Source organism: Pyrus communis, chromosome 15 (genome assembly GCF_041283825.1).
Source record: "Pyrus communis isolate YQ-2024b chromosome 15, ASM4128382v1, whole genome shotgun sequence".
NCBI lineage: Eukaryota > Viridiplantae > Streptophyta > Magnoliopsida > Rosales > Rosaceae > Pyrus > Pyrus communis.
Genome location: NC_142579.1, coordinates 20,610,271 through 20,729,847, shown reverse-complemented (window position 1 = coordinate 20,729,847; position 119,577 = coordinate 20,610,271). Strand labels below are relative to the sequence as shown.

At 37.1% G+C, this 119,577-nt stretch overlaps 10 protein-coding genes across 18 annotated transcripts in view; 4 read left to right on the top strand and 6 right to left on the bottom strand.

The window, feature by feature from the left end:
- Positions 1-21,818: 21,818 nt before the first annotated feature.
- On the bottom strand, positions 21,819-24,733 carry LOC137708560 (ubiquitin-conjugating enzyme E2 1). The gene is made up of 6 exons (XM_068447668.2): positions 24,210-24,733; positions 24,048-24,132; positions 23,849-23,941; positions 22,386-22,474; positions 22,203-22,288; positions 21,819-22,107 (listed from the first exon to the last, which is right to left on the bottom strand). Exons 1-6 carry the CDS (start codon positions 24,273-24,275, stop codon positions 22,065-22,067), a joined length of 462 nt encoding a protein of 153 aa, XP_068303769.2. The 5' UTR covers positions 24,276-24,733; the 3' UTR covers positions 21,819-22,064.
- An 8,725-nt stretch (positions 24,734-33,458) lies between these two features.
- Positions 33,459-34,672, top strand: LOC137724450 (EPIDERMAL PATTERNING FACTOR-like protein 2). Its single transcript, XM_068463195.2, has 2 exons — positions 33,459-34,017; positions 34,141-34,672. The coding sequence occupies exons 1-2, from the start codon at positions 33,892-33,894 to the stop codon at positions 34,399-34,401; spliced, it is 387 nt and encodes a 128-aa protein (XP_068319296.2). The 5' UTR covers positions 33,459-33,891; the 3' UTR covers positions 34,402-34,672.
- An 8,526-nt stretch (positions 34,673-43,198) lies between these two features.
- Positions 43,199-44,240, top strand: LOC148690666 (uncharacterized). The gene is made up of 2 exons (XM_088686887.1): positions 43,199-43,563; positions 43,664-44,240. Exons 1-2 carry the CDS (start codon positions 43,285-43,287, stop codon positions 44,222-44,224), a joined length of 840 nt encoding a protein of 279 aa, XP_088543013.1. The 5' UTR covers positions 43,199-43,284; the 3' UTR covers positions 44,225-44,240.
- Positions 44,241-44,947: 707 nt separating this feature from the next.
- LOC137734236 (cysteine desulfurase, mitochondrial) lies at positions 44,948-48,180 on the bottom strand. Of its 2 annotated transcripts, XR_015956206.1 has the most exons (2): positions 46,406-47,952; positions 44,948-45,561 (listed from the first exon to the last, which is right to left on the bottom strand). XR_015956206.1 is itself a non-coding variant. In XM_068473538.2 (1 exon), the coding sequence occupies exon 1, from the start codon at positions 48,178-48,180 to the stop codon at positions 46,492-46,494; it is 1,689 nt and encodes a 562-aa protein (XP_068329639.2). In that variant the 3' UTR covers positions 46,134-46,491. The 2 variants fall into 2 exon arrangements, 1 of the variants encoding a protein (XP_068329639.2); XM_068473538.2 differs by lacking the exon at positions 44,948-45,561 and having other exon boundaries at positions 46,134-48,180.
- A 484-nt stretch (positions 48,181-48,664) lies between these two features.
- Positions 48,665-51,187, top strand: LOC137734223 (uncharacterized). Its single transcript, XM_068473523.2, has one exon. It carries the CDS (start codon positions 48,665-48,667, stop codon positions 50,882-50,884), a length of 2,220 nt encoding a protein of 739 aa, XP_068329624.2. The 3' UTR covers positions 50,885-51,187.
- Positions 51,188-51,962: 775 nt separating this feature from the next.
- On the bottom strand, positions 51,963-54,357 carry LOC137740563 (cytochrome c oxidase subunit 6a, mitochondrial). 4 transcript variants are annotated; one of them, XR_015956207.1, is made up of 5 exons: positions 54,146-54,357; positions 53,382-53,488; positions 53,234-53,276; positions 52,474-53,017; positions 51,963-52,236 (listed from the first exon to the last, which is right to left on the bottom strand). XR_015956207.1 is itself a non-coding variant. In XM_068480408.2 (4 exons), the coding sequence occupies exons 1-4, from the start codon at positions 54,258-54,260 to the stop codon at positions 52,199-52,201; spliced, it is 303 nt and encodes a 100-aa protein (XP_068336509.2). In that variant the 5' UTR covers positions 54,261-54,357; the 3' UTR covers positions 51,963-52,198. The 4 variants fall into 4 exon arrangements, 3 of the variants coding, with proteins under 3 accessions (XP_068336509.2, XP_088541240.1, XP_088541239.1); XM_068480408.2 differs by lacking the exon at positions 52,474-53,017; XM_088685114.1 differs by lacking the exon at positions 52,474-53,017 and having other exon boundaries at positions 53,234-53,315; positions 54,146-54,344.
- A 3,746-nt stretch (positions 54,358-58,103) lies between these two features.
- Positions 58,104-63,594, bottom strand: LOC148690665 (uncharacterized). Its single transcript, XM_088685472.1, has 2 exons — positions 62,387-63,594; positions 58,104-62,341 (listed from the first exon to the last, which is right to left on the bottom strand). Exon 2 carries the CDS (start codon positions 62,038-62,040, stop codon positions 59,260-59,262), a length of 2,781 nt encoding a protein of 926 aa, XP_088541598.1. The 5' UTR covers positions 62,041-62,341; positions 62,387-63,594; the 3' UTR covers positions 58,104-59,259.
- Positions 63,595-68,443: 4,849 nt separating this feature from the next.
- On the bottom strand, positions 68,444-72,259 carry LOC137740705 (LRR receptor-like serine/threonine-protein kinase HSL2). Its single transcript, XM_068480535.2, has 2 exons — positions 69,350-72,259; positions 68,444-69,020 (listed from the first exon to the last, which is right to left on the bottom strand). The coding sequence occupies exons 1-2, from the start codon at positions 71,928-71,930 to the stop codon at positions 68,632-68,634; spliced, it is 2,970 nt and encodes a 989-aa protein (XP_068336636.2). The 5' UTR covers positions 71,931-72,259; the 3' UTR covers positions 68,444-68,631.
- Positions 72,260-78,644: 6,385 nt separating this feature from the next.
- On the bottom strand, positions 78,645-84,737 carry LOC148690664 (replication protein A 70 kDa DNA-binding subunit E-like). Of its 5 annotated transcripts, none has more exons than XM_088686310.1 (12): positions 84,451-84,737; positions 84,078-84,125; positions 83,207-83,364; positions 82,518-82,791; positions 82,307-82,403; positions 82,014-82,138; positions 81,385-81,466; positions 81,130-81,259; positions 80,843-81,000; positions 79,652-79,794; positions 79,135-79,259; positions 78,645-79,000 (listed from the first exon to the last, which is right to left on the bottom strand). In XM_088686310.1, exons 3-11 carry the CDS (start codon positions 83,357-83,359, stop codon positions 79,135-79,137), a joined length of 1,287 nt encoding a protein of 428 aa, XP_088542436.1. In that variant the 5' UTR covers positions 83,360-83,364; positions 84,078-84,125; positions 84,451-84,737; the 3' UTR covers positions 78,645-79,000. The 5 variants fall into 5 exon arrangements, with proteins under 5 accessions (XP_088542436.1, XP_088542433.1, XP_088542434.1 ...); XM_088686307.1 differs by having other exon boundaries at positions 79,357-79,794; positions 84,451-84,723; XM_088686308.1 differs by having other exon boundaries at positions 79,357-79,794; positions 84,455-84,723.
- A 34,327-nt stretch (positions 84,738-119,064) lies between these two features.
- The window catches only part of LOC148690663 (malate dehydrogenase, glyoxysomal-like), a 922-nt gene continuing 409 nt past the window's right edge, over positions 119,065-119,577 (top strand). The window contains exon 1 of the mRNA XM_088686472.1: positions 119,065-119,568. Coding sequence (XP_088542598.1) covers positions 119,269-119,568 — 300 coding nt within the window. The 5' untranslated portion in view covers positions 119,065-119,268. The remainder of the gene's footprint in view (positions 119,569-119,577) is intronic.

Here is a 119,577-nt window from a genome sequence, read left to right as displayed (position 1 = left end):
ACTTTTAAAAGCTATAATAATTTTTGACCGTTAGATCAAATTTTAAAGACCCGAATTACTTGATCTTTGAGTTTTGAAAGAAGAGATCCGGAGAAAATCTTTTTCCGATACAGCCAATATAAATTGATTGATATGGGATGCTGACTGGCCAGTAGTTCTACTGATGGACCCAATGATGTGGCTCTCACTTTACAGGCTGGGATTTTTGTTTTCAAACACCATTTTAAGGTCATTGTTTACTTTTATGGTGTTTATCCTCACTAGATTGTAATTATATCATTAGGGGCAATTATTTGTCTCAAATGTTTATCATCATATAATTGTGATGAGTTTTGGCTCAACTGGTAAATAACTTTTAAACATGCACAGCAAGAATCCGAATCTGGCCATCCCTTTCCCTTAAATAACATTGAACTCTTTAAAATGATACTTTATAAAGAAATAACCTTCTTAAAGTCATAAAAATTTTTGGTCCCAACTTAAGATCAGTTATTTATAGGAATAAATTTCGCATTATAATAAGTTATAATTTTTTTTGGTCCCATCTTAAGGAAACACACCCAACATGGTTATAATTTTTTTCTTAAGTTGGGTTTGATTCTCTCTTATAATTTTTTTCCTTATAGTTGGGGTTTGATGCTTTCTTTTTGCACAACTCAACACGAATAGTTTTAGTTAACTGATTTTTCATATTGATCTTGGGTGGCATGGTTAATTTGATAGAGAAAAATGAAAGGTATTCAGCACCCTTTACGTACACAACGAGGTCTTAGACATATTTGTTCTGAGTGTTTCGGAAAATTAACTTTTAAATTTTGCAACGAAAAATTAATAGATCTGCATCACTTATATTTTATATAAAGCTCATACTATTGATTAGGACGAAACATTATAGTTGGACCGCACTGTACCGTTTTAAGTTTTCTTTAAGACTCGTACGAAGAAGGATAATGTTAGAAAGACTAAATTTGTCGACAAAATTTGCAAACTAAATGACGTGTCACCAATTAAAAAATGAGCACGTTTATTAATGTTTAAGTAATAATTCAATCATCAACTTTTAAATCATTTATTTTACAAATTTTTTGTACAAATTTAATCTCTATAATATTACTCTACCAGAATGCTTTGTAATACTCTCATGACAAACTTACAAAAGCTAGTTGACACTCGCACAAAATTGACAATTGGCTACATAGGCTCATAGCATAAATGACGATTTTGATTCATGCCACGTGGCTGATCCGACGCCAATCAAAAGCCTTGTCGTTTTTTGGATTATAGTGGTGTCGGGCCATATACATTGATTGACAAGAAGGCTGTGGAAACGTAGGACCCAACAGAAACCTGCCAATTTGACGATTTGCGTGAATGAGAACTACGAGACTAACAACGCCCTTTTGCTCTTGCCAGTTGCCACAGTGGAAGACTCCATCTTGAGTTGGCTCTTGGAATTTAATTTCAGAAAATTTGACCAAATACTTTTCTTTTCTCTCACATTAACCCAATTAAAGTCTTCTAAAATAATACAATAGTAAGGTTTGGAAACGTACTTTCCTATTTATTGAGAAGGAGAAAACTCTTCATTTTCATGACGTTATTTATTTTACCGTAAAAATATTATGAATTAAAAAAAAAATTCATTCATTCTTGTATAATTATCTAAATGTTATGATAAATATTTTTATTAGATTTGAAAATTGTTTAGTCATTCATGTGTATTGAACAAATCGACAATTATAGAAATAAGTGATGAGCTATAAATTTCTTGTTTCATATAGATAATTGAACAATTTCCAAATCAAATGAATTTTCTTTAGATGATGGACAAGGGGAACAAACGTTTTTTTTTTTTTTTTACTATAATGAGTTTATGAATATATATTGATGAGACAACATATGGAATATAGTGTATAAGAGTGTTCTTCAATGAAAGGTTGTTTCTTAAATTTTAATATTTTCGAATTTTACATGATTTTACAATATTTTAATATCACTACACCATGATAGTATCTTATTTTAAATATTTTTACAAAGACATTATTTTATATTTTAAAATGCCAATGGAAATTATTTAGGGTAACTTTATTTGAACTCATAAAAGTACTAAGTTAACCCAAAGCCATTTTAATTCAAAGATACGAAGATAGATCCTTGTGTCACTGGAGATAGATCCTTGTGTATGGGAGCATGCACAATGGATGTTAAGTACCGATTCTTGTAATACTGTTCGGGTAGTTGATAAGCTAATCCTATGATTGTCTATTTTCTGGGTTGTCCACCTAAACCGCAGGTCGTTATAGATACAATAACAAAGCTATTTAAAAAAAATTCACTAGAAAGAACAGAGTTCTAAGATTTCATGTTCTAATGAAAAACAGAGATAAGGTGATCAGATTGTCGGAGGAATGAATGGTAGAGCTACAGAAATAAATTCCTCATCTACCAAATTAATGTGAAGGAATTAGCATTATTTTTGTTTACTAAGCTGTTGTTAAGGTTTTGGTGTGCAGCAGTATTGTACTGGAAAAATAGAGTTGCACATCAAAGAGATAATAACATAATATAAAATTTATATGGTTTGATTCTCATATTATTGAACTATATATTTTGTGATAAAGCTCAATACCTAATAATAAGTGATTATATTAGGGACAATATCGGTGATATTGGTTGATGGTTTATGTTGGACCTAAAAAGTTTATCATGGTATCAGAGTATGTTATTCTTCCGACGTGACTTGAGTTCAATTTCTTGAGCTTGAATTGGCTTTCTTAAGTTGAGATTTCAAAAAGTTGTGCAAGCTCCAATTTAAGGGTATCAATGAATACTTGGACCTTCAAAAATATGTGTCGGCTCTGGTTAATGAATTATCACCGGGCCCTTGAAAATTTGTGGTAACTGTGGCCCAATAAATTAACCAGTTTCAGATGTGGGAATTGGCTTCCCATGTGACCATATGTGGGATCACCCGTGAGGGGCGTGTTGGAGAATAGAGTCTTACATTGGGAATGATATATAACAAAGTAATATATACAATTTATCTTCTAATATTGCCGAAGCTTTTGTGATAAATCCTACACCTATTAATGAAGGATTAAATTAAGATATCAATAATGTTAGTTGTGAATCACGTTGAGTCTGAAATGTTTATCATGTACAGACGCTAATTTATATTTTAGTTTACATTTACATTTACATTTCAAGTTGGAATCAACTTCTTTGAAAAGAGTAATACAAAAACCAACAAAATACAACTAAAAGTTCACTTAAATAGACCCAGCTACCTTCAAAACTAAAACTTAATTACACCTAAAACCAAAACCTAATTAGTTCTCCAGTATCATTGCTTCCATATTGAGATCCAAAAGCAGCAACATCAACTTGCATAGACTTTGGATTTGAGTCGTCATATATATGATTCTCTTCATGTAAGAAGCCAATCACCATAAAATTGATTCAAAATATTCTCATCTTCCAACACACTTTTCTGGAGTGATGCTGCAAATACGTTCCTCCGACTCCAGCTTTTTCTTTTCATCTTTTACATATCCATATTAAAATTACTTCACTGGTTGTGCATATTATACTCGATTTTTATTACATAATTAAATGCCTAATTTGGGCAACCCTCCATGTGCAGAATCATCAGATCATATAATCGCAATTTTCAGAATACTTGCATAATACTCTTAAAAAATAAGCAAAAGTTATAGTTCTAATTTATTTTTATTTTTTTAAATACCAATTAATTATGACACAAGATATTCAAAAGTTGTAGTTATGTGAAATTTTCGTCATCATCTGGATTGTAGCCATGTAATTAAGGAATGAAATTGATAATTTGAATGACTTATTTCCATCAGAATAAATACATCTTCATGAAATGTTTAATTTTGTCATGCTCCTCTTTCTACCTTAAACTATTAAATGAAAAAGAACAAAGAAGAAAGAACATAAAGAATTTTTTCTTTTGGTGTTTTGTTTTTTGTTTTGAGGGTACTTCAATAAATCGACATGAGGTTTTGGCTATAAATAATAATGATATATTTTTTTAATTTAAGAGTTAAATTTCGACTATAAATGATAAATTCTCGTAACGAACATGATCCTTTTCAATATACTCGAATAGAACGCTTTGATTGTCGACATCCACTTGGGCTGTATATCCAATAATTTGGGAACAATTTTGGGCTATCAGATTGTTGACATTTCACCTATGTAGCTGCTCCTGAATGAATTATTATTGGTCATGCATTAATTTCTTTTATCATTTTGTCGAGCGAGGGAATGAAATGAATAACAATGGAGCAAAACTATAAAAATGTATATCTTTTTCAATCATTTATTCAGGATGCAGATTTTGTCCTCTGAAAAAAATAAATAAATAATCAATTTCTGCCAGTAAATTACAAATATTGTTGAAAGATCAAGAGTGCAATATCTTTTAGCTATACATGCATCTGAATTTTATGATGTTCATTTGTTTGATATTTCATTTTAAAAGAGTCGAGTGGAAACATATGAACCATATGTGCTGAGGATTAGATTTTGTAAGAAAGCAGATTTTGGAGCCTCACATATAAAAGATACATTTGTGCATGCAACTGTTTCGATCCATAAAAGATACATTGTATATGTGCATTTGACAAGAAATTTTGGTATACTTTGATGCAATAGCATGAAATTTTTAACGTCTTTCATCTTTGTATTTAGGTTCTACGGTAAGGGTTAGGGTTCATGTTACTCAATGCAAGCCATGCATGCATATACAGTACTCCACAACAAACTATGATATCTATAAAGGTAGACGGTTCACTATTGATATCTAAAGCCCTTCTAGATATAGTAAGGTCTTGATAAATTAATGTTCGATAAAGTAATATCTTCGGTTAAATAATAAAATCTTCTAGTCCTAATTCGGGCCAGTTACTAAAATAATAACGTCGCTAAATGCATAAGACATTAATTTTTTTCTGAAAAATCCTTAGAGACCTCACAAATATATAAAATGATAATGAAATGCATCAAAGAAATAACACAAAATTCATGATGATACTTCGAAATTTTTTACTTGGCAACTTCTATTTATTCTATTCCGCTATTTCTCAAAATACAGTCGTTTGCATTTTCTTTGTACGTCCTAATCTGAACTGACCTTACCTCTATTTTTTTGCATTACTTACACATACATTTGGTATATTTTATTTCATTTGTAGCAAGTAGGTATTCAAGGTTACTACCGCTCGAAAGGCTCTTTTGGAGAAATACTTGATCTTTTACATTTGATAGATTTACTTATCCCTTTAATTAGTATCCCAAATGTAATTCTTGATGAGTAATAATATGTGTTTGTAATTTGATTATAGTTGTTCTTTATATATCCGCGTTGGATTTATTTGTTTCTCTCCTGGGTTTGGGCGGTGATTTCTGTTTGTTCATATTTTAGATTTCAATTTGGGGATCTAGGGTTTTGGGTTTTTTCTCAACACATTGGAAATCGGCAGGCAGGAAAAGCTCCAGCAAAAGGCGTTGGCGAGGTGTCGGAGTTGGCAACGAGGTTGATTTGGGCGACAATGCGTTGCAGTTGCAGACGATCTAGGAGAGATGGGATTATAGGGGGTCTTAGCAATCCCATGGTGGAGCACGAGATCATAGTCCTATGTTAGCAAGGACTCTATTCCGAGCGAGTCCCAGCTAATCTCATTTCCTTTAATCCAAACCCACACCAAACATGAGACTATTGTCTTACTTAAGCCAGTCCCACTTTAATAACACGTACAAACGGGGCCTTTTAGTACCAAGGGGATTTAAGAAAGATCACTGGTATTAAAACCCACTACATTAACTAGATTTAATTTACATTCAAATGCAGTATTGCTAGCTCTGAAACACCTGAAATACATTTGCCTCTAATTAACTATGTCAGAATGTTTTTTTTCCGCTGAAGTCAATCTAGTTAATGCCAAAACAATTTCTCTATAATTAAGCTTTGAGGAGGTGAGCTACGCTAATAATTCAAAGGACTAAAGTGGTAGTCCTGCTTATTCCAAAGCAAATCACATCAAATATATTCATGGTTGTTCCATTATTTTGATCTTTGGCTTTAGGTAGCCCAGCAGCATTTCGATCATTTTAGTTTTGCCGGTACTTAGGGTGGCGAGATTTGACTAACCAACAACGTTAAGGCTTATGTAATAGGCTTCTAATAACAAAATTTCAACGAAAGCTGAGAACCATATATGTATATTTTTATAGGAGTGGTTGACATGATGTTCGAATTGAAAGGTTGGTGCTTGACTGAGTCCCAAAAAATGAATGGCTCTAATGAAGAAATGACCTTGTAGGGTGTGCAATTTAATGGGTGGTTAGCAAGTGCCATATTAACTTGCTAAAATTGGTTAACGTTCAATTACTCATGTATATTGGTATATGCACACACATATATATGGCAAGCTATGTTCTTTTGCCAGACTTATATTATGAGACTTAGGTTTCTTTTGAAAGAATTGTTCTCATGCTCAACCCTATTCACATAGGCCACATTCTTTGCCTGTTTTTCTAACTCTTGGATTTAGTAACTAAATCGCAATTTAAGGGATAAAAAGCGAAAAAAGTGCAGGAGGAGAAAATGGGAGTGTGAACTCACTACCCTTGACACAAAAAAATCTCTCTTTCTATTTAGCTTAAAAGATACGGGCTTCCTTAGTAATGAATTTCTGCACAATAATGTTATTTGATTGTAGAATCTGTGTACATTCGAATCTATCTTTTATTCTTTCAGTTTATCAATTAAGATAACAATTATATATATATATATATATATATATATATATATATATATATATATATATATCAACTATTGAGAATGAATCTCACATTGATAGGAGAAATAATTTTGCATGGAGTTATAAGTAAGTCAGGCTAATTCTCATATTGCCAATTAGTTTTATGGTGAAACTTCAACTTTCTTCATGGTATTAGAGTAGGTTGTCCAACGTGTAAAGCTCAACGACCATACGTGTTCCACATCACTAGATTTGTGTTGTCCATGTGTTAGGCTTGAAAATTCGCCACACGTGATGGGGCGCATTGAGAATGAATCCCACATTTATGGAAGAAAATACCTTGCATGAGTTTATATGTAAGTTGGCTACTCCTTGTATTGTCAATTAATTTTATGGTGAAATTTCAACTTTCTTCATCATCTTATGATTAAAATGGCAAAGTCCAATGATCACAGAAAGCGCAAGTAAATAGTTATGAAATATTGTACACATTTTAGAATTGCATGCCTACATTATAAACCTCTCGTGCATGTCTATTGGTAGTTAATTAGGAAATCAACTGGCTCTTGGCTAACAGTACTTTCTTCATTCACGTTAGAAGAAGTATCGAGTTCTAATACTCTCCCCAATATCTCCCAAAAAAAAAAAAAAAAAAAAAAAACATGACAACTATGGAATCGCGCAAAAAATCAACACACACACATAGCTAACTAATTGAATTAACATGGCTATTCAATGAAGGAGGAGTTTCTCCTCAAGATGCATCGTTACTGATTGATTCACAGAACTCTTTGAAGAGATAATCTTTACAAAATGATTTATAATATGAACAGTTCTAATTATAACATGAAATTTTGTGAATCGATCAAAAAGTATCTTGAGGAGGAACTCCTTCTCAATCTTAAGGAGCCAATCTTTCATCCTAACTAATCTGTCTAAACGCTCTCATTCGTGTTCTCAATTGAATTATCCTATGTATATAGGATTGTCGGGTAAGAATTATTGTGAGTATCAATAACTTGTCAATTAAATCTCGAGTAACTTATTATTTGACTTGATATTTTAGTGATATTGCAGCCTAAAATGACTAGAATAATAGTCTTAACTCTGATTAACAAATTGCATAATCCCTATTTGGTGAGACTTGATATGGTAGGACAACAATTTGATCTAATAGTGATTTGGTGTATCTTTCTATTCACTATAACAGGCGGTTTCTAATTACTGTGTATAGGATTGGCCATGCTCTCACATATGTGTTCTAAGTTCTAACATGTGTTACAAGAATATATAGTTTGGAAATAGTAGAAAACATTCTTATGCATGCGCCGATTTCTCTTCTACAGATAAATTAATTGTAATTGGTTTATTAAGTCTGTGATCCTAATGTCTTATTGTTACTATGATTTCAAAATATATCTTACATGTCGAACACGCTTATTGCAATATTATCCCAGTAAGAGCAATAGTACTCAATCAGGTAGTAACTACAAACAACTGTGAAGTGCAGGGCATTGATTCTAACATCTTGTCGTGGGGTCTGGAATTTGAGCTATGAAAGTGCAGATTTAATTAGCACCCGACCCTAATTCATTGTATTTTTCCAGATTTTCGACGAGCATGGACAGCCCCGCATGCTCATGTCCTTTTTTTTTGGACGTAAGAAATTATCAAGTTTGAAAGAAAGATACCAACCATTTGTTTTCGTTGTGAGGCTGCAGCTGAACCTGTGTTAATTGCATGTTTGATATTTCCATGTACGAATGGATAAGAAGGTAAGGTTACCTAGCTGGAGCTGGCTTGACAAGTTCTATCGATTTTGCATCATTGTGATGCTTATGGAATAACCACCTTAATTATAGTCATAAGCTTTTATTTGGATGGTTTTTGATAAACCTATTATTCCTACATGTACTCCAAGTCAGCAATCCACATCCCTGCAGTTTGAATCACCTAAGTCTCGCTCACCAAGTCAAAGTCACAGTTTGGATAACTCAAGGACTCTTCACCAGATAGAGAACCAACGCAGTCCTTTCTCTTCTTAGACTCTATCAGTTTATATTTGTAATTTGAATTCACTTGTAATCCGCCATACGTTTATAATGTAACAGACTTATCTTGTAATCTCTATATAATGAAGTCAAAACCTCACTCATCATTAACTGAGTTGAGCTTATGCAATCAGTCTTTACAACCCTAGCTTAAATTCTTTCATGGTATCACACAGCTAAAGTCTAACGACAGAAACTAATTTTTTTCCCCTCTCACATGGCATCTTAATCTTCCTCTCCCATTCCCCTACCAAATGCCTCCAATTTCCTCACGATCAAACTTGATCGCACCAACTACCCACTCTGGCAAGCCCAAATGCTACCTCTCATCCGAAGTAGAAACCTTGTTTCATTTGTAGATGGAGCCAGTCAGTGTACTCCAGCATTTCTAATAGATGTGGATGGCAACATCGCTGACACATTCAATCCTGACTTTGACACCTAGATACAACAGGATGCCATTCTTATGTCCTGGATCAACTTTTCAGTTCACCCCACCATACTTGCTGCTTTAATTAGGAAAACTAGCTCCCATTTTGCTTGGATAGCACTACATGACCGATATGCTTCTCAGTCAACCGGTCGCCTCATTCAGCTTCGAAGTGAGTTGATGAATATTCACAGAGGTGATTATTTCATTTCTGAATTTTTGGATAAAACTAATTGTCTAGCAGATACCCTCTATCTTTCTGGTGCTCATGTTTCAGACTTTGACATCGTCGCAATGATTCTTAATAATGTTAGGCCTGCTTATGAAAGCACGGTTGCCTCCGCCCAAGCTCGTGACGAGGTAATCACCTACAGTGCTTTGGAAGCACTTCTTCTTAGCGCTAAAAGAAGACAGAAAATGCATTTTGCATTTACTGCTAACACCGGACCTACTGCCTTTGCTGCAGTTCACAATGGCGATCATGCACCTACTGGTTTTTGAGGACACGGATCCTCTTTTGGGTTCCGAGGTAGCAACAGTCCCAATGGTGGTCGTGGCTTTTCGTACCGACCATACAACTCACCAGGCTCTCATTATGGGCCTCATCAAGGATCATACCAAGGATCTCACTCTCGCCAACCTGATGGTCTTCTCAGTAATGCTCCCTCTCAAAGTCATTTTCCTACTGGTTAGATTCAATGCCAAATCTGTAATAGATATGGCTATTCGGCAATTAATTGTTTCAATCATCTGAACATGTCCTATGAGGGGCGTGTTCCAGTGCCAAAACTTCTAGCATATGCTACTGGTGTTCCACCTGCATCTGCTAATGCTCCAGCTATCTAGAATTGGCTTTTCGATTCCGGAGCCAATGCTCACATAACAAATGATCTAGCCCAAGTGTGCAATCCTCGTCCTTACAATGGCACTGATCAAGTGAATGGCGTAGTCGGAGGAACATGTTTGAAAATTTCTCATGTTGGTAACACTTGCATTCGAACACCCCAAGCCAATTTTCATCTATCAAACACACTACTTTGCCCTAATGCATCCACAAATGTTATTTCCATTCATAGATTTACCAATGATAATAATTGTTCCCTAACTTTATACCCAAACTCATATCATATTCAGGATCTTCACACGGGGAAGATGTTTTTCCACGGCCATAGTAGAAATGGATTCTACCCCTTCTCCAGTTTTTCATCATGCAATAAAAGAGTCTCTACATTCATAGGTACAAGAGTGTCCAACTCTATTTGGCACTGTAGATTAGGTCATCCGTTGATGTGTTATAAACTAGCACACAAATTAAACCCTCTTATTGATAATTGTAGTAAAGATGTAAGTAGGGATCGTTCTAGGCCGAGGATTAGGAGGGATTGCTAATCTACTTAAAACTGACTCAAAAACACAAAACTAGGCTTTAAAACACTTAGCTAGACTCAAAGAATTCAAAACAAACTAAATAGACTCAAAACAGCACACAACAATAAAAAAGACTCAAAACGGACTCTAGGACTTACTTTGGACGAAAATTGAATTGGTTTTGACTCAAAACACTTAAAAACAAAAATTAGGATAGATTCTAACTAATTTGACACAATAAAGTAAGGGGGATTGAGTTTTTGACGAATTTAAAGTTTAAACAAATAGATTTGCATAACAAACTAAGGGAATACGAATTTGGTGAATTAATGGGTGACAAGCTAGCTAGAGGGTCCTTCTCCACAAATGACACACTTGCATACAAATTGATTTACAGTTGCTTTTTCAATAAAACATGAACCTCAATGCCCTAGATTGACCGTGACATCACTAATTAACCCTCGGATTTTCCTTAAGTCATTCATTGAATTGGATAGACAATGTATCGGCAACCAAATTATTCTTCCCAAGTTCCCTACATGAACTGCATAATAGAGACACAAGCAAAGATCATTAAGCTTTGTGAAAATCATAAGTATTGACAAGGTATTCGTAACTATGACATCATGATACTCATGCCAGGAATTCAACTTAACACGATCATGACCAGCGACCTTCACTACTTATGAATATAAGTTTGTAACAATTATGTGAAATTCCCTTATATTCTAGCATCAAATTCATGCATGCAAACTAAGTAGGCCTCCCTAATCAACATACAAGAATAAGTTCTTAATCCAACAGTTAAGTAAATTGCATTCACGATTTATGAAATCACAACTGGAATTAATCAATTCATATTGAAAATATAATCATGGTTTCAAAGTCTCCTCTAGCCAAAATGAAATTAGTTCCTCATGTTCACAACAAAACAAAGAAAACTTAAATTAAACATTGAAAACAAAAGATGGATTACACCTAAGAACGCTCCAACAATCCAATCTTGAATGGCAAGCATGTCCCAAGGTCCTCATTCTTCTTTAATGTGGCACAAGGTGTGGGTGAAGGTTTGAGTGATGATTTTTATGAAAGAATGGTTGAAAGTGTGAATTATAGTGAATGGATCCCCCAAAAGTTGCGGCAAGGCTCTTATTTATATGGGAAGGAAAGGGCATGGCTGGGAATTAAATTGGGAAAGGTTTAAGACTCCAAATCCTCCAAGAAAAGGGTAATAAATCAAAATCCTAAGAGAAAAGGGAAGGAAATCTGTAGCAAGCCTAGAAAGCAAGGGAAAAGGGGATGCCTTGCACGGCAAGGAAGGTAAAAGAAGGGAAAGGGTGCGGCATCCCTCTTTGACTGGGATTAGGGCTTCTAGAACTTATATTTAAGTGTCCTAAATTAATTAGGGACCCTCCTTGCAGCTGGGAAATAAGTAGGAAAAGATTAGGATTGACTAAGTCAATATAAGGAAGCTTGACTCATGTTTCCTTCTTTGTAGATGATTCATTCTCTTCCAAGTCTTGAATTAATTTCTTCCATCTCTTTAGCAGATTCTTAACCTTTCTTGAACTTCAATTTCGTCCATCCACCTTGCTCCATGCATATGCTATCCATTCGAAGTCCAAAACTGCTCCAAAATGCACTAAAATGCACTTTCATGCCTTTTTAGCCCTTTGGACCTACAAATACACGAAAATAGCTTAAAATACTAAAATAACTAGAAACTAACAACATAAATGCAAGGAAATAAGCTAACTAAGTCGCATAAATATGCTCCTATCATCCGTCTTCCTATGTTTTGAAAAGTTTAATTTCTAGGAATAAGTTGCCAATCAATTGCGTTGTAACTAGTGATTTTTGTCAATCATGACCAATGGGCAAGAGTCACAAGTTACCTTTTAGTTTGTCTACTTCAAAATTGTCTTTTCCTTTACAATTGATTTATTCAGATGTATGGTCTTCTCCTTCTGTTTCTATTAATGGATTTAAATATTATGTCATCTTTATTGATGATTTTTCTCGATATTTATGGTTGTATCCCTTAAAATTGAAATCGGATGTATTTTCTACATTTGTTGATTTTAAGAAATTGGTTGAAAATATGTTTAACACCACCATCAAGTCATTTTAAACTGACGAAGAAGGTGAGTATCTTAATAACAATTTCAAAGCTTTCTTGACCCATCATGGTATTGTTCATCGTTTAACATGCCCACATCATCCCGAACAAAATGGAATTTCTGAACGCAAACACCGACGTATTGTTGAAACTGGCCTTACTCTTATTGCACATTCATCGTTACCCACATTTTTTGGGATGAAGCATTTCATACGGAAAATTATTTGATAAATCGTTTACCTACTAAAGTCTTAAACGATGAGTCATCATTTCAAAAACTTTTTCACAAACCTCCTCAATATGATTTTCTAAATGTTTTTGGGTGTGCATGTTTTCCATATCTTCGACCATGCAATGCTAATAAACTTCAATTTAGATCCAAACATTGTGTTTTTCTTGGTTATTCCTTAAATGAACAAGTTTATAGATGTCTAGACATGTTTACATGAAGATTTTTTTTTTTTTTTTTTTTTTTTTGTCTCGTCATGTTGTATTTGATGAAAACTCATTTCCATATAAAGAATCCATTTGTACTGTGTCCTTATCATCCCCTATTTCCTCATCCAATATGATATTAGATATAGGTCCATCTAACCTATACCGCACATCGTCTCTTACTCTTATCCTACCAGAACTTCCTGCCACCAATCTCATCCATCCTAACAACTCCAACCCTCCCTCGCCAAACCCTACTTCACCAACCTTACCATCTCCTGCCCATGCCTCACCTACCCCTCCCTTAGTTTTACCTATCCCTAATCATACCCTTCCCACTATTCCTCCAGGACCCACGAATGCAAGTCAAGTTGCTTCTACATCCTCTTCATATCAGAGGACAATTCAACCTACTCACTTTATGATAACACGTGCTAAAGAAGGGATCCACAAACCTAATCCCAAATATGCATTTATTTCTACTGCAACTAATGTTGTGGTTGAGCATACTATTTTACACAGGCTAAGAAATATCTCGAATGGCAACATGCAATGGCAGAAGAGTTTAATGCTCTTTTGCGTACTGGCACATGGTCCTTTGTTCCATTTCTTCCATCCATGAATGTTCTTCCAAATAAATGGGTATATCGGATCAAAGGGCAATCTGATGGTTCTATACAGTGGTATAAGGCTCGACTAGTCGCAAATGGCTTTCACCAGCAATAAGGTATAGATTACAACGAGACGTTCAGTCCAATTGTCACTCATGCAACAATCAAACTCATTCTCTCCATTGAACTTCACTACAATTGGCCTATCCGACAATTTGGTGTTTAGAATGCTTTCTTACATGGTTGTTACTCATATTTCTATGCGACAACCTTTAGGTTTTGTGGATCCTCAGTTTCCGTCACATGCTTATAGATTGCAAAAATCATTATATGGTTTGAAATAAGTACTTCATGCCTGGTTTTAATGTTTCTCCCAACATCTTGAAGAACTTGGGTTTCAGGCCTCAATAGCAGATTCTTCGCTATTCACCTTCTTTAATGGATCCACAGTTATCTACTTGTTGATATATGTTGAGGACATCCTTGTTACGAGAATGGAAATTCAATAGCTTGGCCAAAAGTTTTCTATGAAGGATCTAGGTCCTTTGCATTATTTTTTGGGAATGGAAATTACATAGACATCCACTGCCATGTATCTTTCACAATCCAAGTACATCCTGGACCTTCTCAAGAAGACCAAAATGTTTGATGTAAAGCCTCTCACCACTCCCGCTGCAACTGGCCGTAAGTTGAGTATATATAAAGGATAACCTTTGTCAGATGGCACTAATTTTTGAAGTATAGTCGATGCTCTCCAATATCTTCTTTTCACGAGACCTGGTATCGCTTTCGCCGTCAATCAAGTCTGCCAATATATGCATTCACCCACTACTGCTCATTAGGTTGCTGTCAAACGTATACTCCGATACTTGAAGGTCACTCATGATCAGGGCATTGTTTATAAACCTAGTCATTTCACCTTCATTGCATTTGCCAATGCGGACTATGCCGAAGATCCTGATGATCAACACTCCATTAGGGGTTATTGCATTTTCCTTGGAGATAATCTCGTCACTTGAAGCTCCAAGAAACAGCGAAGGGTGTCTCACTCAAATACTGAGGTCGAGTATAGACAACTGGCCTATATGGCAACCACTTTATCTTGGTTTCGCCATATCTTTCGTGGCCTGCATGTTTCTTTTTCTCCACCAAAGTTATGGTGCGACAATATCAGTGCACTTGCAGTATCTTCTAATCTTGTTTATTAGGCAAGGATGAGACACGTTGAAATTGACTACCACTATGTGCAAGAAAAGGTTGTTCGCAAAGAAATTCAAGTTGGCAATGTCACAATTACCGATCAGATTGCAGATCTTCTCACTAAAGGATTGTCCTTTACTCGTTTCAGTTATCTCCTCTCCAAGCTTCTTGTTCATCAACGCTCACTTAGCTTGCGGGGCGTGATAAACCTATTATTCCTACATGTACTCCAGGTCAGCAATCCACATCCATATAGTTTGAATTAACTAAGTCTCACTCACCAAGTCAAAGTCACAGTTTGGATAACTTAAGGACTCTTCACCAGATAGAGAACCAATGCAATCTTATCTCTTCTTAGACTTTATCAGCTTATATTTGTAATTTAAATTCACTTGTAATCTGTCATACGTTTATACTGTAACAGACTTATCTTGTAATCTCTATATAATGAAGTCAAAACCTCACTCATCATTAATTGAATTGAGCTTATGAAATCAGTCTTTACAACCCTAGCTTAAATTCTTTCAGTTTTGGTTTGAACATTTCAATATGAACTCTCCAAGTATGGCTAATATTTAGTTGTACCTTGCATTGCACGTCATGATAACTAATAAGAAAGCTCTAGCTTAGCCAACCTAGTCTTCCCTCCACTAGAGAGAGAGGCTAGAGTTTTTTTTTTTTTTGGGTCAAAGCTGAAACTTCATTAGCAACAGAGCGAAATACATAAATGAAGGCCCATAAACAAAGGCAGTACAAAGCATAAAATGGGCCTCAAAAGCAATACAACAAACAAGCCAAAACCAATACACAGAATAGGGCCCAAAACAGTAAAATACACAACTAAAAACCCTACCAGTTGAAACCCTATTCTGTTGCCAGAGCACCAGCCAACTAACATGACGTCGCACCTCCTAATGACACCAGAGATCAATACACACAAAGCCCCAAGAACGAAGATGAAAATAGCTCCACCATCCATTAACACCACCCACAAAAATACCTACTAGAACTCCAAAGAAGCCAGTAAGAATACACATCCCACTAGTAACAGCGCTAACACCGGCAAGCATAGACAAAGAACCAAAGAAGCACGCGAGAAGAAAACTCCCATGGGCAACATCGTCGACAAGGGCGAACACCAGGCAAGACCAATAAAGGCCAACAAAGGTGGTAGTGCGAGCACCCGAGCCGAAACTCTACACACCCTCCTGTAGATCCGTGACAAACCACGATTAAGGGAGCTGAAATGGATCTGAAGGTGAGCCATGGGATGATGGAGCTAAAAGAAGGATAAGAAATTATGAAGGATGAAGGACGTAGAGGGATGAAAAATCCACAAAGTAGAGGAATAAAATGAATTGATTGGAAACATGGAAGTAAAAATAGAGATTGGAGAAAATGAGAGGGGCAATCAGAGTAAAGGGCTTTCTGATCTAGGGCGAAGAAGGAAAGGATAGTTGTAAGAGAAAATTAAGTTGGAGAATAGGGAGAAAACGCAGAGAAATGAAGAAAAAAAAAAAGATTGGGGTTGTCACCGACCCTTGCCAAAGCAAGGGCTGGCGGCAAAACAGTTTCATTGATCTGAGGACTCACACATACACATGGTGAAAAGAGATCTCACAAGGAGAGAAAAACTCTTAGGATGAGAGAAAGCTATGATCGAGAGAGGATAGAGATTTATAGGCAAAATGCACGTCATGGATGATGATTAATAAATTGTGAGGATAGATAATATAATATGACAATTAATGTAATATCTATATTATTATTGAGAAAATTCTCTTTGTCAACCAAAAAGGTCCGATTACTATTATGTCCATTTTTTAAGTTAAAGTTTAATAAGAAATTTAATACTTAAGGGTGATGCTGTAATTTAACTTACTTTATTTCTCCTCACACCTTTTTAATCTCTCTTTTTCATCTACAATAACTTTCATCTCACGTGCATAGCAAGTGCAATAGTTACAAGTATACATAATGTGATATGAAATTGAAACCCCTCTAACATTATTAGTACATTTTTTTTAACATTAAAGCCATAAATAAACATTGAAATTTTCTAATATTGTTATATCAAAAATTTAATAACCACTTAGAAGACTTGAAAATTTTGTCAACCTATATTCCCCTGCTTACACAACTACGTTTTTTTTTTTTTTTTTTTTTTTTTTTTTTTTTTTTTTTTTTTTTTTTTTTGAACAAACGATAGTTTACATTAAAAGGGTGGGGGAATGAGATAAACCTTACACTACGCCAGCCATCATAATGTGGTTCAACTTCACCTCTGACGAGAATCAAACCTAAGACCTCTCACTTACAAGTAAAGAGAAATACTACTAGACCGTAGTACTAAGTGCCTACACATTTTTAGGCTGTTAGATGTAGATGCCACGTTCCACTAATTTTTTTTCAGATTAAACATATATGTTATAGATATTATGTTAAAATGTGATTGTGTAAATTGTAGATAAATTTGGTTACTAGTTATTTATTCCCAACTAGAATTGTATTTACTTGGAGGACAAATAATTTCCCTCATTTTTACAACCATAAATAAAGGCACTGTGGAGGAGGAATACCACATCTCATACACACAGAGAAATCCCTACACTTTCTCCACACACACACACACACACACACACACACACACACACACACACACACACACACACACACACACACACACTCTCTCTCTCTCTCTCTCTCTCTGTCTCTCTCTCTTTGTCGTGCCCTCTTTCTCCCTTGTCAGTTAAATAGGTCATAACATGTTATCAGTATGCTCCTTTGATGAGCTAAAGAATCTGATTGGAACTTTCTGCTACAAACTATTTATTAATATCATCACGAAACAGGTTCTTCCAAAACAACGGTTTCAATATTTTTTTTCAGCCATGATAGCATAAACATTATCATACTGCATGATCCAACTTTACATTTAAGCCCTGATAACATGAATATTTTTCATAATGCATAACCTAACTTTACATTTACGAATTTTAGATTCTACATAAATTGTCTATGCATTATATTAATTGATGAATTTTGTGAATTGATATTGTGATCATGTATTGAATTATATATACTCATTATGCATGAAATTAAAAAAAAAAAATTATTAGGGTTTCCTTTTTTGAAACCCAACGAGCAGTGGCTTCAAGCTTCGTCGCTGAGCCCCGAGACGCCAGCACCAGGCTAGCGGCTTGTATGGCTAGGCCGAGCCTCGAACCCAAGCTAGAGCACAGATGCTCCCTTAGAATTGAGAATCCATGACATCATTCCGACAACATCCACCCCTAAATCAACACATGCATGGCATGCAGCCATACCCAGCCACCATAGCTGCGATCCCAAACGACCAGATGTCGTTCTCGTCATGATCTTGGCCGAGATTCATACAAATCTCACTGAATTTCAAAAATCCTAACTCGAATCCGAGGGTTTCTTGGATTGTGAATGTCCAAATTTAACTCTCTGTCACCCAAAAAGAGGTTTTATATTGTACCATGACTCGCTACAAGGTCCCCGACCTAAAAACACAATCGCCAGAAATGGTGGCGTTGGTTTTTTCTCCAACGAGCTCACCCAACAACATCTGGAGTGTTTTTGGTCCACCAAAGCCCAATTGGGCCCGAAGTCCGGTAAACCAATTAATTAATTTAATTTAATTACACCTATAGTTCTAAATGCTTTTATATATTGCATGTTTTCTGTATATATTGTGTTTGCATGTAGGAACCCATGAACATGAAGTTCATATACTTTTCAAAACTTGAGGTTTCTGAAAAATATGCCTTGAAAACCCGAAGTTTTCTTAAAACATTGCACCCATGAAAATCTAGAATTTTTCATGAAAATTTAAACCAATATATGTCTAATAGAACCTGAATGTTCTACTCATATTTGATAGATTGATTTTGTCTCCATTGCACAAACCACAATCATGTCCAATTACTTTGTGATAAAGATATGTTGAATTTGAACAAACTCGACTTTAGGTCTCCAGAAGAAACTACCTTAAGCGGGTTCAAGATGTGAAGCTCCATCTCACCACTAAGAATCTTAGAGCATCCATAGAAGCTGAGATGGATAACCTGGTTGGTGAAGCTGAGAAAGCCACTGCCATGATCTTCATTCGAAGACACATTCATGATGCATTGCAAACCGAGTACCTCACTGAGGAAGATCCACGAGCTTTATGCGTCGCTTTGGCAAATCATTTCGATCATCAAAGAGGAATCTTCTTGCCTGAAGCAAGACATGAATAACAGCATTTGCAAATACAAGACTTTAAGTCTATGAATGAATACAATTATGAAGTTTGTTGAATCCGATCATTTCTTAAGTTCTGTAACGAAGACTTGACCAAGGAGGATCTCCTAGAGAAGACCTATTCGACCTTCTCTATGACCAGTAATGTCATGTAACAACAATATAGGCTTAGAAGTTCACAAAGTTTTTGAATTTGATCTCTGTTTTACTTCTTGCTGTAACAAAAATCAATTGTTGATGAAAACTCATCAAACTCGACCTACTGGTGCTACCGTTGTGCCTGAAGCACACAATAGAATGCTACACATATCTCGCATAAGTAAAGGTTTCCATCTACACCCAGTACAAAATTACATAAAATCAACATTCTAAAAGGCGCTAGGCACTAGTTGGGCGGTGGGTAAGAGCTGAGCACTTAAGCGTCTAGGTGGGGACCTAGGCAATTAATTTCAATTTTATTTAAAATTATTATATTATATATAAATAAATGTTTACTTATACTTCAAAAGAATATAAAATTGTAGTAGGATAAATAAATTGCAAAATAAAATGACATACAGATTATAAAGTAGTAGAACATATTGAAAACACGAGGAACAAGCATATGATGAGTGTTCATCCAAGTACTCCAACAGTCTCTTACAATTTGTTGAAAAAATAAAATGCAAAAAAGAAAGTTAACTATTTTCTGCCTAAGTGAGAGTCGTGATCTAGACAGGTGTTTAGCGATTCTAGGCAGTTTAGGCCCCTTTTCTTAATTTTCAAAAGCCTAGAGATTAATCAGAGTAGTCCCAGCCGCCTAGCTCCTAGGCAGGGTCTACACGACGTTAGGCAAGGATTTTTAGATCAACACAAGTAATGAAGAGAAATACATAGAGATCTATATAAGCTTCCAACACCCTAGTGCTGCAAATTTCTCAACCAAAAGCAAATACACAAAGGAAAAATTTAATGCCTCGAACCAAGAAGAATCGAGAAAGGTCAAGTAGTGTAAACATCTAGTCAAGGAGATCATCGACTTTTGTATGGGTGGTAACATATAGTCATCTAAGTTCAGAAAGGTGCCTAGGTACTACGATGAATCGATGTCGAGATAAGACCTGTCAAATCTAGAAGGGATGGTAGTGATGTGTGAAAGGGTGGATGATTGATTTGACAATGTGAGAGTATGAGCGAAAATCCTTAAAGTAGAGGGATAAGTAAGAGGTGTTAGGTTCAATTCTCGTCAAAGGCAAATTCGAACTTCATTATTGCTAGCCCATTGTGAGGTTAAGCTCATTTCCTTCCCCGTTAGTGTAAAAAATATAGTTTGTTAAAAAAAAAAATCAATAGACATAAATCCCTATGCGGAAGACTAAGCTCCATCCACACCACCCATAAAGGGTGGGTTACTCCTGATGAAGTAAACCCTAGTTGGCTTTTTAACCAAAATGGTCCCTGAGATGTGCATAACACATCACTTTGGTCCTTGAGATTGAAAATCAATAGAAATGGTCCCTGAGATTGTCCACCATCCATCATTTTGGTCATTCCGTTAAAAACTCTGTTAAGTGTCTCGGAGCTTTAGGCCGAAAGTTTGGGCAATTTTCAAAGCTTCGTAACTCAATCGTTTCTTAACCAAATTCGACCCATAATATATCAAAATGAAGATAGAAAAGTGTAGAACAAGATTATACCTATTTGGAAGCCCAATGGTTGCCGGAGATAGCCGAAAAATAGCCTGAAAGGTGACTGGTCCGCATGAAAACTAGAAAACTTGCCAGAAATTGGGTAAACTTGAAACGTTCATAACTTCTTCAATACTCAACAAAATTGAGTAATTCAAAAATGAAAATCATACTTCTCAACAGACGAAGAGAATGGTATCTTTCTCGACGGCTAGTTAGCAGTGGTTGGGCCGAAAAACGGCTCGAATGTGGCTAACTTGAGACCAAAACACACACACATAAAGGGTGAGTTACTCCTGATGGAGTAAACCCTAGTTCAACAGAAAACCCTAAGCGTGCACACACACACACACATATAACTAGTTTGATACTTGTCGAAGACATTGTAGCAACCCAAGAACTTCTTCTACTCACTAGGAGACCTTTATAATCTATGGTGATAGAGCCTATATCACAGAACATGTGCTCTATGAGCAGGGAATTCTTGTACCTATAGAAGTAATGACAGCCAACTCCCATCTATCGTGGAGGGTTGGTTTCCCGTTGCCTCAAATCCCCATCATATAGTAGCATCTGTGATTAGTGCTTATTTTCAAATGCATGTTGGAATTATATTCCTCAATTATAGGATGTAGCCTTACATGTATCCAAACTCTTATTGATTTGTATTACCAACCTATTACTTGTCCCTTATCATAACTAGTTGATTCCATATAAATTCTTACAGCTCCACCCTTCCCAAACAGGAATCGAAGCCTATCGCAGGTGCAGAAAAGAAGGGAGGGCCAGGAGAAGGGAAAGGGGGAAGAAAGGGAAGGGAGAAGGGGGACATAAGGGTTGATTGCCACCGGCCTAAAGCAATAAATTTTACAAGAGTAAATGAGTGGAGCTGAACGCTCTTTAATCAAATGATACTATTTCTAACTAATGTTTACATTCCTTTGCTATTATGTGCGAGATCGATATCAACTTTGAATAATATATATGAGCAGGAGAAAAAAATTCTATACGATTACATTCAACAATACGAGGGAGATAAACGAGCTGCTGCCGATGGGCATAAAGCAGTACTAAAGCCTTCTCCGAAAGTGTTAAAAAAGTAGACGTGAATAATTTCAAACAGCTACTACAAAGACTCGATGGAATGACGAGCAGAATGGCGTACCCTCCTACAAATTACGAAGAAGAGTCGGTTCAAATAGGCGTAAAGAGAAATAAACAGATTCAGGTGAACTGAGAAACAAAGAACCAAATGTTCACTGACTTGTTGTAAGCTTGTATGTCATGCTGATACATGTGAGCCGCATCAGGGTTTGCTGGACTTGCAGCGTTTGGATCGGTGAGAAGTGACTGCAACAATTTGTTTCATCAGTAAATTAACCAACATGGTTGCCATGTAATATGAATGTAGGAGAGAAGGAAATGAGTTGTGAGATTTGAAAATTACTTGAACAGATGTCAAAATCGTAGATACATTGTGGCATGGTGACCATGCATCCTGAATTATATCCATGCACAGTGTACCGTCACGATAAACTGCACAAACATCATAAGTAATGAGTTGGGCTCCTTTTTCTTGGTGCAGAAAAGGCAGAAATGTAGAACTGTAGAATTGTATCAAGTCAATAAACTGGAGCAGAGTACAAATCTAGACATCAAGGAAAAAAAATACAATATGTTTACGTTGATAATACATGAACCAATATAATGAAGAGACATATAGACTATAAGCTCTCAAATTTCAACTAAGATATGAAGCTTTTGGCTTCCGTTCCTTGGTTTCTTTTCTTCTTTTGTAGTTAGATATCGTCCTCTGTAGTAGTTCACTAGCGCTTATGTATACTAGTAATTTTCAGAAACCCTCAGATGTATTGAAACCGATATACCCCAACTATTTTTAAGTGACTTAACCAAAGATGATATGATCCTTACCCACTACCAAATCTCTATCCCACTACTACTGTTCTGCTTGTTACAATGACAAGGAAAATACATATCAATGTATACAGGTGGGAATGTGTGGGCATAAAAACAAAAAGAGGGCGATGGTTAAATAATCTCAACATCATCATGCCATACTCTTGAAAGTTTAAGTAGCAGAACAGCATGCATACCCTATATCCAATCTAAATATAAATTGTTAATAGTGGTCATGTGTTTCCTTTTAAAAATGGATCTTAACATCGCCTCCAAGGATTTCATTTGATATCACAAGAGAAATAAGAACAGTGGTCTTTACTCTTTAGACTACTGAAGATAAATTGCGCCTCGCACAACCATAAGTTTGCATCTTTGTAAGTTTGGTTGCAGTACTGCAAACAAGAATATGTACTCAGCCTCTTTGGTCGCATGTGAAACTTCAAACTAGGGAATTGAAAATTGAAATGCTATGCAACAGAACAGAGCATCGGTTGCTCGCCATTGTTAGCTCGATATGGATTGTTGGTTCAGACACTTTCTTTGTTGTTCCTAATGTGGAATTACTTAAGTTCACAACCTAACACTCGATCTATCTACGCGGGTAAGACCATACTGAATAGTCCTCGTCTACAAGTAAAATTGACCTCTAACCTCTTGATCAACACTACCTAAGGTTTAGAATTTAGATACCGTCAAGATTATCTGAGATGAAATGTTGAAGTGGCTGTTTAACATGGTATCATAGCTTCGGTTACAACTTACAAGAGACCCGTTATTGACACCTTCAAATGTTTAATAATTTATGAGATTAAAAGCTTAAGCTTTTGAGTTCAGTTGTTGCTAACATTTCATATATAAGAATCGAATTACTAACATTTTTTACATAAGAATACTAATTCAATTCGTAATTTAGTACTTAAATGAACACGTAAATACAGAAAGCAATTCACTAGAAAGTAGATAAGATATGATTGATCAAATCGAACTAACCATTTGGATGGAAGATTTCGGAGGTGAATCGAACCCGAGGTGGCTTTTCGGGATAACGTTCACTAAATGTCAACCTCAAACTAAAAACACCACCTGAATTTTTCCAAAATTTAACATTAAAACAATCAAATTTTTCCAAAACCAAATCAACAAACAAAGAAACACACAACCAAAAACAGGAAACAGATCTCCCGACAACCTTCCCATGGAGTCTCGTCGGGCCCAAATATGGTGGCGCTCCAAACCATCAGGTTATCGTCGGACAGAGGGCTGGCGCTGCAACCCTGCAAAAACCCAGATGGAGTTCAGTCATTCTGATCGGATTTGATCGGAATTTTAGGTTATCATTATCGGAATTTACCTCGGGAGGCTCGTTGATGATGGTTCTGAGATCGGACATGAGCCGGAGCTGTGCCGACGACGCCATCTGAGATGCAAATCGCGGGGCTTAGAGTCCTTGCGGATCAGAAGCTGGGTCGATCGCAGAATATATAGTAAATCAAAACAGGCACAGATTTTGGATGACTTTGATTTTTGGATACTTGTTTTTAAATTAATAAAGAAAGAAAAGGTGGGTGGGGTCTGGGGAAGGGAGGATGAGAATGAAAGGAATGGGAATATGAAATCTGACAACGAAGAAAGGAATCGAAACTTGCCCTCTGTTTCTCTCTCTGTCTTTTGTCTTTGTGTGCATGCATGTCCAATGAGATAACCATAGTTATATCAAATTCAACGCAATTATAATATGCCATCAACATTCATCTAAGTCGAACGTGGAGCATTCACTTAAACGAGATTAAGTTCGGGAACTTAGTTAGAAAACTCATTACCTATGAGATGAAACTAAACATGGATGATGATGTCTTCAAAAAGGAAAAAGATATTGCTCTTCAAGGTGTCAAGAACAACAAAGTTTTAAGTGACACATGTGAACTTGCGGATGATCTTGCACTATTTATCAAGCAATTCAGCAGAGGTCTCAAAAACAAAGGAAGAGATGTCAAGTGGTCTGAGGGGTCATCAAACAATCGTGGAAAACTTTTCTCAGGTGAAAAATCTAGTGATTCCTCAAGAAAGAAAGACAAAAATCTATCAAAAGTTTCTAGTTTTTGCTATGCATATGGTGGAAGTGGCACCGTGTTGCTGAGTGTGCCAACACTAGACTTCTTGATCAGAAACATGAAAATGCTATGACGACCACTTGGAGTGGTAGTGATGGTCAAGATTCTATGTCATCAGATAATGAAGAAGAGATTGTTGCATTCGTTGCATCTGTTGATGGAGCGTCTTCCAATGAAAAAGATGTGTTGGTGGATGATACTAATGTGTCATCTTCTTAGGAGTTGTCAAGCTTATATGAATCTTTGTTTGATGAGATGTGTGTTTCAACATTGGATAATGTTGAGCTTACCGAAAAGATATATGTGTTGCAATAAGAGGTTGTGTCTCTTTGACTAGTCAGATCAGACTTGAGTGACAAAATCATACAATTAGAGGATAAACTTCACAAGCTAAATGAAAAAGGCTTCTTCTATGGTAATAATGATGAAAAAAGACTTAATCGCCTCTCTTAAAGATCATGTTCAAAGTTTAATGATAACACATGAAAGTTTGCTTCAACAAATCCATTTACTGGGAAAACAATGAATTGTATCGGGAAGCTAATTTGAAAATGCCTTCTAAATTGAATGAGGCTACATGTAAGTTAAATTGTGTGTCTATGGGTGCTGACTCATCAGAAAAAGTATTCGCTATTGAAAATCAGTTTGATGGTGAAGATGTGGTTGCATGTGATGAAAGTAGTTCAAGTTCCATGGGCGTCAACTTGCAGGCTTCTAAGGAACATCTTGTTATACCTCCCTTAGCTGACTTCACTTTAAGGTCTAGATTCATTCTCAAATATCATCATTGTGGGGATTTTGGCCATATTAGACCTAGGTGTAGAAAACTACATCTGGAAAGGAAAAATGATCTAAAGGAACAAGTGGATCGTTTAACCATAAAGGTCAACAAAATGTTCAATATTGTTAATTCTTCAAGCTCAAGAAATGTAAAGTCATGTTCAAGTGGTTTTCAACGTGGTTTTGGGAAGTGCTTGATTGCTCAAAGTTCAACATCATTCTGTAAGCCTAAAATCTGGCACCATGACAGTGGGTGCTCTCATCACATAACTGGTGACAAAGATGCTTTCAGGTCTCTTATATCATTTAAAAGTGGTATTATTCAGTTTGGTGGAGGAGATAAAGCCGAGATTGATGGAAAATGAGTGGTGGAAATTGCTAGATTTCCTATGCTTGAAGATGTTTACTATGTGAATGGGTAGTCAGCTAGTCTTCTTAGTATTGGTTAACTATGTGACACAGTGGCCCATGAAGTCTGTTTTTCCAAGACAATTTACAGAATTGTTGATAAACATAGGAAGAACATAATGGTGGTTCCAAAATTCAAGGAAAATTGTTATTCAATTGTTGCCTCTGGGTGTGATGATTGCTCAAGTTGGAACAGTAATTCTCTTCATCAAATGGTCCAATGTGAACAATTCCAAGTCTTCATTTTTGAATGCTACTTGTGTGAACCTTGTATTTTAAGAATGTATCCTATTATATCTCACACAAAGGGGTATTGCGCTGAACTTGCCAAAGACTATTATCCAGAGAATGAAATTATGATCATTCAATCTCCATTGTTGATTCATGGTGAAATGCCTCTCATTTTGACTCTGGAGGTATTGCAACACCAAGCTATGTTTCCTTCTCTTTCTTAAACGCAAGCTTTCCATTTACCTTGTTTGATTGCATCTCTACTTTGTGGTTTGTTCTTCTATTTGATGATCTTAATTTGATTTATGGTGTGCATTTTGATCAAGATTATGCAATAATTTTTTTGGATAAACATTATCAAATATTTCACCTTCAAGTGGTTTAGGAACAAACATCTATCTCTTAGGAGATTCTTGCAAAGAAATGTTGTTGATATAAACTTGGTGCCATCTGAGGAACAGTTACCTGTGCATTTCATAAGTCTTTTGGGAAATCGAAGACACAAAAATCTTCAATGGTCTATTGACTTATGTGCCTTTGACTGAACAGGTTGAGTAGCCTTGCTTCCATTTTGTTATTCTTCTGCGTGTGTCATTTCTTGTTCTTATGTTTGTCATGTCAATCAACTTATCAATTAAGTCTGTTTGTCACTTTGTGCATTCTTAACTGTCTCACTTGTTGATATTTTGTAGATTAACCTTGATTAATTATTCCTCTGTGATGTCAAAGGTTCTCCCTATTATGGCTAATAGCTTTTGAAAAATCTTTGTCTCATTTGACAAAAGCTCTTATTGATTTATGGATTAGGCTTACTTTCGTCTAGATTGAGGTGTACTGATAATTCTTCTATATAAATTGGGTTAAGTGTCTTTTCCAGTATGAAACACCACCTAGTTTGTCTTTCATTGTGCTCAGACCATCTCAAGAGTAAAATCATATATCTGAGTTTTATTCTCTACATTCATGAGCAAAGCTCTAAAAATTCAAAAAAAGGGAAAAGGGAAAATTCCAAAATTCTCAAATGTGTTATCTCATGCAATGTCATGAACGTTCAATTCTTTTTTCCCTATCTCAAGGACTCAAAATATGTCTTAGATTGTCTAAATGAAATTCTCACCAATCTCATCAATGATCATATGATCCATTTCACCTTTGACAATTTAAAAGTTTTATTGGGATGGGGTCTTCATTGTTAGTAGTTTTGTGTTTAGATATTGGCTCAATTTATGTTGCAAGGATTGCGTCTTATTCTCAATGGGTTATTAAAAGTTTGGTAGCCTTTGAATTAAGTCTATCCAAAGTGCATGGCCCCTGTTTTGCATGTGGTAAAAGTGGACATCGTGCAGCTGAATGTGCCAACACCATATTTCTTAGTAAGAAACGTGGAAAGGCTATGATGGCTACTTGGAGTGACAGTGATGAGCAAGATTATATGTCATCAAATGAAGATGAGATTGTTGCACTTGTTGCATCTATTGATGAAACATCCTCTAAAGGAAAAGACAAAGTATTAGATGATACCAATGTGTCATCATCTCAGGAGTTGTCCAACTTGTATGAATCTCTCTTTGATGAGATGTGTGTTGCAACATTGGACAATGCAGAAGTTGTCAAAAAGGTATCTGTGTTACAAGAAGTACTTGAGTCTCTTCGTCTGGTGAAAACAAAACTGAGTGACAAGTCACACAGTTGGAGACTGAACTTCATATGCTAAATGAATGAGGCTTCTTATATGGTGATGATGATGAAAAGGATGACCTAATCGCTTTTCTTGAAGATCATGTTAAGATATTAACGATATCACACGAAAGTCTGCTTCAACAAATTCATTTGCTTCAGGAAAACAATGAACTGTATCAGGAAGCTGACTTCTGAATTGAATGAGGCTACTTGCAAATTAAACTATCTGTCTATGGGTGCTAACTTATCATAAAGAGTATTCGTTACAGGAAATTAGTTTGAAGGTGATGTGGTTGCTTGTGATGAAAACAGTTCAAGTTCCATGGGTGTGAACTTGTATGCTTCTAAGGAATTATCTGTTATATCTTCTTTGGGTGACTCTACTTCAGGGTTTAGATTTGTTCCCAAATGTCATCATTGTGGTGATTTTGGCCACAATAGACCTAGGTGTAGAAAACTGCATCTGGAAAGAAAAAAATTATCTAAATGAACAAGTGAATCATTTAAACATAGAGGTCAGCAGAATATCCAATATTATTAATTCTTCAAGCTCAAGAAATGTCAAGCCAAGTTCAAGTGGCTTTGAACGTGGATTTGGGAAGTGTTTGTGTACTCAAACTTCAACATTATCTTCTAGTCCAGACACCTAGTACCTCGACAGTGGTTGCTCTTATCATATGACATGTGACAAAGATGTATTTTTTTTTTTTATCTCTTGTACCATTCAAAAGTGGTATGCTTGTGTATGGTGGAGGAGCAAGACTGAGATTGTTGGAAAATGAGTAGTGAAGATTCTTGGACTTCCTATGCTTGAAGATGTTTGCTATGTGGTTGGATTGCCAACTAATCTCCTTAGTATTGGTCAACTCTATGACGAAGTTTCTAACGAAATTTGCTTTTCCAAGACGAGTTGTAGAATTGTTGATAAATATGGGAAGAACATGTTGGTGGTTCCAAGATGAAAGGAAAATTACTATACAATTGTTGCCTATAACTGTGATGATTTCTAAAATTGGAACATAGATACTTTTTAGCAAATGGTCTAATGTGGAAAATTACAAGGCTTCGTCTCTAAATGCTTTTTATGTGAACCTAACATCTTGGGAAGACATCCTCTTGTATTTCACTTTGGGAAGTATTGCCCTAACTTTGCCAAAGTCCATCATCTAGATAATGAAATTTGAAATTTTCAATCTCCAACTCTGTTTCGTGATGAGCTGCCTCTCACTTTGGACGCTGAATGTATCACTTCACTAAGGTATGCTTATCTCACACTTATGAATGTAATTTCTCCATATGCCTTGTTTGTTTACATCTTTGCATCATGACTTGTTCCTCATTTTGATAATCTTGATTTGGCCCTTGATGTGCATTCTGATCAAGTTTATGCACTAGTTGTTTAGGTGAGTATTATAAATTATTTAATCTCCAAAGGTCTTAAGAACAAACATCCTGCTTTTAGAAGATTTTTGTGAGGAAATGTCTTTGATATAAACTTGATGCCATGTGAGAAACAACTAGCTATGAACTTCATAAGTCTCTTAGAAAATCGAAGACACAAAAATCTTCAAGGGTTTGTTGAGTTTTGTGCCTTTGATTGAATAGCTTGAGTAGCCTTGCCTTCATTTTGTTCTACATGTTTATTTTTCCTATTCTTGTATCTATCCTGTTAATCATCTCATCAGTTAAGTTTGTTTGTCACTTGGTGCTCTTCTTAACTATCTCACATGTTAGCATTTTGTAGATTAACCTTGACTAATTCTTTCTCTGTCATGTCAAAGGTTCTGCTTATTATGGCTATTGGCTTGTGAAAATCTTTGTATCGTTTGACAAAAGTTCTCGTTGATTTAAGGGTTAAACGTACTTTGAACTTGATTGGGGTGTAGTGTCAACTCTTCTCTATAAATTGGGTAAATTGTCTTTTTCATTCAGAACACCACCTAGTTTATCTCTCATTATGCTCAGATCCCTTTAAAAGTAAAATTATGTATCTGAGCTTCAACCTATTCACTCATGAGCAAAGTTCTCAAAATTTCAGAAAAGGAAAAAAAAATTCCAAAATTCTCAAAAATATTATCATGCAATGTCATGAAAGTTCAATTCTTTTCTCTCAATCTTTAGAAGGGCTTAGAATGTGTCGTGGGTTACTAAACTACAATTCTTTCCAATCCTATTGTTGGTCATGTGCTTCATATCACTTGCCAATTTAAATCTTCTATTGGGTTAGGTTCATCAGTGTGTGTAGTTTTGTGTCATGAAAGTTGCTTAATTTATGTTGTAAGGCTTGGTTCTTAATCTCAATGGGTAATTAAAAGTTTGGTTAGCCCTTGAATTAAATATTTGCTTAGTTACATGAAATTATGCTTTTTCATTGTCTATCACCAATCACTTTCCCATACCTGGACACTTCATGGTTGTGGTATGAACAAGTGTTAATATGTGTTATGCTATCGTTGTGTGTCCGTAAAGATTTGTTTCTGAAGTATTATATTGCATGTTTCCTTTCAAATGTACTTGCCTTATCATATATATTTTTTTCTATGAAAGTTGTCTTGGAAGCTTGGGTATTAAAATTGTTTATTCTGAGTCTTTCTTAATGAGATTCTCAGTTGGCTATATCTCAAATGCTACTAGGTTTGTAACCGTAGTTTGTTTTCTTTTGTGTGTGTGTGTGTTGTCTCCTCACTTGGTTACAACTTGTTGCACCAATGTAGTTTAGTAGCGTTTTTGTTCAACAGTCTGACTAGTCAAGTGTCTTAATCAAAAAGGTAAGGTTTATTAAGGGCATTCTTGTCCTTGCACATATGTTTTTACCTGATGCATCTCATCCATTGGTTTTCATCGCATGGCTTAGTTGTCTTCATAGTGTCCTAGGTTTTAACCCCATCTAACCCATCTAGGTTTTTACCATACCTCTTTTTGTGTCGTTTGCTTTGAGTTCTCTTTCCTTCCCGTCTCAAACTTTTAATCCATTTCATCAAAAAATTTCTTTACCAATGGCTAGTAACACTGGTTCTACCCATGATCAGCCCTCTCGTCATTGTACTCGATCTCAAACTGCAAGGAGTTCCTCATGAGGTACATCTAATGACCAAGTTCCCATCTTTTCGTCCACTCAAACCACAAATTTCTTTTCTACGATGGTTGCTCGAAAGGTCCTGCCTGAACGACGAATCATCTGGGATGATCTTCCCATGGCTGATGCTATCCGCTTTGATGACTTAGTTGAACAGTACAGACTTCATAAGGTAAACTCTCATCCTTACAATTTCAATTTGTCTAGGTTTCAAGAGTTTTACTCTAACATTCCATCAACTTTCCCTGACTCTAATGGTCTTGTTTATGTTCATGGCGTCATGGTTGCCTTTGAACCATTTATCATTTGTACGGTCCTTGAACTTGACCTGTCATCTGCCTCTGTGTAATGTTGCAACCAATCAGTATGACCTGAGTGCCTACCATCGTGAGGCTTATACTGATCCGTGTATTCCTCTTGTTAAAGTTCAAATCTTAAAGTCTCGCCTCAAACCCTTCTATAGGATTTGGTCTGACTTTATTCGTAGAAATGTTCTCGGTATATCATCAAATGGTAACCCTACCCTTGAGTTAGCCTGAGTATTATTTGCCATGTTAACTCATTGTGATGTGCCTTTTGGCTTTCTGATTTTCAAGTCCATTTTGTCCAAGTCCAAGCATGCTAGAACTTGATCTATATCTTAGAACCACTAAGGACCTTCACAGAAATATGATGAATCTCAGTAATGTCATGTGTGTTGTAGCTCAAGGTGATCCTGAACCAGTCCCACCATTAACTGCCTCCCAGGATAGGAAAATAGCATATCTTGAGTTTGAAATCAACTCTCTTAGAAAACAATTTGTTGATTTTAAGTCTCTAGTTAATCAATAAGCATTTTCACCACTTGTCAATAACTCATTCTCCTCACAATCTTTGAGTCAAACCTCTTTGAATCATCCTTCATTTGTCCCCGAGCCTTCTCTGCAACCTCCAAAGCTTGTCCCTCATCGCCTTGTGGATCCTTCATCTGTATCTTATCACACCGCTACTTCCTCCTGCCATTCTAGTGGCGTTGCTGCCAAGATGGATGCTATCTACGTTGCTAAAGGAAATGAAGTGTCCATCAATGTCCACCAGCATTTCTTTTCCACTCCTACCTACTTCGAAAGGCAAGCACATTAGGTTCACATATTCCTCCGATGAAGATGAAAATAAAGAAGGTCTTGGTTATGATCCATGCCCTAAAAATGTTCCTGTTGAAGATGCCATTATTGTTGGATCTCCTGTCGGCTCAGAGGACTCATCACAATCTGAGGAGTTCTAAGTTTATGGTGGAGCTCTTGTAGGGGTTTTTCATGAGAGCAAGTTTTATGGGGAGTTCTATTTTGTTATCTATTGAACAGTGGCTGTTAAAATTAATCTTGTTAATCGTCTGACTTTATCTTACTCTTATGTCTTTTGTGCTTAAATTTGTTAGATATTATCACTTTGATTCCAAACTTTGCACAATTGTGTGCTGTTTTGTTTCTCCGAGTTACATTGACCCTTCTTTCTTGCGCGTTATGCTTCACTTTTTATTCCTTACTATGTGTTGTGCTTCATTATCAATTTCTTCCTTTGTCTTACCATGACAAAATGGGAGAGAAAATTTTAAATCACTTTTCATTGGAATAACTTGTGTTGATCATGCAATTTGTGGTGCCATTTTGAACATACACTTTCATTATCAATTTCTCATGTGTTGGAGAATCAGAGTTACACTTTCCTTTCTCTCTTGCCAATTTATCTACCTAGTGCATGGTTCACATCTTGGCGGTAAAAAATAACCAATGTGGATCGAACGAATGATGAAAATTCAACTTTTTATTCGGAGAGATATTTAAGTAATACGAGTCGGCACATTACATTTCACAATATAAGAGGATAATATATTTTTTAGTGCCTCTCCATTTATAATATGACATTTGATAAATTAGCTCGCCTTCAAAAACTATGATTTTTCATAAAATCTATGTCACTTCACAATTTAACATAAATTTTTTTTGTAAACATTAAAAACATTGTGTATAAACATAAAATGATGGGGATCCATAAAGGGTTCTACAAAAGAATCTCCTTACTATTTGTCCATTACACTTCTATGATTCATGACTGAAATTGTGAGAGAGAGAGAGAGAGAGATGGCGTGATTTTGTGGTCCCACTTGTGCTGATCAGCTTCAAACTAACCTCAACAAGAAATCCCAGAAAACAACTTCCTTCGAATAAAAAATAACACTTTTTCCAACAAAATAAAATTTCCACTGAAAACGAAAACCCAAAAAATCCACAGCTGTAAAATCCATGTCCTGTAGCGCCAACCGATCTCATCCCTCCATATCTGGTGGGGTTAAAATTTGTCTCTGGATTTTTCGCTGTGCGGGTTCTTTGTCTTCGATCCCAAATCTCTCCCTGCTCTGTTTTTTTAAGGTCCTGTCCTTTCTTTCTCCAAATTTTTATAAAATATTTATTTTGATTTTACAACTCCCAAATCGAAGTTTCAAGTTATTCCCTTTTACTTGATCCTCTGCCATTTTTCTCATTTGTCCATCCAAACAAGCATCCATCGGCATCCACATTCACGTTCCATCACCTAAAAAATCCCAATATTTTGATGCTCCTCCAGAAGCACATCAAACTTATATATCACAGGGTTTCTGGCCCTGTTTTCTTTTTTCACTTCAATTTTTCCTTCTTAAATTTTCACAGTCCATTTCATTATTTAGTCCCTCTCTCACCTCCAAAAGCTTCATCTCAATTTCCACTTTAATGGGTTGCTTCCACTTTTACTCGATTTCCCTTGTGTTTCTCTTGATTATGTGCCCAACCCACTTCAGATTTTGTACCCAAATGGCTGAAAGCAGAGAAATTCACAACAAAGTTGCCATTTCCCAAGTGGGTTTTTAACTTTTTATCCAGTGGACTTACAGTTCAAAGCTCTCTGAGAACTTTCATCAAACACCTTTGATTTGCACCCAAATGTCCTGATTTGTCTAGTGTTTTTTTTGATTTGGGTAGGCAGGGAATGAAGAGAGTAAAGTGAATCTGAGAAGGCAGGTAGGTTCGAGGCCTCCAAGGTGTGAGAGAAGGTGCAGCTCCTGCGGCCACTGTGAGGCAATTCAAGTGCCTGCAACTCCCCAAGAAAATGCAAAACCAGGCAGCAAAAACCCCTCCAAAGTTGTATCCGGCATTGCTTATGCCAGAAGTGATGAGAACTCCAACAACTACAAGCCTATGAGTTGGAAGTGCAAATGTGGCAGCTACATCTTCAATCCCTAATCATGATTAAAATGTTAATTAATTAATTAAGGTTTAAGTGGATGAGGAGCTTACCCATTGTTGGATCCTGTAAATGGATGACAAATCATAGGATGCTAATTCCAGAAAACGAATTTAAATATTTGTTCCTTAATTAGTCCGTGCAGTCTTGCTAGTTAGGCCCTAATGTAATTTATGTAATTTCACTTCCCCTGTTTTTGTCAAGTCTTAACATCTTTGTAAGCTAATTGATTAGCATAATAAAAAATATATACTAATGCAAATACGATTGTTTGGCAGCTTGGACCCTGATTTTCTTGTCCAGTCTTGTTTGTATGATGGAAATAATCCCAAAAATGAGGGTTAGACACAGACGCCCCAACGCTAGCAAGCTTATCTGTCACAAAATTGGCTTCTCTAAAAATACATGCTGCCATGGAATATTGAGAAATCTACAAGCCAGCCATTTGATGTCTTCGATAATTGGGATGAGGTGCCAAGGGGGCTTCCATATCCCCTTGACCAGATTAATGATAAGCAACGAGTCTCATTAAACCTCTTTTAGAGCAAAAGCCTCCGCCACCGAACTAGTGACCCCATCCAAATTAAGACATTCCCATCTTTTAGGGCCTGTGCTTTCAACTCCGCAACTTTACCGTTAGTTTCATAATAAGACATCCCCATCTTAGCAGCTAAGGAAACACATCTTGGAGGGAAAGGGGACACATCTTGGTAGATCTTATGTTTGATTAGACTCCATATTAGTCCATGCAATTTATTGCATTAACCTCTAATGCGTATTGCTTCCCCCTTTTTTCTTATTAAATATGATAATTTTGTAATTATTGATTAATTAGCATAGTAAATAGTATTATATAATGCAAATATGATTTGTATTGGAGGCTGATTTCTTAGTGCATTTTTGGTTTTTCGTATGATGGCGAGTGATAATTAGACTGATATTAATAATAGTCTGGCCTTGGTTTTTGCTGCATTTACCACTTTGTTTGCTGACGTAAACTAAGTAGTTAGGTCGCAGTTAGTTTAAAACTAACGGCTAGCCCAAAACGACTTGGGCGGCTATCATTTGCAGTGTCAACGTGCCCAACAGAGTGACGTCTAACAATGGAAAGTTGTTTACAGAAAAATGATTTCCTCGCTCTTGTTCTCCTCGTTGCATTCTTCTTTGTTGTTTTTTAATTTTACTTTGAATTATTCAATTCAAAAGCGAACATAAACAATGATATGCATAACCAGAAATGATATGCAACTTTTAACATTCTTACCTATTGGTACGATTTTTCACTCGTAAATATAACTTTTTACGTTCAACTTGTTAAGAGCTGTGGGAACCCCCTAGGCAATACACTATGTTATCCACTCAATGAACAGTAACTGCCCTTAATGAACAATAATCACCGTTTGCCTCTCCACCGTTGCATTTCAATAGCCCTGACAATAGGTAATAAAATATTAGTATTTTTTTATTTATAAAATAATACAAAATAATTTTATTTGTAATTTCGGATAAGATTTTTAATCGTTCTCGTTGGGCCACGTGTCATTATCTGAAAAGTTATAAAATAATACAAAATAATTTTATTTGTAATTTCGGATAAGATTTTAATCGTTCTCATTGCGCCACTTGTCATAAAATCCGAAAAGACAATTATTGGTGATGGATTTCCGATAAGATTTTTAATCGTATTCGTTGCGCCACGTGTCATTATCCGAAAATACAATTATTGGTGATGGATTTCCGATAAGAATGATGTTTTTGGTGCTATGGGTCTCCTTCTATTGCAAAAAATTATTGCTGCCTTGCGGATGCTTGCATATGGAGCATCTGTAGACCAAGTGGATGAGATAACAAGGATGGAGAAATCAACCATTCTTGAGTCCCTGATGAGGTTTTGCGAAGCAATTGAATCTATCTACACCGCAGAGTACCTTCGGAAACCTACTGACATGGACCTGCAAACGCTTCTAAAGAAGGGCGAGATGCGAGGTTTTCCTGGGATGAATGGAAGCATCAATTGTATGCAATGGACGTGGAAAAATTGTCCAAGTGCATGGCAAGGTGCTTATGGGGACAGAAAATGAGCAAAAAGTATCATTTTGGAGGTGGTGACATCTTTTAATACATAGATTTGGCATGCCTTTTTCGGGGTTATGGGAGCTCAAAATGACCTCAAGGTCCTTGCCCAATCCTAGTGTTCAACGATGTCCTGCAAGGAAAGACACCAAAAGTCACGTAACGTGTCAACGGATGTATGTACGACGGGTCGTACTATCTAGTAGACGGCATTTACCCAAAGTGATCAACATTTGTCAAAACAGTGCCACGTCCGCGAAGTGTAAAGGAAAAAAACTTTGCAAGCTGTCAAGAGGGGTGCAGGAAGGATGTGGAGCATTGTTTTGGTATCCTCCAAGCTCGTTGGGCGATCGTTAGGGGTACTGCTAGATTGTTTGATGTAGAGTTGCTTCGATCCATCATGATGACGTGCATCATTCTTCACAACATGATTGTGGAAGATGAGTACGATTATGATGCCGTTGATGAATATGAGCCAGACATGATGAACAATTCAAGAACACGTATATATTGTGCTCATGACGCCACCAAAGAACCCGTGCAACATGAGCCATTAGAAAGGGATGGACGTTACAATGAATTGATCATTCAACAATATACTGCACTTCAAAGGCCATATATGCACAATTTCCGGCAAATTGATTTGATAGAATACCAGTGGGAATTGAAACAAGCTCAAGATACTTAAGTTCATTTAGTGTGTTTTTTTTTTTTTTTTTTTTTTTTTTTTGGTGTGTTTATTTAAATTTTTTTGGTGTGTTTCTTTTAGTTCATTTAGTGAGTTTTTTGTTATTTGGTATGTTTATGTAATTTTATTTGGTGTGTTTAAATTTTTTTTGAATAAAGATTCTCTTAGTATAAATAAATTATCAAATTAAATAAAGTACTAAAATCAATAAATTGGAAACAACATTAAAGTACTTTATTCAATAATTAAGAAATTACAACCCAAAATAATTGGAAAATTATGGGCTTCGATTACAAATAGTACTCTATTCATCATCACTCCATATCTTGTGAATTAACGCTTCCACCGACCTCCTGAGCTGCCTAGAAAGCTAGAACTGACACAATCGCAAAGACCCACCAGCTTAGCCAGATCAAAGGAAACAAACAATCACCGAATCTATCCAAGGACCAGATCCACTATTCAGAGGAAACATAGAAGAAGAAAATACCCAGAGGATAACTGACAAATCTCGAAAGAAGCGAATCTGCAATTACAAGACCAAACTAAGGGCTGGTTTGGTATTGCTGTGCTTTGAAAAAAAAAACTGCTTCTGCTGTGCTGTGAGAATAAGCAGCTGTGAAATTAAGCAGCAGAGTGTTTGGTAAACTTTTTTTGTAAAAGTGCTTTTGAAAAAAAAAAAAAAAAAGCAGTATTATAGTGTTTGATAAACTTTTATGTAAAACAGATGTGAAAAAAAGTTGGTTTTTCAAAGCTGGGTTTTGCAGCTTTGTATTTTTGGCTTTTTTCACCCAAAACTGTGAAAAGAAGCTGAAACTGAATGTTTATCAAACATAAAAAAGCTCCCACCTTTTTTTTATAGCCACTTTTTTCAGAATCACCTCAGTATTAAACTATGACTAAAACTCTCACCAAGGAGAGAAATCACTCACTCCAGAGGTCTCTCACAAAGGAGAGAAATTTTTTTGTTTTAAGATTGTATACATGCGATTCCCACTCCTTTTTCACTCAACCATACGTCATTTTCCAACACACAAAGACACACACCTTTTTCATAGTTTAGATAAAGTGATTTTGTATACGTCATTTTCTTCTCCAGCCCTTTAGCTAGGCCGTAGACAAAATGTACCATCCCCACGTTCTCCAACACACAAGGGCACACACGGAAGAGGATCCTCTCCTGAGCATAGGATGAGGATCCTCCTGACCACGAAATCAGAGTCGTTCAATTTTAATCTAACGGTTGCAATTATTATAATTTTTAAGGGACCCCCTGTTTTAGAACCGTTGGATTAAAATTGAACGACCCGAATTTCATGATCAGGAGGATCCTCATCCTATGCTCATGAGAGGATCCTCTTCCACCATTCCAAACAAGGAGGATTCTTCCCTCCTAATCTCTCTCTCATTTCATACTATCTCTTCCTATTTGAACGATTACGATTAAATTACGTTAACATTTTATATTAGTATTTTTTTAATAGAGACAGTAAAATAAAACAGAATTTCACTTAAACTAGGGAATTAGGATGGGAAAGCAGTTTTCCCACGTTTGGGAACCTTCCTGCGAGAGAAACGGCAATTTCTACGGGAAAAAAAAGGGGAAATTGGGGATGAAGATTACCGGGTTTAATTTCCATCTACATAGGTGGAATTTCACAATTCCAACGACAAAGAGAATCCCAAATCCATCGGGGGGAAATCTTACAGGCGCCAAAGTTTGCAGATTAGGGCGCCAAACTGGGAGTAACCGCCAAAGTTCACAGTAAAAAGGGCTCTCACCAATCTTCGAAGGGATTCTCGCTCGTGCGCTCGTGCTTCATCTTCTTCCTTCGTTCTAGGTCAGCCTCTTCCCTCTTCTCTCTTCTGTCTTGAATTATTTTAAGCTTTTTGGGTATACTCTTTATAGCAATTGTGAATTTTGGTGATAGTCATATGCTTGGTGTGCTTATGAATTTTTTTTATCCGATTGACAACATCATAAATTTGAATGTGATCTCGATTTTTAGCATCTGGGTACACACACCTGACCTCTCTTTCTTCCACTCACCGGCGGCCATTTTTCGGTCCGGCGATACCTCTTCCCGCCATTAGCTGAAGCCGGTAACACCAGGTCCGATTTCTCATCTTTATATTGCACTTCTGTTCTCCTTTGATTGTTGTTTCACTCTGATTTGGATCTACGATGCTTATTTGCTTTGGATTTTGTTTGTTTCCTTGGAAAATATGTTAAAACCCAAATTGAAAGACTTGGAATTTAGTTATTGTTGTTTTGCAAAATCATAAATTTGAATGTGATCTCGATTTTTAGCATTTGGGTACACACAGAATCAGGGGATTGTGATCAAATCATGAAGAAATTTTGACATGGACTGACCCATATAGTTGTATTGGGATTGATTGATCATAGGTTAGCTTCAGAGGGTGCAATTTCACCTGGAATTTCAGTTCTAGCCCCTCAGAATCTTTCATTCTCTTCCAGATACTTTTGAGGGAAAAATATTGTTTCTCTTATTTGTATATATACTTTTGATTGAGACTTCTCTGTACTCTTTAAGTTTTTTTCTCTGTTCTCAGAGGTAGTTTTCGAAAGAGAGGGGGGCAAGAGAGAGATTTATAAATCTGCAGTAATATCCGTTCATTTTTGTTAGTTTTCTACTTTGCATTTGAATGCTATTTTACAAATCCAATACCGGTGCCAAAGCTAACAGGTGACACATTCAATTCCTGTCAAAACTTCCCCTAAGATGTCTTATTTAGTCCCGCGAAGCATATTTTGGTCATGCTGAGCTATATTGCAAGTTGATGCTTAGAATCCTTTGTTTCTCGTTGTCATAGCGCAGGAAACTCATGTGCGTTAGGTCAGTTTGGCGAAAGGTAGGTGTGTCCGCCTGCTTGCACCCAAATCGGTCCCTCGTAAATTAGACTAGTTTAGATTTAGAATATCACATTTCAAGCCAAAAGATTAATAACCAGTTCATAGCTGTCTAGTTTCTGAAAATTTGGGTTTGATTCTTTTTTATTTTGTTTTGGTCCGCAAAAGGGTGCAATCTGAAGCGATGCAATTTGATTCCAAAGGTTTACCCACAGCATAACAGCTGGTTATTTTCTTTTACTTGTCCTGAAAATGAATAAGTAAGGATAGACTTATTACCTCGACACTTTCATACACAAAACATGAAAATCCACAGTTCCAGAGGTCTTAATAATTAATACATTGATCATGTCTCTAATGCAGTTCATGGATGATGCTGCTCCTAGTCCGAATATCTTTAATTTGAATGTGACTTGTATTGCTACTCTTTTGGTTAAAGCAGAAAGTTGCATATCCCATAACTGTTGTTGCATGTCACATTATATCTTTGTTCATATATTCAAACAGGTATGGAAAATACTGATGTTGTAGACATGGTAACGAGGTTAAAGCGAAAGCGTGCTATAAATGAAGAGGAAAATAGGAAAAAGAGGAAAATTATTGTCGGTACGATTATATATGTTATTGTCATTGTCATGCATTGGTATAGTAAGAGTGTTCTTCTCAAAGAACCTTCAAATGATTGGGATCAAGAAAGACAATCTTTCCTCGGCCGATTGTTTAATGGAAAAGATTCAACTTGCATTGAACAATTACGAGTTAGCAAGAGTGCATTTAAACGGTTATGTGAAATTTTACAAGGGATTGGTGGATTAGTTCGCACTAGACATGTGTCCATTGAAGAATCTGTTGCAATTTTTTTGCATATACTTGCCCACAACTTGAAGTTTAGAGTCGTCGGTTTTCACTATTATCGTTCCAAGGAAACAATTAGTCGGCAATTTCACAATGTGTTGCATGCAATGATGAAAATAAGTCAAGAATATGTGAAATATCAACCATGCATTATTGGTAATTCTGAAAGAGAGAAGTGGCGGTGGTTTGAGGTAATTCTGAAATGCATTAGTTGTTTGTTTGATATCTTCACTGGCTTTTTAGACTTTAATCTTTTTTTCATTGCATGAAATTTTTATTTAGAATTGTCTTGGAGCACTTGATGGAACTCTCATTCCGGTAACAATAACGGCTGAGGAAAGACCAAGATATCGAGATAGAAAGGGTGATATATCCACTAATATGTTAGGAGTTTGTGGTCCAGATTTAAGATTTTTCTATGTGTTACCTGGATGGGAAGGCTCTGCATCTGATGCTCGTGTTTTGCGTGATGCTTTACATAGGAGTAACCGGTTTCATGTTCCAAATGGTAATGTGTGATACCAATTAGTTTTATGTTAGAAAAACAAAACTTTAAAATGTATCTAAATTTGTTCTCTAAATTTTTATTGTAGATAAGTATTTTCTTGTGGACGCTGGCTATACTAATGGACCGGGGTTTTTAGCACCTTACCGTGGAACTAGATATCACTTAAAAGAGTGGGTTGGAAACCGTCGACCTGAAAACTACAAAGAATTATATAATTTGCGTCATTCAAGGGCAAGGAATGTTATTGAGAGGGCATTTGGATTGTTAAAAAAACGATGGAGCATATTGCGCACACCATCCTTTTTTGATATTAAAACACAAGTTAGGATTATAAATGCATGTTGTATCTTGCATAATTTTATTAGAACTGAGCAGGCAGCTGATCCAGTTCTAGAAGCTCAAGATTTACAATTTTTAGCATCTGTGGACTCAGAGTTGTTAAATCGTTCAACAAGAGAGGAAAATGAAAATAACTCTGATGGGATTACATCTGTTCAAGCTACTGCCGAATGGACAGCATTTCGTGATACATTGGCATTGCATATGTTCCATGATTACCAAGCTCAGAGAGTTGCCAATACTTCTTAATCGAATTTTAGTTGTTTTTCTTAGCATGTTATCTTGAACGTCTCAGTTAATAATTTTGTCAATGACATTATTGCTACGAAATGCATTAAGTTTTTAAATTTTATGGAATGCCCCAGTTTTCAGATTTTGGTTTGATTATATTGTCTTAATGAATGCTAATACTCTGATTCTTGATATGCATGCTATGAAATGCATTAGTTTTTATATTTTATGGAATGCCCTGGTTTTCAGATTTTCTTACTCAGTATAATTGAGTAACCTGATCGTTTGGCAATTGTGAAAATTGTTTGAGGATTATTGCATGAAGGACTTACTCGTTCTAGTTTTGTTTTTAGGAGTTGTAACTTCTGTTCCGTTGTTTTGTGGATGCTTAGTTGCTGCTTTAGTCACTGAGAAACTCGTAGCTTGTTTTCGAAGTCTATAAGATTATGACGAGTCTAATATGGGTTGGGAATGTAGGTTCCGTTGTTGCATTCCATGAATGCATTTTTACGAAACTAAGATGTTTATTTTCACTGCATCTTATTTTGATGGAGCCTTCTGGAGTGTTTTGTGGATGCTTAGTTGCTGCTTTAGTCACTGAGAAACTCGTAGCTTGTTTTCGAAGTCTATAAGATTATGACGAGTCTAATATGGGTTGGGAATGTAGGTTCCGTTGTTGCATTCCATGAATGCATTTTTACGAAACTAAGATGTTTATTTTCACTGCATCTTATTTCGATGGAGCCTTCTGCATCAGATTTTCTTATTATATTTAGTTTCCTGAATTGAGTATTTACATCATGATGTTGCCTTCTGGAGTGTTATAATTTACTTACTCAGTATAATAATCATCCAGTAAGCTGCCAAACCGTGTCTTCAGTGCACATTGCATTAAGATGTTTATGTGCTGAATCATCATGAATGGCAAGAATGCTTTGATGCTTCATTCCAGGCACATAATGCTGTACTTGATTGCGTGCCCGAGCACATTTATCCGTTCTCTGTTGGTATATTGCTGTTGTTTTCTTGTTAATAGAATAAAATGATCCAAACAATTGTATGACTCAAATCCATCCCTCTTTTTCAGGTAGTTGGCAAAAAGTATATTGCTTAGTGAATGTTAATACTCTGATTCTTGATATGCATGGGTTTACGAATGACTTAAAATTTCAATTACTATTTGTTTAATGTTAGGAGCAATGGAAGGATCCGATACAAAACCAGTATGCAAACAAAAACCAAGGAGAAAGAAAGAGAACCAAGAAATTGAAAATGAAGGAGATGAAAATAATTATTTTAGATGGAATGTAGATATGGAACGTGCTTTGGCTGACATACTTCGTGAAGAACGAAGATTGGGTAACAAAGGAGATGGTGGTTGGAAGACAGCTGCTTATAATTCTGCTGCATCTATATTATCTGCTCAATTTGATATTCATGTAACTGCTGATAACATTCGAAATCGTGTGAAGTCTTGGAAAAAGTTCTATGCAATTGTGAGTGATATACTAAGTCAAAGTGGATTTAGTTGGGATGCAACCAAGAAGATGATAAGTGTAGATGAAGATCATGTCTGGCAAGAGTATGTGAAGGTATGACAAATTCATTATTTTTCTTTTGTGTGTGTGATATTATTTTAACTCTTCTTATACTTACGGTTTGCTTTTTTGATTTTTATGTTTTGATTGGTAGTCACATAGTGGCGCTAAAAGTTTTCGTTGGAAGGTCATTCCAAATTGCGATGATATAGTGGATTTGTGTGGCAAAGATAGAGCCACGGGTGAGGGTGCTGAAACAGGTGTGGAAGCTGTTGAGATTATGACTCCTCCGCATAATGAAACTAATCATATTGATTTGGATGGTGATACGCAAGGTTTAGAAGATATTGAAATTATTAATGATATATCACCTACTTCAGCCAATGTTCAGAAGACTCAAAGTAAGAGAAAACCAACAAATTTTGTTGATGTGCCTCATACAAAGAAAAAACCAACCACCCCTAAAGATATGATTGCAGATTCACTTGCCAAGATGGCTTCATCCTTTCAAGAATATATTTGTGCAGACACAAAGAAGCTTGATCCAACAGAGGTATATGATGAAGTAAATGCAATACCAGATCTCAGTGAAGAAGAACAAATCAAAGCATGTGCTTGGTTGATCGAAAATGACAAGCAATTTCTCATGTTGAAGACACTCCCAGTCGAGAAGAAAAAGAATATGGTATTATTGTTTACTTCACGAGGCGCATAGGATTATTTTCATTATATTTCCCATTTTAGTTTTCCAGTAAGATTTTAGTTAGAATAAAAGCCTTGATGGGATTACGTTGGTTGGTCTCATTTCGGCTTCTGCACAATTAGGTGCGGCTAAGTATGTTAATTGGGTTCGAGACATTAACCTTGATGATTTTTTCAGGGAGTGAGGGAAAGAAACATATTTTCTCATAGCTCAATGATTTTTGTTTGATGACATTAACCTTGATGATTTATAACCAGTTTAACATTTTTATTCAAATTTGTATTCCTCTATTTAATACAAATTCTAGAGAATATCCAAACAATGAAATTTGGAATTCCCTTCATTTTGTAATTTCTATGTATCCAACATCCAAACGATGAAATTTCAATTAACGGGAATTTAATTACTGTCAATTGTAATTCCCATCATTTAAAATTCTGTGATAATTTAGAAATTCTCCATCCAAACACAGTGTAAGAGAAAAAAATAAAGTGTGAGACGAGGAAGCAAAATGATAAGAATAGATGGAAAGAGAATCGTACTCCGTTCCGTAGCCCCTACGATAAATATTGTTCCTCACTTCCTACTTGCAACGAGAAAACGACTTCCCAGTTACAGTTCAGTAACAACACAATGATATCATTGGTCACATGAGAGAGAGAAAAATAAAAGGATGTAAAAAACATCATGCATACAGCACCGACATCAACACCGATTGTGACTTTGAAGTTCTAAAAAAAAAACAAACATAGATTCGATTCTAAACTGCTTATTATAATTTCCAAACCAATGTCTAGATTACTGCTTACCCATCTTAGTTTATAATCTTTACAGAATATAGCATAAACGCTGATGGTATAATTCTGATCAGAATTGACCAATCGTAAAGCCTTCCTGGCAAAAGGGGTCACACTGTACATATATTCTCCTATGGATTTGCAGGTGCATCATCAAGACACATCAAAGGAAAAAACAATTTGAAGCAGAATAATTTCATTGAATTTCCGTGTGGTGTAAGTTGAAGTGATCCCTTATGCTGAAAATGGTTGTGTGTGTTTGGTTGCATCACAACTGGTTCGTATCAAATGGAGACGACGTCGTTGACAGTGTACTACGACAACAGAAGTGCTACCAAGGGAGTGTTGGGACAATGAAGCAGAATATGAATATGGACATGATGGGTAGGGGTAGAGGTACCTTATAGTGATATATTGGCCGTATGCTCCTGCTATAGAAAGATTCTGCAATCAAATACCGACGGACTGCCCCTAATAAGATGCCAATATTAACCTCATCCTCCTAATTGTCTTATCATCACTTCTTCCACTCAAAGAATTCCTAAAGTGATCCTACAACAACCAAAAAGCATAACACAATTTCAACTTTAGTTTTTCGTTTTCACTTGTGCCAGAAATGGGGAGAAAGTAGAAGGGAGAAATGAGGAATGAAGAGGATGACAGGAGGTGGCGGGAAAAATGAACGAGATATAAGAAAGCGAAAACATTAAAGTCAAAACAAAAAGCCACAAGACACTTGGGAATTCTAAATGACGAGAGAACCATGGATTCCAGGCAATACAGAAACCCTATTACGTGATAGCAAGACTTATAAGTGACAGCAAGTGTTCCTCGTCCGCAAACCCTATTATGGATTCCAGGCAATACACCATGAAATACTCTTTCATTGACATTTGCAAGTGTTCCTTGTTCGTAAACCCTACTATGTGATAGCAAGACTTAAATAAGGATTTATGACTATCGAGTCTGCAACAAAATGACAAACTAAAGAGCACAAGAAGCGACTAAAATGCAACCATTTCCTATGATCGGTGTCTCAAGTGCGCAATCTTGTGTCTTCTCCATACTCATGAATATATGCATATTATGTATGAAAAAGAACCAAACTAGCAAGTAACAAACTGTTATTCAAACGTTCACCACAATATTCATATATCATATTGAAACATTTCTGTAGTGAAAAATAGTTATTCAACCCATACAAAACCCAAGCAAAGAAAACAATATATCAGACCAACAAATGTATCATCCTCGCCTATCTTTGCCCATATCAAATGCCAAGGAAACATAACAGCACGGGGCACATATCGAAAACAACTATGTGTTTGCAAAACTTAGTTATGAAGTAATTATGGAGAGTTGTCAAAGGCATCTACAACAAGGATAGCAAATGAACCTCGAATTCTCCATCTACTCTATCAGCTGCAGCTCACTCGTGCATATGTATACTCGCCGCTTCAACCAGTTCCTCTACCAAATTCCTTAATGCTGTGACCACTGAATACTCTTGATATCAATCCCTTCTTTCACCATCTCATAAAGCGGGCTCAACTCCCTCAACTTCTTCACCTGCACCGTCAGCTGAACCGCCCGGTCAATCTCCTCCTCCGTTGTGAACCGCCCAATCCCAAACCGAATAGAAGTATGAGCCATGTCCTCATCCACCCCCAAAGCCCTCAACACGTATGAGGGCTCCAAACTCGCACTGGTACAGGCACTCCCACTCGACACCGCCACTTCCTTCAACCCCATCAACAAGCTCTCCCCTTCCACATAAGCAAACGAAAGATTCAAATTTCCAGGGTAACGTCTCTCCTCGCTACCATTCACCACAACCATATCAAGGTTCTTCCTGATTCCCTTCAACATTCGATCCTGCAACGCTCTTACCCTCTTCTCATCATACTCCATTTCCTTCTTCGCAATTTCGCAGGCCGCACCAAACCCTACCACCAATGGAGTCGGAACAGTTCCGCTCCGAATCCCTCTCTCCTGTCCACCTCCATTCATTTGGGGCTCCACCCGAATTCTTGGCCTCCTCCTCATGTATAAAGCTCCGACCCCCTTCGGCCCGTAAATCTTGTGCCCCGAAAGGGACATCAAACTCACATTCCATTTGTCCACATCAATTGGGATCTTCCCAAGCGCTTGAGCCGCGTCCGTATGGAATGGAATTTTGAACTCCTTGCAAATTTCCCCAATTTCCTCCATCGGCTGAATAACCCCAATCTCGTTGTTCACCGCCATGACCGATACGAGGCCTGTATCGGGCCGAATCGAGGAGCGGAGCTCGTCGAGGTCGATAAGCCCGTCGGTCTTCACCGGCAAGTAGGTCACGTCGTATCCCTCCTGTTGGAGATGGCGGCAGGAATCCAGAACGCACTTATGCTCCGTCTGTGTGGTGATGACGTGGCGCTTCTTGTCCTTGTAGAAGTGCATGACGCCCTTGACAGAGATGTTGTTGCACTCGGTGGCGCCGGAGGTAAAGACGATTTCTTTGGGGGAGGAGCCGATTAAGTCGGCGACCTGGGCGCGGGCGGTCTCGACGGCGGAGTCGGACTCCCAGCCGTACATGTGGGTCCGGGAGTGGGGGTTTCCGTACCGGGTGAGGTAGTAAGGAAGCATGGCGTCGACGACCCTGGGGTCCACCGGCGACGTGGCCTGCATGTCCAGGTACAGAGGCCGGCCAGAAATTTTGACCCCCTTCATTGAAACTCCATCTGGGTCGTCGTAGGTTTCGGCGACAGCAGCGGCGGTGGAGAGGGTGCGGACGAAGTCGGAGGCGGTGGAGGCGGGTTTTGTGGTTAGGGTTTGGCGGCGGAGAGCGGAAGCAAGTAGCTTCGATGCCATTTTTGTTTTTAGGCGGACGTCGTTTGCGTCGTTTTGGTGGTGTTGTGATGAAGGCGCAGGGGGTAAAGGGATTGCCTTAAAGGCCACCGACATATACGATCTGGAGATGGACACGTGGCGAGTTGTGAACCCCCGTACGTGGGAAAAACAAATCGGTAAGGCAGGTGATTTTATAAAAAACTTGTCGGTCCTTTTATGACGGACGTTGCGGATTCCAGATCGAAATCTTTTTCCGGAAGGACCAGAAGAAGCAGCAGCATTGGAGGGCAGAGGAGTCACCAGAAAAAGCTTTTTGCGGAAGGACCTCTTGCGATCTTGCATTGTGTGGAGTTCCAACTGCGTGCATTTCTACAGGAGAGTATACCTACTGCTACTCTCTGCAATTCAGCATTTTGGGTAATTTACCCACCACGCCGGAAGCCAACCGCTTCCAACTGCCTCTGGTATCTCTCTCTCTCTCTCTCTCGATTGGCATTCTAAGATTTGGTGTTCTGATTTAGAAACTCGAAACGTGATTAGATCTGATTGTAATTTTGTCAATGTCTTGGCTGTGAAATGGGAAAAAGATTGTTGATTTGGTTAGATGATGATCAAACCCAAGGGGGATTTCTCTCGAAATTAACAATGTTGATAGCTTTTCATCTCAAAATCGATAGGGTTCTTGTCTAGTTGAATTCAAGGTTGCTGGTTTCGGTTCGATCCGTAGAGTTTGATTCATCATTCACACAGTTACTGCTGTGCAAACACATTTTTACGCAGGTTTTGTAAAGAAAACATAGTGGTTGTAGCCTGTTAGAGACTCGGTATGTTCAAGCTATCGCCTCGCAGGAACTCCAGATCTAAAGGGTTCAAGGTCAAGCATGCTCTGCAGCTATTTCTTTTGCTGGGTGTCTGCGTCTGGCTGGCTTACCAAGTCAAGCAGTCTCATGGCAAGAAAGCGGAGTTCAAGGAAACCATAAAGGGTGGCGGCAACCAAATCTTCAAGTTAGGAAGAAAGGATCTAAAGCCTGTTGTGGATGAAATTGTTGATAGCAATGCAGGGCGGAAGGAGGAGGAAGAAGAAGATAACAGGAATGGAGAAGAGCGAAACAAGCCTGAAGAGATCGATAGCATAGGAAGAGGCACTGGAGATGATGAGCTAAATGAAAATGGTGAAAATAAAATTGAAGAGAGAACAAATCATCCTGGAGATTCTATACAAGGAGAAAAAGAAAGTGAAACGAGCAAGGAGATTACTAGTCAGGAGAATGTGAATGAAAATGAAGAGAGCAAAGAGGATGAAACTGGAAACGGAAGGGATGAAGACGACAAAGCCAAGGAGAGTGAGGAAAGCAATGAGAAGGAGACCGAAGGGACCAAAGAGAAAGAAAGTGAAGAGAAGGAGAATGTACAGACTGTAGAGAAAGAAAGTGAAGAGAAGGAGAACGGAGAGACCAAAGAGACAGAAAGTGAACGGAAGGAGAATGTAGAGACTACAGAGAAAGTAAATGAAGAGAAGGAGAACGGAGAGACCAAAGAAACAGAAATTGAACAGAAGGAGAATGGAGAGAACAAAGAGCAAGAAAATGAACAGAAGGAGAATGACAAGACCAAAGAGAAAGAAATTGAACAGAAGGAGAATGAAGAGACCAAAGAGGACAGAAGTGACGAGAAAGGAACATCGGAGGAGACTCAAGGGGTGGATAATAAAGAGGGGGAACAACGCAATGATACAGATGATAAAGAAAAGGAGGCCGAAGAGAAGGAAGGTGATAAGATTGAGAAGCTGCTTTTAACTGATGATCGGGTTCAAGTTCGAGGTGAAACTGATGAGGGGGCAAGAGAAGAGCCTTACAAGGCTGATGATGCCTCCAGTGCTATGTCCCATGAAATTCAGAATGCAACGCAAGATAATGAACAAGGCGGTTCAGAAAATTCTAAAGAAGAAAAGCAGTTTGGAGACAAAGAAAATAATACAAATAGCACTGAAGTCGTTGATGTTGATCAAAACAAGTCTGTCTCAAATGTGGAAGTGACTGAAAAGATTGAACTGAATGATAATGAAAAGGCCAAGGAAACTGAAGCGGGTGGTGATGAGAGTAATCATTTGGAACCAGACAATGGTTCCACGCGTAATTCAACCGATCAGCAGCAAGTAGACACCAAGACAGATGACTCTACACTGAATAGTTCAACCAATCAGCTGCAAGGGGACACAAAGATGGATGACTCTACACCACAAAATTCTACAGATCAGCAGCAAGTGGACCCTAAGAAAGATGACTCTACACAGCAAAATGTTGTATTAGAGCAAACCAAGAGATCTGATGTAGCTACCAACAGCAAGCAACAAGACTCTAGCACAACAGCTTCCACTATAACTCAGAATGGAGATGCAACAAATGGAGTAACCCTAGATACTTCTAGTAATGCAGAATCTGTTGTGTCAGATAGGACTGTCGACTCCAGTACACCTATGGAAACTGATAAAACTTCTGCACCTTCAACCATGAGCATTGTGCAGACTCAAAATCTCAGCAGTGACATGGAGGTAGAAGGAAAACAGGAAAATATACTCTCTCAAAAAACAAACGAGAATGAAGATGCTGGCCAAAAGCAACAAGTTGATTCTTCATTCCAACAAGAGAAAGATGCACCCTCAAAGACAGATAACAACTCTGATGCTAGCCAGAATGAAAATGGCGGTGCTGTTCCGAACAACACAAATGAAAATGCCAATACAGATGCAGGCCAAAAGGAAGAATCAGTTGACTTGTCGAATTCTTCAGTATCCCAAGACAAAGAAGAATCTTCAAACACCAATACTAATGTTGAGGATGGACAGAATGAGAATGAGAATGTTATTCGAAGCAACACCAACGACAATGTCAGTGCAGATGCAGGCCAAAAGGAGAATGAAGGTGCTGTCGGAGAGGGATCTGGTAATGCCCAGAAAGAGAACGAAGATTCTTCGAACTTGAATGACAATACTAATGAGAGCCAGAATGTGACACTGGATTCGACAAATTCTTCAATCCCCGAATAAGAGAAAGAGGCTCGAATAGACCTGGATACTTTGCCGGAAAGCAAAACTGAAACTAATAACGATGATGAAACGGCCGCTGAGTAAAACATTTTAATAAGTTCACCATTCGTTGCGCAACCATTTATGTCATTTTGATTTCATATATTTTTTCTTGTGGGGTGATTAACCGTAACGTTCATTGATCACTCTACCACTCAACCTCCTTGTGATTATAGTGCTAAGGTATATTATCAATCTTGTGGGTAATATTTTGACAAGTTGTAAGATTCAGGTTTTCTGCAATTGCATAATTCTTATGATCCACTCTTTGATGCTGTATTTCCTCTCACTCTTCTAGAGAAATTTTTTAGGTGCGGACATCCAGACCATTTGACCATCTTCGGACACGCAAAACCGTACCCCTTGTATTTTGGTCCAACCTACGCATAGTGTTTGGTGCCCTGCGTCGGAAAACAAGAATCTCTTCTTTTCTGATCTTTCTTTTGCCAAAGGAAAGCTAAGTTAGGGAAAGGAGAGGTTCTTGGGTACGACGCCTGAATTGGAGGTGGTGTGAGAGGAGGGTGGGATCCAAATGGCTCAAGTTTAGCATGGCAAATCAGGAGATGAGGCACTTGTCCGGTCCACACCCAAGGACACCCTATGCCCCACTGCCCTTGATTTTCCAAACTTTGGTTCCATCCCTCTCTCACACAACACACGCTCATGTTATCCGACGGAAAATCTCCCGTGGGGAAGAGAAAAGTTTTGTGTCTAGATCCGTAAGAATGAGATGGTCCGGTAGTTGAACTTCAGAATTTCTCTAGGGAAAGGACTTGAGATTATTGCTTCGGCAGAACACAAAACGTCGAGTGTTACTGCTAAACGCCGTATTATATATAAACAGCTATCCATTTGTTATCAGGCACTTGTTCACCACAAACCTCATGTGATTCTGAGTTTTCATTTGCATCCTGAAATTCTCATTTTAATGTTTCAGTCGATAAATTTCTCCGAAAAAGCTGTGTCGAACATATTGAGGGACCGAAAAAATCACCATACTCGGCAAAAAAATAGACATATAGATTGAAGGTCAGGAAGCTGGAAAGAGAAACACACCAACATCTCATCATCTCATTCATGTGCGTCAATGGTTACAGACAAACATAACTAAACTGAACAACTAACCACAAAGTCTTGATCCCGATTTCATAAAGAAAAATACACGCACGTATTCACATCCAAATAAACCCAAAGACGACTGATGCATCCGTCTGACATGAACATGAACGAGAGTTATTCCAAATGGTCCCTTCTTGAAATGTCCCAAATGCCAGCCTAGTGGTCGTGCTTTCTTTCGAAAAGGCCATCCGGACCTGAACACCAAAGAAAATGCTCAGATATTCGAGCAAAACTTCTTGAAGAGAAAGAGAATAAACACACGAAACTTTGTGAACAAGTAGAAACAGAAAACAATAATGCCTCAACATCTCAATATCTCCAAATGCAGCGAGGAAAAGTTGGCAAATTAGAAAGCTGTTCAGAGCACAAAAGCAATTGAAGTTTGTGTTCTTTTTTAATGCAGGTTAATTTGGAAAAACAAAATAGCGTACCTTTTTTACCAATATGCACGCACATCTGTCTACGAACAAGAATGTACCAGCTTTAACAATGCTTCAATTTCAGCTATTCTAAAATCCAGTCCTAGAATTGGTATCAACTTGGGAACAACATTTCACATACTTGGTAGATATTGGTCTCCCTTTTTCCTTTTTTTTTTTTCTTTCAAATTATCAAAATACATCTAAGGTCGTGAAAACAATTCAAACATGCTCCTACTACTACCCGAACAACCTGTTCTTCACTTGACATACTGGTACTAACGAAAACCAAGATGAAAAATAATGGCTAAGGTGAATACAAAGTTTTAGAATGTGATGCCAGATGTAGCAATCAAATGAAAGATATATTTAAAAGACACCAACAACAACAACAAAGCCTTATCCCACTAAGTGGGGTCGGCTATATGAAATCCCAGAACGCCACTGGGCTCGGTTTTGTGTTATGTCTTCTGTTAGATCCAAGTAGTCCAAGTCTAACGATTCAACATAAGAACGGAGTGCCGGCTGTCGACTACCTGACACCCTCCCCCTCCTCCTTTAAAAAAAAAACCAAATTATTTGATTTCCATTATAGAAACCATCTTTGAGGAGAAATATACTAAAAACATCAAACCAGACTTAATCACATGAGACAACAATTCAAATCTAATCATTGTTTCAAGTAAAAAGAAAACAGTGAACATGCACATTAGGTCAACAAAAGATTATCATAAAATCAGTCTATAATGATGTTCAGAATCATATATTATACCCCATGGGAATTCCTTATTGCGGATATGCAAGTATGGGTATGGCTGCAAACATAAAGAACAGAAAACGTGGATCACCATCAACTGCAGAAGGTAAAGACATAATATCAAGGAATGCAAAGAAAAATCGCAACGCTTAAGAAAGCTCACAGGAGGCGGTTCATAGTGAGGATGCGGCTTTGACAGGTTAACAAAAGTTAAAATAGTGCAGGCAGCAATGCCTAAGTAAGTTATCTTCTCCCACTTGTCCGCCTCACCTGAGTGAGTGAAGTAGAAAAACAGATCAATGCAATGTAAAACCACTAAAATAATCGGTGATGCCAATCGTATCGAGAACGAATTTTATGCTCCAAACCCAGATGGATCTCAATGCTTAAGGTGTCACCATAGCATTCTACATTATTCAAGCTAACCGGAAAGGCTTCAGACTCCGCCGAATTCCGGAATTAAATTCATCTTATATTTGGTCATTTCTTTTACAACAATATACACAAACCTATCAAACTATTGAACAAAAGGGAAGAAAATAATAACAAAAATATAGGAACTAAGGTAAAAACCCTAACATACACCCGCAGCTCCAAATGTTAAGAATGAGGATCCTCTCCGGATCCTCTTTGTGAGGATCCCCGAAATCCTCAAATCATTTCACTTCATCGTACTATCAGTTTTTGTCAGATACCATTCATATTTAATTTTAAATAAAAGTATTCAAAATAATTTTTGATGGCATAAAATACGATCCACAGACACGATTTGAATATCCTCACTCAAATGTTAATTGGATTTTCTCGGATAAAAAATTCGTAATAAAACTAAGAAATAATAATTCCATCAGTAAGAAAAATTAAATAATCGCATATATTCGTGTGCGTGTGTGTGCGGGCGTCGGAGAGAGAAAGATAAGAAATTACGAGCATCGTTGTGTCCAGCAGAGGAGGAGAAGGAGCGCTTTGGAGGAGCAACTGATCGAGAGCCGCCGCGCAGGGCGGTCCAAAGCCCAGCAGCTCGGACCATCGCCATCGCCATCTCTTAGAAAAGCTGTATCTCTCAGTCGTTGATGTTGTATTGTTTAGAGAACTTACAGCAAAATGCGAAACCAATTGTCGACAACCTTGTTGCAGGAATTGTGTAGAGGAAAGCCCATTTCTCTAAAGCCACTTTCTGTTTACACCCAACAAATTACAGGCCCAAGGTTGCCTATTACAAATGCATGTTTATCCACACTTTTGGAAAATATTCACAACACTCAAATATTAAACCCAATTCCACTAAGATATCACATATTAAATAATATTCACAACACTCACCCTTAATGTGTAAATACTCAAGTAAATATCACATCAAATACAACAAAGTTGAAGTCGTCTCATAGGCACTTATTTAAGAACACGCTAGTCTTAAACAAGGAAACCTGCATATGAAAATAAGTCTCACAAAATCCGACTATTGTAAAACCCAATATGGGACAAAAAACCATAGTCTAAGAATAAATGTGAGTTAATGCAAAGCCAATTTAAACTTCTACAGGACGTACACAAGGGTATGATCAATTTGAATGGGTGCCTCGTTAAAAGCTAGTCAATTAGCAAAAACCCAAAAGGAAAAATGCTCCTAATTGTAGGGAAAAAAGTATATTAAGTTCAAGTGAGTATACTTCGGATACTTCCTTGAATTTGATATAATTCCAAAAATAACTAACAGTGTTACTACTTAGAAAGTTTTGATGCGAACTAATTAAGCACACAAATTAAAACCCTCTTGTGACAATTGTAGTAAAGATGCAAGTAGGGATCGTTCTAGACCGGGGATTAGGAGGGATTACTAAATCACTTGGAAACTGACTCAAAAATGTAAAACAAACGTTAAAACACTAAACTAGACTCAAAGAATGCATAACTAAACAATAAAACACTAAAACAAATCAAAAGACTCAAAGAATACAAAACACTTATAAACACAAACTAAGACACTTTCTAACTAAATTAGACACTAAGGTAAAGGGGGATTCAGGTTTTGACGAAATTAAACTAAATACACAGATTGTAATTTAAAGGCAGAATGTAAATATGAATGTGATGAAAATATGGATGAATGCTAGCTAGAAGGTTCTTCTCCACACATGTCACACTTGCATACAATTTGATTTTCAGTTGGTCTTTCGATGAATTATGAAACTCAACACCCCGGGTTAATTAGGTCCGCTTAAATTAACCGTCAAGTTTTCCTTAAGTTAATGAATTGGATGATTGCATGCGACAACCCAAAGCATTCCCCACAAGTTCCCTACATGAATTGCATAATAGAGATACAAGCAAGAATCATTAAGCATTATGAAAACTATAAGTATTGACGAGGCATTCGTTACTATGATTGCATGAAACTTATGCCAAGAATTTATTTAACGCGATTGTTTATAAGCAACCTCCACTACTTGTGAATATAAGTTCATAACTATTAGGTGAAACTCACTTATATTCTAGCGTCATATTCATGCATGAAAATTAAGCGTGCACTCTCAATAAACATACACAAATAAGTTATCGATCAAGCAGTTAAACAAATTGAATTCACCATTCATGAAATTCCAACCAAACGTAATCAAATCATATTGCAAGCATAAACATGGTTTCGAATCACCCCCTAGCTAAATAGGGATTTAGCCTCTCATGTTCACAACAAGAAAAATAAAATTGAATTTAAACATAAAGAACAAAGGATGGATTACACCTAGAACGCCCAACGAATCCACTTGAATTTCTGCGCGTCTAAGCCCTCCTTCTTCTTCTCCTTGCTGCAGCAGTGAAAGTCTAGGTGAGTTTTGGATGTTTTTCTGATTTTGGGATTGGGTTTATGGAGGTTTAGTGGTGCGGCAATGGTGGGGAAAGGTTTGGAATGGAGGGGGAATGCATGGTGGTGCTGCGGCAGAAAAGGGAGGCTGCTGGAATTATGGGGGAAGGCACGGCCAGGTGTTGAAGTGGCTGGAGTTGTGGGGAAAAAGGTGCGGCTGAAGGAGAGAATGAATTATGGGAGATGGTAGTCACGACTGTTAAGAATTATGGTGGAAAAATGGGGGAGTTATTGCGGCTTAGGGAGGAAAAAGGAATGGAATGGTGGGCTGCACAGCTGGAAAGTGGAGGGAGAAGGTGCGGCTGTTGGCAGGGAGAACAAAGTGCGGCTGGAATGGAATTCTTAGATTAGGTGCCACGGCTTTGATTTATTTTTGGTTTATTAGGGTTAATGGTCAATTGGGGGGGGGGGGGGGCCACGGCAGAGAAGAAAACTGGGAGATTGGCTTATGGTGGCTGAATGGATGGGAGAAAGTCACGGCTAGAAAGGCAAAAAAAATAGGTTTTGTGGCTGTTTTGTTTTATTAAATATTGTTGCTGAAAAATATGAAAAGAAAAATAATAAGAGGTCCCTAAGGTGCGGCTAAATGGTGGAAACCCTAGGGTTTTAGAAATTTAAACCCTAGTTTATTTTTATTAACTAAAATTCACCTAAAGGCTGCTAGAATTTAGGAAATAAAATCAGAAATTAAAAAGGGAATAATTAAAGGGTGCGACTAGGGTTAGGTTAGGAGAGGGAAATAGGGTTTAATTTCACAACATTGGACAAAAGTGCCCCCCCTTGCACGGCAAGGGAAGGGAATTAGGGTTAAGGCACGGCAAGGTTGTGTAATTGGGCTAGGGCCTTGGTTTTGTGTCCTAAAGTGCCTACAAGGACTTCAAAGTGGCTAGAAAATACGGACGTTTAAGATTAGGAAAGGTTACCAAAACGGGAAACTTAGGGTTAACTTTCCTACTTCAAGTAGGAAACCTTGTTTGAGTAGGATTCCTCGTTTTGGTAAGAATTCATCGTTGGAGTAGGAATTCGTCGTTTCTTCACGTCTTCAACTCATTCATTCCTCTTTCGCTCCAAAAGACTCCAATTTGCATCTTCTTGCACACTTTGACCTTATAATCTGAAAATACACAAAAGTGGCCTTAAACACTAAAATAACTAAATAAACACAACATAAATGCACGAGAACAAGCTAATTGAGTTGCAAGAATATGCTCCTATCAAATTCCCCCACACTTAACTTTTGCTAGTCCTCAAGCAAAACAAAACTACTAAACTAAACAAAACGAAACAAAACAAACAAAACATAACCTAAACCTTCCAACGTTTGCCTCAGGGATTTCCAATGAAACATGACATATCAAAGATCATTACTCACATAGCTTTTAGTCTTCCTTCCCCTCGAGCACATACTTACTCATAGTCACCATTCACTAGTTCTCATTTAATCAATTAAAACACATTTTGAATGTAGTAACATGCCTTAGAGAATTCCCTCAATTCCTCACTAGTTATGCACTCTATTTTCACTCAGATTTTCTGACTACACACCCTACACTAGTTATATGTGAGAAGATTGATGTAAACATGAAAGACTAGTACTCACATATGTTATAACAAAGAACACAATTTCTGGAGTAATTAAACGTGTTTAGATATGATCTCATGAATGGAATGCTACTACTTAGATGCGAGAACCAGTGACACCATAGGCTCATACCAAATTCAAACTCCACAATTGACATGCACAACACTCAAGATAGAAGTCAAGGGTTGTAACGGGGCTTGGGGTATTGGCTCACAAGGAAAGGTAGGGATAAACAAAAGTTCTTTAAGCAATAGTAAGTAAAGTAATGAAATTATGACCTAGAATTCCCTTAGGATGCAGAAATCAACTTTTAGACAAATAGGGGAGATTCAAACGACTCTTAGGGCCTAATTCATTGTTTTGGGCCCTTACTTCAACAACCAATACTTTTCAACTATTTTCAACTTTTTTTTTTTTTCACTTTTTTTCTTTTTTTTTTTTTTTTTTTTTTTTTTTTTTTTTTTTAACCATGCCTATAGCACATAAACTCATATCAGTAATCCTTCCCCCACACTTATTTTCTGCAACACATTAATCAAAGGGAATTCATTCATGCTTACTATGCTTCAAGAACAAGGGTAAGGATGGTCCTAATCTAGGCTAGGTGAGGATGATATGGGTTAACAAAGAACATGGGCTAACAAAGCTCAATGGGGTTAAACTTAAACACAAAATGAGTTAAGGGCACATGGCTATTTGGCTTTTGGTGGTGGTCACTACACAACTTCATCTTGAATACGTGTTATGCAAATCAATGACATGCTTTGAATGAAATGGGCATGAGTTCTAGCATTTGGAACTAAGTGATGAAAACGCCTTCTAAGTATTAACCAAGCAATGAATAATGAGATCATGCAACGACTTTAGAAAACAATGATGCACAGATTATTACTCTCCAAATAAACGTTTAGGCTCAACTCTCACAGGGATGTAGCGTTAGTTTGAGTTCCTTCCTTCAAGCATGTTACAAAAACTGATTTTTATCATTTGTGATTACATGTGAATTCGTAAACTATAACTACAAACAAGCATAAACCAAAGAGTATATCAAACGTCCATCCATGTTTGTAACTTTCTTTAACCATCATGCAATTAAAAACCAAATCCTCATCATTGTGTTGGAAGGTAACCTACGACACAAACAAACACACAAAAACAACTCTTTTTGGGTTTTTCAAAGCAATTTTTCAAATTTTTATGGGATTTTCGGATTTTTAAGTCAACATACTCTAAAACACTCTAAAATAGCTTAAAAACACTTAAAAACAGTGGGAAACAAGTTTAGACATGTTAGGTGGTAAAACCCTACGAATTTCATGCAAAAATATCTCAAAACAGAATGTTACCCCCCCCACACTTAAACTAAACATTGTCCTCAATGTTTCAAGCTTAACATCACACCAAACACAAGCAAACACATAAACAGCAACTAACTCATTAAACATGGCAGAATGTAAATAACAAAGAGAAGAGGTTAGGGACGCAAATCTGGTTATGGAGTGTAAATTCCATCTTCTCCTTGTTGAATGCATGGGTTGCCTCCCAAGAAGCGCTTGCTTTAACGTCTTCCAGCCGGACGAAACCTTCTTTTAATCTTCACTCTGGCTCACGGCATGGAGGGGTATGTCCTCCACGGTATACTTCTTGAAATTTCTCGTAGTATGGCTCACTGAATGGGCGGGGATAATGATCCTCCCTGATAGTGGTGTTTCGGTTCCGACAATCCATATAACTGCTCCCACCACCTTTATATCGATTGGGCTCCTGCACCAACGAAGGTAACAACCTATTAGTTGAAATAGGAATTGAGATTGGAATTGAAGACTTACAAACATAGTGTGGTGAGGGCTCAAAAATGGCAGCCCTTTCAACAATGTTACTATGGCTACTTTCGGCCATATTGGGTGGTTGTAGACCAATCACTCCAAGTTCTTCTCCAATGGTGGTGCTTGATACATCCTTCGTGGTAAGTGTGGATCCTTTCGGCCCTTTGTCCTTATGCATATCTACGACAAAGCAAGAACGGCTATCGTTAGGATTCTTAATAGAGTCATAAACATTAAATTTAATTACATCACCACCAAACTCCATTGTTAGTGCTCCTTTGGCCACATCAATCTTTGTTTGGGCCGTTTTCATGAACGGACGGCCTAGCAAGAGTGGCAATGATGGAGCATCGCTCGAATCCTCCATTTCTAAGACATAAAAATCTGCAGGAAATATGAGATGATTGACCTGCACTAAAACATCCTCAAGGACTCCCTTGGGATAAACATTAGAACGATCGGCCAACTGAATTATAACGCCATCTTGTTTTAACTCACCAAGGTTCATAGATGCATAAATGGAATATGGCATGACATTAATAGAAGCACCTAAATCTAACATGCATTGTTTAAATCTCGTGTTTCCAATTGTGCATGGGATAGTAAAGCTCCCTGGATCCTTACATTTTGGAGGCAACTTTCGTTGCAAAACCGCTGATACATTTTCACTCACTTTCACAACTTCTTTGTTTGAAATTCTTTTCCTAGTTGTGCATAACTCTTTTAAAAACTTTGCATACCTGGGCACTTGCTTAATGGCATCAAGTAAAGGAATGTTTACTTGGACTTTCCGAAACGTCTCCAGAATGTCTTTTTCCTGCTCCTCCTTCTTTGTTTGCATGAACCTACTAGGAAAAGGCACATTGAAAGGAAAAACATTAGTCGGAACCGAATTTGACACATTCTTACCCTTTTTGGCCGAATTAGACAATTTGGAGTCATTTAAAGCTTGCGGCAAAGGTGTTTCCACCTTTACCGTGGGTTGGCTTGCTTCTTCCTCTTCAATTCTCCGTCTTTCATCCTCTTCGGGGCTTGATGGTGATGATTTGGATGTAATGCCAACTTCTTTTCCACTTCTCAAGGTGATTGCGTTGGCCGTTTCGAACCCTCCCTTTGGGTTTGGAATGGTTGAGCTTGGGAGTTGGCCTTGCTCACGAAACTTCCCCACAAATTCTGCAATCTGCCCAATTTGTCTCTCCAATTGCTCCACCCTCTTATCTTGGTTCTGCATGGCTTTGGCTTGATTTTCTTGCCCCTGAGACAAATTCGTTAGTAACTTAAGAAGTGTATCATTATCTAAAGTGTTACCTGAACTTGTTTGGGCAGATTGTGGAGGTGCTTGTGTGGGTGCGAATGGCTTGGTGAAGAAGCCCGGGGGTTGTTGCCTGAAGCCTCCTTGTTGTGGTGGTTGTTGGGGCTCCCTCCATTTGAAATTCGGGTGGTCTCTCCAACCGGGATTGTAGGTGTTGGAATACGGATCGTTCCTTGGTTGGTTTTGACCTTGAAACCCAATTGCGTTGGCGCTTTCCCATCCACCATTTTCTATGAGTTGTGGGCACTTCTCAGAAGCATGTCCTTGGATCGAACACACCCCGCATACAACTGGTCCTTGCATCCTCATGCCTTCGGCCATCTGAGACACAATGGAAGTAAGATTAGCTAACTGGGAATGAATGTCAGGTGTGGAACTTACCTCATGAACCTGCTGCCGTGGAGGTCCTCTTTGGCCTACTCCCTCGTATTGTTGAGCGTTCAACGCTCGGTTAGCGATCAAAACCTTAGCATCCCTGGGTGTCTTGTCCACCAATGCTCCACCCGCTAAGGCATCGAGCATTTGACGTTCGATAGGTAGGAGCCCCTCGTAGAAGTATTGTAGAAGCAACTCCTCCTTCATCTGGTGCTGTGGACACGAAGCAACAAGAGATTTAAATCGTTCATAATACGTAGGAAATGACTCACCTTCTTCTTGTTGAATCCCACTTATCCTTTTACGCAAAAGGATGATTCTAGAAGTTGGGAAAAACTTCTCCAGAAAAGCCCTCTTCATGCTCTCCCATGATGTGACGGTTCTGGGAGCTAAGTCGTACAACCAATCCTTGGCTTTGTCCATCAAAGAAAATGGGAAAGCCTTCATCTTCAATATGCTTCCGTCGACGTTGACGGGAGTCATGCTTGAACACACCACCTCAAATTCCTTCAAGTGCTTGTTCGGATCCTCCATAGACAACCCATGGTACTTCGGAATATGGTGGAGCAAACTGGACTTCAACTCGAACTCGTTGGTCTTCCCTTCGGCAGGTGGGGGATATTGGATACACAAGGGTGCTGCATTATCCAATCCCGAGGCCGAAAGCTCCTTGAGTGTCCGGGTATCCACGGCCATGACTTGTGGTTCCTCAAATGCACCTGTCGTAGCCTCTTCTTCTTCAAGGTCAGATTCCGGACGTTGTGGACTTGGTTTGTGTGGCTTCCTCTTCTGTCTCAAAGTCCTCTCAAAATCGCTGTCAAAATCAGAGATATGCTCACGAATCGGTTGAGAACTCCGAGTCATGCACTAGTACCTAAAACAAGGAAAACAAAACAAGGTCAGAATTCCTAACAAAAACTAAATTAAACAGAAAGTAACAATCCAAGGGATTAGCAAAGTTGCTAATCCCCGGCAACGGCGCCAAAAATTTGATGCGAACTAATTAAGCACACAAATTAAAACCCTCTTGTGACAATTGTAGTAAAGATGCAAGTAGGGATCGTTCTAGACCGGGGATTAGGAGGGATTACTAAATCACTTGGAAACTGACTCAAAAATGTAAAACAAACGTTAAAACACTAAACTAGACTCAAAGAATGCATAACTAAACAATAAAACACTAAAACAAATCAAAAGACTCAAAGAATACAAAACACTTATAAACACAAACTAAGACACTTTCTAACTAAATTAGACACTAAGGTAAAGGGGGATTCAGGTTTTGACGAAATTAAACTAAATACACAGATTGTAATTTAAAGGCAGAATGTAAATATGAATGTGATGAAAATATGGATGAATGCTAGCTAGAAGGTTCTTCTCCACACATGTCACACTTGCATACAATTTGATTTTCAGTTGGTCTTTCGATGAATTATGAAACTCAACACCCCGGGTTAATTAGGTCCGCTTAAATTAACCGTCAAGTTTTCCTTAAGTTAATGAATTGGATGATTGCATGCGACAACCCAAAGCATTCCCCACAAGTTCCCTACATGAATTGCATAATAGAGATACAAGCAAGAATCATTAAGCATTATGAAAACTATAAGTATTGACGAGGCATTCGTTACTATGATTGCATGAAACTTATGCCAAGAATTTATTTAACGCGATTGTTTATAAGCAACCTCCACTACTTGTGAATATAAGTTCATAACTATTAGGTGAAACTCACTTATATTCTAGCGTCATATTCATGCATGAAAATTAAGCGTGCACTCTCAATAAACATACACAAATAAGTTATCGATCAAGCAGTTAAACAAATTGAATTCACCATTCATGAAATTCCAACCAAACGTAATCAAATCATATTGCAAGCATAAACATGGTTTCGAATCACCCCCTAGCTAAATAGGGATTTAGCCTCTCATGTTCACAACAAGAAAAATAAAATTGAATTTAAACATAAAGAACAAAGGATGGATTACACCTAGAACGCCCAACGAATCCACTTGAATTTCTGCGCGTCTAAGCCCTCCTTCTTCTTCTCCTTGCTGCAGCAGTGAAAGTCTAGGTGAGTTTTGGATGTTTTTCTGATTTTGGGATTGGGTTTATGGAGGTTTAGTGGTGCGGCAATGGTGGGGAAAGGTTTGGAATGGAGGGGGAATGCATGGTGGTGCTGCGGCAGAAAAGGGAGGCTGCTGGAATTATGGGGGAAGGCACGGCCAGGTGTTGAAGTGGCTGGAGTTGTGGGGAAAAAGGTGCGGCTGAAGGAGAGAATGAATTATGGGAGATGGTAGTCACGACTGTTAAGAATTATGGTGGAAAAATGGGGGAGTTATTGCGGCTTAGGGAGGAAAAAGGAATGGAATGGTGGGCTGCACAGCTGGAAAGTGGAGGGAGAAGGTGCGGCTGTTGGCAGGGAGAACAAAGTGCGGCTGGAATGGAATTCTTAGATTAGGTGCCACGGCTTTGATTTATTTTTGGTTTATTAGGGTTAATGGTCAATTGGGGGGGGGGGGGGGCCACGGCAGAGAAGAAAACTGGGAGATTGGCTTATGGTGGCTGAATGGATGGGAGAAAGTCACGGCTAGAAAGGCAAAAAAAATAGGTTTTGTGGCTGTTTTGTTTTATTAAATATTGTTGCTGAAAAATATGAAAAGAAAAATAATAAGAGGTCCCTAAGGTGCGGCTAAATGGTGGAAACCCTAGGGTTTTAGAAATTTAAACCCTAGTTTATTTTTATTAACTAAAATTCACCTAAAGGCTGCTAGAATTTAGGAAATAAAATCAGAAATTAAAAAGGGAATAATTAAAGGGTGCGACTAGGGTTAGGTTAGGAGAGGGAAATAGGGTTTAATTTCACAACATTGGACAAAAGTGCCCCCCCTTGCACGGCAAGGGAAGGGAATTAGGGTTAAGGCACGGCAAGGTTGTGTAATTGGGCTAGGGCCTTGGTTTTGTGTCCTAAAGTGCCTACAAGGACTTCAAAGTGGCTAGAAAATACGGACGTTTAAGATTAGGAAAGGTTACCAAAACGGGAAACTTAGGGTTAACTTTCCTACTTCAAGTAGGAAACCTTGTTTGAGTAGGATTCCTCGTTTTGGTAAGAATTCATCGTTGGAGTAGGAATTCGTCGTTTCTTCACGTCTTCAACTCATTCATTCCTCTTTCGCTCCAAAAGACTCCAATTTGCATCTTCTTGCACACTTTGACCTTATAATCTGAAAATACACAAAAGTGGCCTTAAACACTAAAATAACTAAATAAACACAACATAAATGCACGAGAACAAGCTAATTAAGTTGCAAGAATATGCTCCTATCAAGTTTACGCATACCAATTCCTCAAACAAACTTATGACAAGTAGATTTAGGAAGTGACTTGGTGAACAGGTCGGCCAGGTTGTCATAGGAACGGATTTGCTTCACTTCAATCTTGTGATGTTCTTTGATATATCCCTTCTTGATTATTATAAACAATCCAAGGATATATTTTAATGGCATGGCTTGAAGGGACACAGTTTGGATTAATTTGGCAATGGGGATATCTATTAGCCAAAGAAAAATATACCATAAGAGCAGTTAATACATTGTATTTAAAATGAATTTGAGATAACGAGATACAACGTAATTAACATTTTGCATTTGAAATGACTAAACATTTTGTAAATTTAAGAAAATTAATTTGTGTACATAGGGTTGGCCTTCCGCCCAAATTGGTTGTTACCCACCCTAGCTAGCACAGGATTATCAGTATTTTCTGTGATAATAAATAATACGCTTTCATCGGTTCGCATATATGACTAAAAAAAATTTCTTGGGTTTAGTTAAATTAGCTAAAGTCATGTTCTCCACTTCTCCACCTAAGTTTGTATCACCATTAATGTAATTATCCTATGGCTTCTCAATGTTTTTGCTTTTAATTCTTATGCATACATAAATGTTAGCATATCGTTAGTAATATAATCAAGCTTGTGTAATGCTAATTACACAGAAAAAATGGACATCATACAATTATTAGTTTAAAAGCATGTAGTAGTGTGCACAGTAAGCTTGTAAGTGCCAGTAAGTTTATAGCTCAAATAATTAAGAAACATTACAATTATTAGTTTAAAAGCATTTAGTAATGTGCGTGGTAAGTAATTTATAACTCAAGTGATTAAGAGACTTTACATTTATGCGATACCATGTTCTTTTTTTTAATATCCTTGTATTATAAGATATATCCTTGTATTCTAAGAAAGAAAGATATACATTGCAAATCCAAAATCGAAGTGATTAATCTAATTTTAATTAGTCAATTTACAAATCACGTCCAATCACGAAAGCTAGATCGCAAATGGTCTCATGAAGGAATTCAACTCAGTAAAAACAAACTCATTTCCAAATAATTGCATGCATATTCGTGTATGGATGTATTGAATCCCCCTTCTGTACTCGTCGAAACACGATACACACAAAATGGCATACACGAGTTTGTTTGGCACACTATTTCATGAACTTGGGGGAACAGTAATCAATCTAATTTTCATTCAACCTCCTCTCCTTACTTTTTTGAATTTCTTCCTGTTTCTTTGTCTTCTCTATTGGCCCCAGTGCTAAATCCGAGCATGATTCCATCTTTTCCTTTGCTTGAACGTTAGGGTTTTGAATTTCATAGGCAAGGGGTGCGATCCTATCTGTGTGCCTGTCTTTTCTGATTTTTCTCCTTACTTTTTTATGTGTGTCGTGTGATTTGCATTGAAACTCTACTTGGATGTTTGTTGGTGCTTCCTCGAGTATGCTTAGTTTAGGTGCATTGTTTAGTTTGGCATAATTGCCTTGTTGTATGTAGCTTGCCTTTGGTATGGACATTTGTATAGTCTTTCCCTTGATTAGAATTTACTATCTTTCGCAATTTGTTGCCATGGCACAACTAGAGAAAGGTGGGACAACCAAAAATTTTATCGAAATAAGTGAAAACTTTCGAATTGAAAATATTGCAATAAGTTCGAAATTTTTTAATTCTAAATGCATTCCAATTTTTTTGAAATATTCAAATTCATAAATTTCAAGTTCAGATTTAGAAACTTTAATGTCGAAATTAGAAACACCATTCCAACATGCACCCCTAAATATACAAAGAATGATATCCTTTATACAAATTCTTAAACAGATGTTAAGAAAAAGAAGGTGGGCAACCAAATCCAAAAGGGTAGCATTTTCCATATACTAGAAGTATACATCACTATCCTAAAACTTGTATCCTCCCTAACTCTATCTCTTCCAAAATCCTAGATCTAAAAAATCACAATTGTCGGCCCTTTGCTCCGACTCAGAGTCAGCGGCAGCCCTCTGCCCCTTCATTCCAGCTGTTTTTCCTATCGTCTATTATGTCCCCTCCCACACATCGCACCACCACTCTCCCTCCGCTTCCCCAAAACCGTGCCATGCCACCTGTCCCCCGTCTCACCTTTCTCCCCTCCATTTTCCTTACCTTGTGTGACCATGATTTTCCAGAACGGGAGTAAGGCGAATCAGAATATGAATACCTCAAAGTGCGATCATAGACTCAACATCTGTGGTCGAATTCAACTGCACAAATAGACTAGCGATGCCACCATCATCTTGTGTTCTAGAAAGATAGACAATGTCCGTCGACTTCGCTGAAATTGACCATTATTGTTCCGCAAGACATGGAAATATAATTCGGTAGGGGTTAGATAGTTTCCATATTCTTGGAGATTCCTACAATCTATAGATTAGCCTACACTGCAAGTAATCATACTCCTAAAAGAAAGCAATATCTATCTCTAGATATCTTTTAAGGATTCTCTCGGTTTAATATGGATTATATATCCTAAAAAGTCTCAATCCCAACTAGCTAGTATAAATATTGCTCATCTAGGGCTCATCTCTGGTAACGTAAATATTGCACACTTTAATGTCTTACCCACTGTTTAAGTCTCATATATTGCTTACTAACTTGATCGTTGGTTGATATCCCACCGGTTCCAAGTTGTCGTACGATCGTTTGTTCTTTTACAAGTAGTCGTGTTTGTACATCTCCTTCACACATGGCTGTGTGCGAATTTAGTTCCAACACCTCGCACCTCCCTTCACCATCCCATCTCCCACCATTTTGTATATAGCCCTTCGTTTGACGAAGTTCTTCCTTATCCCACCCTATGCTCTTGTGGGCTAGATTTGTGGGTTTGGGCACGATTTGTGGTTGTTGTGGGTTGGATCCACTTGCTATGACTAGTTCTCCAAGGGGGATTTGCGCTCCTTAGCATTACCTGGCCGGATCTGAGGCGGCTCCTCTGGTGAATGTTATGGATATCTCCAGGAGCAGTGTAGTCAGCGTTGTGAAATCGAGTTGACTGACGGTTCCCTTCTTGAATTTGCTTGTTATGGTTAATGTTTTGTGTTGTGTCACTTCAGCAAGTGTGTGATTTCTCTGTTTTAGTGGTAGTGTAATGTGACCTGTTATTTTAACGGTGGCTCTATGTGTGCATTCGATGCCTGATTTATCACTTCAATTGTCCTTTTACTAAATGATATCATTTGCACCTAATTCTAGTACGTGGCAACCATATAGGGATTGTATCTCATTTGTTAATTGTGCAAATCTCTTCGGATCAAAAAATTGATCACTGAAGAATACACACACACACACACTCTTGTATGACACATCTTGTAAGTTTGAGTTGTGTTATCAAAATCTCTCTGAAAAAAAAAAAAAAAAAAAAAAAAAAAAACCTGTACATCACTATTGGAAAGCAAAAGAAAAATATGAAGATACGAAGTTGGTTGGAAGTAGGAAAATGTACCTTTCAAGATGAACAAATGGAGGACTCAAACCTTGTAAACTTCACTTAGAAAAATTCCATATGTTCGTATCGTGGAGCCTACATAAGCTTCTTTGAGTGGTATTTAATTTTCCCCACAACTAAAAAGAAAATAAAAAAGGAACATACATGCATACAAAAAGTAGGTTTATCCCCAACATTTACTCACCTCATTACAATGATTAACACGTATTAGTTTAAACTGGAATGTTTGATAACGAGAGGAGAACCAATTTGTTAGTTGTAAGCATGCTTCACAGATTTCTACATTTCTTTTCTTTTTTCCTTGTCTTAAAGAAACTGCAACCATTAACTACAACCACAAACTCTAGCTCTTAATCATTTTCTTCACAATACGATATTACTATTTGAAGCTATACTAAGAGAAGGGAGGAAGAGAATTTAAACCCGAAACGAGTGAGTGGCGAGTGGCAATCAAATACTAGATGTTTACTTCATAAATATATGAACTTTTTCTCTTCTTCTAGTTCTTACATTATAACTGCTGAAAATGAGCAATATTTTAAACCAAGGTGGCCATTTTTGAACCACTAATCTTTACACACAATGCTACGAAATCCCATAGACTGATGGTAACTGAGTTATTCAACAATGAATCAAGGGCTTATCATTTTGGACGGTCGAGATGGTTTCCGATCTCTAAGCAATTCGACCACCCTTCTCATGGACGGCCTGTTAATTGGGAATGCAGCAGTGCAAAGAAGAGCCACCTTCAAAACCTTCTGAATCTCTTCGTAGTTGCATGTCGACGGATCAATCCTTGGATCGATTATCCGGCAGAGATTGGCGCCGCAGAAACCTTTGTCATTGCTGCCTTCTCCTACTTCAGGAGAAGACATTGCAGCCTCTCTAACCCACTTCACAATGTCTGTGTTCTCACCAAAGGACGAGTCATTCGGACTCTTGCCAGTAATCAGTTCCAGCAGCACCACACCGAAGCTGTAGACGTCGCTCTTCTCGGTTACTTGAAGCGTGTATGCGTACTCTGCAAACCAAATGTAACACAATTAGGTTTAGCATATATGTTCATATAATGTTCCTTTAAACCAAAGCAATCAAATTACAATTAGTCCCAACAATAAGTTGAAATATGCTATAATACATATGTTATCACGAACTAAAATACATCAACAGTTAACAGTTGTTCACATCAACCTTTGACAATTGTCGATAAAACTTCTTTTGAAAGCAGATAGCAAGAATAGATGCAAGGTTAAAATTATCATGGCAGATAGTAAGACACCTAGAGAATTTATTAAGACACCCAAAAAGCAAAATTAAGCAACCAACCAAAAAATTTTTAAAAAACCTCACCTGGAGCAATGTAGCCGTAGGACCCAGCAATCCGTGACATCGCACCACCTCCGGCCGCCATGTCACGCTGCAAAGTCTTGGCCAGTCCAAAATCCGCCACAAGCGGGGTCCAGTCCTCGTCCAATAGTATGTTGTTACTCTTCACGTCCCGGTGGACGATTTCCGGAGCGCAGTCGTGGTGTAGATAGGCCAACCCATGGGCTGACCCGACCGCAATGTCGTACCTTTTGGCCCAATCCGCCAAAGGCCCAACCTTCTCACCATGCAAACAGTCACCCAAACTCCCATTTTCCATGTATTCATATCCCAAAATCCTACTGTCCTCAACACTACAACAAAACACCAATTTTACAATATTGCCATGTCGGATCCGACCCAAAGTCCCCACCTCAGACAGGAAAGCGGATTCAGTTTCGGGTTTCCTTGCCCCGCCCCATAGCTTCTTAACCGCCACGGTCTGCCCCGTCTTCAGCTTAACCTTATAAACATGACCCGAACCGCCCGTCGCGATTAGATTCTCCTTCGTTAAAGATTGCATCACCTCCTCTTCATTAAGCCCGACCCGTTGGAAAGTAGTGACCCTGCAGAGCCGCTTCGTTTTACCGCCAAAAGCTTTGGACCGGAATTTCAAATACGAAAGAACCGACCCGAGGAGAAGTACAACGCACACGCATAAAATGGCTATCAAAATTGGGGTCGGAGATCTGGGTTTGGAGCAGGTAGGGAAGTGATCCAGATCCGGACTGCACAAATTCGGGTTACCCAGTAGCCCCAGGTTGAAGGGACTGTAATCGAAACCAGTAGGTATTTTTCCGTACAGTTTATTATTCGAGACGTTGAACTGATTGAGCCTTAGCTTGGTCAACTCCGACGGAATCTCACCGGTGAGTAAATTCTCCGAGAGATCCAAGTAATTCAATACCGGCAAGTAACCGAGTTGGGGTGGGATCCGACCCGTTATGCGATTGTGAGATAGGTTCAGCTCCGTCAACTGGGTCCACGAACTCACTGCACTCGGAATTTCACCGGAGAACATGTTCTCCTCCATTTTCAGCCTCTGCAAAATCTTCAGCTCCGTTATGCACGGCGGCAAGTCGCCGGAGAATATGTTTCTGCTCACGTCGAGGCTCGATAGGTTCGTAAGCTTACAAATCGCCGACGGAAGCTCGCCAGAAAATGAATTGCTGGAGATCTTAAGTGTCGAGAATTTATTAGCCGCCGATATCGACGGCGAAACGCTGCCGTTGAATCTGTTGTTGTTCATCGTGACGAAATAGAGACCAGGCAGACCCCAAAACTTGTCCGAAACGACGCCGTCGAGCTCATTGAATTCGATTCGAACGTATCCGAGAGAATGACACTCGTTTAACGTATCGGGTAAATTTCCGGAGAAATGGTTCGCCATTGCGATGAAATTCCAGAGCTTTTTCTGGTAACAGAGGAACTTCGGCAGCTCGCCGGAAAACTTGTTCGTCGAGACGTCGACTTCTGCCAAATCGGAATATCGGCCGAGATTTTCCGGGAGGGAGCCGGAGAAGCTGTTGTTGAAGATCTTGAACTGCTGCAGTTTGGGATTGGAGGCCAAGATCGGAGGAAGCTCCCCGGAGAGGAGATTGTCGTTGAGATTCAGAGACTCCAATTGCAGTCCTGCAATTGTTTCTGGGATTTTTCCGGTGAAGGCGTTCAGAGAGAGATCTAAGTTCCGGAGAGAGGTCAGGTTTCCAATGCTCTCAGGCAATTCGCCGAACAGGTGATTTTCGTACAGCTCGATCTGCGTCACGCTCCTCAATCCACCGATGCTTGCCGGAATCGGACCGGATAGGAAATTCGTAGACAAATCGAGGTTCATCAGCGAGACGAGGTTTCCGATGGAGTCTGGTAAGCGGCCTCTGATGTTGCATTGCGGGGCGAAGAGGGTCTGTAGCTTCGTCAAGTTTCCAATTTCGGAAGGCAACTCGCCGGGCTTCAATGGATTGATAGCGAGTTCTAAGCGAGTCAACTCGGTAAGATTGCCCAAGAACTTGGGGATTGTACCGGTGAGCAAGTTCCCGGAGAGCCTCAGGACTTGCAGGGAGGGAAACCGGCCGAAACTCGCCGGGATATCGCCGGTGAAGTTGTTGTTTATGAGGTTCAGGATTCGCAAGTCCGTGAACTCCGGCTGAAACTCGGGCAATGTTCCGACTAAGAGGTTACCGTGGAGCTCGAGAACATGGAGGTGGGAGCAGAGAGAGAGGGTGTTGGTTTGGAGAGAGCCGTTGATGAAGTTGGCGGACAGAGAGAGGTTCTGGAGTGTCCGAATGCTACAAAACCCGAACGGGAACGCGCCCGAAACACCGAACTCGGATAAGTTTACAGCAAGCACAGAGTGGTTGTCCCGGTCGCAGGTGATTCCCGTCCAATTGCATGGACTGTGGTTGCTGCCCGGAACCCAGTCGTCGAGCTTTCCGTCCGGGTCGGACAGTTGTGCCTTGACCCGAATCAAGTTCTGAGTATCCCCGGGCAAAGATGCTGCGACTGTTAAAACGCATGACAGTGCAGAAAACAATACTAAAAGGGGCATTAGGGGTGCTAATTGTGTCATCTGAAGAAAAATGGAGACACAAATCAAAGTTCGAAGAGTGAGGAAATGAAGTTCATGTCATAAACATAAGTAACGGTTTGAGGGGTTGAGAGGGAGACTTAAAAGGGAGGGAGGGGAGGCTTTAGAAGGGTTTGAATTTTCAAAGGGGCTTCACATGGAAGGGGCTTTATTGCTTCATCTTTTTGGATATTGTGAGAGAAAGAAGGGTTTGGTATTTGGTAGTTTAATCGAAACTGAACGCCACAAATTTTTCAATGTATTCGAGGCGGTTTAATTAATTTTGGAAGGATATTATTGCTAAGTGGAGCAAATGAAACGTGATTCGATATGGGTTTATTAGGAGAAAGTGACATATTTAGTAGTGAGTTGGAACTTGGCAAAGGTTTTTTAAAGTAGAAGACAAAAATTGATGGGCGGTTATATTTTCAAAAAAGAAGAAAAAATAATAAAATGAAATGGGAAAAGTAAAGAAAGAATTTGAAAGTAGGGAACTAGGGCCGTTGTATTTTGTGTCTAGAAGACGGAGAGATTTGGTTGCTAGTATGGCTTCTCTCTCTTTTTATTTTTTAGTATAATGATATATTCTACATTAGGGAGAGGGAAGAGTTTGGTTAAGTCATACACAATGATCAACCTAATTTGGTATCGAGTTCGTCATCTACGAGATTCGAGCTTATGATCTTTCTCTTATAAACGAAGAAAAATATGACCAGACCATAATACTGAATAACGCTAGTATGGTCTTATTTCCATGTGATTCCTTGATTTTTTTGGGAGGGACATTGGATTTGGAACAGAGGAGGATAGGAATGAGAATCAATTGGGAAAAGTTATTTCCATTTTTTCCTTGGGTGGGGAAACAATGTCATGTTTGTCATGGTTGGGAATTTATGCTTTACCTAGCTAATTAAGCATCAAACAGTCAAACACTAGAGTGATATTTGTGAAGGATAAAGCCAGCTTGAGGAGCAAGCACGGCAAAATGTTTGGTTCACGTCAATTTTAGAATCGGCAGTACTCGGTTTCTCTAGTTTTGATTTTCTCCCTTTTTTAGGAGCGGTATTACTGTAATCACATTGACTAGAAATGACATCTTAACGTACGGAGGAATTGGTACTGTACATGAATTTACTTGAGGAAAGTGAATTTGACACACAATTTTTAATCTTTTACAATCCCTTGATTAATTTTTGTCGTTGATTCTTTTTAACTTATTTAATTTAATGTTTATAAATAAAGAATGATGTTTGAAAAACTAAAAATATATATGAAAATCATTTCTCTTTCGTATCTAATCAGAATAAATATATTAAGTAAATGCATATATTGTAGTCAACTTTGTAAACTCTTCCATAGGTTGTTAAGAACATTGAAGAAAAAGAATAAGAGTTCGTTTGAATATGCTTTTAAAATGATTGAAAGCGATTTTGGTGAAAATATTTTTAGAACCAATCCTTAATAAAAATTCAAGTAAATTCTAGAAAAGCACTTAAAGTGTTTCCTGGAAGAAGCACATAACTGGTGTTTCTTGCCGAAAACACTTGAAGTACTTTTGGAACCTAAATTTTTTTTATCTAAAATCACTTTCAATTATTTTAAAAGTACATTCAAATAATGCCTAAACCTTTTGTATACTTGTGATGGAGGACATACGAACAATGGAGGAACTTGTTAGAAGAATAGCCCTTGGTTGGAGGACAGTTGTGAATTTATTTGACTGAACTCCTGAAACAAGTTTACTCCCAAAAAAAAAAAAAAAAAACACCTCCTGAAACAAGTGGTGTGTGAGTGTAATTAGAATATTGCTATTAAGAAAAACACGACAACAAGTAGTTACAACAATCAAAGAATGAAAACTGGCGTGAGACTATGAATAGTAAAAGATAATTTAATGTGTTTTAGTACTTTAGTTTCAATCTTTGATATCAAATCTTAAGTATGAGTGACAAAGTAAACGAGACTCCTATAATAGTTTATTAAAACATACAATTAAATTGACAAATCAGTGATCACATATGATATATGTATTCAAATAAGAGTTTGTTTCTAAAAATTTTAATGCGTAACTTGTATATGTTGTCAGATTATCAATAAGAGATGCATATTATTACGATTATGCACTTTAACATAAGAGCATTTCTAGTAAGTGATGTACATAGAAATGTATACGCATATGAATCTCACTCTCTTGTAGGCCATTAAAAAAAAAAAATTGATTTGAGATATAAGAATTACATTTACATCTCATTTACATTTGTCTCTTTAAATAGAAGTTCTACTCCAATGGAGAAGATGTAAATTTAGGATCCCGTTTGCTTGTCCCTTTAATTAATGAGACTCAATTCAAAAGATGTGAATGAATTCATAATACGGAGCACTAACAAAATCAATAAAGTCATTAAAAAATAAACCTAGATTAAGAACAGTTCGTACATGGATAAGAATTCATCTTGGACGAGTTTGTGCTTCGATCTGTTCTTCTCTCAGTTCCTTATAGTTCTTCCTCTCAATAAGACAAGCGTTTATTGAACCCGTTAACTTGAGAAGAGATGCCAACGAAGTTTTATATTAAACATATCTCCATAAATTGTAATTGTAATTAAACATATTTAGTCCAATTACTTATTTATCAACACACATACACACAAAATATAGTTTGGTTTCACTCACATTAGGAGTTAAGCTATTAAATTCTCCAATATGAGTGTGATCGAACTATTTATATATGTTATACAATTAAAGGTGATCAGTGACTGACATTAGGACCATTACAGCTCCCACATGTCTTTAAACCCATCAAATTATACAACATACTTCATATTATTACAACAGATTGTACAAGACGAATCACACTAAATAATCGAAAACAAATGCAGCGAAATAAAAAATTACAATTTTGATCTTTAAACGAGTTTAAGGATTTTGTTAACTGGCTCTAATACCACATGAAAGCATAATGTGGACACAACTGAGCACTAATGAAATCAATAGAGCTATTAAACCACGCTCGGTTAGTTAGAACGCCTAATCAGAAATAAACTCAGATTAACAACAGTTTGTACATGCAGAAGAATTCATCATGAACAAGTTCGTGCTTTGATCTTCTCTTCTTTCAGTTCCTAACGGTTCTTTCTCAATATTGAACCCGTTAACTTGATAAGAGAGGCCAAAGAGACCTTTTATCTTTGTGTTGGTAACCATTCCTCCTATCATGGAGGTAGTTACAACAGTTTCCCAAGAGGTTTTAACCTCCACTTAATACAAAATGAGTCCAAAATGTGTCTCCATAATGTTTAATTGTAATTAAACATTTAGTCCAATACTAATATCTGTTCAATTACTTACATATCAAAACACATATACACTAAATATAGTTTAGTCCCACTCATATTAGGAGTAAACACAGACGGAGCTACATAAGGCCCAAGGGAGGCATCCGCCCCCACTCAGTTTTTTGGGTGAGAGGAAAAAATGTAATATGACAATTAAAAGTTTGAGTTTGGTTCCAAACATTCCGCGTTTCCTAACCTAAACCAAACTCAATTGAAATGGGGGGTTTCATGCATACATTGAATTCAAATGATCAAGTATCATAAGATTCAACTGATCAAGTATCATAATGACACAACAATTTTACTCTGCAATATATTTATATGAATTTACTTCATCCATTCGTTGAGGGCATTACAATTTAGAATTTAACCTTCTAATTTAGAGATTTTTTTTTATTGTACCTTGTTATCAACAACCTAAAACACATTATTTTACTTGGTTGTGTTAGGATGCCCCCATTTAAAAAAATCTCTAGCTCCGTCCCTGGGAGTAAAACTCGTACAATAAAAACAAAAACAAAATTTCAGCCAAGATGAACATTTTACATCCCTAAATTTGTCTATAGATTTCCTACAAACAAAAGAAAATCTAAAATATTATTGCTTGCATCTCCCATTTGACCCACTTCTATTTAAACTCACAAGGCAATTGCTTTCTTTACAGATTTTGGCCATGATGAGCATTTTCATTCTCTTAGAACATATTCAATCGAGAGATGCAAATTTGAAATTTAAAAATCATATTTACTTCCCATTTACATCTCATTTACATTTCAAGGAATGTATAAGTTTCAAGGATACTGAGATTTTCAGGACATGCATGCATCGACTCATGTTGAGCCTCACCTTGACAGGTGGAGAGAAAATTTTTAATGTACTCAGAACACAACTGATGCACCAAATATCATTATATTAGTGGAAGAAGATATTTCCAGTATCTTTCTACTTGTACCGGATGGTCTCTCCAACGGCTGAATCCTGAACAACTAGGAACCCGATTCCTGAATTTAACTTCTCTATTCTCAAAACCTAACGAACCCGGATACCTATAAAGCATGCGCATTATGTATGGAGCTATTAATTAACAAAATTATGTGGTTCCAACCATTTACATTTCGGGGAGCATATATAGATTTTTTGGTCAAGGGCAGCATATATATATATGAGTTTTTATTTGGATGTGCATACATATTTGTTGAATAAATTAGACACGTTGCTGCATTGGAAGTTGCAGACACTAGCAGGCTAGCAGCCATGCAGGTGAAACAGGGTCCATGCCGTCGCCGTTAAGGCTCGGTTGTTTGGGTTCGAAGCTGTCAAAACCTTCTGTTCCCCAAAGTCACCCCCACGTTGAATTATCTCATGTAAGAAATGAAACCTCATCTGCGGCATGCATCAAATGTACACACACCACCCGTATATATGCTTAATAACAACTTCAAACGAATTACGGTTGATGCGGCCAGCAACAAATGGGCGACCCAATTGGATTGGAATTTGAAGCTTAATTAAGCCGCTAGTTAGATTGCTATTAGTACTACAGTCTTATAGTATTCATATTAACTTATAAGTAAAATGTCTGAAGTTCAATTTTTGTAAATAGCGAGTTCGATAAAATTTACTACATTACTCCATTGTGTGACTTAAGTCAAATCTCTTACTCTTTGGTATAAAATTTTGTTGCATGTTAAAAAAAATGTTAATTAAGTTATATAGTTTGGTTGGTTACAATGTGGAATTCAGTCAAAAAGAGATTCATTATTCAGGTTGGTTACTAAAATTGAAATTAGTAAAACATACATGAATGGAGCGTAATATTTTCCTTTTGTCAAATTATTTATACTCTTAAGATGTGAATTTAATTATTTAGTTGAATATCTAATTGTTAGATAGTGAATATATTAAGTAAATGTATGTATTCTAGCTAAGTTCCTGAATTTAAACAGGTTAAAAATGTCTCCTCAAATATATATTTCCTGATGACATTGGTGGACCAATTTTTTTTGGTGATGTATAAAATTTATTGTGTACATGTTTATATACGTGCCATCACTTTCTAGTGCCAAGCAGTGGGGCTTGATACAAAGCGAGGTGGTTGAGCTAAAACCATTTGCCTCCGTCCATTTCATTGTTAGAGGTCAAGTTTCAAAATCACGTTATGCTTTCAACCAACAATGTATTAGATATAGTAAATTCACAGATCACTATTGCTGCGACTAACAAAGATTAATTGGACTCTCTAGTCAACCAGTCCAACTGTAAGTGTCGGATGGGTGTGACCCATTTGACTTATATGCAGAAAATGATTATGCTACTTTGTGGACTGCTTTAGCATATTTGACCATTGAAACTGGGGATGTGCGGTTACAGATGCAATAAATTGATAATAATATTAATTGTATTTTGTAGTCATCTCATCAAGTGCAATTTTTGACATTTCTGGACAGAGAATTTTATATGGCTGAAAAATATGGGGTATTATCTACACATTCCTTTTTACTTCTTATATATTTTTTGTTAATATATGTTATTTGATCTTTTTCAATTCATCCAATCCAACAACCGAAAATTAGAAGGATATGTGAGAAGTAAAAAGGAGTACGTAGATATCACACATCAAAAATATATATACCGACATATCTGCATGCATTTATACATACGTTTAGTCATTCAGCGTGTTAAACTAATCAACGATTTTGGTAACAAGTAGCATATTTATGATTAGTTATTCATTTATTTTATGCATATGAATGACTAAAAAATTTCCAAACTAACGAATTATTTGCATATATGATCTTTAAATGATAATAAAAATAATGAATAATTTTGATTATAATGTTCACATAGTAAAGATTTATTAATTGTAAATGGAGGGACAAATAGTTCCTCGATGAAAGGAACACAAGCATTTTCTTGTGTTTTCCAAGAACCTACTTGTCAAATTTGGTAGAATATACATTATCTCCCTAGTTACTAAAATAGAATTTAGTACAACACTAGGAATGGTGCCCGCGCGTTGCTGCGGATCTTAAAACTACTAAACATAAAAGAAGAAAACAACCAGTGCAAACTTGTAATGGATAGTTTGTAATTAACAGGTTTTTAGTATGTTCATACTATTTAAACATAGAAAATATAATAAGAAAAAGAAGCAGAGTGTTGGCAGAAAGTGATGTAATTTGCACTATACATGTAGTTCAAGTCTGTGTAATCAATTTTAGTTGTGAACACCGGTAACATATATAACTTAGAGAACAAAAAACAGCAGAAACTGAAGAAGAAAATGATGTGCACATAGAATATACTGCAGTAACTATAAATTAAGGTTAGAAGTGTTTTGATATTGATATAAATTTGTGGTGGAGAATTATGCATAAGAGGATATGCAAAGAGTTATAAATATCAAACACAAAATGGACAAAATATTTTTACAAAGTTGTCTAAGTACATATAATTTACAGAAAAGACATTATCAAATGCCTTATCATCAGCATACAAAAAATGATTTACCTCGCATTCCCCTTTGACAGTTAGTGCTTCACTGGCATGACTACTTGAACAAAAAATATTGTAAAAGAGCACACTGTTTATATACAAAAAAAAGTATGGGGAATTGATGTGAGGATCTACTATTTACACACACAAAATTGTCAACTGATACTTGTTTGTTTTGGATTACAGATGCCAACATTCTTTAAGACATGAGCAAAAGTTTTTGGCTTTTGGTTGAAGCAGTCACTGCAGAAAAAATAGTTTTCATCATGAGAAAAAAATGGAAGCTAAAAATGAAAGATAATGTTAATAAATGTGTAATAAATTTTTGAGATGAACAGATTCATAGCATGGAGCAATTAATAATAAACTATAGTTACCTAGTTTTTTTTTGTATGGAGCAAAGTCTGTCTATGAGCTGGTTGGTGACGATTTTCTTTTGAACAATTTGATTGGAATCTGGTCCTGATCTTGCGCATCTGTTTCACATATTTCTTCTGCTTGACTGTATCACAAATATTTAAGATATGAAAAAGATAAATTTAGACCATATTGAGTTCAATTTGAGATGCAGTTCAAAATATTGATATATAGTGTATAACCTTGTTTTAAACGGTACAAAAAGGGCTCTTCTAATTGATTCTCTTTTTCTTTTATGTGAACCAGCAATTATGTCAACAGGTGAATCAGTAACTATGTCAACAGGTGTGCTTGAAGATGAAACTGCTGTAGAAGAGACTGTAACTTGTTTACTTAGAGATTGTGGAGTTGTTGGTTGAATGGTGAGCTCCTCAGAAATGTTATAGATGAGAAGATCATTCGAGTTCAATGAATTTCTTCTGCTTCCAAATCGAAGGTGATAAATTTTTTTCTGCCCTATAAGTCTAAGAAACTCACTTGGCAACTGTTTTTGATCCACTGATCTCTGATTGAAAACCAAATCTTTACAGGGTACGCCAAAAACTTTTTCACCTGATCTGCCAATGATAAGAGCACTGATCTCGTCTGTCTCATCTTCAAGAACTAAGAACACTTTGTACCTTCATTTAAAAACATAATATATAGAGCCTTATATGTTATTGAAAAGGCCAGAGAAAAGGGATGATTTCATACTAATTATCCTGTATTAGCTATACATATACATATACATATATATATATATATATATTTTTTTTTTTTTTAAGTGAAGCAATAACATTATAAAGAACAGAACCTTCGAATGGTATTTTGTGCTTCTCTGTTGAGAAATTGCAGATTGTATAACATATCTTTTTCTAATATTTGAAACACTATTTGATATTTGAATTGATAGTTAAACTAAATAAATGAAGGCATTAGATGCTGTTGGTTTTTTTTAGATGGAAGTTGGGTGCAAAACTTAATAAACTAAGGCATGGTAGTAATGATAAAATTTGGTGAAAATGAGATTGAATTAACTTATGAGATATTGTTAGCTCTTCATTGGACCAGTACTGAGAGGTATACAACTTGAAAAATACATGCAAGTCAAGAGTTTGAACAAATATCATGACCTGAAACAAATTGACTAATATCAAGAACACAGACATGGCTAGGTTGGGTAATATATGAATGATTTGGTGAATGGAATGTAATACTTGTAACTCCTAGTTTTTACACTAAATGTTGGACAAAATAAGAGTAAAAAGATCAATGACATCTTGATTGGAATGAAATACTTTTATATAAACGCTAAAAACCAAAATGTTATCAAACTAATTTGCAGTTGGAGAAGATAGTTGAAAAATTAATTATCAAAATGAGAAGAGTTAAACTAATTTAGGCATTGTTCTCAACATTATTAGCACATATCTGACTTGTAGGAAAAAGAACTAATGCTAATCTGAAGAGAGAGGAGTTAATAGTAAAGAAATGCTACAAATCTTATTAACAACATCTATATCCACAACAGAAGAAAGCAAATCTTGATTCTAATTGCAATTATTAATGAAGTGATTGGGTTTCAGGTTGTAGTTGATGCTATTTAATTGATTATTGGTTTGATAAATGGAATCTAAACTTGCAACAATTCATAAAATAGAAAATTTGAAACAATGTTAGAATTATTACCATGGGGTGGGAATCTGATTTGAATGCTTTTGGCAAATAAGTTGACCACTTGTTGGATCTTGATGCATTTGTTTTGCGCACGTAGGGCAAGCCGTGTACCACCATTCATATTTCGTATTGTATCGCTTAATCGATGCTTTGCACAAAAATGTATCATTCTGTGGAATGTTGAAAAATTTGCATTAACACAGGGACAAATTATTAAATAGATAAGTTTTATGAAATAACTTCATAAAAATTGAAAACGTTTTTATTGAACATAATTAAAAAGAAAACATTTTATATACCTTATATAAGTCAGGATCCAAATATCCTAACTCCTCAAGTGTCATCTTTTTCCCAGTTTGGAAAATGTCTTGCTCATTGGCTTGCTTGGAAGGAGGCAGTGTTTTAATGGGATGAGGCCAGGTTGAAAACCTGTAATCATTTAGATTGAAAATTGGAAAAACAAAGATAAAAATAATTTAATATATATATATATATATATATATATATATATAACCACGCTATGATTATCATTGTATGAGAGTGAATGGACTCACACTGATTTGTATGTATTCAATTCTGGAATGTCTGGATCTATAAAGAAAAGTGTTGAACCAGTGTTGTTCAAGATGATGCTATCTGTGCATTAAACAAAAGTCAAGATATAAAAAGAGAAAAGTTGTGTAATAATTGACATTTAAAATAGTTTTTAATCCAGGCAAACAAAAAATTGCAAATCGTAGGTTATAAAATTTAATATCGTTTTATAGATTTTAAATAGTGTATCACAATAAAATCATATCTAACTCAAAACGGGCAGCATGAAAATTAAGTTTCTTGTATGAAAAACTACCTATACAATATGATGCAGATCTCTCATCAACAATTTGACTGTTTTCTATGTGAGAAGCTTTGTTTGATCATGATTAAATGAAATGTATTTATTGATGTGTAGAAAAATTGCTAATTTACACTTGTAATTATGTAACATTATAAGTTAACATTTTTTTTATGCATATACGTAAAGATATGAGACATTAATGGAGTCAATGTTTGAATACGCTTTATAAAATAAAATCACCAAACATGGTTTTGCAAGGGCAGAGAAACAAAATAAAAGTCAGTTTAATAGCTAAACAAATTAGAAAGAGAAAAAAAAAGAAATTTTTTTTATTAAAGTAAATACCTCCAAACAGTTTAACCTTCAAGCTTGTAAAAACAATAATGATTGGTTGGTGTAGTTGTTCTAATGAGAAAGCAGAAAAGGCATGTGCAACATCTGACCATAGTGTGATCTTAGCTTCTTCATTTCTGTAAAACAACGAAAGCCAAAAAGGATAAAAAAAATTTTAAAGTCATGAAAATCTTTGTATTTAAAATTTTTGGAACTATTTTTAATAGAAGAATATGACTATTAGCCTATTGAAATGGAATTGACAGGTAAAAAGCTTTTAAATTTTATTATGGACACGAAATGACCTGATGTTTTGTATAACCAAATCACATTTGTCCTCAATTCTCTGATTAATCTGTATTGGTTCTACAGGCTGGACTGAAATGAGGTGGCCAATAACATCTTCAAATTTGAAAAAAAAAAAAAAAAAAAAAACAAATTGGTAAGCTCATAGGAAATTGTTGAATAAAATAGGCACGAACATATATTAAAATGTTTATTTATGTATATGATTACCTGTCAAGATATCACATTTGTTTAATCGAGGATATAATTTGTTATAATCCTGCAAGAAAAACCTGTGTCGTGGAATAGGTGGAAAGACACTTGCCAACTTCTTAAAAACCGTCTTCGAAATGAAAATGATTTGGGTCTCATGTGGAACAACTCTATACTGAGCCCTTGCATAGTTAGTACGGAAATTCATGATCTCATAGCAAGTGCCTGCTTCAATCTTTGGAACTATTATTTCATAGTCCATTTCAGTAGAAGATGCTTCGATAGCTTGTTGCTTGATAATAAAAAAGAAAAAAAATTAAGGAAAAAAAAGTTATAATGAGAACAGTGTGGGTAAGCATATTGTTCCAAATTTTATAGTTGAAATAACATGCAATTATGTGTAGATCATAAATATTAAATAGCAATATGGATCGTAAATAGCAACAGTGAATTAACAACTATAAGTAACAATTCAAAGGAAATGAACATGTGTACAAAAAGCTTTGCAGTGCACAGGATAAATGGCAAAACAAATGTATGATTTGAGAATATAAAACAGGACAATAAAGAGTTTTCAAATAAATTGTACACGATCTTTAGCACAGCCAGTATAAAAACTATGTCATGCGCTTTAAAGATAATAATTCATTCTTAACATAGAAGATCAAACGTTTATAAAGTCATTTGATAAAAAAATTATGACAAACCTTTTCATCAACCAATATACAGTGCAAGCCTGTATATTTGTCGCCCATGCCTGGGTATTTTGGTCTCCATATCCTACAAACACGTACTTTAATTCTGACAATCTTTTTATATGCCGCCAATTGATCAAGCGGAGTTGGACCTTCGTTTTCCATTTAATCTATAGAAACGAAATATTTATAAATTTATAAACCGTGCACCCAAGGAGATTTAAAATACCAGTCACAATATATGCATTTTTATAAATATTATAAACGGATAAAAAAAAAACTATAATTGAAATTTGATTTTGAGCGAGATCAGTTATTCAATAATAATAGTGAAATAAAAATACATACATTTATTAAATAAGTTGTCAGTCTCTTTTGATTAATACAATCAGATAAAAAAAATCATTTGTTGATCCTATCAAATTTGATTAAGCATTAAGATGATTTTGATACAACAAATAGTCAACATTAAATAGGTCTGTACAAAATAGTATAATCTAGTTAACAAAACAAAACATACAAATACAAACGTTGCATCACAAATAAATCCGTATAAGAAAAGGCGGAATTGTTGTTAAATTGCAGCAGGAAAAACAATTAATTTAATAGTGTTCTTATTTGGTTATAACAGAAACATCACCTTCTTCACTTTTAACAACACACAATCCATATTAACAAAAGCATCACCATCACCACTTTAATAACAACATTTGATATAGTATATATAACACTTATATAGCGTGATATATTAAAAGATACCATAGTACAGTCTAAACAGAAGTAAAACCAATCAGATAAAAAAAAAAATTTAAGTGAACACTAAAACGTATGATATAACACCCAGGTCAATTGATAAAAGGAAAAAGTAAAAAAAAAATAATACCTGACAAAAGGAAGCAAGAACTCCAGCCAGAAATCTTCAAGACAGCACCTGTTTCCCAAAAAAAAAAAAAAATTACATGAAAATGCACGCTCCAACGAAAGAACATCATAAACAGCAAAACAACATCACAACTGCAAAGGAAAAACAAAAACTCCAAAGCAAAACAAAATGGAAAGCAAAAAGCACAACAAAAATGAGGACCAAACTTACAAACCCAGATTGAGCACCGAAGTTACAAATTTAGATTTGCAAGCAGCAAATACCAAAAGAGGAGAAAAAACATAAGCCCGAAGCTAAAAAAAAGAAGAAAAGAAAAGAAAATATGACAACAAACGTGCAGCAAAGAGAAGAGAAATAAAAGAGAAGAGCTTACAAACCCAAATTTGCAAGCAGCGACACAGAGAGGGGAGAAAACGCCGAAGTCGAAACCAAAAAGAAAGACAAATGAGAGAGGAAACGTGCAGAAAAGAAAAGAAATATAAAAGCGAAGAGCTAAAAAGCCAAATGCATGGGATCATTAACACGTGGTTTGTCCTAGCCAATATAATATATATATATATATATATATATATATATATATTTTTATCTTTTTGTTTTTCTCCCACCTCGCATCATGACCTTGGACTATCTTTTATGCCCTGCTAAATATATATTTATACATACATACATACATATATATATATATATATATATATATATATATATATATATATTTCTGCTACTTCGCATTTATTATCTCTTTTTTCGAGGAATGAGCTTTTGGTTAGTACCACCAGGCAACTGCAAGGCATCCACCTTTTCCTTTGTCTGCCTCTCAAATGGAAGAGGATGATCAACACGTGGCATAATGTAAACCAAAACATGCTGATATATATATATAAATATAAATATATATATTTCTATCACCGTGCATTTATTATCTCTTTTTCAAGGACTGGGCTTTGGTTACTGCCATCGGGCAACTGCAAGGCATCCATCTTTAACTCTGTCTGCCTCTCAAATAGAAGAGGATGATCAACACATGGCGTAATGTAAACCAAAACATGCTGATATATATATATATATATATATATATATATATATATATATATATATTTCCATCACCGTGCATTTATTATCTCTTTTTCGAGGATCGAAGAGCACAGTGACCTGAAACAAAACACAGAAGCAAATCATACAGCCAAACAATAGATCTAAGGATATATATTTCCATCATCGTGCATTTATTATCTCTTTTTCGACAAACGAAGAGCACAGTGACCTGAAACAAAACACAAAAGCAAATCATACAACCAAACAATAGATCTAAGGATATATATTTCCATCACCGTGCATTTATTATCTCTTTTTCGAGGAACGAAGAGCACAGTGACCTGAAACAAAACACAGAAGCAAATCATACAACCTATATATTTCCATCAGCGTGCATTTATTATCTCTTTTTCGAGGAACGAAGAGCACAGTGACCTGAAACAAAACACAGAAGCAAATCATACAACCAAACAATAGATCTAAGAATATAAACAAATCCACCCTGATAAAATCCAAAAACCAACAAAATCAGTACTAACCCAGGGATTTTAAACGGAGGATGCAACAACTATTTATTTTTCCAAAGGGTTTTAAACGCAAGAAATTTGCACATATGATTTGGCAGAGAAAAATGAGAAAGATGAGAAGATCGGAAACCAAAGGTTGAGAAAAGGAAAGCAACTGGAAACTGAAGGAGATTTGGAGAGATGCAATTGAAGAGAACTTATCCACGATGATCGACTCGTGGCAAAACAGTGGAGAACGCATGGGAAGGCTGTGCAAAGGAAGAAAAGCAACGGGCAAGTTGGCATCAAACAAAGACAAACATGTTCCAGATTTTTGTTTTTTTAATTATATTTTGGTGGCAAACCATGCATCATTGCTGCGAGATGTGATGGGGTAAGGTTTTTTTAATTATTTTTTGGTGGCAAGCCATGCATCATTGCTGCGAGATGTGCTGCGAGATGTGATGGGGTAAGGTTTTTTAATTATTTTTTGGTGGCAAGCCATGCATGATTGCTGCAAGATGTGATGGGGTAAGGTTTTTTAATTTTTTTTTTTGGTGGAAAGGCATGTACCATTGCTGTCAGTGTGGATTAGGTAAGAATAAAATGCTGGAAACGAAGAGAGAGCCGGATGGTTACACAAAAAGTAAAATAGAAGAGGGAGTCAGAATGGAAAAAAAAGATACTCAGGATGATCAACACGTGGCCAAAGAGTGAAAGAATCCCGAAGAAAAGAAGGATAACAATAAAGCAAAGGAGAGAAACGGAAGAAAGCAAGGGAGAGAAACGGAAGCAAGGGAGAGAAACGAAAGAAAGCAAAGAAGCCAGGGGCAGATCTGTCATGACACTATTGCTGAACAGTGCCAGGAAGCAACTGGGTTTTAGTAGATATAATATGGATGAAAAACACCCGATAAAACCTGACTCGAACCATACTAAACCCGATGCGAAAAAAAACCGAATCCCGAAACGTTCCGTAGCTTAAAATTGAAACTTACCGAAAATTTTGGTATGGTATTCGATTTTCATGAAGGGTTTTAACCGACGATGGATTTTGTTTTTTTTATTAAATGAATTAATATTAACCGTTGGATTTCGTTGAGATTGAATCTCAACCCTCGTTCTAAAATCAACTTTCTGTCTCTTAGATCTTCACTCTCACTCGCCCTCTCTCCCTCAATCCCTATCTCAACACCCTCTCTCTCCCTCTCTCGACTCAATTTGCAACTTCTCCGGCCACACCACACCACGCCACACCACCTTCGACCCTCTCTGTTTCTCCTGTCTAACGTCATTCCCAATACCAACTCCTCTGTCATCTCGTCGTCGACCACACACATGTGTGATCTCTATCCGGCGTTCAAGGTAGGGATTTCTGGTGATATTTTGAATTTAGTTTCAGGGATTTGTAAATTTAATTGGCGCTTTGATTGAAGGGTTTGGGACTCCACCTACCTCAAACGGGAATCGGCTCTAGATCTAGGGAAATAGCTAGCGTCTTTGGGCGGTGGATGGCAACGCCAAGGGACGAACATGCAAAAATCGGTTTACCTGAACCAACCGAACACCCTTTTTTTTATTTTATGTTTTCCCAATTTTCCCAATTTTCGGTAAAACGGAAAAATGGGTTAAGTTTCGGTTTTTTTTTTTCATTTACCAAAATTATCGTTTCGATTTTTGGTATAAGGCTTTTGGTTCGGCCACCAAACCGAAACCAGCCCTAGTAGAACATACATGAATGTAGGGTAATGTTTTTTTTTTTGTCAAATTTAGAGATCATAATTGAATTTAGTCTCACCCTTGACTCAATTTTACCAAATGTCTCAAGGAAACGGGTAGTTTTCAATTAAATTATCCAATTGTTATTGCAAACATAATGTTTGGTTAAAAGACCATAAACAAATTCATAAAAAAAAAAAAGTTAAAATCCTTTAAATCAAGTAATGAGTAAAATTACAATTTTGAAATTAAAGTAGGTGGGTTTTTGATGATTAAATTTCAATTATATAACTCTACAAACTCAATAATCTCCAAGAAACGAAAATGTTAAGAATTTGCATAAGATGAGGAAAAACCGAAAAGAAACATAATGTTAATTTTTTTCGAGTGTTCATGCTTTCATGCACAGCTCTAATGTACATCTCTTCTTTCAAAACATTTTTTTTTTAATTTTTAATTTTTTTTATTTATAACCCTACACAATTAAACAATCGCGAAATCAACATATGCACCAGAGAGATCATTAATTGTTAAGCTGTGAAAGACAACCACTTCATATTCACGAAATTGTACTCCCATCACAAATTATGAATTACAATTCCAACTGGCAAACTCTTCACACATATATAAGCAAAATTGGTAAACTCTGCATACAATTTACTAAATTAAAAAAGATGTGGCATGCCTGAATAATTCATGACGTTTCCCCTACAAACCTACAAAGGATGGAAAGAGAAGTGTAGAAACCAAATAAGCACATAAAACAGAGAGAGAATAAATATTTAACCATATGTATCTTCATAATGAAGTCTACACTGTAAAAATATTGTGTACTTCATCTTCTGCGCGAACCAATTAAGTGTATGAAGAATTAACTCATAAGCATCTCACTAAATTCATTAATATGAAGAGTAACATCAAAATAATCACCAAAAAATTAAAGAATAATATAAAGAAAGTAAAGGGAAACAATACTGTGGAGCCAAAAATAATCAAGAAAAATATAGAGGCAACCAGTTGCGGATCCAGGATTCTCACATTGGGTGGTCCTAACCACCCAATGTAAAACGTCCAAAAAAAGAAATAAACAATAAACTTACAAAAACTAAATAATAATATTTTTCATTCATAAATCATGGTAAAAACAAGGCTAGGTCATCATGAATATTTGTCATTTAGTACTACGGTCTAATGATATTCCTCTTCACTTGTAAGTGAGAAGTTTAGGTTCGATTCTCGCTAAAGGTGAATTTGAACCACATTATTGCTAGCCCATTGTGAGGCTAAGCCCACCCTCTCCTCCTTATTGTAGAGAATATCGATTGTTAAAAAAAAAAAAAAAAATTGTAAATGCTTTGATAACTTTTCAGAATTTTTTGGAAAAGGAAAAAAACAAGTTTTTCTTTTGTTAAATAGAAATAAAGGTAATGGTTCCTATTAAGATCATGTAGTATTGTTGTATTAGTAGAGATAGAGTATACAATTCAAGTAAATCTTATTTCTATGAAAAAAAAAGATTTAGATGTGATTTACAAAATACGGGATTTTTAGCACATAAAATAGGATTCACAATAAAAACTGCGCCTTTGACCATTTCACCTAACAGAGATTTAACCAAACAAAAAAAAAAAAAAAAAACAAAAACAAAAACCAAATAGAGATTATAAAAATTAAAAATTAAAAATAAAATAATAAGAAATAGAATAGTAGATGAGAAAATGCTTTTTAAAAGCAATATTTTAGTAGCAATGGTAGGCTCATGTAGCAGATAAAAGAAGAAAAAAGGAGTTTCAGCCTTCTTCCTCGCGGGAAAGCTGCAACTCCTCTACCTCTTCCATGGATGCACTGCACCATACTTTTGATTGTACCACGGTCCATCCATATCTATGTCATTTAACAAAATAAATTTCCTAGCATCTGTCCTCCCTATTGTAATATTTGGAGGGTCCCCGAAGGATCTTCATAGGCGTTTTTTTGGCATTCTGGTGGTCCTAGGACCACCTTGGTCCCTATATGGATCCGCCCCTGGAGGCGACACGTGGATTCTAGGGTGGAAAAGATAAAATTACTCATGAGACACACCGAAGCTTCTATGCGCGAGCAGCGGACAATCAGAATTCAATCAAGGTCAAAAGTGATCAAAATAGGTAATTATTCAAAATTTATTTCATCTATCCTCATCAAATCTTCTCCACAAGGTAACCCCCAAATCATTTCTTTCAAATTATATTAATTAGCTAATTAATTGACTTATTACACAATTAATTTATTAATTAGCTAACAAATTATGAATCACACCTAAAAAACCATCCAAATGGCCGGTCCCCATCCTCCCAAGGGGCCGGCCATACTCCTATACATATCACCCCATTTTCTCCAAAAACCTAAGTTGAATCCTCTTGCAAAATTCTCAAAATTCTCTAAACACTTTTCCCTCAAAATTCTAACGTTCAAGGATTAGGACTGTGGTGATCTACGAGGCTCAACACAACGATGAGTGGAGCGGCACCACCACCATAGCAACTACCACGGTAGCCATCCTCGACAAGGCCCATGGCGCCACAACCAAAACCCAAGCCATGCCATTCAAGCCTACAAGGGCCCAAGCCCAAGGTGAGACGGCCCGAGCCATTCAAGCCTGACACGAACCCAACGAGTTGCCAAGCTGAGCTTTAGCCTCGCACCCACATGCGCTATATGCTGAGCAACCCACTTCTGTGGCCCAGCCTGCTCCTATGGCTTTCCAAGCAGCCCAAATTGGTACATGATTAGTTCAACCGTCCCAGCTTCAAATTTATAGACCTACGATTGAACCAGGGGTATTTTCACCACATTTCTCCGTAGATTTGACATTTCCCAACTCAAATCTCGAGCTAAGAGTCTACCACACTTCCATTGCTTAAGGAGATGCATTTATTCCAACCCAAATGGAGAACAACACTTGTCTCGACAAGTCATAGAATTGACGAGTGACCTCGCACAGCAGACAACCTTGGTGAATCAGCTTTTGTAGCCCACCGAAATGCAATGTGCCCCAGACGAGGTGTTCCGAAGTAGGACAAGGGCAGACGAATAACCTCTCTAGTAGTGTCCCAGCAAGTAGCCACTCGACCAGCCACGAACCGAACGTTCGGGCAGTATGCACTCCCGATTGGGCCTTCGAGATAGCGTAGACTCCCGCCTTAATGTGTGGAGGTGCATGCACTCTCAACTAGGCCCACGGACGAGCATACATTCACGGTTAGGGCCACACTCCGATAGTCAACATGAGCAACCTTCCAGGCGAAGTGTTCATTCACGGTTAGGCTCACAAGGAGCATCATCCACCTCATATTGGAGTAGGCAGCACGAAGGATGGAAAAAAACAGTCACTCAGTCTGCTCAAGCTTAACCAATAACCTGCTAAGAATTCCCTTGCCTGCTAGGAACAAACCACATGCACCGTAGTCGCGGCATAGACAAGTCAAGCACATAGAAGAGCAGCCTATACCAGTAGGTCACGACCGAGGGCAGCCGAGAGCTCCGTTACCCCAACAAAGGCAAATTTAGAAAGAATTAGAATGTTTCTGACTGAGCGATTGTGCGATTTCCAACGCAACAAGGTCGCCAATGAGGCACTACAATGAGACATAACCAACATAAGCAGGTCACCCTTCACGAACGAGATTAAGTAGACATAGCCTCTATGCAAGTTCAGCATTCTACATTTCACATCCTTCAAAGGGGATGGAGACCCGAAGAGACAACTAAAGCACTACCGAAGATCAATGATCCTATATTGAAACAACAACGATCTCATGTGCAAGATATTCGCTACCACTCTACAAGGTGAGGCGCAAAATTGGTTATACACCCTGTCGCCACAATTCATCCGGAGTTTCGACGAATTTTCTTTGGTTTTCACCAAAGAATATTCATCCTATCGCTCGATCAAGAAAAAATCCTACCACTTGTTCAATGTAAAGAAGAACCCAAAGGAGTCTCTTCACGACTATGTGAAGAGGTTCAAAGCAGAGAAGGCAAAGATAGTCAGATGCAACGACTCGATAGCTAGAGCAGCCTTCCAAAAAGGACTCCTAACAAACGACCCGTTGTTCGGAGAATTAATCATGAAAGAAGATCTAACTTTGGCAGACTCTTTCGCACTAGCAGAGAAGCACGCACTTTGGGACGAGGTTCGTTGAAGCACATGCAAGGCAAATCCGAGTGATCTTGAATATAAAGTCCCCCACTACTCTGAAGGAGATTCAAGGTCTGACTAGATTAGTAGCCACATCTGAAGCAACAATAAGCTCTACCCTCATACGAGAAGAGCTGAGGGCCCAACTACTTGTATTCCATAGTTTAAAAGCTTTCCTCGATGTAGAAACCAGCTACCAGAAATTCAAAAGCTAACTTTGGTGACAGTTATTGCAACCCGGAAGCTTAAGTTATACCTTCAAACGCACGTAGTCATCCTTATGATGCACTATTCCGCTTAACCAAACATGCGAAGATAAAGACGCAAACACTGACGGTGCAAAGTTTTTTGACGAACGCAACAACTCAGCTCAAAAGGCATACCAAAGGCAGATGAACATTAGAATGACACTCGGAAGCAAGTTTTGTCCTCGTCGCCCCAAAAAATTCTACATAGGAATAACATGTATTGGCAAGTTGAGCACCACCTTCTGCTACACATCACACGGCCCTAGCAGACCCTTGTTCCATAATTCAGCTTTAGAACGGTTCAATACCGGCAGTTGAACATCTTCTGCTACGTGTAACATGGCCCCAACTTCACAGCTCCCTATCGCGCCTTCACGCTTAGCCTAGGTGACGCAACAGAGCGACCTAACAGCGTTCCGAAGGCAGTCGAGCACGCCCTAGCCACACTTGTTTCGCCCGATGGAGACTTTTGGCATTTGCACGTAGATGGCGCATCCAACTACAAAGGCTCGGGATTAGGCATGGTCCTTGTCACCCTAAATGGATCGATGCTCAAGTAGGCGATTACTCTAGGCTTCAAGGCATTCAACAACAAAGTAGAGTATAAAGCCCTACTAGCAGGCCTCCGAATGGCAAAAGACTTGGCGGTGAAAAAGCTTGCAATTCATTCCAATTCCCAGCTAATCACTAGCCAGACTATTATGGAGCACATAGTAAAACATCTAAGGATGGCGCAATATTTAGAGAAAGTATGTAAGCAACTTGAGGCATTTTAGACTTAGATCCTCACTCAAGTTCTGTGGGTAGACAACACCCACGCGGACGTACTAGCTGGCCTAGGTTACGCCCTCGACCACCAACTCAAACGCTCTATCCCGGTGGAATATCTAGACAAGCCAAGCATAGAGGCAGAGTCGGCAGCCAAAGTGTCACAGGTTGATACAACTCCAAACTGGCGAAGTTTTATTATAGGCTACCTGGTCAATGGCACAATCCCCACGGAAAGGTTGGAGTCTAGAAAACTTTAAATAAAGGCAGCACGCTACTACATATGGAACGGTATTCTCGCCAAAAGATCCTACACTGGACCACATCTCCACTGCCTAGCGCCTTCTAACTACCTAAAGGTTCTAAGCTCAATCCACGAAGGCGTTTGTCAAAATTACTCCGGAGGTCGATCCTTAGCGCAGGCTACTACTAGCTTACCATGTGTCAAGACACTAAGGAGTTAGTGCAAAAGTATGACCGCTGCCAACGTTATAACCCGGTACCAGCACTGTCTGCCGGCGAATTACACCCACAGACGAGTCCTTGGCCATTCATGCAATGGGCAATCGACTTTGTAGGGTCAATGCTGCCTATTATTGGAGGCAGAGGCATAATGATCGTGGCAACCGATTACTTCACCAAATGGGTAGAACTAGACCATGACAACCACGACTCAGGTGAACATAAAACGCTTCATAATTATTTGCCGATCGGAACATTATTTACCAATTTGGCATTCCCAATCCATCGTCACCAACAACGGCCCGTAATTTATGGGCAAAGATTTGGCGAAGTTCTTCCAAAAGTATGGCATCAAGCAGCATATGTCCACACCAAGATATCCTTAAGGCAATGGGTAGGCCAAAACATCTAACAAGATGATTCTTGACTGCCTTAAGAAATCCCTCTCCGAAAAAAAGGGAGAGTGGCCAAATGAACTCCCTAGATGTCTATAGGCATATCACACGACCAAATGACGAGCCACCGGTGAAACTCCTTTCTCTTTGGCATTTAGTTCAGAAGCAATCATTCTTCCCAAATGTCATCGTGCCAAGTATCAGCACTCTACTGCCAAGCATTAAGCAAGATAGTAAGGAGATGGCCACAAGCTTAGATCTAGTAGAGGAGAAGCGCGAGTAAACCATCACCTGTATTGCAGCCTACCAACATCAGCTCTTCTCCATCTACAATAAAAAGGCTAAGATCTGGTAGTTCTAACCTGAAGATCTAGTCTTAAGAAAAGCCTTCATCAGTGCCCGCAGAAAAGGCTCTAAAAAGATGGATCACATCTGGGAATGTCCGTACAAGATCAGCAAAGTAGACGGCAATGGTAGTTACATCCTCACCACCATGAATGACAAAGAAATCGAAAGGCAGTGAAACACCTACAATCTGAGGAAGTACTATGTGTGACCTCCCGCCACATCAAAGCCCGACTACTTAAGTAGCATGACGGGTACCACCTCGCAAGTCGAGAACTATCTAGTTGTTATGCAGTTCCTACCTTACGGCTAAGTTCTCGTTCGTTTCACTCATTTTTCAATGAGGAATTCAGAAGTAATCTACAACTTGGCTCGGCTGCAAGCTTATAACAACTGATCACTCATGCACTTCAAAAGAAGACCACGCCCTTTTTAGGGAATTATTGCAGGAATTGCACCCCCAAGAGACCAATCATGCTTTCAGTGCGAGAGGGTAAACCAATTCCCTGACATCTATTTGGGTTTGCTCTCCAGTATGAGAGGATAAACTAATTGCTATCCAGTGTGAGAGGGTAAACCAATTCCTTGACACCCACATGGATCTGTTCTCTAAGGCGGGAGGATAAATTTACACTTTGAATATCCAAACGTGGATGAGTTGGGCTGCCTTGGTATAACTAGGTGCACGACGGCTTGCACTGGGAGTCCTAGAAGTAGCCATAATGATATTTTTCAAAGCTTAACTAACTGAAGGATTTTGGGTCTTTTGGCCTAATTCGTGGGGAACCGGGCCTCAGAGATAAATAAGGCACATTACGCAGTACGCCCTATGAACGGCTGCCCTAGAATCCTAAAGCTGCTACTGAGTGCACTAAGGTAGCCTACGGTTTCTGGAAGATTGCCTACGGATTGCCCTTCGAGCAGTAAAGCCGTGCTAGACTTATACAATCGCACATTTTTGTGAAGGGTTAAACAAGCTAGCATGCATATACGAAGCTTTATCCACTACCGACATGTTATGTAGTTGACAAGCTTCACCTTTGCCAAGCGCAGAACAAAAGAAGTGAAGATGGAAAAAAGCTAATGAAGCATGTTTATTAAATTTTCTAGCAAAATTGATAAACGACTAGCAAAGACCCAAGGAGTTCAAGCAAAGAAAAAGCAATAAGGAGAATAAAGAAAATCCTAAAAACTACATAGAAGACTACTCCTCAGCAACTTTGGTACTCCACGACTACTCGGTCACCACACCTTCAGCAGCCTTGGCACTCTCAGCAGCGGCACCATGCAGCTCTTTATCCCCAACTGCCCCAACCTGGGCATCAACTTCTTCGACTATTTCACCAATAGAAGCCTAAAAAATAAAGGCAAGCAAGTTTTTTGGAGAAATAGAGAAGGTTTCGAAGTCTTTCCCAGCAAACTCGAAGTCAGACGGCTTACCAAAGAGATGAGCTACATAACCTAACTTGTAGGAATCGGCATGACTTTGAACAAGCGAAGCCTTGAACCCAGCCTTTTCACCTTTCAGCTGCTTGTTTTCCTTGAGTAGACCAACACGGACGCGCTGCAACTCGTCCACTTATTTCTTCAAACTTTCGTTGATCTTTAGCGTGCCTTGGAGTTCCAACACTTGGGGTTCAAGCCTATCAACAATCTTCTTGAAGTGGATCACTTGGTTATACGCAGCAATCAACTCTCCATCCTTTGCATAAACAGTGGAACAAAGCTCAGAAATGGCAAGCTCAAGATCTTAAATCTAAGGTATGTAACGTCCGATTTCCTTCTCTGCACTTTCATACTTAACTTGGATCGCATCAAGCCTAGTCTTCAAGTTAACAATTTCTTAGCAAGTGGTCTCAAGCTGCAGAGAAGTGGGGGCAGAGATATTAGACCCCTTCAAAGCGATGAGCTCAAATTCCAACCTATTGATCTTCTCGGCAGAAGAATAAGCTTCGGCTGCCACAACCTTTGCCACCTCTTTTGCAGCCTTAGTATCCTTTTGGTTAAGGAGCATAAACTCGGATGCCAGAATAGCATGCATTATGGCAAGTAGGGCAGTTTTCCTATACTCGGTCATATGCTTCGCAAAGGAACTTAGGCAAACAACCTATCTAACGCCATCGACAAACTTGGCATAAACGTCTATGTCTTCAAGCATATCTAGTTTTGAAAGTGCACATATCTCAGCAACCTCCCTAGAAGCAGGTTTAGTGGATTTCTCACATCTGCCCACACAAGCAGTTTCCTCCTTCCCAACAGGTGAATCAGTCTCAACAGTAGAGGGAGTAGGCCTTGGCACCACTTTAGCAGCATAGTTCACCTTATCGCTCTTCATAATAGCAAGCCTCTCCAAAGGTGAACCAGACTTAACTCCCAACGTACGTCTTGGTATAGACTTCGGCACTAAGGGCATGATAAGACCTTTACGTTAAGCAACCCCTATTAGTAATCGTACTAGCCATTCTTGACATGGCAGGTGCCACAGGCTCAGATCTAGCAGCCTCATTTTTCTTCCCATTGGAAGAAGTTATGCCAATCACAGGCTTCTCAACAGCAGGCAGACTTTCACGTACAACGAAATAAGTCTTCAATTTTTTCTTAACCGCCATCTCTTGAATGGGTGGGGAATATCTCTTCTTTCTACCTTCATTCATAGTAGGCTCCACGACAGCGATTAGACGAGCCAATGTATCTGCCTTGATCATCTTTACCTCATATCTCTAGAGCAGCCCATCTTTCTCCTGACGAAAAGGCTAAGCAACCAACGCCATTCACGGTACTCAGTAGAGGAGCTTAACCTATACAGACTTTTCCCTTATTTTTTCTCTCGAACCAGCAGACAAAAGGCCTGCATGCCCAGCATTCCAGCAGCCCATGAGGCCCATGACCTTTTTATTTATCTCAATTGTTGGCTTGGCCCGCATCAGGTCCAAAAGCCCAAATGAAATGAGCCATGCGGCTCGCCCAGCATTACGCTCTAGTGCCTCAATATGCGCCCCCAGCCATACAAGTTACCCTTGGCTCTAGCCAAGCTGAGCAGCCCAAGTAGTGGTCCTTGCCACAACACCTGCTCAACCCATGCTGAGCAAACTCCTAGCCCTTTCCAGCTGACGTGCTACACTACCCCGAAGGTTGCCTCGCGACAACACTATCCGAGAAGAAGACAAGGAAAATTAAATTTTTCTTACATCGATGCGGCGCAGAGAAGACGAAGAAAGCAACGAAAGACAATCATTTGCACGGGAAAGTGTAGAATATTGCTAGAGGAGGGGGAACAAATATCCTCTAGCTTTCTTTCTTGTAGGGTAGAACAAATTGCTCTCTAAAGTTGATTTAATCATTTACTTAATGTAGACTTAAATTGGCTTTAGAAGTTATTTATTTCCTTTTCCTAAAAAAATCTAATTTCCAATTAAAGAAGGAATCTACATCAAAATAGGAAACAATCCTACGTTTCCTAAAACAAGAAATCTCTACACCTGCTGCCATTTCCTACGAGTAGCCCAACAAGTGTGAGGGCATTTATGGAGCCAAAAATAATCAAGAAAAATATGGAGGCGACACATGGATTCTAGGGTAAAAAAGACAAAATTACCCACAAGGCATACTGAAGCTTTTATGTGCGAGTAGCGAACAGTCACAATTCAATCAAGATCAAAAGTGATCAAAATAAGTAATTATTCAAAACCTATTTCATCCATCCTCATCAAATCTTTTCCACAAGCTAACCCCCAAATCATTCCTTTCAAATTATATTAATTACCTAATTAATTGATTTATTACTCAATTAATTTATTAATTAACTAACAAATTATTAATCACACCCAAAAAAACCATCCAAGTGGCCGGTCCCCATCTGCCCAAAGGGGCTGGCCATACCCCTATACATATCACCCCATTTTCTCCAAAAACCTAAGTTGAATCCTCTTACAAAATTCTCTAAACACTTTTCCCTCAAAATTCTAATTTGGCGTCGGTTCAACCAAAGCCCTCCCTTCATTGTGGGTGTGTGAGGCTCTTGGCCTTAATCTAAGGTGTTAATTGTTTTTGCAGGTGCATTTTCGTCTAATAACAAGAAGGAAGAAATTTGCATCCATAAATACCATTTCAGAAAATTATTTATGTGAAGATTCAATACTAGGAAGTGACATTTTTGGGGATGTTTTCTCCAATAGGAAGTCGTTGACGAAGGTATAAAGTATTGGACAGATTAAATAGAAAGGAAAATTAATGAAAAGTGCTTGAAAACTTTTAATTTTAATTAAAAAAAAACCATGTTATAAGTTTTGTTTAATGATTAGTACAAGGCCCATATTAAAATAGTCCAACTAAAAATGACCTAACTATAATAAATTATGATTTGTCGATTTTACCCCTAACTTTTTTAGGTTGATTCCAGATTTTCGTCTTTAATGGATAAATGGCCCAACTATAATTTTCATTATTTTTTTCTTTAGAAAATAAATTTGAAATATGCATGCATGTCACTGTTTCTGGATTTTGAATAACATTGTTTCTGGAATCTAAGTTACTGTTTCTGGAATCTAAGTCACTGTTTCTTAAATGTAAGCTAGAAAATAAATAGTGAAATTCACTGTATTTGGATTCAAAGCAAAATAAGCACCATATTTCTTAAATATAATCAACTGATGCATGAAAGAAAAAAAAACAGTAAAAGGTTAAAACCTAGACTGTTTTTGGAATTAAGTCACTGTTTTTGAAATCTAAATCACTATTTCTGGAATTTAAGTCATTGTTTCTGGAATTTCTAGAATTTAAGTCACTGTTTTTGGAATTGAAATCATTGTTTCTGGAATTTCTGAAATTTAAGTCACTGTTTCTGGAATTTAAGTCATTGTTTCTAGAATCTAAGTTACTGTTTCTGGAATTTAAGTCCCTGTTTCTAGATTTTGGTTCTTTTCTTTCTAGATATAGTGTTTGTTTGTGCACAGACAAAACAAACACTGTATCTGAGTTTTTTTTTCCTTTTTTTTTTTTTTTTTTTTTTTTTTTTTTTTTTTTTTTTTTCAGAAACAGTGTTATGTTTTGGGTTCTCCAGAAACAATTTTATGTTTTGATTCTTTTTATTTTCAGACACTTTTTTGTCGGTTTTTGCCATTAAACTTCTTTGAACTTGTTTCGGCTGCTTTGTTTCGATGAATGCTTCATTTTTCAACTTTGATTTGAACTTTGATTTGGTTGTTTTTGAAATTGGGGAATTATCGGGCAATTGGTAGTTATATGATGAAGATGATCCCTTGCCGTGGGGACATCATTCTGGTGCAGGTGGCAATGGGCAATCATCAGGAAAGAAGAAGAAAGCTTCATTTAAAGAGAAGTCAAGTAAGAAGGGAAAAGAAAATAGGGAGGTGGGGAAAAAGATCAGATATGGAGAAAATGGCTCAAGGAGAGAGACTAGCAGGCATGAGGAAAGTGGCTCAAGGAAAGACGAAGGGAAAAAGAAGATGAGGAGACGGAGACATTCCCAAGATAGTGCCAATAGTTTTGGTCCTTATGATGGTGCATGGACTCGGTAGAATATTTGTTGGCCCGTGGACAATAGTTTTGGATGATTTTTTTATTAAACTTTGAGCCCTTTTGGTTAAATAACATTTTGGGATAATTTTTGGTTAAATATTTGTTGGCTCAAGCCCTTTTCATTAAAGCTCCCTAAATAGAATCCATCCCACTCATAATCCCGTCAAACACATGACATGCATATGATGTGCAAATTTGTCAATTGACCCATATATATTGGGATGTATAATACACACACACACACACACATTCATGATGAATTTAAACAAAACATGCATATAGGAAAATAGAAAAGAAATTGAAGTAACAAACAGAATGTAAAATGGTAAAGAGAAAAAAGAACCAAACCACCATTGCTTTGCCCAACAACTGAACTTCATGCTTGATGTTTCACTTCCCATCACGGGTTTGCTTTTTTATTTGTCCCTTGCAAGGTTTATCGAAATAAGAATACCTTTCGATGGAATAAAAATAAAGAAGAGGAAGATTAAGAAAAGTTTCAGGCCTTACCTAATAGAATCACCAAAAAATTGATCCAAAATTTTGTAGAACCTGCTGTTATTCTATAAAACCTCGTCCTTCTTCATAATTCTGCAAAAATTGAAGAAAATAACCACCCAATCAGATTACTTGAACATTATGGTGCTAATGGAATGAAAAAGGTGAACTTGCAGAATGGTGATTGAAGAACCCACCAATTCAGATTTAACCTCTAGCGAATTTCAATCGATTTTCTCTTTCGTTGTTTTTTTTTTTTTTTTACATGATTTGTAGGATAGGTGTAATTTTCTTGCACACATTAGTTAGATCTAGATGTGATTGAAAATCAAATAAAAGTGAAACTGCTTGAGATGGGATTTTTGGAAGTTGAACAGTTAGAGGAAAACTGGTTTGTATAGAACATGGTGGAGTTTTCTTCAACCTTTTTCCATGTTTGAATTTCTTTTGTTTATTTTTCATTATTTTTATTTTCAGTTTCTTTCTGGAGCTATTGCTGCACGAATAATGGCTTGGGCATGCTTTACATTATCAAGTCCACGGGCATTCGTCGGAAGTGGACTGCTTAACTCTAGCTATGTTAGCAGCGGAAGAGCTTGCATCTCTGATAATTAGGGCCTCGTTAAAAACCTTCTCGAAATAGGGCGATGAGAACCACAGCGGAGTTGGGTCTCTAGAAGTTGTTACCTTTAGAGAGTTGGTGCAAGAATGGTTGGTGTTGCCACATACGAGGGAGCAAGAACCAAGGTTCTAAAAGACGTTTGACGTTAGTTGGATGATGGGTTGAGTTTTAGTATTTAAGCGGAACTTAATTAGATTTGGCGGATTCAAGTAAATTTATTATTTCGTATTAAATAAGTGTTTATTTATATTTACAAAATACATAATTGTATTGGGATACATAAATTGCAAAGTAAAATAACGTATTGATAAAGTAATGTAACATACTGAAAATATGGGGAACAAGCCTATAATGAGTGTTCATCCAATTGTTCAATAAGTCTCTTACATTTTATTAAACAAAAATAAAATCTAAAATGAAAGTTATTGATTTTCTGTCTAAATGAGAGTTGCGATTTGCGACCTAGGAGGGTGCCTAGGCAAGTCTAGGCAGGTAGGCAGGCTAGGTAGATGCCAAATGAGGTCTAGGTGTCTGCTTAAGGAGATCTAAGCACCATTTCTTAATTTTCAAATGCTTAGGGATTAATTGAACAGTGGCCAGCCGCTTAGCGCATATGGTGCTAGGCAAAGATTTTTAGAATAGTGGTAGGAACGCAAGTTACTCTTGGTGGAGTTAGCATCATGACTATTCGATTTGCAGCATGATCGCACTGCTACTAATTCTCCGCTACCTCTTCTCTTCTCTCCCCTACTCTCATTTAATGGATTCATCCTGGATTTCTAGGAGTCCTTCGCAATCGTTGGCTGGTGTTTCTCTCTCTTCTCTTCTTTCTCATCTTTATTCAATAGCTTAGACACTGAGCATCATCACTATGAGAGCTCTTACTTCGTCCGGAGTCGTCTCTCCAACGATGGTAGATTTGTCAACCTTCCTTAAATAAAGACTTAGAACCTCCCTCATTAGCATACTTTCTTTTGTGTGAAGCCCTGTTGCTGGACTTTTTTTGAAACTGCTTCATCGAACTTCTTGTTCTTGTTCTTTTTCTTGGGTTTCTCAATGCACCGTATTCCTTTATTCTTCAGCTTCATTGATCCAGAGTGGAGCCGTAATCGACTACTCAAAATAGTACACGATAATGACATCGGTGCCATTCGCTTTATTCCACTCTGGATCTTGGTGCTCCTCAAGAATGATTGCAAAGGCTCTGTCAATAAGTTAGGGGCAACAAACTCCAACTTCATATTATTGTCCTGGCTAGAATGTGTAGGACTCGAACTCCGATGATCTTGCCTTCCCATTCTCCCTCGATAACAAGAATATCATTATACCAATCCTTATCTTGTTTAGGCAAGTTAGTGATATAAGTCTCCCATTAAAAACTCGCACGAGCTTGGAAGAAGTAGTGACACTTCGAACTTTGTTGGATCGTGTACAACTTGCAAATTTTTTGAATGCCGAGTTCTACTCCATACCATTCGTTGAGGAGTTCAAAATTGGTAATAATCCAATACGATGGTAGCTTCAAATTGCACAGGATGAGATTATAGACGATCATAACCTCTTTTGTAAAGTTCAAGATTGGGAACCTTAGTCCCAGATCCAAATACCAAGGGTGAAATGGTACATGGTCATCCAAGAATTGACAGATTAGGCAGTAGAGCATGGATATGTTCACAGGCTTCCTACTAGAGTATGCAGTTGTTGAGTAAATGTCGCCTCTGTCTAGCGAAGGCCTTGCAGTCCTCTTTGCTACAAACTTTGGGCATTGGTGGAAAATATGAGGTATCATGGTTTGATGATAGAGTTGGTGATTCGAAAGGACTTGGGAATTTTCAAAGCCTAAACCCTAAATTTTTTTGCATAGAAAGTATTCAGAAGACTTGGACGCGGTGGAGTGGAATAAGAAAGAAGGTGAGATATTTATAGGGAATTCTTTGGAATCATGTAGCCATTTGATTTAGAACAATTCATCTTGAGATTCACAAATCCAACGGGTAGAACCTTTCAGAACATAAAAAGTAGCCTTTCAGGCTTCGTGCGCACGCGATATGCTGGCTCATTGTCATCATTGTCTTTTGTACGACTGTCAAGATCAAACGTCTCCAATACCTAGCATTGGAAACCGAACTGGATTGACACGGGTCAATGAATTTCGAACAACAAGGCCCAGAGTAGAGAAATTTTTCCAAGTGCTGGGTACACATGACACTTGGTGTTCCCTCACCTATTAGCATTTAGTTTTATTTATTTATTGAAAAATAAGATTGAAGGATATCCAAGATGTCAAATGCTAATAGGTGGGGAACACCAAGTGTCATGTGTACCCGGCACTTGGAAAAATTTCTCCCCAGAGTGAAGTGGATCCGAATACAAGTGCTTATGAGTCCGATCATGGACTTAATGGTTCCGAATCAGACTAAGCTGTCTAAACGAACCAATGACACCACTACACCTTGTTGGGATTTGGAATGGTAGGCAAGGCCCGCATGTTTAGTTGAGATCGACCATGCTTATTCGTAAGATACGGAAACTTGGTATGACTTGGGATCATAACGGTTTTCTATTTTTTTGAAGATTCCTACAGTCTAGGGATTTTCATACGTTGCAAGTAATCACAATCCTAAAAGGGAGCAATATCTTATGCTAAATATCATTTAGAATTTTCCCGATTGTTAAAATTCTATACTCAAAAAGGGCCTCTCTGAACTAGTATAAATATCCTCATCTAGGTCTCATATATGGTAACACTATAACGCATACTTTACTCTCTGAACTAGTTTAAATATCCTCATCTAGGTCTCATATATGGTAACACTATAACGCATACTTTACTCTCTTGTCCATTGCTTGAGTTCTAAGAATTATACAAAACTGCCGGAAAGCCTTTGATCGGTACCACGCCGGTATTTTGGGTTAACTACGGTTGTTTGTTCTTGTTTGTGGTCGGACGCTCTCGCACAAACAAAACAACAGTTCAATTCCCCTACAGCAAAAGATTCGGGGAGAGACTTCCGAAACAAAATTTGGGCCAACATTTGTTCCGTTGCTCTCTGAGGTCCTGCGGAAAGGCCCAAATTACGCTTGCTTAATTGTACTCAGGTTTCTTTATTTTTGTCGGAACACTAAGGTTTATGAATATAAATTTCATTCATCATATTCTCAGTATAAAGTATCATAATCTAGTAAAGGGTTTGAATCCAAAACACACTGAATTGAAAAAAAAAGACCCTAACTACAAGAACAATCAATCATTTGTCCGTCTTTTTCTTTTTAATTCAACAATTTTTTGTCCATAAAATGTGAATCGTAAACATCTTATAATGAATACAAATTTACTACTACTAGACTAAATGATTATTGGCGTCCTATCGTCTCGATGGTCTTTAGGAAAACTCAAAAACTACACTCACCAATAAAATCATTAGAAACTGTAGATGCAAAGTCTTGTAAAAAAAAAAAAAAAAAAAAAAGAGAAAAAAATAGGGTTTTATTTTTATCCAGGGGGATCGTTTGATCAACTTTCCATGTTACATATTTAAGTTAGAATTTCACTTATCTTTTTGTTAAAAGTGGAGCTAGTTCCCTGATGTTTATGCAAAAATGTCCTTGTTGATGTTCGTACATATATAGATTGTCTTGAAAAATAGCAAAAACACATAAAATGATGAGTTTTATGCTCGTACATGCAAATGATTGATTGAGGCCATTAATAAACTGAAATTCTCCATAACCTCTCTAGGTCCGAAAATAATGAATAATCGTAACTTACTACTAGTTATCCTATTTTTTTTTTCTTCAAATGGTTGATTCATATCACCGTGCGCAAAATATTATTGAAAATTGCCGCATTTCTTGACCGTGGATTCCCTGAAATATATACAACATGACAGAAAGATGCCAGACAAGAAAACATATACGCACTGCCCTAGAACACACGGCTGTAATAGAGCAAGCATATGAATAATATATATATTATTCCTCAAAATAAATAACAAAGTCTCAACAATTGATGGCCACTTTCAATTCTGAAATACTTGAAAGAACCAAGAACCCTAAAATAAACACCAACAGATATGTAGACAGCAGAAATATTTGAACAAACGAAAGAGCTGGGAAGCAAACTATATATTTTCCCAGTTTCCAATGGTACCCTACGTATATACAAAACTGTAGTATATATGAATATCATCAAATCAAATTCCCCCATGAAAAATATATAACCTAATATAAAGCACGTGAGATGCAGGTAAAAAAAAAAAAAAACTTATATTACGCATTTTACACTTGCACAATATCCATTCTACAGAAATACAATCCCAAAAGTGTCGGCGAGGTTAACTTCATTTTCAAAAAGTTAAACCGATCCTGTGCAGACATACTGCAGTGCCAAGGCTACTGAGTCTAAATTCGACTGTCATTCACTCACTGTATTGATTACCAATCTACAGTATCGAGTATGTATAATTTACTTGATATTTGATTCATCTGAAACATAAATATTGACAATAACAACGACGAACGATCTATATGTACGTACTAGACGCTGAAATAAGTTGGTGCCCGCAACAAAACCTTTGCTCCCAAAAAATATTGCATTCAATTCGGAACTATACTAGCCGGTGGAGGGAGGTAGAGGGATTCAAGAAAACTTGCTGGAAATTTTCTAGTCTGGAATATTGATCCTTGCAATCAGATACTAAATACTACAAAATGTCATCTAAAAGAAAACCAACAAACTGATCACACAATCATCTAATTACAATTAATCAACGCACAATAATGACTTGGATAATAAGAAAATCATGACTTAATTTGTTAGGTAGCAATAGGAGCCTCTAGTTCATTATATAAATCCAGTACATCTAACTACATAGACATATTTAAACAGATGAAATTCAAGTGAATATCAGAAAGAGAATGCAAAAAAAGCAGCAGCAGCAGCAGCACATATCGATCATCATTACAATAAAAGAGAGAAAAAAAATCAGATTAGATACTGAACTAAATCAGATCCCTCGATTATAAATTGTTTATACTTTCCATGAACTTTTCACCCATGAAGACGATGACGAACCAACGAACCCTTTAACCATCTTATTCCCTTCTTCACCTCCTTTATATTCAACAAAGTCAGAAGAATCCCACACAGAAAGAATTGAAGGGTAGCTGGTATATGTATATATAAATCTTAAACAATAACAATATGTAGAATTACTTTGGAATCTACCAAATAGAAAATACATGAGAAAACTGTAATTAGAATTGCCTGGCTCCATCCTGTCTGCCTCTAAAATTTCTAGCAAGGAATGGTGTTGTTTGAGTTGGTACTCTTTCTACACAAAACCTATAAGAGATCAGTTTCTTGGGATTTGTTTGAAAGTGACCTCTGATCATGCCCCAATGGATCAATGGAATGTCTTCATATGTAGGGTAGGGCAGGGCATTTTGGTCAATGCACTTGAAATATTGGGCAGTGGTGGTGGAGAAACAAGTAGTCGTTGTCTTCTATGTCTTGCGCCATTACTGATGAGATGACTTTGCTTGCCCAAAGCTGGACCCCGCCACTTAGTCCGTCTCTTTTCTTCCCTTATTTTCTTCTTCTGGCTTCTTCCCTCTAGCTTCTTTCTCCTTCACAGAGAGAGAGGGAGAGAGAGAGACTATGGGAGAAGAGTGAGAGAGGGAGAGATACGGTTATATAGATTGGGGCCTGAAGAACGAGATGGGAAAATGAAGAAGCATTTGTTTTAGGCCATGCAGCTAAATTTGGCCTGTGAAACGCAAAGCTTTTCAGTGTGCCCAGAACACGGAATGAAATACTACATGTTATTATACAATTGGTGAAAAACATTTTTTTTTCAAGTGTCCCCGCAACTCCATCGTACAATGACTTCGTTTTCTGGTAAGACAGAAAGTAAGCCTTTCTTTCCTTTCACCCATTTAATTATGATTATTCTCATATTAGGAAGAGGGAAAGACCGACCTAATGTACTATGAGGGATGAACAAAAAGTAGTACTTTTTCCAAAAGAAATAATGGGATTATTTGAGTTTTTATTTTTTTTTAACAAACGATCTTATTTATGCTAAGAGAGAGAAGGTGGGCTTAGCCTCACAATGAGCTAGCAATAATGTGGTTCAAATTTGTCTTTGGCAATAATCGAACCTAAGATCTCTTACTTACAATTGAAGAAGAATACTACTAGACCGTAGTACTAAGTGACATTTGTGAGTTATTTAAGTTAGTATAAATAAATATCCATTATCCACCCCGTGGACAATAAAAGGGTGGTGGTGGTGGTCAGGCCGGACTCTGACATTTTAGGAGCTCTGTGCGGATCTAATAAAATGGCCTTTAAAAAAAAAAAAAAAAAAATTTCTTTAGACAATATGTTCATATAGAGTTAAACAATCAATATTCAACTTAATTAAAATTAACATCTTACTTTTACTAATTAAATAATCTTCAATTGCTATAAAATCATGATTTAAAGTTGATCCATAAAAAAATTGGAGCACGACTGGTGGTGGTATTGTGCCTTGAACGTCAATTATTCTCTAGTACCAACATTTTCAAAGGAACCCATCAAAACGTTCTCCACAATATAAGACACCAAAAGCGACGTGCTGTTAATCTAGAAGCTCATTATTTTAGTGCTTTTCGAGTGCCTCTACCAATGGAAACAAAAAGGCCGACAAAACAGTTTACAGCCTGCTGGGCAGAACTGAATTTGTGCTTGCATTTTGATTTACCATTCGTCTTACTCTTAGCACTTAGGCTAGTAATTTAAAATTAAATTTACTAGGGCACTCAAAGATTAATTATGTTATGTTTGGATGAGCGATTATCATGTACTAACCAATTCAAGCAAAATTAATAAGAAATGCATTACAAAACATTAGATAGATGAACCTAAGAGACATATTTGGTGATGAAATTCAGGAGACATTAGCAAGGTACAAATGGTGGTTTATGCAGCCCAAAAACATTCCTATCAAAGAGCTTAAAGGATGGTTTAGGCGACATTACAAAGCCACAAGATGTGCGATATGTTCTTTCAACCGGTTTCCTTCATAAAGGATGAGTTTTATCTTTTGATTGGCAATCAAGGGCAAAGGCTTGCCACCAAAGACAGGACTCAACTATTTTCCTAAACCTTGATGTGAAGTGTGTTCTATTCTCCTCAAACTTTGAATATCCTTATATCTAATTCTTAACTAGTTGCGTTTTAGTACTACATTCTACTGATATTTATCTTTACTTGTAAGTAATAGGCTTTATGTTTGATTTTTTCTAAAGGAGAATTTGAACCACATTATTGCTAGCTCATTGTGAGACTTGATTCATTCTCACACCCCTTTAGTGTAGATAATATCGTTTTGCTCAAAAAAAAAAAAAGTATTTTTTAACTGGTCTTTATTTTTAGGGTTTAGAAAATTGGGCTCCATCTTATGAAATACAAGAATGAAGAATGGGGTATTTTCTGGAGGCCCAAAAAATGGTTGTGGGCTTATGAGTCTGAATGAATCATTTCTAGAATCTAAAGTACGATAATTTTTGAAAATTTCTTTAAGAAAATTGAGTTGTATTGTTATTTAGTATTATAATTTAGTTGTATTCCTTTTCAATTGTAAGAGAGAAGTTTTAGGTTAAAATCTTGTGAATGACGAGTTCGAAACCAATTTTCCACCCCTTAGTGTAAATACTTCGTTATATAAAAAACTCAATTGTATCGAGACAGTATGTGAGAATATTAGTATGGTTTTGGCATCACAATTTCAAATGCCCACCCCTAAGTTTAGAGTCTATTCAAAGTCAAATATAACTTTACATCAACTCAAAAATCATATATGACCCCACCTTAATAGATACTTTTGAGACGAATTGAGCAAGGTTTTAAAAAACGCTAGGCGCTAGTCGGGCGGCGGACTGGCGCCTAGCACCTAGGCGGCTAGGCGGCCTAGACGGATTTAAGTAAATTTCTTGTATATCTTGTAAATAAATGCATATTGACACTTACAAAATTTTAAACTTGTATGAAATCCATGGATAAGATAATAAAAGAATAATAAAATGCAAAAAGAGTATCTAACAAGTCCAAAATTTAAAAACACATTAAGCATATATGTCATAGAACCATAGTGAGGAGTATTGTAGAATGACACATGTACAATAAGTTCTCAATTTAAAACCACACAAAATGCTAAATAGGAGGAAAATAAGGAAATATAGTAATGTAGATAGGAATTTTTTTTTTTTAATTTCAAAAAAAAAAAAAAACAAAAACCTCCTAGCCTCCTAGCCGCCTAGCACCGCCTAGAGCCGCCTAGGGCCGCCTCGCCCGCCTAGTGCCTAGCCCGCCTCACCCACCTAAAGCCTAACCGATTTGCAAGAAAACGCCTCGGGTCACCACCACCTAGCGCCTAGGCGGCCGCCTAGACTGTTTTTAAGAACATTGGAATTGAGTCAAATATAACTTTTTTATTTAACTTTTCCAATTCATTGGAAATGGGGTAAGATTCTCCCCCTCCTATTACCATCCCCTTTCATCCCCTCCTCTCACACTTTTGTCTTATTTTCTATATAAAAATTTCAAAACAAGATGTAGACGTGGCGTAATCGCAACCGTTTAAATAACAAGGGATGGAAGGGGAGAGAGATTAGGAGGGGAGAGAATCCTACTCCAATATTTTATAGGTGATGGTAGGGAGATTCATTTTTTAACCGTAAATCACATGATCTGGTAGCTGATCGTTGAATTACTTCTTCAAGTATTAAAAAAAGGTAAAAAAAAAAAAAAAAAATCATCAATTGTCAAATCATATGGTTTATAAAATATAGATTAAAATTATGATCTTTCGCATTTTCTATAGTACATATTTTCAACAATGTATTAGTGCTTGTGATCAAATCGCTTATATTGAACTGTGTTGCTAGAGGGGAATCTTAGAAGAGTGTTTTTATACTAGTCGACATAGAGTTTTTTTAGGATATAAAATCCATATTAAACAAGGAGAATCCAAGACGATATCTAAGAGGAGATATTGCATCATAGGAGTGTGATTACTTGTGATGCACACTAATCTCCAGATTGTAAGAATCTCCATGAATATAGAAAACTTATATGATTGTTGCATCATTGGTCCATTTGTGCAGCTCAGTTTGATCAGAGCTGTTGAGTTTATTGACCAAACTTCTGAGATGTTGTATTTTGATCCTTCTTTTGCGGCCCTACAAAATCATGGTCTCACAATTACTCTTAACTATGTATCTAAATGGGTTCTAGAGGATGAATAGTTATCCAAAGACCATACCTGTCAAAGTAAATCAAAATACATAATGTTTAATTTCTTCAAACATGTGGCATTCTAACCTCGTTACTGTTGCATGGTAATTGAGGTGTTCCAGATTTAGATGTGGGGCCTCGAAAGCTATGACTTTAAGATGACAATGATGAAAAAACTTCACTTCTCGCACACATGAGGAGCGAAGGGTTGCTTTTCGCCATCTCCAAGTAATTCCGGCTATCAGACAATAGATGTCAACACAAAAACTCTTTGGATTCAATGTTGAGATTACTCATAAAATCTTCTATAAGTAGAACATGTTTGCTTCTGCTTCTTCTAAATCTTTTTTTTTCTCCATATTTCTGATGAAAACATGATTTTTGTCAATATTTCATTGCTTGAACCCATCCCTCACTTTGAGTCTTCAATGATTAGGATACGTAGCCAAGAAATTAGAGATACTCTTATTCATTGTTATGAGGAATTATTGAATGGAATAAGGATGATCAACAACTTTTTAAGGGTGAATTCATTTCCCTTATCAAGTTTCCCTTTCTTAGCTTCATACTATGCTCCTTAGCCAAATGCGACATCCTCCTCGCAATCTTTGCATGCGAGTTTAACTTGAGCAGAGTGACGAGATTCTTGAGCAGGTTCTTCTTCATTGAAGCCTTCTCGGCATCCTCTTAAAGTGAGCTAGGCAAGCTGCAACAACAAGGATCCCTATTGGAAAATAATGGATTAGAGAAATTTTGGGTCAGGGGTGAGGGCTTGTCTCCACCGAAATTGTACTCATTTTTCCCTATTTATGGGACTTTGATTATTCTATCTAATAAAAGCTTGCTCACACATTTTTGCTAAGTGTTATTTACTCAAGTGATTGATCTTGTTAGGGTAAAATACTTAGGACATTTCATCCTCTACTTTCTTATCATGGAATAAAGTTTAATCGAACAATTTTTCAAAGTAAACCAACTTCGGAGTTTGAGTCGTGGAGTTGAACACGATTAAGCTTGTATGCCTATGACAGAACTCTAAGCTCACCTTGATAACATTGCAACGAAAAATGCTATCTCCTAAGCTTAGTGTTTACAAATAATTTGACTGCGATAATCAGATTACCACCATATTCGGACTTCAAGTCTAAGACCCATGAAATTTTTTTTACTCTAAGACTTGCTTTTGACACATTGATCGGATTAAGGATGAGAAAGTGCAATTTGTGTTTGAATGATCTCCAGATCTTAATGTTAATTCAACATGTTCATATTGCCTTGCTAGTTAAGTAAGAATAATTACTAAAACTTGCAGAAGAATAATAAGTATTTGATAGAGGTTATTGTTCGGTTTCCAAGCATATTATTGGAAATAGTTTAATTCAACTAATCAAATACGTAGTGAAAAGTAATAATAAAAACATACAATATGTTATGCCAATTATATATTTGGTTCATTGTAATTGATCAAGCAACAAACAAAGAAGTAGAAGAGATTAACCTACTTGAATATCTAGCCACGTGCACGACGCATGATTGGATCATCCCTATGTTTGCAATCTTCCTTTTCATGATTGATCACGTGAAACTCCCCAAGTGTTGAGTCTCTAAGATCATCCACATTGATAAATCTAGCGTTGGATGATAGAGTGATTGATTTAAATATGAGAACAATATATCTCACTTGGATTAGTATAAAATGGGCGGCACTAAGGTGTTTTGGCATAGGGTTTTCTCTCCCTTTTATTTGAGGGAGAAAACTGAACAACTTGTGCATTGTGCACATTAAGAGAACACAAGGAGTATTTATTGCAGCACCTCCTTAGGGTTTGGCGGTTGGGTTTTATCCCACACTCCAATCCCACTCACTTACCCACTTTGGATTTATGACTTGGACCCCTTTGAATTAAATAAGGCTCATTGCCTATTTAATTTAAATCATGTCTAGTGAACCAAAGTAATTAATCCAATATAATTAACAATTAATTATTTGTAATCATCATCCATATAACGTTCTAAGAATTTATCATATGTGTGTGACCTCTTAGGTTCCAGCTAATGCTGACAATGAAATTAATTACACAAATAATGAGTGACATTTAGCAACTTGTCATGGCTACCCAAATTAGTAAAAGTGTACACAAATTAATCATAATACTATTTCGAACTTAATTGTAGTTACAAGGCAATTAAGTTCTTTTGTCATTCATATCTTGATCAAGATTTATGTGATATGGAATTAAAGTCAAATCATGAACAGTCATATATGATCACCATGATGAATCTCATGTTAAATGATTTCTTACCAATATAGATTGATCAACAGCTACTCTGGCTAGAGATTTCCAAGATGAATCTTCAAGTGGCTTTGAGGCATATCTCATTCTATCAAACAATTATCAGATGGGGATAGATTCCTTATTACACATTCATGTACCTTCATACTTACTCATATGAACCCGAATATCACACTATTAGGCCATGCGATCTCATTAAGGGCTTTAAGGAAAATCAAAGGTCATATCTACAAATATAAGATACCTATGATGTTTTAAGTCTAAGAATTATTTGGATACTACAACCAGAAGTTTTGTAACATTATCTATACGTTTAAGCTTATTGGATGGTTAGTTTTCAGTGACTTTGTCTAACAGACAAGCACATGTATATCCATCACATGTCCAACATGCGTAGCATGAGACCATTCTAACATTAATGCGATATACACCGACCTTTTTTCTAGATAGTCAATGTCCAGTTGACTTTCGAAACAACTAAGAAGCTTATTTAAGGACTAAGTGACTATGTAATACAAGTCTCCTTACCCTAACCTCAATTAGGACATTGTTTTTCGTACCTTAAATGCTATGGACTCATCTATAGTATATTATCATTATAATATAAAGCCAAACTCATGAATGAATAAAACATATCCTTTTATTAATTAATTAATATGGAGTTATTACATAATATCCAATATTACATAAACTGTCTTTTAGGGCCTAACTCCAACAATCTCCCACTTGCACTAAAGCCAATGAGGCACACCCATGCTATCTAAATGTCGATCAAGCTGCTTTTATGTCATCACCTTAGTGAATGGGTCCATTACATTTTTTGCAGTGTCAACTATTTGTACTTGAACCTTCTTGTTTTTCACAAATTCTCTAATCTTGTGAAAATGCTTTTCAATATGCTTGGATGATGGTGGCATCATTGGTTTGTTTGTGCAGCTCAGTCTGATCGGAGTTAATAAGTTAATTGAATGGACTTTTGGGGTATTCATATTCCATTCTGTCTTACTTTAGCGCTGGATTATCATGGCCCCACAATTATAACATGTGGTGTCATCATTTAAGTGGAGAAACATTGGAAAATATAACATAAAGTGACATATTAGTTTCGTTATCCACTTATATTATAACATGTAGTGTACCACCTTATGTCTAAAGACATAAAAAAAGAAAAGAAAGGGAAATTAGCTAAAATAGAAAGAATTCAAAGTTTCGTTGCTGGAATAAAAAGAAAGTGTAATGACTTGTTTAGAAATTTTCGTTTTAATTAGTTAAAATTACAAAAATACCCTTAGTGATAGAAAGGTTGACTTTTGTTGATATTTGTCCGTCAACATGTCAGAAATTTTCGTCTATTTTATTTCCGTAACTCTCGTTAGTACGAACGCGTATGCGCGATCAAAATCTAATTTGGAGCTAAATCGAAACTTGTATGATTTTTGAACGACAATGGCATTTTGGTAATTTCACAAGTGGAGATATTTCTCCACTTTGGACCTTTACATGGCTGACACGTGGCGTTCATTTCACCCTATTTATGGTGCCCTTTTCTCCCCACTTCCGTGACATCTCTCTCTTTAGAATTCTCCTTTCTCTATCTTTCGTCTCTACTCTCTTCTCTCGTCTCTGGCGAGCACACACACATACCCACATACATATAGACAACAACCACAACGACCACACCATCATCACCATCACATGGACTTGCTCTTCTCTCCTTTACCCTTATCCGATTTCACTATCTTTCTTCCTTGCTTAACACTATAGCACAATTACTATGCTTGCATTTCACCGGCGAGTTCCGTTGTTTATAGTTAAGGTGAGCATCCTAGAACCTCTTTAGACCATGTTTTAGTTAGATTAGGGTAGTCTTGAGAACTTGGGTGACGTTTGAACGCAGAAACAACTTAGGGAAGTATTTTTCCAGTTTTTCCGGTGAAAGGTCATAAGTTGCAGGCCATTTTTCGGCTGATCTCGACCTCAACTCAACCCCATCTTGGTACAACTCAAATCCTTACTCTCTTAGCTTCATTTTGGTTTTTGAATCATTGCAAATTGTGTTGATTTGAGCTCAAATAGAGCTTGGGAAGTATTGCCCAGACTCAGGCCGAACCCACAGCCTGAAAACGGATTGACCCGACCCTGAACCAAAAACCCAGCACAATATTCGATCCAAACTTTTGGGCCAGATTCAAACCAATAACCCGGCTCATTAACCTAGTAGCCCAAATCAGAACTAGGCCCAACCCCAATTACTATAACCTAGATCAAACCCTATAACCTAGGCCCAAACCTGATAAAAAGACAGGCCCAATCCAGCTATCCAAGCCTAAACTTGACCTAGATTTGAACTGACCTGGACCCAGTCCCAGATCTTGGGCTAGCACGTGGGTGTGCGTTGTGGCTGGCGCGTGGAGCACACACGCCTCCGTCGAAGATATTGTGCTTCGGCGCCGTTGACTCAACTCGGCGCATGCGGCTGCGTGTGGCCTTCTGAGCCACCGCCCTATGGCAACACGTGGGGGAACCCGAGGTCCTTCTTTAGGTTTTTCAACGTGTCAAATCCAAATCCATTGTCCGTTTTCTGAAATTCTATCATTTTAGTAGAGTTTTATTAAATGATCTCCATTTGTGTTTAGGTACATTGGTAGGAAGTGATCCAGTCCTCCCTAGTTCGAGTGGCTCTCCAGTAGCAGAATACTTGTAAGTGGACCCTTTTTTAACTTTCATGTTTTTTATAAAATACTAGGATTGCATTCACGAAAAGTATGCTATCATGATTTTACGTTTTATGCATTATTTATGATTTATAGCACTTATGTTTTACGAAAGGTTATGAATTATTATATTTTTGTATATGAAATTCTATGGATTACGAATATGATTTATTTTACAGATTTACGATTATGATTTACTATAATTTATGAAATGAGGTTTTAAGCCTTTGAGCTCTAGTGTTTTAATACGAGGTTTTGCGAAATGTTCTTGGTACTTACCTAGTGGGTTATCATACAACACATACACACAACACGGGTATGACGTCTATGGTCATATGACACAATTGATGATATTTATGATTTACCCCTAGCTTCACTGGCGAAACCAATGTCGAATAGCTTCACTAGCCACGACTATTGTTGGTGTGAATGTTATGCTCTTTTATTCAGCTTCACATTTGGGTGATGGACAAGTTATTTAGCTTTACCTTCGGGTCATGGACAGGTTATTCAGTTTCACCTTCGGGTGAAAGACAGGTTACTCAGCTTCACCTTCAGGTGATGGACAGGTACCGCCTTCAGGTGACTATGATACCCCTAGTAAGTACAACATTATCGAGATTTACGGATTTACCTTCGGGCGGCGATAGCTCATTATTGAGCATTGTTTTATACATACATGTTTACAAATGTTTTTATGGCATGTAGAGTTTTCGGAAAACTACTATGTAGTATTATATATGTGTTTTCAAAATGGAGACGGTTAGTATGTTCAGAAATAAAATAGTTTACCTATTATTAGTATTATTATAAATTATGGTCCACTCACCTTTTCTGTTTTTGCACCCCCTCAGGACATAGTGACGAGGATTATGATTTGAGCATCGAGGCTTTTCCTTACCAGTGACTTTGCATCCTTCTACTTGAGTATGGCTTCTTTTTGTGATCATTTGTTACTTGTTGTTTTACCTTTCTCTAGCACTTTTGTCTAGTGGTATGCTTTGGATATATTCATACATCCTATATTTTGGAATTGTGACCGTTGGATACTCTATCTCATGCATGTTTAAATTGGATTATTGTTGTTGCATGGTTTCTGGTTTACTTGTCCTTCCATATTTTCGCATATTCATTTATTCATGGCTTTCGTCACCCTTTGGTGTCAGTCAGCATGTGCCTTCCAGGTGTCATTTGGATATTTGGGTTGGGACGTGTCAGAAAGATATGAGAGATATAAACGAAAGACATGAATGATAGGGGCAGAAAGATGAAGTGTCTAAAGTACCCATATATAAAAATGATATATTGAGATAGCATAGATATTATCGATACGATGTCCATATAGTATTGATATAGTATAGATATTATTGATAAGATGCCTTGTATTAGCTTAATAAAGACATTTTTCAATGATATTGCTGATACATTTTGAACACAAGGCATGTTTATATGTTCACACAATATTGTTTATAATATAACTATAGATGGTTGCCAATTGGAATTATATGTTGCTGATATCTCCTGAATATTTCCCCCAAATTCTTCTATAACCTTTGTCTTCTTCATCTTCATCCCATACATTTTTCGAGCACCTCCCATCTTTCATCGTCATCCATGGTTACAATAACGAATATCTCTACCCTAACAAACCAATTTCCTGATTAACATAATGTAAATTTCAAGAGGACAACGAGTGTCGAGAGACAAAAAAATATATAAATTCCTCCACTTAAATACTTGCTACTTGAAAAAATCTCTCATCTTTCTCCATATTCATCTCTGACTCTTTCGTCCCCTCCTCCCCATATCATACCACCTCATACCTCACCTTCTCCCTCACCCAATACAACCCCAACCCCCGCCTCATTATTCAGCCCTGCCCCCTTCCTTTCACTCAACGTGGAAGCCAACTTACCTGGTCCATCCTCCCTCACCAACGTCGCCGTACAACCCAACCAACCCATTTTTTTTTTCTCTTTTTTTTTTTTTTTAGTTTTTAGTTTTCTATTCAATTTTTGCGAGGTGAAATTACTATGTTGTCTCCATATTTGACTAAAAACTAACAAAATTAATAGATGGATTAACTAAGCGGCACTAGGTGGAGTGGGAGGACCCTTGGAGCTATTATTATAGTTTATAGGGACACAACTAAATTCGTCAAGTTCAAGGGTTATTGCTACAATTAAGTTTATCCGTGATGCACGGTAGAATTCCTTTGTGTACTAAGTTCATTCTTTATTAAGAAATGGTAATCTTGAAAGAGAAAATAGGATCATTAGTATATAAACTTTGGCCCAATTGGAGTTTTGACCACTGTACTAAAAAATCTATGGATATTTATCTATGAACTTGTCAACAATGTTGATCAACAATCTATTTGGGTAACACAATTAGAACTTTCAAGATTCTAGGGTGTTAGGATATCCTCCATGGGGTCATCTGTCCCATCCCCACTTTCTAAAAAATAAAGATTTAAATGGGCAAATAAAGGATGAAAGTTCATGCTAAATTACACAGAATGATCATTGTTCCATATTGTGATAAGTCCAAGGATATGAGTTTTAGTTTAATGACCCAAGCTCAAATTCAACTAAAGTTCGGAGACCAATGCTCTAATTTTGTCTATGGATAATTTATTTGTTACACGTCAATTCTTTTTGCTGTTGGATACAATAATAATGAAGTTATCTCCAACTGATCATAAAGTTCAGAGTCAAATTTATACCCAAGTTTAAATTTGACTATCTGTCTTCAGTGCACCAAAATACCTAGGGTAATATTTGACTTTTGAGTTATATGCAAATTCATATTTAATTTTAGATAAAACTCTAGAGTTAGGGTATTTCCAATGGGAGTAGGATTCTCTCCCATTCTAATCTCTCTCTCATTCTATCCCCTTCTATTTAAACGGTTGCAATTACGCCATGTCTACATCTTGTTTTGAATTTTTTTATATAGAAAATATGACAAAAAGAAGATTGTGAGAGGAGGGGATGGTAATAAGAGGGAGAGAATCCTGCTCCTAAAATATTAGAAGAAGGGTGGGCTGTGAGGACCCGGCTTTCTGCCCTCCCAGTTCCCATACACTCCCATCCCCTCCTATTTTGTGCGTCACAGTTAAGCCACGTCAACATTTTATATTGATTTTTTTAGGGGCATTTTGATATAGATGCCTCAAATTTGAATTTTTTTAATCAAACATCTATAACTTTTAAACTTTTGATCAAATATTCTTCTGCTAATTTTTAATTAAAAATTATAATTTTTATTGTATTTAATTAACCAAGTAGTTCAGAAAATAGTATCACAAATATTCTAAAATCACCACAAACATCCTATCTTATCTTATCATAATTCATTCAAAATGAATTTTTCTTATTCAAATAATTTGTTGTTTTAAATTCTAAAAACACATAAACATCCTATTAACATACAATTATGAAATATAACATGCACATATATCAAATATAACGTACCAAACAGGTATATTAAATATAATGTACCAATCATTTGGTACGTTATTGGTACGTTATATAAATTTAATCTGGGTACGTATTAGTATTTTGATACGTTATAAAATAATGCTTTTGGTACGTTATGCAATTCTTTATTTAGTACGTACTAAGTTATTAGTTCGTTGTATTATCCTTATTTTGGTACGTACAAAACTTATGGTATGTTATGTGTAAGTTGTGTAACAAAAAAAAAAGATAACTTGTCACATTAAAACATTGCACTAAAAAATATTTTGTCAACTCTTAATAATTAATTATTGGAATAAGGACTCATTTTAAATAAAAATAAAAATGTGAAAACTCTTAGTTCACTTTCTACTATAAGTAGTTGTTGAAAAATTCAAATTTATTTTCAATTGCATGAAATTAGGTAGTCTAGTCTACATCCCAATTTTAATTATAAATGAACTCTTGTTTTTTTTATAATCTATATAAAATGTTGAGTTGGAAATTGGAAAAACTATATTTCATCCCATTAATCTTGAACCCCAGTAGTTATAATTGAATCCTTAAATTGAGGAAGAGATGAGATTCTATAAAAATAGCAATAAATTAATGAATATTATTGAGTGCATCTTTTATTTTTATTTTTTTTACATAGAAATGGATTTAAAAGAATTTATAAAATACTTAAATTAAGAATATACCTGGAATATAAAGTTTAATTAAAAGTAAAAACACTTTAATCAAACGTTGAAAAGTAACAGATGTTTAATTTAGAAAAATCTAACATGAGGTATCTAATTCTAATTTATCTATTTTTTTACGGATATAATAAGATAAAAAAAAATAGTGATATAAAATATTGACGTGACTTAACCGTAATCGCGAAGTATGAGAGTGTATGGGATGAGAAGCCAGGTCCGGGCTGTGAAGAGCCAGAAGTCAGAAAGTTCGGATCGGTCATATTATTGGTTTTTGGGAACTTCAACTTGGGATAAGATCAGTTTCCATATTCCAGACTTCCAAATTTCCCAGCAAAGCTTTCACGTCATCACTCACCCTCTCCATCTCCCTCTCTGTTCATTTATTTATCGACGATCAGATCAATTTCCCCTCACAAGATCATACGATGCAGCAGCATCCTAGCTCAGAAGTCAACGTGAATCAACGGATTGCTAGAATCTCCGCCCATCTGGACCCTCCAAATATCCAGATGGAGAACGCTGCCACTGTTAGCCGCTTGAATTGCCGCGCCAAAGGCGGTACCGCTGGTTACAAAGTAGCCATACTCGGAGCAGCCGGCGGCATAGGCCAGCCTCTCGCCATGTTGATGAAGATGAACCCTTTGATCTCCGTTCTCCACCTATACGACGTCGTCAACACCCCCGGCGTCACCTCCGATATCAGCCACATGGACACCGGCGCCGTCGTAAGCTCC

What these genes read in the sequence shown, in the direction of transcription:
- LOC137734236 (XM_068473538.2), bottom strand. Translation starts at nt 48,180, where the DNA reads ATGCAAGATCGCAAGAGGTCCTTCCGCAAAAAGCTTTTTCTGGTGACT.
- LOC148690666 (XM_088686887.1), top strand. Translation starts at nt 43,285, where the DNA reads ATGGAACGTGCTTTGGCTGACATACTTCGTGAAGAACGAAGATTGGGT. An exon ending in TCTGGCAAGAGTATGTGAAG is followed by an intron (nt 43,564 to 43,663) that starts GTATGACAAATT and finishes TTTGATTGGTAG; the next exon opens with TCACATAGTGGCGCTAAAAG.
- LOC137734223 (XM_068473523.2), top strand. Translation starts at nt 48,665, where the DNA reads ATGTTCAAGCTATCGCCTCGCAGGAACTCCAGATCTAAAGGGTTCAAG.
- LOC137724450 (XM_068463195.2), top strand. Translation starts at nt 33,892, where the DNA reads ATGGGTTGCTTCCACTTTTACTCGATTTCCCTTGTGTTTCTCTTGATT. An exon ending in ACAAAGTTGCCATTTCCCAA is followed by an intron (nt 34,018 to 34,140) that starts GTGGGTTTTTAA and finishes TGATTTGGGTAG; the next exon opens with GCAGGGAATGAAGAGAGTAA.
- LOC137740563 (XM_088685113.1), bottom strand. Translation starts at nt 54,260, where the DNA reads ATGGCGATGGCGATGGTCCGAGCTGCTGGGCTTTGGACCGCCCTGCGC. An exon ending in TGCTGGACACAACGATGCTC is followed by an intron (nt 53,489 to 54,145) that starts GTAATTTCTTAT and finishes TCACTCACTCAG; the next exon opens with GTGAGGCGGACAAGTGGGAG. An exon ending in CAATAAGGAATTCCCATGGG is followed by an intron (nt 53,018 to 53,233) that starts GTATAATATATG and finishes TTTTTTTTAAAG; the next exon opens with GAGGAGGGGGAGGGTGTCAG.
- LOC148690665 (XM_088685472.1), bottom strand. Translation starts at nt 62,040, where the DNA reads ATGACTCGGAGTTCTCAACCGATTCGTGAGCATATCTCTGATTTTGAC.
- LOC137708560 (XM_068447668.2), bottom strand. Translation starts at nt 24,275, where the DNA reads ATGGCGTCGTCGGCACAGCTCCGGCTCATGTCCGATCTCAGAACCATC. An exon ending in CGATTTTGACATCTGTTCAA is followed by an intron (nt 22,289 to 22,385) that starts GTAATTTTCAAA and finishes AAATTGTTGCAG; the next exon opens with TCACTTCTCACCGATCCAAA. An exon ending in GACATACAAGCTTACAACAA is followed by an intron (nt 22,108 to 22,202) that starts GTCAGTGAACAT and finishes CGTAATTTGTAG; the next exon opens with GAGGGTACGCCATTCTGCTC.
- LOC137740705 (XM_068480535.2), bottom strand. Translation starts at nt 71,930, where the DNA reads ATGACACAATTAGCACCCCTAATGCCCCTTTTAGTATTGTTTTCTGCA. An exon ending in CTACGGCTACATTGCTCCAG is followed by an intron (nt 69,021 to 69,349) that starts GTGAGGTTTTTT and finishes TTTGGTTTGCAG; the next exon opens with AGTACGCATACACGCTTCAA.
- LOC148690664 (XM_088686306.1), bottom strand. Translation starts at nt 83,359, where the DNA reads ATGGAAAACGAAGGTCCAACTCCGCTTGATCAATTGGCGGCATATAAA. An exon ending in TGGATCCTGACTTATATAAG is followed by an intron (nt 81,001 to 81,129) that starts GTATATAAAATG and finishes AACATTCCACAG; the next exon opens with AATGATACATTTTTGTGCAA. An exon ending in TTTGTACCGTTTAAAACAAG is followed by an intron (nt 79,260 to 79,356) that starts GTTATACACTAT and finishes TTTGTGATACAG; the next exon opens with TCAAGCAGAAGAAATATGTG.